This window comes from Panthera leo, chromosome C2 (genome assembly GCF_018350215.1).
Source record: "Panthera leo isolate Ple1 chromosome C2, P.leo_Ple1_pat1.1, whole genome shotgun sequence".
NCBI lineage: Eukaryota > Metazoa > Chordata > Mammalia > Carnivora > Felidae > Panthera > Panthera leo.
In genome coordinates this window covers 57,286,396-57,430,574 of record NC_056687.1, presented here as the reverse complement: position 1 = coordinate 57,430,574, position 144,179 = coordinate 57,286,396, and the positions used below count along the sequence as shown (strand labels likewise).

At 38.5% G+C, this 144,179-nt stretch overlaps 1 protein-coding gene and 2 pseudogenes across 7 annotated transcripts; 1 reads left to right on the top strand and 2 right to left on the bottom strand.

Moving 5' to 3' along the window:
* Positions 1 to 43,974: 43,974 nt before the first annotated feature.
* Positions 43,975 to 47,369, bottom strand: LOC122230345 (annotated as a pseudogene).
* Positions 47,370 to 47,682: 313 nt separating this feature from the next.
* LOC122229272 lies at positions 47,683 to 76,630 on the bottom strand (annotated as a pseudogene).
* On the top strand, positions 55,160 to 116,933 carry LOC122198642. Of its 7 annotated transcripts, XM_042903340.1 has the most exons (5): positions 55,385 to 55,540; positions 56,879 to 56,919; positions 92,664 to 92,716; positions 113,746 to 114,434; positions 114,664 to 116,933. In XM_042903340.1, the coding sequence occupies exons 4-5, from the start codon at positions 114,198 to 114,200 to the stop codon at positions 114,976 to 114,978; spliced, it is 552 nt and encodes a 183-aa protein (XP_042759274.1). In that variant the 5' UTR covers positions 55,385 to 55,540; positions 56,879 to 56,919; positions 92,664 to 92,716; positions 113,746 to 114,197; the 3' UTR covers positions 114,979 to 116,933. The 7 variants fall into 7 exon arrangements, with proteins under 7 accessions (XP_042759273.1, XP_042759278.1, XP_042759274.1 ...); XM_042903339.1 differs by lacking the exons at positions 55,385 to 55,540; positions 56,879 to 56,919 and adding an exon at positions 55,160 to 55,274; XM_042903338.1 differs by lacking the exon at positions 56,879 to 56,919.
* The last annotated feature ends 27,246 nt before the right edge of the window (positions 116,934 to 144,179 follow it).

Sequence of the window (144,179 nt, the reverse complement as noted above, 5' to 3'; positions counted from 1 at the left end):
TGAGTATTTACTCCCAAAAGACAAAAACATTATTTCAAAGGGGTACAGGCACCTCTGTATTTATAGGAGCATTATTTACAATAGTCAAACTATGGAACCAGCTCAAGTGTCTATCTATCTATCTATCTATCTATATGTGTGTGTGTGTATATATATATATATATATATATATATATATATATATATATATTATTCAGCCAAAAAAAGGAATTAAATCCTGCCATTTGCAATGACATGGATGGAACTAGAGAGTATAATGCTAAGTGAAATAAGTCAGTCAGAGAAAGACAAATACCATTCGATTTCACTCATTTAAGAAACAAAACAAAATGATCAAAGGAAAAAAGAGAGAGAGAAACAGAACAAACTGATGGTTACCAGAGGGGTGATGGTTGGGGGGGGTGGGTTAAATAGGTGATGAGGATTAAGGAGTGCACTTGTCATGTTGAACCCTGGGTAATACATGGAATTGTAGAATCATTATATTGTATACCTGAAGCTAATATAACACTGTACGTTAACTACACTGAAATTAAAATAAATAACTTTATTGACTAACAGTTATTTAAGACCTAGAAAACAAATTGGTATTAACGCTCTGAAAACTGTATGAGTGTGTGTGTGTGTGTGTGTATGTGTGTGTGTGTGTGTGTGTTTCTTGCAAGGGTTTTGAAGTTAGAGTGGGAACACGTGTCACTTACTTGTGTGTAGCTTTTGGCTCCATCCCTGACCTTCCTTCCATGTTCTCTGAATCACAGGACTGGAAGCTACACTTTGTAGACTCCTTTGTCAGCATATTTCCTGTTAATTTCTTCCACCATGCAGAACTGGCAGGACATTTCAAACAGGAGAAATGAAGAAGCCATTTTTTTTCTGCTTTTGGTGGAAGCTCTGGTAGAGCAACAAAAGTGGTAGAAGACTCTGGGCTCCAGGACTCAGTAAAGATTTTTAATAGCATTTATAGAACAAGTGCCTATTTAGTTTCAACAGCAATAGGAAGAGGTACTATGTCAACAGCAAATGAATAAGAAGTGAAGGCTAGTGGGCTCTAGCCCAGGGTGGGAAGCAGTATCCTGATTTTCAGGGCAATCTCTCACTCATTGAAATAGTCATTTGTGTTTTTCTGGCTGCATATACTATGACAATGCAAAATAGGAGAATGTCATAAGAGACTAGAGAGGTAGAAAGGGTCCAGATAAAGGAGATTCTTATAAGTCATGCTAAGTATTTTGGACTTCTTCCTGATAGTAAAGGGAAGCCATTGAAAGAGTCTCAGTAGAGACGTGACTTGATCAACTTTCCAGTTTTAAAAATAGCAATCTGACTACCAAAGAGAGAATGTATTGGTAAGAATAAGAGCAAATTCAAGTTAGGTAGATATAGGAAATCAAGCAAGAATTAATGATAGTTAGAGCCAAAGTGATGAAAACAGAGAAGTTGACAGACTTGAAAAGGAATTGGTAAGACTTGGGGATTGGTTGGATTTTGAGGATACGAGGAACAAAGTCCAGGATGATTTTAAAGTTTCTCAGATGAACACCGGGTAGGTGCCTTTGCCATTCACTGAGAAAAGACAAAAAATGAAAGAGTAGGTAACATTTTAAGGACAAATGTTATAATCTTGAATTTGAGGTGCATATGAGACCTCCAAGCAGATATAATAATTATGCTGTTAGATATCCAGATACAGAACTCATAGCATGGGTCTATGTTAACCAGTGTAGGAATGAATACAAGAGGACATGAGAAGGACAAGTACAGAAAACTTTTTCAAGTCACATGTCTATGAAAGAAAAGTAAGGGAGAGGTAGCTAGAGTGCAGTGTGGTATCCACAGAGAGTTTTTCTAGGTTAGAAGGATCTAAGAGACAGGGAGAAGCTGATGATATTAGGGAATTAGAAGATAATCTACCATGTAAGATAACCCAAGTAACAAGACAAGAATAAGTATGATCACATTATTATCTAACAGTATTCTGGGAGTAGTAAATGACGAAAATGAAAAAGAGAAATTTGAGGTTTAAACATTAGAAAGGGAGAAGTTGAATGATCACTGTTTGTAGGTAATATAATTGTACACCTGAAAATCCCAAGACAATGAACTAAAAACCTATTACTGTTAGAGAATTCAATAAGGTGACTGATTAGAAAATTAACATATAGAAGTTAGTACCCTTTATATATTGAAATGAGTTAAGAGATCTAATAAAAAACAAGATCTACTTACAATAGCAATAAAAATGATAAAATATATAGAAGTGATTTCAACAAGAAATCTGTGAAATTTGAATGAAGAAAACTTTAAAACAGAAATCATAAAAGTTGTGGAGGGAACCATAAGAATTTTTTCCCCATAAACCTGGAGTAGGAAAGGGCTCTCTAAGTATACCACAAAAGCCAAAAGCCATAAAAGTAAAACTAATAAATCTGACTATAAAAAAATGTTCTGCATGGCCAAAAAAAAAATTATAACTCACATTACAAAAGCTGTCTTTATACATAAAAAAACTTCCATAAATCAATTTTTTAAAACCCAGCAACATGGGAAAATAGAGAAAGGATATGAGCAGTTCCTTGGAAAGGAATTACAAATAGCTTCTAATTATTGGAAAATATTGTCAATCTTTCCCATAATAAACAAAATGTTCATTAAATTTGTTGTATGAGATCAGTAAAAAACTTTGTGATGCCCTTTTCTTGGGGAAATATTATCACTCTCATGCTTTTTTTGGTGAGACTACAGTTTGGCTTGATACCTATGGAAGATAATTTGGCAATATCTGTCAAAATTTCCATCGTGCTTACCCTTTAACCCTGCAGTCCCATGAATAGGAATTTAACCTAGAGGATATCTTCTTTTCTTTTTTCTTTTTTTAAAGCTTATTTATTTATTTGAGAGAGAGAAAGGGAGGGTAGAGAGGGAGGGAGATAGAGAGAATCCCAAGCGGGCTTCCCACGATCAGCACAGAGCCCGATGCAGGGCTCGAACTCACAAACCGTGGGACCATGACTTGAGCTGAAAGTAAGAGTCAGATGCTTAACCGAGGCCACCCAGGCACCCTGTAACCAAGAGGGTATTTTCAATGTACAAAATTATTTGTTGCAACGTTGCTTATAGTAATAAAAGTTTGGAGACAAGTTATAAATGTCTGTCAATGAGGTTGGATTCAATACTTTATGGAATATCCATACTCAATTCTATGTACTTAAAAAAGAATGAACCAATATATGTATGTTTTTAAGTAGGCTTCATGCCCAGCACAGAGCCCAATGTGGAGCCCAACATGGAGCCTGAACCTATGACCCTGAGATCAAGACCAGTGTGGAGATCAAGAGTTGAATGCTCAACTGACTGAGGCACCCAGGCACCCCTGAACCACTACTTTTTTAACTGAACCACATAAGACTTTGTCTATCTGATGTGCAGCAAGTCAAGAAAAACTGACACTGAGACTTTGCAGTGAAGAAAAATAGGTGATTGATTGTTATGGAACCACCCAGGAGAACAAAGAGTTAATGCTCAAAATTTCCAAACTCCCTTATGGCTTGCAAGTGAGGGGAAAATTTGTGTGTGTGGGGGGGGGGGGGGGGGGGGAGGGCAGAGTGGATACTGGTGATTAAAGGCCCATGAGGTCACTTAGCAGATGTTCTGTGGGAACTTCCTCAGGTTCCCCAGGGGGTCTTTCCCTTCTTAAGAGACTTGGAATCTGGGGGCACCTGGGTGGCTCAGTTGGTAAGGGCCAGCTATTGGTTTCGGCTGGTCATGATCTTAGGGTTCCATGAGTTTGAGCCCCATGTCAGGCCTGCTTGGGATTCTTTCTCCCTGCCCCTCCCCTGCTCTCACTCTCTCTCTCTCAAAATAAATAAACTTTTTTTAAAAAAGAGAGAGACTTGGAATCTGAAAAAAATATCTTTATTCTTTAAGATTCTGCTCACTGGAATTGTTTTCTTAAGATCTTAACTTTTATGATTGAAAATAATGTATTTTCTGAGGAACTCAATCTCCAGATGTAGCTAAAACCCTTCTCTCATTTAACACTCTTAAAATTACATGTGAGAAGACACAATAGTTTTTGTTATGATAACATAGTATCCTATTGAAAATGAAGAGAATTCATTAGGTATATCTGGAGATTCTATCTCTAGGTGAATGCAGGTTAACCCCTTGTCTCACAGTTTCCTTTGAGTGATAAGCTAACATTCCTATCCCTTGAGTCTAGGCCTACGTGCTCCTTGGTCAGTCCAGCAATGCCTGGGGCAACATGACTTGTAGTGTTCCTTCTTCTACCTGAACTGAACAGAGATGCACACTGACTTCACCTTATGAATTAATATTGTCTCCAAGGTACATTTTTCTAATGAAAAAACCCAGATATGTAACAGTATATAAATAATATTCCTTCTTTTTAAGACTTAAAAAAAAATATGTTTGTATGAAGACCAAGGGCAGACCACCCCAAGATGGGCCACTTTGGCACGAACATTATTTTGAGTTCAAAGCAATCAGAACCCAGAAGATTCAAGAAAAGTTCTTTCCTGTCCCTTGAACTGTCTGCCAGTACCCGGAAGGGAGCCATTAACAAAAGATTCCACTTTACTGAAGAAACTTACCTGCATAACAGGGTAATCTTTGTTTTCCAAACATCTCTCATCTTCCTGCTAATGGTCTTCCCTTTTGTATCCCTAGACCCCTCTGTTCTCCTTAGCTCCATAAGCATCATGTTTCCTGGCTCCCTTTGTAATTTCATGTCTATGTAGATTCCCTGTTCTAGGAAATTAAATTTGGTTTTCTCTTGTTAATCTGTTTTACATCAGTTTGATTCTTTGTCCAGGTGGAGGGATCTTGAAGGGCAGAGGAAACTCTTCCTCCCTGACATTTGCATACATTTACTTGTGTGTGCATAGAATATCTCTGGCAGAACATTTGTCCCAAGGAGAAGATAGGTACCTAGCACTAGGAATAAAAAAGAGACTCTTCATCATATTCCCTGTTATAATTTTTGAACCACTTATATATATATCCTCATCAAAACAATTAAAATCTGAGAACAAAAAGCCTATGGATTTCCTAGAAATACAGAAGGAAACATAATCCACAGAATGTGTGGAGAGATTGGCCTTAAATAATGAGAGGAAACATTTCCTCCATTTTTAAGGATCAGAAAGAGAGAGAAGAAGTAGTATTGATTTGGTGGTAGGAGATTGAAGGGTTGAAGAAATTATCTGTTTAAGGCTTCAAGAAACAAAATTTAAAAAATTTTTTAAAAGACGAATGCAAAGTCCTGAGAATATTAGGAGTGCAGAAGGGCATGGAACCAGAGAAGATAGAACTTGGAAGTGATTGTTGTGGAGAATAGGAGAAGGAACGAACAGACCATGGGAAGGTGGTCAACTCCGAGGCCATACTGAAGGCCAAGTTGTCATTGCTTATCAGAGATCCAAACTGGTTCATAGTTGCTCAGTTGTCCAATTTGACTCTAACTGTTAGCTGGTTGGAATGAGAGTTTAATGAAAGTGAAATGTTTAACTTTTGCATTCTTACTAATAGGAAGACTGGGGAAGAGATGGTCTCTGAATTGGAGGACAGACACCTTAAAAATTGGTGATTAAACTGACTGGACATGCCATCCACTTAGGGAAAAATACCTAAGTCTTGCTCTTTGCCATCGTGTGTCACACAGAAACAAGAACAAATTTGCATGGATTTGCTTACACAGAAGCGACACATATTCTATTTGATTTTCTTAAGTTCTCAGAAATTTGTTGAGATTCTGAGTACTTTAAGCTCCATCTATAAAACTATAAACAAGTTGTCAGCTTACTTACTTATTCTTCATCCTAATCCAGTATCATAAGAATCTGTTTTGAGAGGTTTTCAAAAGGAACTTTGAAAAGTATACTACACTGAATTTTTAAAATATTCCACCATTTAAACCAAACCTAGAGGTAGAACTATATCATGCTGATTTATAATTATTAAAATGTGAAGAGCAGAGAGCTGGTTGCTTATGTATTAACCTAACCATTAAAAAATTGAAGCACAAAAAAGTAATAACACGTTATTTTTTTAGGCTTTTCACTGCAAATATTACACTCTGAAAGATTCTGCTCACTAGAATAGCTTTTTTAAGATCCTAGTTTTTATGATTGAAAATAAGTGTATTTTCTCAGGAACTTAATCTCCAGATGTAGCCAAAACCCTTCTCTCATTTAAAACTCTTAAAATTATATGTGAGAAGACACAATAGTTTTTGTTATGATAACATAGTATCCTATTGAAAATGAAGGTAATACTCATTCCCTGTAAGTCTGTTGTTGCAAATCGACTTGGGAAGTGCTTTAAAAATCCCTTACTTTCGTTCTTTTGCCTATGGAGATAGTTCCTTTTCATTGACCAAGCATTACCTCCCATAGTGATCTTTAAATAGCAACAATAAAAAGATGTTTTCTTTGAAGTTGTCATTTGGAAAAGGTATTTTCCTTGTGCTAGGCTCAGAGTAAAGACTGGATTGACAGACCTTTTGTGATTAAGTCTTAGTCCTCTTAAAATAGATACTCTTCAGTGTTAGGCCAATAGTTCTGTATTTGTATGGGAAAATACAAATTGTGCATTTTGGCTTTTTGTATAAATCCAGTGGAATATTACCATTTCAGTGACTAGGACTCACACTTTTGAAGAATTATGAAAACACAAAACACTTTGCATTAAAGTGATATAGCCATTTTAATAGTAAACAAGTAACAGCAAAATAGATTTAAAATATGTACTGTTTCATATCCCCGTGGCACTAAAAAGGTAAGGCTATTTATAAAATTGAAAGTAGAAGCTTGAAATGTGTACAGTGTCTTTTTAAAAAATAATTTCTGAATACAGTAGGGTGAAGGTACTTTTTGAATCAGAGAATTCTTAGATCTAACAGGGTTCAACCTTATTTTATACACAAAGAAACTTAAGTTCAAAGTCTTTAAGTAACTAGTGTGAAACTACACAGTGTTATCAACGGATTTCCTTCAGCTGTACATTACAAATAATCTCAGGAATAGTAGTTTAAACAAAGAGAGATTTACTTTCTTATATAATGGAAAGGCTAGAAGTCACCAAATGCTAGTGTTAGTTCAGCTGATAAACATCATTTAAGGCCTAGGCAATTTCAATCCTTCTGCCATGGTGTCTATAGATTTCTGGCTTTTTGTCTTCATGACCTTCAGCGTTCCTGGTAACAAAAGGCTACATCAGCTCCAGGCACTGTGGCCAAGTTAAAGGCGAAAAGATGGGAGAACTGGAAGTCAATAACATCTCTTCAACAGTAAAGTGAAACTCCCCGAAGCTTCTAAGAGACATCCCTCAAGTTTCTTTGGCTAGGACTCATTCACATGGCTACTCCTAGCATGGGCCTTTCTAGCCTTTTGCACAAATCATTTTAGGAATGATTGCAGGATTGGCCAACCAACAATATCAGTCATGCACTGCTATTGTGATTTTAGAAAACGATTTTCCTTATCATTAGAAATTAGCCATGTTGGACCTAAATACTCTGAGATGGAAAATAATTCAAGAATGCCTAATTGCCCAGAGTAGAATTATTTCAGAATAATGGAGACATAATTAGTAAATGTGTACCCTTCTCTGCACTGCAGAAGAACCTTCTCCACTAAATATTGTTCTAGAAGGAGATGGTCTGGCATGCTTACAGATTCTCACCTAATTCAAGAACCTCCACACCCTTACTTGTTTCTTTATGAAAGGCATGCATAGCAGAAATGCGCTACGAGACTGTGCGTCTCACCTAAGCCATGTTTTCTCCTGCAGGTGTCAGTCACAAGGTGTCTCACAACCATATTAAAAGTTAAGATTTATCTCCCTGCTGCTTTTGACTGTGAGATCCTATAATGAGTCTCCGTAGAAACTAGAATGAGATCAGGTTGTGTCCCCTCGGTCTTCATGAAGTAACACAGCAGAAAGTATGGTTGTCCAACTAACTTTTTGCTCTGTGAGATCTGCCACTCCACTCAGAACAGATCGCTGACTTACAGCATGGCTTAGCAGTGCACTATAGTAGCAAGACCACAGGCATTGGTGTCAGAAAACCAAGCCTTTGTTTATTTGTTTGATTTTAGAGAGTGTGCACAAGTGGGGGAGGGGCAGAGGGAAAGAGAAGGGCAGAGGGTGAGAGGCAGAGCTGGATGTGAGCTTGATCCCATGATTCTGGGATCATGACCTGAGCTGCAATCAGCTCAGGGATGTGCAACCCACTGAGCAACCCAGGTGCCCCAGAAAACCGGGTTTGAAAGCTCGGTTTCCCCACTCACCAATACACGGTGAACATATGTGAACTCTATTTCTTTCTTAAAATGGGGATAATAATAATAATATCTACTTCAGCTGTCTGTTTTGAGAGTCAAGTGGGGTGTTACTTAAGCATTTTATAAATGAGAAAGCCAGTAACAGATGCATTATCTTGTTAATTCAATAATTTCATTGGGGGCAGGTCCAATGTGAACCTACTCTGGGATAGACAGTATTTCATGGATTTATAACAAAGTTCTAAAATCTAAACAAAATCGCATCTAGAAAAAATTTTCCTTTATCTTTCTGTGTTCTTTGTCCTCTTTGCATTGCTTGCAATAACAACCAAGGAGGGATCAAAAAAGTGTTTGAATGTGTTCATAATCTTAAGCAGACTCCTTTCCTTATTCATACTGAAATTTTAAATTTTAACACCTATAAGGAAAATGTATCTGGTCCACCACTTTTGTCTTAACTCTATTACTTTATTTAGTAAGTCCCACCAACATCAAATAATGAAGCATTTTTTTTTTCTGGGGTCTTCTCTCATAGTACTGCAAGTTTGCTGCATGAAACTGTTTTACTGGTGGAAAAATGAATAGACCTCTACTTACAAATAACTGTTCACACCTTTCTATTACATTTAATCTGCAGGCATGCAGATATACTCAGAGATTTTTATACCAGAAGAATTAGAAGAACAATAAGATGTTTTTCAGACGTTCATTCATATATGTGACCCTCTCAGAGAAGCCTTTTCTGGCCCTCCAGTCTAAATCAGGGACCCCTGGTTATTTTTCTCACATAGCAAATACTTTTTTGATTTAATGTTTAACTCAGAAGAGGATAATCTTCACTAAGACCTTGTCTATTTGTTAATGTTTATTTATTCATTTTGAGAGAGAGAGAGAGCAGGGAAAGGGAAGAGAGAGAAGGAGAGAGAGAATCTCTGCATCTCTGCACTGACAGCACAGAGCCTGATGTAGGGCTTGATCTCACGAACTGAGAGATCATGACCTGAGCCAAAATCAAGAGTCGGATGCCCAACAGACTGAGTCATCCAGGTGCCCCAGGACCTTGTCTATTTTGTTGACTGCTACATACATACCCAGGACTTAGCTAACACATAGATGCATTCAAAGAATATTTGTTAAATGAACAAATGAATACAAGTAAAGAACACATAATGTTTTTCAATGAATATATTCCATATTTATCCACATATTTACTCCTTCCATAAATTCAAAGTAGAAAATAGGTAGGGAGAGAAAAGGAAAAGAGAGGGGGAAAGAGTGATTTAAAAGGCATTCTTGCATTGAGATTTTGTTTTATTTTCGTTTCCGATCCCAAACCCAAAAACCTGGGCCAGAGGAAGTAACGTCAGGCAGTTGTCGAAAGCCCAGTTTGATTGTCCGGTATTTGTGGCAAGGTCAGAGGCACCTTTTTGCCTATCTATGCAAACAGTCCAAATTTAAAGGAAAAAGACTAAGGCAAAAACAGTAAGAGGCATCTGGGAAGCAGGTGGAAGAGTGAGTGCTGCTGACTAATTCTCCCCTTCCCTGCCCTTCATGGAGAACAGACAGCCTTGCTCTCACCCTTTCGAGTCAGCTCCCTTCGTCTGCCCTGGCGAGAACAGGGGCACATTCTACTTTATACAAAGTGCTCCCCAAAGAAAGGTGATGCTGCTAACTATGAAATTGACTGATGCCACTGAAGCTCCCAAACAGCCTGTCCTAGTGGCTGTGGTTGTTATCTTGAAATATAAAAAATAAGTGTATGTAAAACAATATTTTCTGGATTTTTTTTCTCTTAAAAAATGTGCATGTGTGTGGGGGTATATTGAACATTGTGGAGCGAGAAGAATTGGCAACATTTTTGCAAATGTGATTACTAGTTGTATAAACCATAACTCTGAGCTTCTCCCCTAGGTTTGTAAAAGGAATAATCTCAGATGTGTTCATTGTTGGTAGGATCCTATTTAAAGAATGGCTTCTAGATATTCAAGGATTGTACCTCTAATTTTATTCTTTCCCCAGGATACTAGATTTCTTATTATACTATACAAAGATTATAATACTTGATGTTTGAAGCGTACCTTTGTTCTTAAGAATTCCTGCTGGGTGCAGTCTTTGACTCAGGGCATATGCAGTGAGGTTCCTGTACCCAAAGGCCTTCTTACAAGTCAAGACAGCCCGCCGTGACCTACTGTGTCACTAACCTTCACAATTCAAGAGGCACACAGAGAAGTTAGAGCCAGAAGCCAGGAATTGCCTGTTGGCCACAGGACAGCAATTCAGCTCTTGGCAGTTTTTCTCAAAATTGGAGAGTATATTGAAAAGAGGAAAGCTATTCCTTGCTTGCAAGGAAATTCTTCCTTGCTTGATGGAGAATTTAAGCCATTGAATTGAAGAAGGACAAAAGGAAGAGTAATTTACCAGTTTTAAAGCTTCTCTCAGACCTTTCTCCCAAGGAGAAAGATGAGATCTTATTCCAGTCGAGAGATGAAAGACAGCCATAAAGAAGGTAATTATGTATAACTAAATTCACATGAAGTAAGAATGATGGCTTAACAGCCATTTATAGCTTGAATGCTCTGGAAACAAGTAGAAATTTAAGACTGAGTGGTTATGCCTATGTGTGTATTTTGTGAACTAAAACCCTACTTCTAGAGGAGTAGTTGGCTGGAATGTGGAAAGCAGAAGGTTAGTCTACCTGCAAAAGCTGAGTCCTCGTGAGAGCCCCCTGGTGCCCACTTTTCAGACCAGCTACAGTCTAACTTCCATAAATATGCTGGATTTAATATATTTTATTTCCTTACTTTCTTTATAGTTAAGGGAAAGGGAGAAAAGAATCAAAGATGAATATTACCCTCTCCTCCCCACACCCACATACCCACAGACAGTTTAGTAACTGATAGAATTGTAGAACTGTAAGGGACTGGAGAGATCATCCCATTTTAACATACTTGTTTTGTGTTGATATGTGCCAGAGATACACAGAACTGAATCCACTGACCCATGGTAACACCACGTGAAAGGAAGGATACTGTACAGGAAAGGAGAAATACATTCAAGTCCAGGGGACTTATCACTGAAGAGCTTGGGCAAATCAACCAATTTCTTGGAACCCTAGTTTCCTCCTCTAAAAATGAAGAGTTCGAACTATAATAATGGCGTTCAGGTGGGTAGGTGGGTACAGGCCTCCCAGTTGAGACCCCTGGGAATAAAATAATTAAGTCAATCCCTTGAAGCTCTAACACTACAATATGCTAAATCTGTGGCATCACAAAGCCAGTGTATATGTATGTTCTCATTCATTTCCTTGTTGTTATGCAGTAACTTCTTTCAAAAATGTAATAATAATAAACAGGAGGAGGAAGAGAAAATAAACTTTTAGAACCTCCTTGGAGAGCAAACACGAATGACAAGTCACTCTTTACCTGTTTTAAAGTCATGAAAATGTGATTACATGATTATGTGAACAACCCTGGATTGATTTAATTGCTCTGAAGATAATGACCCAAGTGAACAGAGATCAGGATTTATTTCCAAGGCGGGTTGACACATTTGGGTTGGTGATGCCGTGGTTCATTTTGGCAATCTTGTATGTATATTTTCCAACCATTTGCCATAGAATCAACGAGTGTGTATTACAATCTACATTATAGTGCAAAACCTCTGTTTTATTTTTTACTGATTTTTAAATTGATCTTTAAAATATTCTCACATTTTTTTTTCAGAAGCAAAAAATAATATTCACTCTAAATCTGGGTTGGCATTTAGTCATTTGTATCTTTTCTTGAGGATGTGTTTGCCAGTGGAGATCTACTGAGGGAACAAATTGGCAATTTTGATTTTGTAGCCTCAGAAGAGGTTATATTTCCACCAATATAATTTTTAAAATTAATAGACTTTATTGTTTTGAGTTGTTTACAGAAAAGTTGAATGGACAGTACAGAGAATGCCCATGTGAATTTTCATGTGCCTGCCCTCCATCCCCCCCCCCACCTGCCATTTTCCTCTGCTGTTAACATATTGAATTAGTGTGGTACATTTGTTACAATGGATGAGTGAATATTGATACACTGTTTTTTACTTTATATTGTATAATCTAAGTGTTTTGACAAGAGTACAATGACAATTCTCTTTTTTGTTATACCAGACTCAGCACACTAAATAAACTGATGTTATCTTATAGTAGCAATAAACAGAGAAATAAGTAAAAAGTGCCTATTTGTAAAGATTTTTCAACTGCTTACTAGAATCACCAATTACATGTTTCACTTTACCCACCATGTCTAAAACTCAAATTTACTATCTTCTCAAAAAAAAAATGTACTATCTTCTCCCCCAAAAAAATTCTCTCTGCCCACCTCTACTTCTGTCAGTGATGCAACTTTGCCATCAGCCAGAATAGCAGCTGCTTTATATGCTAGGGACACCGTGGTACAATTAGTGCCTATGTGGTTATAAGCGTTATAAAGTTCTTTACCTAGTTTTGGCTATCTGAGTCAGCAGCAACCTCAAAATAATAAAATTCCATGGCAATTATATTAAGACTTGAAAACTGTAGATGGTTTTGATGTTAACCAGATGTGAAATTTCAAATACAATCTTTTACCACTCTGGGCTCCAGTTTCCTATAAGAGAGAGGTGTGTGATTAAATGATCTCTCAGGTCCTTTTCAGCTCTAATGCAATTCCTCATTCTTTCTGATTCCCTGTCATGATGGCTTTTTCTTTACTTTCTCTCCATTCTGCAGCCGTCATCCATGTGGGTCAATTTATCTCATGCCTATGTTAGCATAACCAAATCTGGATTCTCTGGAATCAGGCTCTTCCCTACTCCAGATCATTACTCATAACACTGGCAGGTTAATCTCCCTGAAATACCACTTTTATCGTTGCATATTTGTGCTCAAAATACTGCATAGTTTCCTATTACTGCCCTATGAGGCATCAAGTGTTAATCCATTTGCCTCTCCTGGGGCAGAAGTTACCAACTTAATGTCCACACAGGCCAGGCAGGCAAGGAAAGGTGAAACCAATAGAGTGAGTTCTGTAGCAAAATCAGAGAATCTACGTCTTACTGAAAAGGAAGTTGTTCAAATGTGGCTTCCTCAGACAGCTAGCTGCCAAGTGGGTAAGTAGACTCGGTGATGCCCATCACATCTTTCAATATTTCAAGAGAAACGACATTTTAGATTTCTTTAAAAAAAAAATCCCAATTTTTAAATGTTGACCACTAAATCAGTATTTTCTCTTGTGATTTCATTTTATTTGTTAATTATGTCAAAAATATATTCCAAAGTCAAAACACTATTACAAGTTACATTCACAGAAATATTGTTTCCACTTCTGTGCATTCCACCCTGTTTCATCTCTTCCCTTGTAAGTAGCTGGTGTAAGTAGTTGGCTTATCCTTCCGTCATTTCTTTTTGAAAATATAAACGTTTCACATATATACTGTTTGCTTCATTTTTTTACACAAATGATGGCATGCTATAAATGTCAATCTGCCCCTTGTTTTTAAAAAAAAATTTTTTTTTAACGTTTATTTATTTTTGAGACAATGCGAGAGACAGAGTGCAAGCAGCGGAGGGGCAGACAGAGGGAGACACAGAATCCGAAGTAGGCTCCAGGCTCTGAGCTGTCAGCACAGAGCCCGAGGTGGGGATCGAACTCACGGACCGTGAGATGGTGACCTGAGCCGAAGTCGGGTGCTTGACCGACTGAGCCACTCAGGTACCCCTGTTTTTTTTTCCTTTGTTTGTTTTTGTTTTTGTTTTTTGCTTACTATGTTCTGGCTCCAGAGCAGCAAACAAATATCTTCCTCATTTCTTTAGGCAATTATATAGGATTCCATTGTGGGGATGTACCATAGTTAATTCCAGAGGTCGACAAAAGTACAGCCCGAGAGCCAAATCTAGCCTGTGGTTTATTTTTGTATAGACTTAAAACTAAGAATGAGTTTTAAGTTTTTAAATGGCCGAAAACAAAATCAAAAGAAGAATAATATTTTGTAACATGGAAGTTATATAAAACTCAAACTTCAGTGTGCACAAATAAAGCTTTGTTGAACACAGCCACAGACATTTATGTTTTATGGCTGCTTTTACGCTCTGAAGGTAGAGCTGAGTATTGCAATAGAGACTACATCACCGCAAAGCCTAAAATATTTACTATTTGGCCATCTATAGAAAGTTTGGCACTCTTGGTTGGTTTTGTCAGTCTACTATTCATAGATGTTTTGGTTGTTTCCAATTTCCAGCTATTCTAAATGATGCCTTAAAGGGCAGCCTTGGACATAAATCACTTTGTACTTTTGCCAATATATCTTTATAACAGATGCCTAGAGTTGGAATGGCTGTATCAAAGGGGTAAGTGCATATGTGATTGCACTAGATTTTGTCGAATTCCTCCCTGTGGGGATTCTATGATTTTTGCTCTCCTGCAAGCAACGAGAGCACCTGTTTAGCCACAGCCTCACCAACAGAGCATATCATCAAATGTTAGTTTAAGCCATTTTAACACACTGGAACATTCCAGAAAAATAGATCTAAACATAAGATGAGCATCCACCCATTTCGGATCTGCAATGTATTATTAGGGTGCACTGTACATGAGGGTGTCTGGGCCTGGGGGTGCAAATGGAGACTGAAAGCCACCCTGTCCACCTGTTTCTGCCCTAGTGTGGGCCTGCCTGCCTCATTGGGGAAGAGACTCACCAAAATGGTGACTAATTGGTCAAGCCTAAATGGTCCAGCCAGAGAGAGTTGCCATTTTGTAATCTATTCATTGGAGGTGACTTGTAATTTATTGCTATGGGGACTGGGTGGCAGGACATCGGTGGTGGAGGGTAGGAAACTGGGGATGGGAGGTGCCTCTACAAGTTGTGAACCTGGTTGTAGGCTGTTCAGATGCAGAACTCATTTCACCTACCTATTTGTTTTCTTGCTCTCCTCCAGTAGGGCCCACTTCAAATCCATACCGTCCTTTGAGGCCCAACTAACTCAGATCCTATCTTGTCAGCAAAGTCTCAATCATTCCCATTAATCCCTCAGTCAGTCAGTCAGTCAGTCAGTGAGACATTCTGTGCCTTCCAGTTTGTCAACAAACTGTTTCATTTTCTTGATTGTTTTATCTTATCACCTTTGCTCTTTCCATCTTCCCTAACTCAGCTTTCTCTCCATTTTCTCCATCTCTCTCTAACATAGCAGGATGTTAGGTATATAGCTGATGTTTAACATCCCTAATGGACAAGAGTGAAAAGACACACTGTGGAAAAATGCACCAAAGCTTCCAAAATCGCATCCAGAAAACACTTGAAGGCTCTTACTGGATTAGCTGCTGGGGTGGACATCTGCATCTGAATGGAATCTGCCGGTCTCCTCTCAGATCAGCACAGAGGGGATATCCTATCAGCGATAAGTTGTGGTTAAGACAAGAAGCTGAGGTCAGAGCCATCAAAGCAGCAGCAGGTATGAGGACACGGGTGAAGAATAAGGAGCTGAGAACTCAGGATGGTTTGATCGGTGGAATAGTAGGTGCTGCAGGGTGACTCTTTGCAGACAGAGAGCCAGAATGGAAGGGGACTGGGTTGGTTGGTCTCACTGCGTCGTGGCCGTGTCCTGAGAAGTCAGGACTGATGGTCTGGGGATCAGCAAACCTTTAAGATCTAGATGGGAAATATTTTAGGCTCCACGGGCCACGGGGCCTCTGTTGCAGCCACTGCCCAACTACTCAACTGTTGTTCGGTGCAAAAGCAGCCACAGACAATAGGTAAATGAATGAATGGGGCCGTGGGACGATAAAGCTATGGACGCGGAAATTTAAATTTTATATAACTTCAGACGTCACAAAATGTTATTTTATTTTTACAGCCACTTAAGAGTACACTATATACAACACATCTGCATTATAAGCTTTGCCCTTGCTGAGGGACTAGATCTTAACTGTTCCCAGCACTGGAGGAAATGATAGTGGCACCCCGTACGGGGGGGTAGCTAATGCTATGGTGGCAATCATATTGCAGTATAGATGTATCAAACCAACCCTAAACTTACCCAGTGTTGTGTGTCAAATATATCTCAATAAAAGAAAAACAAAAGTGTAAAAATCATTCCGGGTTCACAAGCTGTACAAAAACAGTCCAGTGGGCTCTCGTTTCTGGACCTCTGGTCTAAAGGTTCGGTGCTGATCTAGGGAGAGGCTGAGCAGTCATTTCTGTCCATGAGACTAAACATTAGTATGTTTGAATTGGGCTGTTTTTGGAATAATTTTCTTGTACGAAGATTGATATGCTTGGTCATTCGAAAGAGAAAATTATTATTCCTGTTCTTCCTCGTAAGATAGTAATGATAGTTGTAACCATTTGCTGAGCACCTACTATGTGTCTGAAATGTTGCATACCTTAGCTCATCCCCACAATAGCCCTATAAGGCTCAACAGATTCTGTGATTTACTTGATATATAGCTTGTTAGTAACTAATCCAGGATTCAAACAGCAAAACAGTGCCATCTGCACATGTACAAATGAAAATAGCTTGAAATTGCATAAAGGCCTATTATTTTAACAGGGCCACCAGATAAAACTCAGGACAGAATAACAATAAACCACACTCTCAGTTACTGCTGCGACTCTAAAATGTTATTTGTAAGGTGAAGTTAGTAGAACATGTCAATAAAAAACTCTTATGTTAGACCTTCATCAATATGATGTGATGGTCAACAGTGAGTTGTAGCTTCTCTTATATAAAACTCTAGCGTTGGAGTGGCTCTAACATATGTATTTGAAAACATGAAATACCTATACATCAGTTATCTATGCATAAAAGAGGAGACAATGACACACACACCAACCTAACGCTTTTTATCAATGAATGATAAAGGAAAATATTCCATAAATGCTTACTCCTCTTTACACTTCTATGATTTACATAGGGCTTACACAAACATTATTTTTACCATGACATATATAACTCACTGCAACCCTTGATGGTTGGAAGGATAGATATTGTTATTCCTATATTATAAATGAGACCCCAAGGCTCAGTGAAATGACGTGAGTGATTGAAGATGAAGGAGATGGTCTACACAGACAGATCTTAGACCAGGGCCAGCCTCACACGAGTGCTACCCGTGCAGGTGCATAGGACCCTGCACTTTCTATATTTTAAATTTTTAATAATTTATTAATTAAGGAACCCACATTTTTATTTTGTACTGGGTCCCTCAAATTATGTGCCAGTTCTGCCTTAAACTCAAATCTTTTTACCATGTCATCTGTACTCTTCTTTCATTCTGTAAGAATTCTTGAGATGTTTACATATCGCGACACCAAAGTAGACCATGACACGTTCAATCCATTAGCTTTGGAGTTTATTCGTGATCATTTAGTGTCTTTAGAAGACAACAGAGAGATCCTTTCAAAATCCTGATGAAAAATGATTTTCTACCTAGAGTTCTAAGCCTATGCAAATTATCTATCAAGTATGGGATAGAAGTAGAAGAAAAACATTTTCAACCAGCAAAGATTCGATTTTGCCTCCCTCAATACAGGGAGTAAACTAAGAAATAGAAGGTCACGGAATCCAGGAAATGGTGGCTACAACCCAGGACAGTAGTCAAGGGTAGTCTCAAGACAGTGATGCTGGAGAGCAGTAGCCCTAAATGAAGCAGAAAGTTGATATGGAAACTTTATATAGTGGGGTAGGAAAGAGAGGAAGGACTCATTTGATAAGTACTTAATAGGATGGGACTCCAGAAAAAAAAAAAAAGATGGTTATAAGAAGAACTTGCAAGAGCACAGTAAAATAATCAGGAATTCCCGGCACAAAACTGAAAAGCTGTGTAAGAAAGGAAATGAAAATATAGTGCAACTGTTTGATAGTAAACTTGACTCTGCAGTGAAACTTTATGTATACTCAAATACTCCAAATGCTGTTATGTTATTTAATTACAACCAATATGATCACAGCAGGAGGAATGGGGGAGGGGTGGTGGTCGTTGTGCTGTAATAGCTAAATCCTCATTTATCATAAAAGGGCATACATAGTAGCTAACATTGGTAAATCAAGTAGCAATATAAGCATACTATTTATAAATGCAAAAGCTAGTAGTTAGAGATGTTGTCTCTAGGGAACAGGACCTAGAGGTATGGAGAAAGATATTATTGATATTCATTATAACCCTCTCAGTCCTATGTGATTTCTGTAAGCATATGCGTGCATTACTTTTATGTAAATATGATATTTAAAACAGAAACTCATTTCAAATTTGGAGTTCCACATCAGACATTAAAACAATAGGAATGAGGGGACTGGCTGAGCTGTAATCTTTTCAGGTCACTCTGATAGATACAGTATGAGCCTCTGTTTCTTAAACTACCCTATGTGGGTCTAGTCCATGTGTTCTAATTCTGACTTTTCTGATGGAGGTGTTTTAAAACTCAATTTGCTAATGCCTATAAAGGGATTTCATGTGCTTAGATGAAAGGCTTAGTCAATGTTGAAGCTATTTTTTTTAAATGAGAAATTTTAGGGTACATTTAGCTATGACTTTTATTTGACATCAAATGACAAGGAAATATAGGAAACTGAACATTAGAACTACCACTGTAACATTCTATTATAGTGTGCTTTACTTTAAAAACTCTAGGTATTTTTACAAATCAAAGGAAAATAAAATTTTTATACTTCTTAGAGGTCACCAAACTGAAGAAGGAATAAAATATAGATAATAAAGGTAAATCAGTTTTTAAATGGAACTAAATGCACTCTGAAGACATATACAAGATTAAAAGTTTAATGATTTTAACATATCTCATGTCATTACCTGGTATCAGATGGCATTTTAAAAAGACATAAATTTAAATAACATTTATTGAGCACCTGCTATGCGCCAGACCATTTTGCTAACTTCTTTCAAGTACATAATGTCTTTCAATCCATCCTGTCTCCATTGTGCAGGTAAGGAAATAAGTTTCAGAAATGGTAAGTGATTTGTTGAAAATGATACAGGTAACGTGGTAAATTTATAGTTTAACTCATGGAATCTAATTCTAACTTCTGCTCAGTCCAACATACCATGAGATTTTCAGTTTAAGGCACACGAAACAAAAATAAAGACCATGAGAGTAATCATAAGAATAGGGTACAGTGGCAGCTGTTCTCCAATTGCCCCTGAATTTAAAAAGCTGTGAGTTGGCACAGTTGAACCTGAAACATTCAGAGTAAAATTGGGTTTGGTTTGATCAAAGCAGAGGTTAAAGCTGAAAAATAATTTGGGGAGATTTAGACTCATGCTTTTGTCAGGTAACAGGAATAGTAATTTGAACTTCTAGACCAAATCTTAAGGTGTGGCCCCTGGGCCTGTAGCATCAATATTACCTGAAAACTTGTTAGAAATGTTGGGACGCCTGGGTGGCTCAGTCCGTTAAGCATCCGACTTCAGCTCAGGTCATGATCTCATGGTTCACGACTTCGAGCCCCACGTCAGGCTCTGTGCTGACAGCTCAGAGCCTGGAGCCTGCTTCATATTCTGTGTCTCCCTCTCTCTTTGCCCCTTTCCTGCTTGCACTCTGTCTCTCTTTCAAAAATAAATAAACATTAGAAAAAACCCCCAGAAATACAGTTTATTGGGTTCCAATCTAGGCCAAGAGTGGTGCTTCTTAATTTTTAGATATACCTGGACAGGTAGATGCAACATAGATTCTGGGTCCCTCCCCTGGCATTCTGATTCAGTTGGTCTGTGGTGGGAACCAAGAATTTACATTTCTTTCTTTTTTTTTTTTTAATGTTTATTTAATTTTGAGAGACAGAGAGACAGAGCACAAGCAGGAAAGGGGCAGAAGGAGAGGGAGACCCAGAATCTGAAACAGGCTCCAGGTTCTGAGCTGTCAGCACAGAGCCAGATGTGGGGCTCAAACCCACAGATGTGGAGCCAGATGTGGAGCCAGATGTGGGCCATGAGATCATGACTTGAGCTGAAGTTGGACGCTTAACCAACTGAGCCACCCAGGCGCCCCAAGAATTTACATTTCTAATGGAATCCTAGGTGATGTTGATACTGCCACATTCGGCCCATTTGTGCTTGAATTACAGTTCACTGAATCCCACCATAGGTTGCCAACTAATATTTGTTCAAAGAATGAATGAATGAATGAATGAGTGAATGAATGCACTTTTCCCTTAAGACAAGCATTTGGGACAGTAAAGTGGATGGATATATAGAGATATATATATAAAGATAGTTAAAACTGAGAATCAGGGGAGATAGGTCAAGCAGATAGCTCTAAGTCAAGAGGCTTGGTTTCAGGGTTATACCTAGAGAAGATAAGGTCCTCATAAAGTACTTATGTTGGGGGATGATTGGGAATTTCCCTTAGCAGTCCTAGTTTGGTTTCATCCATCCTGCATCTACTATATCTGAGGCATGGCAAGGGAGGGGACTCTTTTCTTTTCTTTTTCCTTTTTTTTTTTTTTTTTGGAAGGGGGGACTCTTCCTTTTTTTTTTTTGTAATTTTTTTTTTTTAACGTTTATTTATTTTTGAGACAGAGAGAGACAGAGCATGAACGGGGGAGGGGCAGAGAGAGAGGGAGGACACAGAATCCGAAGCAGGCTCCAGGCTCTGGGCCGTCAGCCCAGAGCCCGACGCGGGGCTCGAACTCACTGACCGTGAGATCGTGACCTGAGCTGAAGTCGGACGCTTAACCGACTGAGCCATCCAGGCGCCCCTATCGACTGCAACTAGTTTTATCCAAGACTCCAAGAATCACTGGAGGAAACAGGGAGCACGTGGAAATTAATTTCTAATTTTTAGGATATTCTTTTTTTCCTCAAAGGCATTCTCAAAATGGGAGGTTTGACTGAAACTTTGACAGCTCTTCTCCAAACTCTCTTGCTTTCATGTTAGCATAGAGCAGCAGTGCCGGAGGACATATAATAATAATAATAATAATAATAATAACAATAATTGTAATAATAAAACCAAGTTTCATGGTACAAAAAGCAAAATTCTAAAGTTAAGATTTAAAACTTAGAAATAGTTAAGCAGAAAACTTATTTTGTTCTTAAAATAAGTCTCATACCCCAACACCTTTGCACTATTCCCAATTTCTTTCCCAAATTTGGAAAGGAATGCTGAAGTCACATTTTCAGATTTAGTTGAAAATATGTTTCCCAGAAAAAATGATCAGACAGACATGTGTAGGTTCTTTGTAATTTGAAGGTCATATTTAATAAAAACAAATACCTCCATAGCGGAATTCAGAAATCGACAGAAAATTATTGTATCCTGTGGTAATAGGTATAGAGAACAATGTTTCCTTTTCTTTCAGAAAGAGGCTTGGAGATTCATAGAATTATAGAGTGGGGTGGGACCCCTGGGGAGCTCAAACCCTTTGCATTCAAATCAGAGAAGGAAGGAATAAACAACAGGGAAATGACTAAGTTTGGTTATGCATCCTAAATAGTAAAAAGCAAAGGGAAATACAAACCCCAAAGCCTCTGAATTGAGAGAATCCTGTGGAAGAAAGGACTCTTCTCTACAGGAGATACTTACTTTTCAATTAGTCAAGGATATTAGAAATGTCTCACATGTTGGCTTATGAATCTGTCTTATTTTGGGTTACTCCAAACACAAGAAATCAAATTGAAGTGATTTATTTGAAAGACGATCTCAGGATCGCCAGTGGAAAGATGATCACTTCAGTGGGGAAGTAAGGGAGACAGTTCTGGGAAGGTAGCCTGTAAGGGCACCTTATCAAGCAAGTTACTGCATGCTAACAGGAGTTGAATCCTGCTGGAGAACTCTGGAGCCAACATAAAACACATGCTTCATCATTCTCCCCCTGATGGCAACAATCAGTGGTTAGTTAAGGGTAGAATGAGGTAGGTGGGGTAGAGACTCATTATTTAGCACTACTGGTCTGCCATGCCTATGGGCAGAGAGGGTTCCACTCAGAGTCAGCTGCTAGATTTGCATGGCCCAGAGCAAAATGCAAATGTAAAGTCCATTGCTCAAAAAGCCTGAAAAGGTGCCTCTTTTTCTCTCTCATTCTCTGTCTCTGTCATGATTTGTACGTGCATGTTGCATGTACATACGCATGGGTGTGCGTGCACATGTGCATGTGTGTGCTTGCTATTTATTTAATGTCACACTCCCTCTGGCACAGGTGCTCACAGAGCAACTGCAGAGGTTCACAGTTGCCTGGTTGGTGCCCCATCCCACCCCTGGGTACATGGGACGTGTGGTATGCATGTGCCTGACCCTGACTCTCACCCCAACTTGTGCCCAGGCCCCTGCCATGGGCAGAATGTCAGAATCACTGGGTCAGGGTAGGGGAGAGGCAGATAGGTAGCAAGAAGAGAGGGCTGAGTAGGAGCGAGGCTCCGAGCCTCCTGTACATGTTCTATATATCACACCAGAATTCACTTACGGAACACGAGAGTTCAAGACATGGTAAGAATTTCAATATAGGAACTGTGGAGAATTGAACCTATGAATGGAACTGCCTTCTGAGTGGAGGAACTTGTCTGACTGCACTGGTCACACACTTGAAGAAGCCAGCCCTGATTCTGCCAGCCAGGTGAGCCCTCTGGCAAAGAAATGAAGATGCTGGTAGACTGGAGAACAATGGCAGAACCCAAGGTGTTATTATGGATGGGATGCCAACAGTGTGTGCTACAGATCCAAAGATTTAAACTATAGACACACTTTCCTGTAATTAATTTTACCTTTCCAATGAGATCATAGAAAATTCTTTAATTGTCCGTGGACAGAATTACCGTTAACACTTCCAGGTAATCTTTCCTTTTGGCTCAGTCCCATATATTAGGGATTGACATTGTCACATCTTGCATTAGAAGCCATGCTAACATGTACGGTTTTCCTAGATAGGTTCAATCATGTATTGAATATATTTCTTGGGCTCCTATTATGTGCCAGACCCTGTGGTAGGTGCTAAGAATATAGTGATGAACACGACCAACAGGCTCCTTGTAATGGAGATCGTGTTTCAAGTTTCTTCCACTCAAGGCAACTTCTGCTTGTATCTCACTGAAGGTCTTTCTACATCTTGGAAGCAGTGCTAGTATTCACAAAGGGGAAGTGATATCCTTATTTCATGTCCATTGTAGCCCTTGAGAGTTATTCATGAAAATGCAATAGCTACATTTTCCTACTGTTTAAATCCACTTAGAATCCTTGCTAAGCTATAAATTCAGAGTGAAGTCCCTTGGGTTAATTATAGATTTTGTAAAAATAGTTCTTTCTATTTTACTTTACATAATGATAAGCTCACCAGCATATCATCCAGGAAAACCTATAAGCAGTTGTTTTTAATATACTGTGGTTTCTAATTGTTTGGCATAAAGAGCAAAGCTTCATATTAAATCATCTGTAGTCCCTCACCAAATTCTTAGGGTTCACTTTTACTTATCCAAGTGAAGTAAGTCAGAAACTTAGTTTTCCATTTGGGACTCCATTATGATAATCTTAAAACTGGTCTTGAACATTTAGATTGTAATTTCACTCCGGTGCTCCTTTAAAGTATGAAAATAGCACTATATTGATGGCTTCTCTCTCTTTCTCTCTTTTTACTCTATCTTTGGTGTGAAAAGATTTTAAGAAATAACTCCTCCACACCAACAAGGCTTTCAGAACTGTGAAAGAAAAATCACATCTTGAAACAAAAATAATTCTCACTTTGTTCCTAGAAGAAAATGGTCATTGTTTCTTATCTCTGGGGTAGTTCTTGGTATGACGGGTGAAATGGCAAGAATAATTGAGAAAAATAGCTGTGTGTATCACAAAAGCCAAAATGCATCTTTTCTACTACATAAATAATCATCAGCTCTTACTGACAGTTGTTATTGTATATTCAGAGAAGAGGTGTTTGTATTCCTAGATATGATATGAAAAGCCTCTTATCTCTGCTTCACCATATTTGTAGTGATTTAAAATACCATTTGTAGCATTCACTATGTATACTCTACGTATAAAGATGTAATATATCTTAGAACACACCTATTTCAAATGAGGCTGTTAGTAGACTACACATCTGATTGTGGCAGATCAGAAATAGCCTGCCTGAGAAGTATCAAAAGCAAAATCACATAGAAATCTGATTTATATCTACAGCTGTATGTATATTTCATTGATAAAATTGTGTGAAAAGAAAGGTTTTAGACATCGTAAATGCCATTTTGTGCCACTTTAGAACTTTTATTTTCAGCAGCATAATACAGAAAACTAATTGCAAAACATTGCACTGGTGAAAAATGGCAGTGAGGGAAGCAATTGGCCATTTCTCATTTATGAAATCTCTAGAACCAAATGAACATGGAGGAATCCTAGACTGGCCAGTCTATTTGAATAACACTAATACTAAACTACCCTTGACCTATGTGTTGGTGTCTCTTTCTTCACACGTGGTATTGCAGAGCCTCCAGCCCCTGCGAGATTTCCCACAGTTACTTCTGTAGTTTCCCCCGGGTGTTTTATCATCATGCCCAAGTCTTATCAGCTGTTATCACATGGCATCTTCCATTTTCTTTATCTCCAACTTCCCTATCTCCAACGGGGACTTGCATCTGAAGATGCCTGATGCTGAGGGCTCTGTTGTCTACAGGCCACATGAAGGTGGCCCACGAATGTCAGGCTCCCATGGATGTCCTGCTCACCTCATACAAGCTGCTGTCTTGGGGGTGGTGACTTCATTCTTTCCAGATATTCTTCTCTTTGGCTAGTTATATCCTTCTCCTACTGAGTTCTTCTTTTCGATATGATGGAATTCCCCAAAAAGTCAACATTTCCGCTGATAATAAAGTATCTTCTCTCCCGCCTGCCGTTAAGTATATTCTCTGATGGGCTTTCATTTTCCTAGAGTCCAAAACTCTGAATCCTCCTAATTCCTCCTTTCCATTCACACCCCATATCTAATCTGTAAGTAAACCCTCAGGAATCTGCCTTGAAATGAATCCCAAATCTGACCAGGTTTCACCCCATCCATCTCTACCACCTTAATCAAGTCTCTATTACGTCTTGCCTGGGCTATTAGAATAGTTTCGAAGTGGTGGGGCGCCTGGGTGGCTCAGTCGGTTAAGCGTCCGACTTCGGCTCAGGTCATGATCTCGCGGTCCGTGAGTTCCAGCCCCGCGTCGGGCTCTGTGCTGACAGCTCAGAGCCCGGAGCCTGTTTCGGATTCTGTGTCTCCCTCTCTCTGACCCTCCCCCATTCATGCTTTGTCTCTCTCTGTCTCAAAAATAAACAAACGTTAAAAAAAAAAAAAAAAAGAATAGTTTCGAAGTGGTGTCCTTATTCCAACTTTGCCACTCACACAGCAGCTGAAGTAATTGTTGAAAAACTCACGTCACACGTCTTCTCTGAACCCCTTTAATGTTTTCTGTCTCACTGAGAATGGGCCCAAAGGATTTCCTTTGTTTTACATAGCCCTTGGTGTTCTGGTTCCTGGCTACTAATATTTTATCATCTTTATCTCCCCCTCACTCACCCCTCAGCCCCAACCCCCAAGTTCATGAAACTTCTTCCCTCCCTTCATTTTCTGCTTTCTGCAACTGTTAACTCCTCCCTCCCTAACCTGGCCATCTTATAAAAATGGAATACCTTTCCCTGTCCACTTATATTCCTCTCTTGCTAGTCCCTTAACTGGGTTTTTCATACCAGCACTTCCTGTCATCTGATGCATTAAATATTTCTTTGATACATTTGGTTATGATCTGTCTCTCCAAATAGAAGGTCAGTTCTGTGAAAGTAGAAACGTGCTTTGTTTTGTCCATTACCGTATCCCCAGAATCTGGCCAAAAGTAGGTGCTCAATAAATGTGTTGCTTAAATAAATGGATAGGTCACCCTCCTATAGTGATGGGTGACTACTGGGACAAAATTCTGATATTTCTGGATCTTTGATAAGATATTATAATAATAGCATTGCACCCTACTATTACTCTAAGCTGTTTTAATGAACAATAATACTACCACCAGTGAATGAAAAGTATGTATTTGAATGAATGAACAGCTTCAAATATTTGGCTGTCTTTTAGGGAAAATCTAGCTACAACTCTGGGTAGCTGTAATAAGAATATCTTGAGATATGTGATATCTAATTTATATTCACCATTAAATTCATGTAGAGGAGAATATTTAGCTATTAATTTTTAATTCAATCATATCTAAGGTTTTTGTCAAAAGTTGTATTTTATATAGCTTTCCTTTCAAAGTTAAATAACTAAGAATTATGTTAAAGGGGGGCAGAAATCTTAAAAAAATAAAATTTCTTACTCTATTTGTAAGCCTAGAAAAGAAGAAAATTTTATAAATAAAAAGGACTTCTTGTTGTTTTACACGGCTTACACAGTTTTATAGCAAGTGTGGATGTGTTTCCCTGCCTTTGTCTTCAGTGCCTTTATCCTTTCTAATCAAAGTAATAATTTATCTTCTGTATAAATGACAGTGCATTTAAAATCTTCTTCAGAATAATGTAATTTAAATGAGTCTATTTTAAAATGGGCCCTTTGTCTGCAGGAAAGCTTGATTAGGTCTAAAAATCTATACAAACACAGATTTTTTTTGGAAATTCTTATAAAAGTGTTGTTAACATCCTTACTAACTCAAAATGGTTTTCTAACCTAAAATTAGCTTCATTAATCCCTGGACAATATTACTAGCCTCTAAGGACTCTTGTAGATCAACGAGGGGACCTGAGAAGCATGGGGAGGGATGTAGGAAAAAAGAGAGCAAGTAGGCCATAAAATACATAGTGATCAATTCCCTATGTTAACCAGCATTTATAACATCCTTTGAAGTCCTCAGAAGTTCCATTTCTGGGAAAAATCTGAAGGTAAGAAAAATGAGATATAAATGAAAGATGATCTTCTGGAACATAGAATACCAGTCTAAAAATCTTTAGGCCGGGGAAAAACTTAACTCTGAAAATTTTAATTCTGGTTTTTGAATTAGGCAACCTCATTAAACAAGCATTTTCTGTCATTACTAGAGTATCATTTCTGCAGTGCTGATTACAAGGAATTCTATAATTAGAATCTTCAGTAGCAAAAGAAAAATTATTGTAATACTATTGTAATACTTTTCACCTGAAAAATGGAAGCTGCCTTCTTTTATCAAAGAATAAGGTAATGCTTAAAGGCTGCTAAACTGTAATTATTTTGGTTAATTTTTATATCCCAGGCTGAATGATTAATCCATCAAGGTTCAAAAGTACTTTCGCAAGTGTTTTGATGGGGAATTTATTTCTATCAATGGCCTAGATTTTTTTCCTGTTTTCGACAAAGGTCATCAGACTACAATGGTTTAAAGCTGTGATTCTCAAACTGTAGTGTGCTTGTGAATCGTTTGGAAGGCTTGTTAAAATTGCTGGGCCCACCCTCAGAGTTTCTGATTCAGTAGGTCTGGAGTGGGGCTTAAAAATTTATAGTCCGGTAAGTTCCTAGGTGGTGTTTATGCTATTCGTCTGTGGACTGTATTTTGAGAGTAGTGAGCCACTAATTTAAGTTAAAGCAAGTGGTTATCCCACAAAGTATTTCGTTTGAATGTATGCTCTGGTCTTTAATTGAAGAGATGTTATTTATCATCCAGGGAAATATGTTTGAATAGATTTCTCAGACATGATTTTTGTAAAATGTACCAAGCTCTCTGCTGTGTCTTACTTAATCTCGTTTGGATCTAACCAACAGTGTATGTTTTCAAGATTGCAGGCCTATGCAGTTTGAAGTCATAGAGGAACATCTATATGTTTAAACAGCTGTTGGCCCATGGACTGTAACAGCCATTGTGGAAAACTTCCTCAAAAAATTAAAAATAGAAATATTATGCCATCTAGTAATTCCACTACTGGGTATTTATCCAAAGAAAATGAAAATACTAATTCGAAAAGATACATGCAACCCTATTTTTATTTTGGCATAATTTACAATAGCCAAGATATGGATAAGTGTCCATGTATAGATAAATGGATAAAGAAGATGTGGGGTGTGTGTGTGTGTGTGTGTGTGTGTGCGTGTGTGCATGTCCGTATATCTTTACATAGAATAAAAAACAATGAAATCCTGCCATTTGCAACAACACGGAGGCTACTATGCTAGATGAAATAAGTCAGAGAAAGGAAAGTACCACAGCATTTCATTATATATGGAATATGAAAAACAAACAAATAGCAATAGACTCATAAGCACAGACAAGTGGTGGTTGCCTGAAGGGAGAGGAGTGGGAGGATGGGTGAAATAGCTGAAGGGGATTAAGAGGTACAGACTTGAGTTAGAAAATACATAAATCATGGGGATGAAGTTATAGCATAGGGAATATGGTCAATAACATTGTAATAATGTTGTGGCAGATGGTAACTACACTAACCATGGTGAGCGTTGCCTAATGTATAGAATTGTTGAATCACTATGCTGCACACCTGCAATTAATAGAATATTGTATGTCAACTACACTTCAATCAAAAGAAATGGATCAAGTAAAAATAAAAGGTACTGGGTCATGTCTTCTATCTCCTAATACCTATCAAATTAATTAGCTCGAGAAGTATAGGTAATATCAAATGATAATCTTCTAGTTTGAACTATTTTCATTGATTGCTTAATACTTTATTTACACTGAACTAATTTCTGGAACTCTTTATTAATGCATTGAACCTAGATTACTTTGGAAGAGTCCTTGATCTAGTCTGAACTTTTACTTATCTCCCTTGCCTAAAAAAAAAAAAAAAAAAAAAAAGAAAGAAAAGAAAAGAAAAGAAAAATTGTACGATCAGATGTACAATGCCAAGCTATTAAGATATGATTCACTATGGGTAGATTCTCATTTAAATAAATTTCTCACATTTTAACTATCTTTTGTTCAATTAAGTATCTAGTTTGAATGAAGGTACTGTTGAAATAAAGATGAGAAATCAAAGAGTAGAAAATCCACTTCCAGGGGCATGGCATTAAAAAGGAAATTATCTTCTCAAAAGAGGTTTTCCTTAATTTGACCTAACTTCAATTGTCTCTCTACACATAACATTAGAATTCTTTAGTTCTACATTAGAAAATGGTTTCTGTTGCTCATTTTGCACTCAGTTTCTTCACGAATATACCTAATGTGAAGACTTCTGCTCTCAGCCTGTCTCTCTCCACCTCAGACATTTAGCAAAACGCCAGAAACAGCCAGTCTTGTGTAGAGGAGACTGGCAGCCTCTCCATGGACATACTACCATTAAGGTTACCTGAAATTGATGAGCTGCCATCATCGTCTCTCGTCCCAGGGTGACTTTTGTTATTTTCACTTTTCCTGATGGCACAGATATTTTATGTTCACTGGGGTTCTCCCAGGCTTTAGAGTTTGCAAAGATGCTTCTGATTTATAAAGCAACCCAGATTTTTCAAAAAAATTTTTAACATTTATTTATTATTGAGAGACAGAGAAGGAGCATGGGAGGGGCAGAGAGAGGGGGGACACAGAATCTGAAGCAGGCTCCAGGCTCTGAGCTGTCAGCACAGAGACTGACTTGGGGCTCGAACTCACAAACCGCGAGATCATGACCTGTGCTGACGTCGGACACTTAACTGACTGAGCCACCCAGGTACCCCAGCAACCCAGATTTTTTAAAGCATATCTCTTCTGAATAACCTGGATAGAAATTTCCATGGATAAAATAGCCTGATGAAAATTCAAATGTGATATTACTAAAAACAAAATATATGAATATTAAAATACTTATTACATTGAACTTTGGAACATATGGAGTGGACAGCATATTTTCAAAAGTCAAGCCTTAGCAGGCCCTTACGATGATTTAAGACCCTTTAGAAAAGAGGCTATTCTTCCCTTCCTGGCCCACATTCCATCTTAGAGAAACTGCCCATTTCCCACTCTCAGATCTCTCTCTCAGTCCCTCTGAACTGGAAAAAAAAATGTATGTAAACCTAACACTCTGGTACAGATGATTGACTTCAGGGGGACAATCCGGGATTTGAAAATGTGACTCAGAATATTAGTTGGTTGTAGTTAGTCTTAGAATATAAGGTCATCTCTTGTGAACAGAAAAACAGAGGAAAACTGTTGATGCATAGAAAAAGAGAAGAGTTAAGCAAATATACACAGAGGAGTAAGGAAAAGAGAGCAATTGGGCTGGGCAGTTCCTGCAAGCTTTCCAGTTCCTGGCTATCCCAGATGCACTTCCTATCCTCTGAAATGCCCTTGCCTCAGCCAGTTCAAGTGAACGTCTCTTTCTTGCAACTAAACAAACAATGCTCAGCTAAGACAATGCTTATGGCTAAGAGTTCTTTATTTCCAACTGGAGGAATAATAGAATAACAGGGATAACAGACTCAATATGAGAGCCACCATGCTGTCCCACCCAAATATTTCCTATTACTTTTTTCTTTATTAATAATTTGAATTAAAAAAGTAAAAAGTAACACATGCTTATTATAAAAAATCAAATAATACAGAATTAAAGAAAGTTGAAAATACATACCCCAGGTTTCACTTTCTCCAGATTCCATTCCTCAAGCAAATTCCTGTTAATTCGTTGCATAGCTTTCTAGATTTATATATATTTATTTATAGATATTAAAAATACATATTTTTAAAATTTTGTATATTTAAAAATAATATCTATCTATCATCTATCTCTTAGTCCTAATTCAACTTAAATATGATGTCTCTTGTTTATTCTTTTCCAGACACAGGAAACATGTGCTCAGGACCCTCTTATATGAACGCTTCCTGGGTCTGAGATTGGCCATCAATTAATTGCTTCTGAGTTTTCCTTTCTCCAAGTTAGGCAATCCCAAATCCATGATTTTTTCCTTGGTAGATCTATTTCAAAATAATTTTTTTTCTCTTTCTCACTATAAAAGAATAATCAGGCTCTGAATTAAGGGCTCTAATAAAATGTTTACAAATATTTAATATTATAATTTTAATACTGGCTATCTCTGGATCAGTCTCATCATCTGTATATTGGGGTCACTGACTTATCTAGTCAGTTCTGAGGCTTAATTTTGTTTGACATTCAGTTGATTACTCGCAGCTCATAGACACTACTGTCATGTATAGTGGCCGTCATCTCAGTTAATTCATCGTCTTCTTTCAAATTGATACTGAACAGAAACACAGGTTTCTTATTTAACAAAATGTGACCATTTTAAGGCCAAAGATGGAGAATGGATTTTCTTTAGAGATACACTCCCCGTTTCTCCACATTTCCTGCACACTGGTGATCATCTAAATTACCCACTGTACATCAACATCTGAATACTTAAAAAGTTACAGAAAGGTCTTTTTAAAAAAATTTTTAATGTCTGTTTATTTTTGAGAGAGAGACAGAGTAAAAGAGGGGGAGGGGCAGAGAGAGAGAGAGAGAGAGAGAGAGAGAGAGATACAGAATCTGAAGCAGGCTTAGAGCTTGACATGGAGCTCTACACCACCAACTGTGAGATCATGACTTGAGCTGAAGTCAGACTCCCAACCAACTGAGCCACCCAAAAGCCCCATAGAGAAAGGTCTTTTTAAGTAAAGTAGCTAATTAAAATTTGTTTTACAGTTTTGGTATTTCTGAGATATCCAACCAGAAAAAAATAACAGCTGGTGTTTTCCTTTTCAATTATCTTTTTAAACCTCTGTTGTTAAAATAATTTTTGAAACATATGATACATACATAAAGTATATAAGACCTACCTGTGAAGTTATAATAATAGTAAAAAAAAAAAAATCTCTGTAGTCACCACCCAGTGTTGGAGACAGGACATTGCCAGCAGGTTGGAGGCACCTTGCCTAAAGTATTCCTTATGCTCTCTCCCAGAAGTAACTTCTACACTAAATTTTTGTTCCTCTTGCTTTCCTTTGTAGTTTTGCCACCTAGATATCTCCTTAAGCATTATTGTATTGCTTAGTTTCCCCAAATCTTAAATTTTACACAAAGTGAACTACATTTCATGAATTTGTCTGGGATTATGTCAAGATAAATTCATTCATGTTGGTGAGTGTAGGCTGAATTCAATCATTTCATTGATGAGTAATAAATATTTCATTGTATGAATATTGCACAATTTATTTATCCATTGTATTAGTGATGAGCTTTGGGGTTACTTCCAGTTTCTGCTACTATGGACAATACCTATGGGCATCCTTAGGTAGTTGCCTGGCAGAGGGATTTCTGGATTCCATTAAAATGTTTTTAAACACAAAGCAAAGGTCCTTACACATAGTAGGCCCTGAGAAATACTTGAGTCAATTAATTTCAATAATCTGCTAGTTGGTGTAAAGTCTTTTTAATATTTCCTAGCAAATATGTACCAAAGAACAAATATGAAGAACATATTTGCAGATGGAATGTAAAGTGAAGACTTGGTAATTAATTTGATTTACCCATTCCAAAAGGAACTATACCCTCGCTCAAAAAAACCTGGCACAACTCGAAAGGGATAATGTTTCCATCATGTGTGTTCCTTGCTGGGCCACCAAGCAAGAGCACATTTGCCCAGCTAAGCCCTCTTAAAACTTTCTAGGACAAGGACAGATGGAAACAAATACAGTAAGTCAAATATTTGCCCAGCTGACTTTTTCTGTCAAATTGGTGTCTATTTGGGTGGCAGTCAACTTTCCCTTCAAGTCTCCTTCTGGTCCTTTTATTACCATTCAAAACATTCCTATTCCAATTCCCATCAAAAAGCATTTATTAACCACTTAGTTATTCATTGTATTGCAAATGAAATCATGGTTGCAAAGTGGACTAGTGCAAAAGGGCTGTATCCTTTGTTAGTGAAGAAAGCTTAATAACTTTGCTTAACCTATATCTCATGTTAAGACTTTACTTGTAATATCTATTCTTTCCATACAATTTGATGGATTTATATGCCAACAAAGGCCTAGATATCAGGAACTCAAAGGTAACTTATGATAATGTCCTTGTCATCACATGTAATGCCAGGAAAGCCTGAGTTTGTCTATCTTCCCCCCTGGCAGGAAATATTAGGAGGTAGGTACTTCCTGCCTTGGGATTAGGCCCTCCCGTGTTCTCAGAAAGGGTATTGATCATAACGCAGCGTTCAGGAATCCAGATTTTCTTGCCCTGATATCAGTGACCAATCTTTCTCTCTCTTTTCTTACCTGAATTCCTGGCTTCCAAATGCTTAGCTTATTTCTTTTGTTTCTTAATAGTCATTATTAATGACAGCCATTATTGATTAATCATCATTAATGATCGCTGTAGATGTAATTGGGGTGGCCCGATTTCCAGCTGAGATGTGGGTAACTGCCCCAGGTAGTGAACCACATTTCCAAATAGTATATTTGACTTTACTCACTTAGATAAGCAGTTTAGCAAGAAATCAATCTCTTTTTCTCTGACGCTCATCTCCTCCCAAATGCCTTTTCATATTCCAAGGGCCAGTTCTGCTTGTTCTTGTCATGTTGCCAGCTTTATTGTCTTTATATTTCTTGCAATTAAACAATGCCTGAAACACTTCTTATGGCTGAAATGTCTTTAAATCTAATCTATAGATTTCTAGCTCAAGGGTGATAGGACCACTCTTATTAGATGAGTGTCTGAGGTCAGCTGTCTTTGGGCCATCTTTTCTCTTTGGAATAGTTACCTGCTAAGGCATTAGAGCTGCTATGAGGTCTTACACAAATGCCTCCCACAGTAATATTTTATTTGGTAACATTTTGAGTTGGAAGAATGAGAAGTAACGTATGCTTATCTTGTAAGAATGGGGATTGGACTCACTACCTTGATAGAATTGCCAGATAAATACAGGATTTCCAATTAAACATGAATTTCAGATAAATGATACATTTTTTTTTAGTCTGAGTAGGTCCCATGCAATATTTGGGACACATTTATACTAAAATATTATTCATTGTTTATCTGAAATTCAAATTTAACTGGTCATCTTGCATTTTAGCCTGGCAACTCTACCCCTTGAGCTGGCAGACGTCACAACGGCCAGCAGATGTTGGTTGCTCATTAAAAAAGTCACTACCTCCTCCAATACAGGGCCACTACCTTATAGCTGGTGTTGCAGCCAAAGCTGGAGGGAACCAGAAGTCCCGTAATCATTTAGAATGGCTAATGTCCAAGAGAATGACGATTAGAATTGACTTTAAGATCCAGGAGCTTTTGCATCAGCCAGTGCAGATCATTGTCTGGTGATTGACTCTTCAAGATTTCAAAGAATGGTCTTTCTCCCCACCACCTTCCTCAGTGCTCTACTAGGACAATGGTGTTCCATAGTAAAATTACCCTGAGGTCATCATATTCTAGCTTTTTAGATTCATGCACAGAACCTCCCTTCTATCTGTCATGCCACTTGGTTCTAGCTTTTTCTGCTCTCATGGTGACTTTATTTCTGTGGCTTTTTTTTTTTTTTTTTTTTTTTTTTTTTTTTTACTTTTCTTGTCACTGGGCTTCTGTTGGGGTTATCCTAATCTATTCTAACAAATTTCAATAATCTTGACTCTTGGGGTAAAGTGTTTTGAGCTCCTATATTGTTATATCTTAGGAAGCCACTAATCTTACGCAAATATGGTTCCCTCAAGCAATTTCAAAGATTACCTATAATAGCAGTAGCTTCTCTTGAAAGAGAAAGAAGAAAGGAAAGAAGGAAAGGAAGGAAGGAAAGGCAAGAGAAGGGAGATGGAGGGATAAAGAAAGAGAAGGAGGGAGGAAGAGAGAGGAAGAAAAAGAGCAGAAAAAAATTAGAAAGTTCCACTTCTTTGCTGGGCATTAAAAAAAGGAATAAAGAAAGGAAAAAAAAAGTTTATTTGACATAGATCCTAAAATGTATTATATGTTAAAATTAAGGGAAAATGAAGCAGGAATGATTCCAAAACCTAGTGATCACCCCTGTACACATCTTTGGCCCTCCAAAGATTTTCCTGTGTGTGTGTGTGTGTTTCTATGGGAATGTATATATAATCATACATACAAATGGGTTCATACTCAACAACCTATTTTTAAATATCCTTTTTTTCACTTAATAGAATTTTATAAATATTTTCCATATGTTAGGGGTGGAGGAGAAACAGTAAAGTATCCCCCAAACCAAGAGAGCTCTTTGAGACCAAGAAACAAAGCAGGCCACTCCATACGGTTTACACAGAGTTTTATTCAGAGTATTTCACTACAGGAGGGAATCAGACAGAGGATGCTCCATGGCAGCCACATAGTTATTCTCTGCAAAATCCAGACCTTCATCCACAGATTTTACAGAGTGAGGGAACATGCAGAAGGGGATCGTAGTGAGACCAAAGCGTTCCCATGCCCCTAAAAGGGCTTGCAGGGACCTAATTGACAGCTAATTTTCAATTAGATCTTGTGGTACCACCTGTCCGTCAAGAAGGAAAAGCTCATGCTGTCTCTAACAGATTCATAGGAGGTCAAAACAAGCCTCCTCCCATCCTGGCTTTGGTGGGCATTTCTAAAGTATACATTAACCTCGAGGGAACCAGAACATGTAGCTCCATGAGAGGTAACTGAGCAAACTTGAACAAGATGGAGGGCCAAAGATGAAGTCAGTATCTTCAGCACTCCTACACCATGTCATTGAAAATACTTGTAAAATATCATTTTAGAAACTGTAGAATATGCCACCGATTGTAATGCTTAATTATACTCAATCAGTCATCTATTTTGTACATGTAAATTATTCCGTACTAACATCTTATGGCTAGATCTTTGCCTACATCCTAAGTTATTTCCTTGGAACAAATTATCAGCAGAATTTCTGAAGCTGGGTAAAGGGTATTTTACCCATACCCTTAATTTGTTTTTAATTTGAATAATTTTAGATTTACAGAAGAGTTGCCAAGGTAGCACAAAATGTTCTTATATCCTCTTCGGCCAGCTTCCTCTGATGCTACCATCTTACATAACTCTGGTACATTTACTATGACCAAGTTAACAGTGGTACATATTAAATCGAGGTACAGCATCAATGTCTTTTTTTCTAGTCCAGATTCCAATCCATACAATTATGTTGCATTTTAATCTTTTCCAAATTGTTTTTCGTGACCATGACACTTTTGAAAAATACCAGATAGCTATCTTATAGACAGTTTGCATTTGTCTGATGCTTTCTCATTATTAGACTGGTAATGTGACCATGTGGCTTCAAGATTTTTTTTTTTTTTTGGTAACATTTTTGACATACACTTTAGAAGCCCTTTTGCCCAATATAAGTGATAGGATAACTGAAAGAAGTTGTTTAAAACAGGAAAAATTTTAAATGATACATACATATCTCACCCACCTCTTTTCTTTTCTTTCTTTTTTCTTTCTTTCTTTTTTTTTTTTTTTTTTTTTGCTTTATGTACCTTCACTTGTCAATATCTTAAGGTTGGGCCAAAGGTTTGAATGTTTGCTTGTATTGTTTTCTGTTTTTAGGACATTCTAATTACTGGATTTCTGAATCATTTTTCTTTCATAAATCATAACTATAATGAATAAGTCACTTATGATTATAGTTACACTTTGCTTACAATGGAGAGAGAACTTAAGCACCTGAAAAGCAGCTCTTCAAGATTTTTACAATTTTCTTTTGTATTTGACAAATACATCTAATTTGACAGCAATTTTCTTTTTCATTTTCAAAAATCTATATTCATCGAGTCTTTGTAATGCACTTGGTTTCCACTGAAAAAACAAATCACTTTCCATTTACAGATTATATAATGTTAATTAAATAACAATTATAATAATGAATGGAACTGATGTAAGTGTAGGAAAAAATGCCTAATTCTTGGTGATAAGTCCCTTTGATTTTAAACCAAATACTAAACATTGAAAAAGCAGCACTGCTTAGGTGAACTTGAGAGCCCTCTGGGCTCAAGCATTCAGTGTGCAGAAGGAACTAGCCAATGTGCTTTGTAGAGAGAATGGTGAGTGCTGGTTCAGCCAGAAAACTGATGAAGAAGACAGCAGTAGAGGGAGCTGCCAAGTTGGTCTCCAGTAAAGTTGTCATCTATGTGAATTTCCCATTCTATTCCCATTCCCATTCTACCTTTGACAGCATTAGATTGTAGTAGAAAACTTGTATATCAAACTAGATTATATAGAAGTCATCTTTGTGGATAATAGAAAATTCCTTGTGAGTGATTACTAATAAGATTGAATTTTCTTTATCATTTTGCTTATTGATCATCTGTATTTCTTTGTTTTATTATTTAAAAAACTTTTTTTTAATGTTTATTTATTTTTGAGAGAGAGAGAGAGAGACAGAGCATGAGCAGGAGAGGGGCAGAGAGAAAGGGAGTCACAGATCCGAAGCAGGCTCCAGGCTCTGAGCTGTTACCACAGAGCCCGACGGGGGCTCAAACCCACGAACCGTGCATGAGATCATGACCTGAGCTGAAGTCGGACGCTTAATCGACTGAGTCACCCAGGCGTCCTGATCATCTGTATTTCTTTGTTTATGATAGTAATGTATTTTTACAAAATTAGCAGCTCAATTCAATGATAAGCCTTTATTTCAAGGTCTCTAGACCAGGAACTGCTTCAGTTATTGGGTAACAATCATTCTAGTAACTACTGTGTTACTAATGGGGAACTGAACTACTGCCTGTCTCTCCCAAGTTGATCTCTGTCTGGTGACTCCCAGGAGGAACATTATAAGGGTCTTCTTCTTTTAAAAAGCTAGATACAATAAGAGAGGGATCATTCACCAAGAGAAAGGCAATTCAGAATGGGGATTAGAAATATGCCTAGATAAGCCTCGCTCCTTGTACTTACATGATCTGCCACGTCTGTCCGTTGCCTCTCTAACGTCCACTCTTACTGCTCTCCCCTTTGCTGGCCTTTGTACTATTCTTGGAACACATTGAGCTTGTTCCTACCCAGGGCCGTTCTGCCCGCTGTTCCCTCTGCCAGAAACAGACCTTCCCCAGTTATCTGCATGGGTCACTCCCTTACCTCCTTCAAGTCTTTGCTCAAATGTCACCTTTCCACTGGAGCAGCAATCGTTGACTACCATACTTAAAATTGTAACTTACTACCCCCACCACTTCTAACTCCACTTACTTTTTCTTTTGTTCTGTAACATCTACAAATTTCCTTATTCTATCTCATGTACTAATTTATCACGTACGTTGTTTACTTCTGACTCCCATTGCTAGAATGAAAACTCCACTCTATAGGTGAGGATTTTTGTCTGTTTTGTGTTCTGACATCCCAGGACACTGCCTGGCATTTAATAAAAATTTGCTAAATGAGTGAATGAATCAGTTTTACAAAAAAAAGTCCTTCAGGTATGCAAAAGAGAGACACAGGAAAGAGAAGTCCCTACTAGGGTGCTCTATCTGGGAAAATAGAAGTGTAATTTTAATCAGGGCCTTTTGAAGATATTTCTGCTCTCTTTGTTGACCATCCCACAAGAGTGACTTTGGATCTTCAAGCCACATAGGTCCATCCTTTGCAGCCCTTTTAGATGGTCTGGTTTACCCACATAAGCCTATGTGGGTGTTATGCCAAAAGCCACCCCATCACTAAAACCTCTGCAGATTAGAGATTTCCACACTCTAGTGCCAAACCATAATAGTTTTCAATGGACTTTCTCTCAGATGATTCTTGAAAGCTCAGTACTAGATGATTCAGCTCAGAATATTATAACAAAATATGATAGACTCTGTAGTTTAAACAACAGACATTTATTTCTCCCAGTTCTGGGCTGGAAAATGTAAGATCAAGGTGCTGGTGAGGTAGGTTTCATTCTAAATCCTTTTCTCTTGGGTTGCAGGTGGTTGCCATCTAGCTGTGCACTCGTAGGACCTCTTCATTGTGTGCTTGAAGTGGAGGGAGCAAGCCCTCTGGCATTTCTTCTTATAACAGTGCTAATCCCATCGTCAGAGCCCTACCTATAAGACCCCATCTAACCCCAATTACCTCCCAAAGGACCCATTTGTAAATACTATCACATTGAGGTTAGAGCTTCAACACATGAATTTCAGGGGGACAAAAACATTCAGTCCAGAACACTGAGAGATCAGGACCCTGAGATCTACAGCCCTGAGTATGGAAAGCGTCGGGGAACATTTTCTATACCCTTCTCTTCTAGCTCACCAGCCAGATTATCTGGCCTAAAATAATAATCTCTCCCCCTACCCAACCCTTGGAGGAGAAAGCCAGAAGAACTGCTGTAGGTAAAGGCACTGTTGGTCCTCATTTTCTTTCCACTCACTGAGACTATTACTTTTTTTTTTAATTTAAGAAAGTTTTAAGGATTTTTTTTTTTTTTTTTTTTTTAGGCAATAATGAGAAACTGGAGTTTCCACTTTTGTTTAGGACATAGAAAACCACACAAAATGTCACCCCGCCCCCCCCATACTAACAACAGGAATAACCCGGACAGTCTTAAAAAGTATATCTTTTCTTAAATTTAAACTTCAGACAACTGAAGTTGCAAGGCAGCTGGCTGCCCTGAACTGAATCTCAAAGAGCAACAAACCCTTCCAAGGAGAGATAGGACACACAAACTCCTTCACCTTTAGCAGAGCCTGGGATGAAGACATGGACTTTGTGTAAGCAGGTGAGAAGAAATTAGTTAAAATGTCAACAAATTCCCATGGGCCAAGGGTGGGCTATGATGGCAGTTTAGAACAATTGAAAGCCCCATTCACAAGGGAAGTTCTCGCTGATTTGCACACTCTTTTCCATGACCTTACCCTGGATGCTCACAAGAAAGATTGGTCAGGGCAGAAGACCAGAGAGAGCTGTCCTTGGATCCTCAGAAATAAGGAGATGTCTGGTTGTCATGGGGATAGAGGCAGGAACAGGGAAAGGGCCCACCCCAAGGTCCAGGTGCACAGACTCTGCCTGACACTGGGGCTGGACTAGGAGAATCAAGAACCACCTCCAGTCTCCAGTGGGAGCCTAGCATCAAATAATAAGCAGCAATAGTCTACTGCTGACAGAGAGGTAAGAAAGAGCTTAGAGAGAAATGCTCTTGGAGGCACAGGCACGCACGGACTGATGAAACCTGAGGGATGGAACAGGAACACTGAGAAAAGCCAACATGCCTCCCTGGCCCTGAAGGCCTCACATCAAAGCATAAACCCACCACTGGAAGAATATGAAGACATGTGCCTTGAGATGATAAAAATGAAGCTCAAACAGGACTTTGACATGGGTTGTAAAAGGGTTGAGAAAGCATATACTTGACAGTCTACCTTTTCAATCTTTCTTGCCTTACACCTGGCTCAACACTTTGATCTTAGGAGAATGAGTGTTTGAGATTTTCCATGGCTCCATTGTTGGCAGCCACAGAGCAGTGAGAGCCTTCCCAAAGAGTGGCTCAAGTGGTGCAGGTGACTAGGAGGTGCAGGACTGTCCTTGGTCCTCAGTGCTATCATAAACTGTGACATTCTAGAATCCCAAATCAAACTTTGTGAGTGGTTATTTGTTCTGCCCACATGAGGGGAAGAATCTAATATTGGGAGCCCTGTGTCTGCTCCTGCTCGTTGCTGTGGCTGTTGTGGTTTGATTTTGGATCCACCTGTTGGTCCTTGCACCACTATTCATGCCAGCGCAGCCAGACTAAGTGGCTATAGCCAGGGTGAATTATAGGAAAATTCATTTACCATTGTTCCCAGTGGAATATTTTTTTTCAACTATCACACGCTGGAAAACATGTACAGGCAATTTGGCTTTATGAAACTTCTGCTAGGAAAATCAATGCAACATCGATGATGTTAAATGTTAAGGTTAGTTTTTAAAAATAATATTTCCCTAGATTCTCCAGCACATTCTCTAGGAATTCTTCTATGAGTTCTGTAAACATTCACAAGAGGCTATAGAATAGTTGAAGATACAATTCATTTTCCAAGGTCAAATTTACTTCTTGGAAGGCCTTCTATATTCTGCATGTGAACATAATTGCACAATTAGGAAACAGCCTCAAATATGTTGATTACAATATAATTTCCATCACTTCACACATGAATTGCTCAAGATTTAAACTTCAAATTTAAATACAACACATATTCAGAAGAGACAAAAAAGTAACATTTACTCATACTGTTCCTCAAAATTTCAAATAATATGTTGATGACTGAATCAAACTTGGAATTCACGATTACCTCGAATGTGTACAGATATAATTTTTCTTAAAAAAGCAACAAATACCTAAAAACAACAACTGTTTTCTACCTAAATAATGAGTTAAAATAATTTAACAATTTGGTTTGTTTAGAAACTGTAACATATGCCTGTAATATGAAAAGTAGAAAAAAAAAGCCTTAATCTCATCTCAATTCCCTTCATATTCTGGAGGAGCTGAAAAAAAAGATAATATAAGCCAGTTATAACATTTCTTTTGTTTGTAGGTGATGATGATCCTAAAAATAAAGGCAATTGCTACCTATGTTAGAACTGTAGTGTAGGAATCTGAGGATATGTCAGTATTCCAGTAAACAGTAAGAGGGATAAAAGAGAGAAAAGCCCAAGGCATGGGTTCCTGCTATCTGTCTTCCTATCTTCAGATATAAGCTTTTGCAAAACAAAAGTGGGTGGGATTATGTCTTTTTCATGTCCTCCTGAGGGCACAGAAGATCTTTTTAATGTCATTTTGGTTTTTTTCTTTTAAAGATGGTCCTGGATCTTCCTTTTATTGTATTAATTTGTGGAAGAATGTAGCAGGCACTTGGATCAATTTGCTGGGGGCCCACGTAGTAGTTTAGAGCTAGCCCTTGTGACAAAGACTGTTTGCTTCAAGAATTAGTTTGTTACACACTTTCTGAATTGGGAGAATTCAATTTTATTCCAATGTATTTCGAACATCTACCAAATTCTGCTTACAGTTTTTCTTAGGTCTCTTTTTTTTGCATTTTTATTGAGCTTTCTTTCTTTGTTTTTCTGAGCATGAGTTATACATGTTCATTATAGAAAATCTAAATATCACAGAAATATGTCTCCTATAAGCTTTCCCAAAGACGTTAGTTTAGACCAATAGACTTTTCATTCTGTAACCTAACACAGTCTAATGATAGTCTGTGTTATGGAGAAAAAAAATACTTTAGAAAATTAGAATGTAGTTAGGTTGTTCAGAAATTGCCACAAGATATGTGGACCTAAAGTTTAATAAATCTCCTATGTTCCTTCTTAGACCTCATTCTGAGTCTATTCTCTTCTTATAAATTATGATACCACCATTTTCAATACAGTGTAAAAAATACCTCCAAGCTCAACTCAAAGATCTAATGTCATTGTCAGTAGTTCCCCCAAAGAAATTCACTTTGTTTGAATTTAGATTTAGATTTTGGATTCTGAAAGATATTTTAGTTTGCCTTCCAAATAATGAACAAATATAGGGACCAAAAAGAAGGCCTCAGAATTGAAAATGTTTGGGTAAATATCATTAGTTTACAACTTACTAAGGTTGGTTAAATAATGTTTAAATAAATTGCATTTAGTAGTTTTATTATACTGCTAATATTCAGTAACACATTACCTATCTGGCATTTAGTTAACCAGCAACCTTAACCCTTCAGAACATAGCTTGAAACCAAAAATAAAACCAAAATAGATCACAAGAACAAAAGTTCTCATTCCTCATGTAGAAGGTCTCCCAGGTCCTCCTTCAAAGTCAATTTGCTCTTATGTAGGACATAATTTTATTAAGTTTTATATATGATTTTAATAAGCTTGGCTATCAGGTTTATGACCATCTTCAAGGTTAGAAGAATCACATTAGGAGAAGGGAGAGTTGCTTCTCCATTCAAAGACATCAGCAACCGTGAGAAGTAGGAACTATGAACTTGAAGACAAAGGGAAAAGAATTAAAACAAAATCTATAAATAAAAGACCTAATTTTTCAAAGATTTCAGTTTAGGTTTGGAATAACAGCTCCTTAAATGGTCTATTGTATGCCCTATGAATCACAAAAATCTCCCTTACACACCCAATGTCTTTAAAGAACATGTCATCAACCTAGTAAACAATACTTTGCTCTTCTTTGAGGATAGAAGGTCTCTTCAGACCTCTTTCAGTGGTAGGTAGTATGGTCCTACTCTGATCTCCTATGGGTTAGAAGTGGATTGTCTACATTTTTGACCATCTAACCTCCTTATAACCAGCACCACCACTCCTTCACATTCCTTCTCACTTAGAGCCTAGGCTATCTAGCTATTAGCATGATATGGTATAAAGGACACTAACTCTATAGTCAAAGAGACACAGTTTTGAATCCAGCCCTGCCATTGACAAATTCTATAACCTGGGATGAATTACTTAGGCTCTATGATTTCAGTTTAATCATCTGTGAATGATTTTGATCATCTGTGAATGAGGATGAGGGAATACTATCATAGGGGTATTGTGAAAACTGAATATGAAAATGCCTAACTATGCATACTATATAATAAGTGTTCATTATTGCTATTACCAACTAGCTACCCTCACTCTTCTCTAGTAATCCTCAACTGCTGAATTTCTGATGATTGCACAATCATAGAAAGCTTTGGTACCTGGCTTGTTGGTTCTTTGTCAGTGCTTGACATCGTCCATTCAATATCCCTACCTCATTATTACTTTGCTACTTTTCAGCAGCCCCTTGTCAGGGGCTGACTTGTGCCTTGGTAGTGGATCTATCATCTCATTGTTTCCCAGATCGGCTGTATATCTGAGATGTTAAATTCTAAGGTGTGCTTTGTTTTGTTATTGTCTTCTTTTCCTCTACTTCTTTTTCTTCTTGCATCTATATTTGCTTCTACAAATAGAGTCCAAAAACTTTAGCCCAATAACTGCTTAATTGTCTTCTATTATATAAAGTCCACTTTCTTACTTTCTTCTCCTATCCAGTCTACACCTGGTGACTCAAGGCTTCAAGCATTCATACAGTACTCTCTTCTCTCTTGCCCCTTGTCCTTCCAATGTACCCCTCTAAAATTTCCTTATCTATGTGCAACCTAGCTTTTCTGTTCATACAAGTCCTTTATGAGATATATTTGTTGAAAATATTTTCTCAATCTATGTTCTGCTTAATCATTTTCTTAAATTGTGTCTTTGGATGAACAGAAGGTTTTAATTATGAAGTCCAATCACCAAAATTTCTTGTATGGCTGGTGCTTTCTGTGTCCTGAGAAATTGTTGCTTACTTCATAGTCATGAAGAATTTCTCATATATTTTCATTGGAAGTTTAGCTTTTACATTTAGGTCAGAAATCCATCTCCAATTAATCATTGTGTATTGTGTGACATAGGCGAAAAGGTCCATTTATTTTTTTCATATAGTTACCCAGATCTGTTGGAAGACTTTTCTGCCCCCACTGAATTGTTTGGTACCTTTATGGAAAGCAGTTGCTCAAATGTGTGTATCTCTTTATTGATGGCATATTCTACTACATTAATTTATTTGCCTTTCTTTATGCCAATACTATTGTTAAAAAACACATCTCTGTAGATCCCTTGTAAATTCTCATGTCTTGTGAGCAGAGGTACTAATGATCTTTGCTCTGGATTACTTTTTCAAAGATATTTATATAGAAAATAGTCTTTAAAAACAGAAATAATGTCACCCTCCAGAATAAAAGGAAGGCTTGTTTATTGCCTATTATTATAAATATAATAAAGATCATGTTTCCCTCGTAGGCAAAGGTCAGGCAGGCTCACTGTCTAATATTAAAATATTTGGGTTCCCTAAAGTCGGGATTCCTCTCCTGTACTGGACTCTATTGTGTGTTCAGTTAGCATCTGACACTTTTTGTGTCATTCTGTGGGAACTGGTGCTCAGTGAACTGACACTAATGCTGATAATCTGGCTATAACTATTGCCATGAGTAATAAGGTCCTTTATCTCTGATCCTGGAGTGTTAGGTCTTCTGCCAGCATCCTCGAAAACTGGCAGGCTACGGGTCCAGCATATGCTCTGTCTTGGTGAACTTTCTATGTGGATTTGTAAAGAATGTATATTTTCCCATTGTTGGATGCAGTATTTTATAAAATCAATTAATTTAAGTTGGTAACTACTGTTTAAATCTTGCACATGCTTATTTTCTTTCCAACTATTTGTTCTATCAAAGACTTAAGGAGAAATTTCAAGGATCTCATTCTCTACTCTGTCTATTTCTATTTCATTCAGTTTTTGCTTTGTGTATTTTGAACCTATGTTAATAGGTGCATACGCATTAATGACTGTTGTGTTTTTTTAACAAATTGATTTGTTTTTAAACTATGACATGTCCATCTATACCTGTGGTAATATTTCTTTTTTTAATGTTTATTTTTGAGAGATAAAGATAGAGATAAAGATAAAGAGAGAGAGAGAGAGAGAGAGTATAAGCAAGGGAGGGGAAGAGAGCAAGATGATAAAGGATATGAAGCAGGCCCTGTATTGACAGCAGACATCCTGATGTGGGGCTTGAACTCATGAACCATGAGATCATGACCTGAGCCAAAGTCAGGCGCCTAACTGACTGAGCCACCCAGGTGCCCCAATATTTCTTGTCCTCATGTCTATTTTGTCTGCTAATTACATAGCCACTTAAACTTAAAATCTCCAATGGCTCCAAATAACCTTCATAATAAATGTCAAACTCTTAATCTTGGCATTCAAAATTCTTATTATCTGATTTATGTCTACCTCTCCATCATTAAATGTCTTACAGTTCTGCCACCTTAACCCATTGTAGTGACAAAACAACTTCTTTGAGTTCTTAAAATTCTCCATGCTCTTCCCTTTTCTCTAGCTGGCTAACTTCTCTTTATCTTTAGAAATCACCTGTTTTGGGGAAACTTCTCCCAACCCCTCTCCCAAAGCACACATCCTGGCTTTGAATTAGGTGCTCCATTTCTGAGCTCTTACAATACCTTGTGGCTATCTATGACTATAGCATAGTTATTATAAAGTTGCTTTATAAGTTTAATTCTCTTGTCTATCTCTCATATCATAGTGTAAGTTCATCAAGAAAAGGAGTTTTCCTCTCATCGAGGTACCCAATAAATGCTTATTGAAAGAACGAATAGAGCATGATCCATTACTCACAGAGAGGACCATAGATCATTAAAAATATTTTATTTTTTAATTAAAAATTGTATTTACTTAGAAGCATTCAGAATGTCAACAAAACAGCTACAACTTTTTTTTTTTGCCATTACAGAGTAGTATTCAGTTAACAGAACAATAATTATTTCACATAAGCTGCATCAGAGACAACTGAAGATGAAAAAACTACCATCCCCATATATAACTAATTTGTGCTGTGCACTAACAAGAACCTGCTTTAAATTCCCATGCCAATTTACAACCTGCATACTGTACCAGGCAAGGTTAGTGACTTTTGACAATACTACCAGGACAGGGCTATCTAAAGACACATTCCACAGTGTGTTAGCTATACAAAAAAAAAAAAAAAAAAAGACACGGTACAACTTAAAAAACAAATCTTACATAGCCTTACATTTTAATTTTTTTTTTCTTTAAAAGGAGCTGTGCACAGGGGGGTTAAATGCTTTATAGACAAGAAAAAAAAAACTGCTCTAGAACCAACTTATTCACCATCATTGTCTTCATCTTCCTGGTCCTCCTCCTTTTTCTTCTTTTTTTTTGCTTTTTGCTTTTTTTGGCTTGACAACTCCCTTTGTAGCCTCAGGCTTTTCTTTAGCTCAGTATGCAGCAATATCCTTAGCCTTCTTTTCATAAGGCTGCTCATCATCTGCGGCAGAGTTATTCCACATCTCTCCCAGTTTCTTTGCAACATCACCAATGGATAGGCCAGAGTGTTCTCCTTTGATTTGGGGGCAATACTCAGAACAAAACAAGAAAAAGGCTGAAGGAAATCTCTTGGGAGCAATGGGATCCTTAAACTTCTTTTTTGTTTCCCCTTTAGGGGGGATATAAGTTTTCATTTCTTTTTCGTAATGGGCCTTGTCCGCCTTTGCCATGTCTTTAAATTTTCCTTTCTCTTTAGCAGACCTGGTCTTGCACCTCTCTGAGCACTTCTCAAAAAACTCTCAGAAGCCGACTGGAGCATCTGGATGCTTCTTGTGCTCCTCTAGGCAAGTTTGCACAAAGAATGCATATGATGACATTTTGCCTGTTGGCTTCTTAGGATCTCCTTTGCCCATATTAAATTATTTTCCTTAGAGAGGCACAGAGTCACCTAGTGCTGGTCTGGCTCTCACTTGTCCCATTGCTGTCTCTGTGGAGTTAAATGTACTGTAATGGGTGTAAGAGTGGGAGCCAAATGCAACCTCCAAAAAGATTTTAAATTATATTTCATGTGCTCTATTTAAGAAGGCATGAAAGTACATAATATGGCTTAAAAATGCTATCATAGAGGTATATCATGTCCAAAATGCTTAACATTTTTTACATGATGCGCATCCTCAGAAAGGCAGAAAACTTGTTACTTGAAGTAAAACAAGTTTGAAGGTTTGTTATGATTCATTATTAGCTCCGTGTTTTTAATAACAATGCAAACAGCCATTTGTTCCCCCCAGCCAAACAGCAGGTTTATTAGTGATGCTGGATTCTGTACACATTGTGCAGCGTGCACGCAAGCATTCCGTCGGGAGTCTCTCCGGCGGGAGGGACGACACTGGAGTGGTATAAATGAAGCTTTGGTGTGCAGGTTTTCAGGAGAGAGCACAGGTTAACACTGCAAGACGAACGCTTCACACAACACCAGCTCACAACGTGGATTGGGTTTTTGGCCAAGGGGGTAAATTTGAAGGGACTAGACACTGGGGCCACCGCAGACCCGACTTGGGACCGGGCGCCTAGGGCTGGGGCTCTGCCGGGCCCTGTCGTTTTGCCTTCATCTGCAGGTACTGCCCTTTGCCTTGCTCAAAACGCTTCTTCTTGTCCCTGGTCTCGGGCACGAGCTGGGGTACCAGCAGTGACTTGTTCTCCTGGCTCAGGCACATGTAGGTGAAGAAGGCACTGGCAGCCCGGTAGTGCTTCTGTGAGTTGTCCATCACCGGGTTGGCGTCCACCAACACCTCGATTTTCACGGACCTGTTGCTCGTGAATGTCATGTGCCCAGAGATGGTAATGATGCACTCTTTTCTGAGCTTGTCGTGTAAGTTAATGGCGTCCACAAACGCAGTGACTATGTTGGTCTTGCAGTGATGTGTGGCCACAATCCTGGCCATCTCGTCCACGAGCTTCATGGTGACATCTCCATGCATAAAGCCGTGCAGGGTGCAGTAGGAAGGCCCCACCGGGTGGATCAAGCTGGACTGGCTGTAGCTGACCGTGTCCGGCTCTGGGTTCAGGACAGGCTGGACGACATCTCCCTTCCTCTACTTGGTCTGCATGCGCTCCAGCTTCTGGGACTTGTACCGCTTCCGGCCCTCCTACTCCTGCTCCAGTCGGGGATACATGACTGGAGGCACCTCCAGGACCTCCAGGACCTTGTCCACATTCTTCAGTGACAGGGGCACGTACCACAGGGTGGCCTTGTTGGTCAGCTTTTTAGTACCTGTGAGGATGTTTTCAGACATCACGTTGACCTGGACTTTCATGGAATGCTTGGGGGTGGAGGTGATACCTGCGTATAAGTGCACCATCTCGCGGATGCACAAGGGCGACAGAAGTCGGTGCGCTCCATCCGGGCCAGGGCGGCCACGCGGCTGTTACAGTCCCGGGTGCTGACAATGGCCCCTGCCTCCTCCCTCACCTTCAGGATGGTTCCACTGTGGACACTGCCAGCCACACTGACACCATCCGGCCGCGTGATGGGGCAGACCTAGATGGAGGACTAGATGGTCTCCGCGGCAGGACCCGACATGCTGGCCCCGTTGGCGAACAGCTGAAGGAGAACCCAGGTGTCTGGCAGGCCTGGCGCGGAATGAACGACCCCGGGCGGCGCCCTGGAGGGGGAGGGCCAAAGACGCCATTTTTTAATATACAGAATAAAAGAAAACAAGATAACCTATCAGACACAATTCCAAAATACTGGCTACGTTTCTCCTGAAGAAGTCTGTCAAAATGTCTCTTCACCTAAATGTACCCCTTAAAGACAGGCAGGTTCCTGGCTTTTTGACCAGGGACTAGCAAGTCCTGACCCACTGACTGCTACTTCTGTTGTAGAAGTTAGTAATAGTCTCCATTTGTTACTTGCCATGATCTGGTGCCTTTACTCCTGTCAACAAATGAAGAAGTGAACTGCTTCTTCGGTAGAACTGCTTAGAGGTAGCAGACCAGTATTTAACCTCAGGCCCGTGTGACTAAAGTCTGAAAGTAAACGACCTGGATACCAGACTCTTTCTGTTTTCATGCTGTAGACTGTGGTTAACCTCGACACTAGCCTACTTTTGGTGATAACCATGGATCATAAACACAGAACTTAATGTCAGTATTGTTGCTAGCTGTTTTAGAACAAAGCCTTCTGAATGGCGAATACAACCTCCATATATATTTCTGTTTTCTTATCTGTAACATTTTATTGATAATCATTCCTTACGGGAAGAGTAAAAATTCTCTGTAATAAAAGGAATGTCTGGCATTTGTAAAATATCATAAGACATTTAGAACAAAAACAAATGTCTTATAAATTCGTTTGAGTTGCTTGAAGAAATGTGTAATATTAAGGCAAATTATTAGTGGTTGAAATGTATTTTTCACAAATCCCACCAGTTGTTTTAAGTGCAATCTCACGGTAACAGTTTGTTCAGCCAAGATTAACATAAGCCAATATACACATTTGTAGAAAAATTCAACCCAATTACTTTGAGAAACACTGACATATTTTAGATTAAAATGCCAAAAACTGGAAATTTCTTAATAATTAGTTTCAAAAATGACATTTTTTGGAGAAAAACTGTCCTTAAAAACACCTCCATGCACTTATGTTACATCTACTATGCCACATATTGAGTTACATAAGTGGGCAAAATAAGAAAAGCAACTAATCTCAATAGTTATGGCTCATGTTTTTTTCTAGTTGACATACGAGGCGAGTTGCCTTAAAGGTCATTAGTCATGTGCTCTTGCAGATAAATCTCACAACTGATGCTGTTTAACTTGGCAGGACTATAAAATATTAGAAAGCTGTTATTGAAATTCTGGAAGTTTTTGTCAAGTCCTAAAACTTCAAAAATTGAAACTATTACAAAGATTGTTCATGCTTTTATTTTGTAAAATCAAACTATAGCATCTCCTGGCTTTTTTTTTTTTTTTTTTACCTCCTCAAATACAGCTACAAGCATATCTTTCCTGGTTTATGGAAACACATGTATCCATACGTACCAATTCAATAGGTTTATGTGATTTTTATTGGGACTTTGGGAGAATGGGGAGAAAGCCATCAGAAATACACCTATTATATTATTTTGTATACAGAAGATTAAGGAAAATATAAGACACTGTAGAGCTGAATGAGCAAGTAACAGAACACTTCAGATAAGAATACTAGGCAGGGACTAGCTAAAATTATTATAATTTCAGATGCTGTCTGCATGAAAAATGTAAACCAGTTATTACAGTAAATCAATTAGAGCATTTCAGGAGTTATGTATGCTGATGAGTAGGAGAAGGAACTTTAGGAGTAGATCAACAGAACAAATAGACTTTAACCATCAGTGTAAAACATGTACTGGAATTTGGACTTCTTATTCCATCACAACTTGGTATAATCTTTAAGACATGTAGCTCTTAAGTTCCCTTAGCCTGTGACACAATCTCTCTTCTTCTTAAATACTCAGGAGAAGGGTATTCTGTTGATCAAGATCAAGGTCACATATCACTTAATCCTTCATCTAAATGACCACATTACTTCTTGTCTATACCATTAATTTTTACTGCCTTGTGGCTATTGCTGAACTATTACCTCAAAATGCAATTGAATTCTTACAATTTTTAGGGCAGACACCAAATCCTTTACTGCTTGATATACTCCCCTATGACTAGCATTGTAGATGCACTTTAAAATTCACTGAAACCTGTCAGGTAAACATGGCTGATTGAACAAATGTGTTCATCTCTCCACTTTCTCCCAAATTTCCAACAAAATTACAGGAAGGAATAAAAAAGGTACTGATTTATACAATACAAGATAATGAGAATGGGAGAGAAGACAGCAGTGGACTAGAAAGATAAAAATTGGGGAAATATAGCAAGTGCATGGAAGAAACATTTAATAGTGTAGGGGAGGATGAATCTTAAAAGCAAGCAAAGGGAGGTAACAAAGTGCAAACCTATTCATTTGTCAAACAGTGGAAAGGCTCAGGCATTAGAGGTAACAATTAATCAGAGGAGGGGTATTATGGTCTGAAAGTCTGTGTCCCCACTCCCCAAATTCATCTGTTGAAATCCTAACCCCCAAGGTCACGGTATTAGGAGGCAGGGCCTCTGGGAGGTGATCAAATCATGAGGGTGAAACTGTAATGAATGGGATTAGTGCCCTTATGAAAAATGTCCTAGAAATTCCTTTGTCTCTTCCACCATGTGAGGATACAATGAGAAGTCTGCAACCTGCATCCTGCAATCTGGAAGAGGACTGTTACCAGAATCCAACCATGCTGGTACTCAGCCTCCAGAACCCATGCTGGTGCCCAGCCTCCGGAACTGTGAGCAATACATTTCTGCTGTTAATAAGCCACTCAGTCTATGGTATTTTGTTATATAGCCTGAGTGATGAGGAGTAATGGAGACTAAAAACTAATGAATTGGGTTAAGATACAAATTAGGATTAGACAGTCATCTAGGTACCCCCCTTACCCCATGCAGCATATGCCCACCCTGATGCCACCTCCAGAGGAAATGAAAGGTACTATACATAAGGTACTCTACATAAGGTACTCTATACATCCTGACAAATGTCTTCCTTGTTATCCCTGACCCATTTGGCTCATCCCCCCACCCACAACTCCTCCAGCAACTCTCAGTTGGTGCTCTGCATTTAACTCTCCTATGTTTTGTCCCCCTCCTTGTTTTTTATATTATTTTTGCTTCCCTTCCCTGTGTTCATCTTTTTTGTGTCTGAAAGTCCTCATATGAGTGAAGTCATGTGATATCTGTCTTTCTCTAACTAATTTTGCTTACCATAATACCCTCTAGTTCCATCCACATAGTTGCAAAGGGCAAGATTTCATTCTTTTTGATTGCCAAGCAATACTCCATTGTGTGTATATATATATATATATATATATATATATATATATATATATACCACTTCTTTATCCATTCATCCATTGATGGACATTTGGGCTCTTTCCATACTTTGGCTCTTGTTGATAGCACTACTGTAAATATTGGGGTCCATGTGTCCCTTTGAAACAGCACACCTGTATCCCTTGGATAAATACCTAGTAGTGCAATTGCTGGGTCATAGGGTAGTTCAATTTTTAATTTTTTGAGGAACTTCCATACTGTTTCCCAGAGTGGCTGCACCAGTTTGCATTCCCACCAGCAGTGCAAAAGAGATCCTTTTTCTCCGCATCCTCGCCAACATCTATTGTTGCTTGAGTTGTTAACGTTAGCCATTCTGACTGGTGTGAGATAGTATCTCATTGTGGTTTTAATTTGTGTTTGCCTGATGATGACTGATGTTGAGCATTTTTTCATGTGTCTTTTAGCCATCTGGATGTCTTCTTTGGAGAAGTGTCTGTTCATGTCTTTTGCCCATTTTTTCAGTGGATTATTTGTTTTTTGGGTGTTGAGTTTGATAAGTTCTTCATAGATTTTGGATACTAACCCTTTATCTGATATGTCATTTGCAAATATCTTCTCCCATTCCTTTGGTTTGCTGATTGTTTCCTTTGGTGTGCAGAAGCTTTTATTTTGATGAGGTCCCAATAGTTCATTTTTGCTTTTGTTTCCCTTGCCTCTGGAGACATATGGAGTAAGAAGTTGCTGTGGCTGAGGTCAAATAGGTTTTTGTCTGCTTTCTCCTCTGGGATTTTGATGGCTTCCTGTCTTACATTTAGGTTTTTCATCCATTTAAGTTTATTTTTGTATGGTGTAAGAAAGTGGTCCGGGTTCATTTTTCTGTATGTTGCTGTCCAGTTTTCCCAGCACCACTTGCTGAAGAGACTACCTTTATTCCATTGGATATTCTTTCCTGCTTTGTCAAAGATTAGTTGGCCACATGTATTTGTGGGTCCATTTCTGGGTTCTCTATTCTGTTTCATTGATCTGAGTGTCTGGTTTTGTGCCAATACCACACTGTTGTGATGATTACAGCTTTGTAATACATCTTAAGTCTGGGATTGTGATGCCTCCATCTTTTGTTTTCTTTTTCAAGATTGCTTTGGCTATTTGGGGTCTTTTTTGGTTCCATACAAATTTTAGGATTGATTGTCTGTGAAGAATGCTAGTGTTATTTTGATAGAGATTGCATTGAATGTGTAGATTGCTTTGCATAGTATCAACACTTTAATAATATTTGTTCTTCCAATCCATGAGCATGGAATATTTTTCCTTTTTTTGTGTGTGTCTTCTTCAATTTCTTTCATAAGCTTTCTATAGTTTTCAGTGTCCAGATTTTTCACCTCTTTTGTTAGGTTTATTCCTAGGTTGTATGGTTTTTGGTACACAGTAGTTTTAATGTTTAAATAATAAATGATCCCAAACGAAAGTATACGAAAGTAAAAGAAAATGGGAAGAAAAATTCATAACAAAATAATACAAGACCATGTCCATGAATGAAGGCTATGAATCTCCAGATTGAAAGTGACTTTCAAGAGACCTGGATAATTAGCTAAAAGAAAAATAAGATAGTAACAAGTAAGATACACTCAGACCAAAGTATTGCCTCATGAAATTCAGATCACCAAGATCATGAGAAAATTCTAAAAGTCTCCACAAAACAAACAGGTAACTTACAAATTATTGGGACTAAGAATAACATCAGATTTTCAACAGCCATCTGAAGGAGGAATATCTTGAAAACTGTGATGAAAATGATTTTCAACCCTCACGGTTTGTCCATAAACAAATTATAAAGAAATTGAGAGAACAATAGGGTGTCACTTTCAAGCAAGTAAGGTCTAAAAACGTTTCCTTCCCATTCTCTAAGTTTTAGGTAGTTACTCTAAAATGAGGAGTTAATTCTAGCAAAAGAGGAAGCCATGGAATCTGGAAAGAGCAGATCTAACACTAGAGAGAGTTGAAGGCGGTTCCCCAGATGATGGCCAATGCAAGTGCCAGGATCAGAGGCGTACAGCGAGCTTGGAGAGCAACAAGTTAAGACGGGTTAGAGTGACTTCAGGAAAAGCAGAGACCTGACAGGTATCTTGAAAAAAAGAGGCGTAAGCATGTGGACAAGTGAAATAGCAGCTGTTGGAAGCGGTGGGAAAAATTAGCAATGGGTAATAAAGAAAACTTAAAAGTGTTTAAAAAAAAGAAATTGTTAATTCTAGGGGAAAATGAAATTTGATTTTGTTTCTAAGGTGTATACACACTGTAGGCAAATGAAATTTGGTTAAAAAAGGTAATAGCACGTGGTCTGCCGAAAACATTAATGGAGATACTAAATACTGACTTAATAAAAAGTTTTTGACATTTTTTTATTTTGTGGGATGGGGAAAGAAAAAGCAGGGTAAGACTGCCAGTGTCTCCATATATGAGGAAGTTAAGAACTAATGTCTAAAGTGATAAATCAATACATAACATGTTAGAAAAAGAGCGCCAATGTTGTAAGTGACTGTTTTTGGTAGCAGGATAGGTTGGAAACAGGGAGTCGTTTCCATTTCAAGACTTTAAACTCTTTGTACATTACTGCAATAAATATGAAAATTAACAGTTGCTTTTTGGATATTGGGAGTTACCTTATTTCCACTGAGAAGGGTCAGTTGATTTTACCTTGGTGCCTAAAGAGTCCAAAATGTATGTACCTACCCCTCCTGGTACACCAAAGGAGGGGTGAGAGAAAATGAGAGCAACCTTTCTCCCTTCATCCTGAAATGTTGCCTAGAGTGGAAACTGGAGGCTTCCGTAGTACCTGCTACTGTGATCGGAAAGATAGGGCCAGAGGCCCCAACTTCCGCCAGATACTCTCGGTAAAGGCAGCGCTGATACTACCAGAAGTAAGGCTCAGGACTCTTGTGGGGAGGAATCCTTACATCCTGGTCCTCTAATTTCTCAGAGGAAGCGTTTCTTCTTAATACTTCCGTTATTCTGTACCCGCCCTCCTCATTGGCTCCTCCCCCAGAAAGAAGGAAGGAATTCATTTTATTGGTGGATTTGAGGGAGGGGAGGAACCGGACATGCCCTGTTCTGCTCCATTTTCATCTTGAGAGTGCTGGCTCCCGAGGGTGTGCGGAGGGAGGCTTGCTGCTCCAGGCTTTGCCAGGTAGAGTGTCTTTCACTGGGAGGCTCTTGAATATTCAAGTCTGGCTGGTTATCCAGTGCTGCTGGTAACTGTGTGGGGTTAGTCTGCCCAAGCCTGCAGTTCACAGTTAGGAAGTCCGTTGTTGCCCTGTACCTTCACTCAAGCTTTCAGTAGTAGTAAAGGTAATGCTTTGGTTCCATTAGCCAACTATCTTGTCCTTAGTTGTTATTTATGGGGCTGAATCTAACTCACCATTAACTCTGTCAGGTATCTATCTGGCTATTGTTCCTTTGGTTTCTTAGTTCTGTAGGATTTTCTGTGGTCAACTTAGTGGCAGTGTATAAATACAATTTACATAAATTATAAATTTATTAACCTTATATCAAATTATTCTTTGCATTATTGGTGTAAAGTCAATTACATAATGAGCAAATGAAGATATTAAGTTAAATTTCCTTTATTTGCAAGTTACCCACATTGAAAATATAAAAGTTATCAACTGAAATACAGAATAACATTTTGTTTCTCTCCTGGGAAAACATGGAAGTTAGGAATATGAGGACGCATTAAAGTGAAATGTTGATGAAAATGATGTATACTTTCCTATTGTATCCCAAGAGAGTGAGTTCAACTCACATTAGGAAATCGACTTTTATAACACATGTGCTTTGTAACATAAAATCATTGAGTATTTTCTATGTGCCAGGCAATATTTTAATGCTAGGGATACAATAGTCAACAAAACAGGCAAAACCCCTACCCTTTTGGAAACTTCCTCCTTTCCTCTCTCCCTTCCTTCCTTTCCTTCTTCTTTCTATCCTTCCTTCTTGCCTGCCTTTCTCTGTTTTTTTCTTTCTCTCTTTTCCTTCCTTCCTTCCTTCCTTCCTTCCTTCCTTCCTTCCTTCTTCCTCCCCTTCCTCCCTCTCTCCCTTTTCCTTTCCTTGCCTTTCCTTGCCTTTCCTTTCTTTTCCTTTCCTTTCCTTTCCTTTCCTTTCCTTTCCTTTCCTTTCCTTTCCTCTCGTTTCCTCTCTTCTCCTCCCCTTCCTTCCTTCCTTCCTTCCTTCCTTCCTTCCTTCCTTTCCTTTCTTTATTTGCTTTATTGAGGTATAATTGCCAAATGAAATTACTTTCTCATGGGCAAGACAGATAATGAACCATAAATAGGTCAAACATATAGTATGTTAGAAAGCAATAAGTGTTATGGAGAAAAAATAAATAGGATGTTTGAATATGGAGTGTTGAGGCTGCACATTAGAATTGCAGTTTTAAAATAGTGCATCATTTAGTAAGGACCTGAAGGCAGTTGAGGCAACAAATTATATTCTTGTCATCTTCCAACATGCTATTTATATTACTAAGGGAGAAGAGGTCAAAGATCTGAGCTGCTGGATACTCCAACAGTAAGTATGGGAGATAAAGTGAAGGAAGGTGAAGAAGAAACAGCAAAGCAGTTTGCAGGAAATGATTTGAGAGGCCTGTTACTTATCTGAGCAAGAGCAAATAGAGGGAGGCTCAGGAAGACTTAAGGTGTTAACTGAACTTGGCATTAGAGAATAAGCAGCACATTGATGGGCAGAGTATTTTAGATGGGTAAAAATGAACATAAAGGCAGTGACAGGCATATGAAAGAAAATCATATTTGGAGTTTGATGAGTATTTTATTTGAGTGTTCCTGGAAAGAGGGTTGGCTGGGGTATGGGCTGGGAGCAAGGTTTGTTGGGGGGAGTTAAAAGATGAAAATTGGAAGTTGAAAAGATGGCTGTCTTTAAAGAGCTGGGTATGATTACAGATTGTAAGTGATTACAGATTATGAACAGATTAATAGGAAATCTTACAGATTAATATGACATCATATTACATATGATTACAGATTATAAGTGAACTTTATAATGGAGACAACAATTACCAAATGCCAAAGTCAAGTAATGATGTTTTAGTAATATTACTCTGGCGACCTTCTCATTTTCAATGGGGTAAGGTTGGAGGTAAGAAATTGACTTTGTGCATGACTATATCCAAATTTGTTGTAGTTTGGGATAGGCACTTGACCTCCTAATTCCTTGACCTCTAATTCCTCTCCTCAGTTTATCTAAATTCCATTCACTTTTTAAGGCCTAGTTTGAATTCCATGTGTTCTGTGTGGTTTTTAAAAGGTTGTTCATTCCAATTTCTACTGATCTCTCCTCTCTATGATTTATATTATTGAAAAGAAACCTTTTTCTTTTTTAATTTTCACTATGGTTGCACTTTTTCTCATTGTTGTTATTGAAGAATTTTAAAGCCAGGGACATGTATTTTCATTTCTTTATATTGCTTTCCAACATGTTGTAGTATGCTTGACAGTCTATTTTATTAATGATTTATCCTCATGATGTTCATGAAGTCAGGTCACATGCTGGCTAGAACTTTTTCATGGGCTCTATACCACATAGATAATAATGTCAAGCCTGTTGAGTGCCTTCAACCTGCATTTATAGTTTTCTTTCTTATCATTCTGTACCATTTCCATGGTTTAAATAGTTAGGCTTTGGAAAGATAGACATTCAACCAGACGGGTCATGCCCCCATCTCCTAAGCTGTAAGCCTCTTCCTTCGAATGTTATCATTTTGGTTCTGATATCTGAGATACTCGGATTTTTTTAAAACACTTTAATTGATATATAATTTTGAGATCATAAAATTCATCCTTTTAAAGTGTGCAGTTCAAGGAATTTTAGTATATTCACAGAATTGTGTCACCCTACAATATTTGCTTGCAGAATACTTGTATTGCACTAAAAGAAACCCTGTGTCTTTAGTTACTACCCACTCCTTCCCCTTCTAATTCCTGGCAGTTAACTAGTCTACTTTTGTCTCTATGGATTAGCTATTCTGGACACTTCATATAAATGAAATAATACAGTATGTGGTATTTTCTGTGTGGCTTCCTTCACATGGCATAGTCTTTTTAAGATTTATTCCTGTTGCAGTACTTATCAGTCACTTTAATGGCTGAATAGTATTCCATTGCATGGATATACCACATTTGTTTGTCTATTTATTAACTGATAAACATTTGGATTGTTTCAACTTTGTGATGATTTTGAATAATGCTGTTTGTGAACATTTGTGTATAAGTTATTTCATGGACATATGTTATCATTTTTCTTTGTTATGTAACTTGGAGTGGAATTGCTGGGTTCTAGGGCAACCATATCTTTAACCTTTTGAGGAACAGTTCTCCAAAATGACTGTACCCTTTTATAATTCTACCAGCAATGTATGAGGGTTACAATTTCTCCACATTCTTGATAACACTTGTTATGATCTGTTTTTTTAATTTTATTATTTTAGGCATCTTCGTGGATATGAGGTGGTATTGTTGCAGTTTTGATTTGACTTTCCCTGGTGGCTAATGATACTGGGTATTTTCTCATGTATTTATTGGTAATTTACATATATATATATGTGTATATTTAAAGACATGTCTATTCAGATCCTTTGCCTATTTTTCAATTGAGTTGTTTGTATTTTCATTACTGAGTTGTAAGATTTCTTTTTGTATTTTAATACAAATCCCTTATTAGATATATGATCTACAAATATTTTCTCTAATTCTTTGGGTTGTGTTATCATTTTTTTGATGCTGTCATTTAAAATATAAGAGTTTTTAATTTTGATGAAGTCTAATTTATTTAGTTTTTCTTTGTTGTTCATGTTTTTGTTGTCAGTATTTAAGAAATGCTTCCTTAGCCAAGATCACAAAGTTTTATTTCCATTTTCTTCTAAGAGTCTTACAGTTTTAGCTCATATATTTAGGTCTATGCTCAGTTTCAAGTTAATTTTTGTATATGGTGCGAGGTAGAGATCCAAGTTAATTCCCTTTATGTGGATATCCAGCTGTCCTAGCACCATTTGTTGAAAAGATTGTTCTTTTCCTATTACATTGTCTTAGCACCGTTTTCCAAAATCAATTGATCACATAAACATATGGTTTTGTTTTGTTTGGCTTATATGTCTGTCTTGAAGCGAGTATGACAGTCTTGATCACTATAGCTTGGTAGTACGTTCTGAAATCTGGGACTTTCAAGTTGGTTTTTCTCCAAGATTGTTTTGGCTATTCCAGGTCCCTTGACTTTCTATATAAAGTTTAAGATCAACTCATCAATTTTTACAAAAAAGCCAGTTGTGGGGCATATAGGTGGCTCAGTGGGTTAAGCATCAACTTTGACTCAGGTCATGATTTCATGGTTTGTGAGTTCAAGCCCAATCTGGCTCAGAGCCTGGAGCCTGCTTTGGATTCTGTGTCTCCCTCTCTGCCCATCCCCCACTCATGCCCCCATTCAAAAATAAATGAATTTAAAAACTTTTTTTTTTTTTTTTTTTTTTTTTTTACAAAAAAGCCACTTGGGATTTGACTAAGGATTCTATTGAATCTGTAGATCGATTAGGGACATATTCCTATCTTACTAATTGTCTCCTAATCCACGAAAATGAGATGTCTTCCACTTCTTTCAATAGTGTGTTATAGTTCTGAGTATATGTATTTAATTTCTTCTGTCAAATCTATTCTTATTTTGTGTGTGTGATGCTATTGTCAATGGAATAGTTTACTCAATTTTGTTTTTGAATTGTTCATTGCTAGTGTATAGAATTCCAAATGATTAAAAAAAATTTTTTTTAATATTTATTTTTGAGAGAGTGAGTGAGAGAGAGACAGAGACAGACTGTGAGTAGAGGAGGGACAGAGAGAAAGGTAGACATGGAATTCAAAGCAGGCTTCAGGCTCTGAGCTGTCATCACAGAGCCCAATGTGGGGCTTGAACTCACAAACCGTGAGATCATGACCTGAGCTGAAGTGGGACTTTTAACTGTCTCTGCCACCCAGGCACCCCCCAAATGACTTTTTAATATTGATCTTGTATTCTCCAATTTTGCTCAACTTGTTTATTAATCCTATTTTTGTGTGTGTGTGGATTCTTCATGATTATAATACAAGGTCATATGATTTGCAGAACAGAGACGGCTTTGCTGTTTCTGTTCACATCTGAAAGTTGGTTTTTTTGTTTGTTTGTTTTACTTGTCTGTTCATCCTGAATAAAACTTCCAATGTTAGATAGAAGTTGTAAGAGCAGATATCCTTTGTATTGTTTTTTATTTTAGGGGGGAAAGCATTCAGTTTTTCACTATTAAGTATGATGTTAGCTATGCATTTTCCATAGATGTCCCTCAAAAGGTTCACAAAATTTCATTTATTCCTAGTTTGTTAAGTGTTTTTTCTCAGGAGAGTAGTTGGGTTTTATCAATTGTTTTTCCTCTCTCTATTGTGGTGATCACGTGGTTTTGTTCTTCATTTTATTAATTAATCTCATGTATTACATTGATTTTTGGATGTTAAACCAACTTTGCAGTCCTGGAATAAATCTTACTTGGCCATATTGTGTAGTTTTTTTTGTTTTGTTTTGTTTTTTTTTTTTTTACATATTGCTAGTTTTTACATTTGCTAGTATTTTGTTGAAGATTTTTGCATCTGTATTCATCAATAATATTGGTCTGTAGTTTTCTTTTATGTGACATTGTAATCTAGTTTTCACATTATAAGGCAAGTTCTCTTGTTGGGATATGCTGCCTGTGTTCTCCTCAAGGATTTTGATGTTTTTTCGTGTCACATTTAAGTCTTCATCCATTTTGAATTTATCTTTGTGTATGGTGTAAGAAAGTCGTCCAGTTTCATTCTGCATGTCACTGTCCAGTTTTCCCAATACCATTAGTTGAATAGAATGTCTTTTTTCCATTAGATATTATTTCTCATTTTGTTGAAGATTAGTTAGTTGAACATACAGTTGTTGGTCCATAACCTGAGTTCTCTATTCTGTTCCATTGATATATGTGTCTGTTTTTGTGCCAGTACTATACTTTCTTGATTACAGCTTTGTAATACAGCTTAAGGACTGGAATTATGATGCCTCCCACTTTACTTTTCTTTTTTAACATTACTTTGGATATTCAGGATCTTCTCTGGTTCCATACAGATTTTAGAATTGTTCATTCTAGCTCTGTGAAAAATGCTGGTGTTGCTTTGATAGGTATTACACTGAATGTATAGATTGCCTTGAGTAATATCAACATTTTAACAATATTTGTTCTTCCAATCCATGAGGAAGGAATGTTTTTCCATTTCTTTGTGTCTTATTCAGTTTCTTTCATAAGCTTTTTGTAATTTTCAGCATACAGGTATTTTCCATCTTTGGTTGGTGCAATTATAAATGGGATTAATTTCTTGATTTCTCTTTTTGCTGCTTCATTATTGGTGTGTAACAATGCAATCAATTTCTGTACATTGGTTTATATCCTGTGACTTTGCTGAATTTATGTATCAGTTGTAGTAATTTTTTGGTGGAACCCTCTGGGTTTTCTACATAGAGTATCATGTCATCTGCAAAGAGTGAAAGTTTGACTTCTTCCTTGCCAGTTTGTAGGTCTTTTATTTCTTTTCATTGTCTGATTGCTAAGGCTAATATTTGCAGCACTATGTTGAACAGCAGTGGTTAAGAGTGGACATCACTGTCATGTTCCTGACCTTAGGGGAAAAGCTCTCAGTTTTTCCCCATTGAGGATGATATTAGTTGTGGGTCTTTCATGTATCACCTTTATGGTGTTGAGGTATGTTCCTTCTATCCCTGCTTGATACGGTTTTTATCAAGAAAGGATGCTGTATTTTGTCAAATGCTTTTTCTGCATCTATTGAGAGGATGAAATGGTTCTTATCCTTTCTTTTATTAATGTGGTGTGGTGTATTTTGTTGATTGATTTGTGAATATTGAACAAACCCTACAGCCTAGGAATAAATCCCACTTGATTGTGGTGAATAATTCTTTAAAAATTTTTTAATGCTTATTTATTTTTGACAGAGAGAGAGACAGAGCATGAGTGGGGGAGGAGCAGAGAGAGAGGGAGACACAGAATCCGAAGCAGGCTTCAGGCTCTGAGCTGTCAGCACAGAGCCCGATGTGGGGCTCAAACTCACAGACTGCGAGATTATGACCTGAGCCGAAGTCGGACACTCAACCGACTGAGCCACCCAGGTGGCCCTATGGTGAATAATTCTTTTAATGCATTGTTGGATTTTATTTGCTAGTATCTTGTTGAGAATTTTTGCACCCATGTTCATCAGAGATACTGGTCTGTAATTCTCATTTTTAGTGGAGTCTTTGTCTGGTTTTGGAATCAAAGTAATGCTGGCCTTGTAGAATGAGTTTTGAAGTTTTCATACTCATTTTTTATTCTTTGGAATAGTTTCAGAAGAACAGTTATTATCTCTTCTTTAAATGTTTGGTAGAATTCCCCTGGGAAGCCATTTAGCCCTGGACTCTTGTTGGGAGATTTTTGATTACTGATTCAATTTCTTTGCTGGTTATGGGTCTGTTTAAATTTTCTATTTTTTCCTATTTCACTTTTGGTAATTTATATATTTCTAGGAATTTGTCCATTTCTTCCAGTTTGCCTAATTTGTTGGCATATAATTTCTCATAATATTTTCTCATAATTGTCTTTCTGCAGTATTGGTTGTGATCTCTCCTCTTTGATTCATGATTTTATTTATTCACGTCCTTTCTTGTTTCTTTTTGATCAATCTGGCTAGGGGTTTATCAATTTTGTTAATTCTTTCAAAGAATCAGCTCCTCGTTTCATTGATTCTGTTCTACTATTTTTTTTCTTCTTATTTCTATATCATTTATTTCTTCTGCAATCATTATTATTTCCTTTCTTCTCCTGGTTTTAGGCTTTGTTTGCTGTTCTTTTTCCAGCTGCTTTAGGTGTAAGGTTAGATTGTGTATTTGAGATTTTTCTTGCCTCTTGAGGAAGTTCTGTATTGCAATATATTTCCCTCTTATGACTGCCTTTGCTACATCCCAACGGTTTTGGACTGTAGTGTTTTCATTTTCAGTTGCTTCCGTGTATTTTTTATTTCTTCTTTAATTTCCTGATCAACCCATTCCTTCTTCAGTAGGATGTTCTTTAATCTCCATGTATTAGTGGTTTTCCTAAAATTTTTCTTGTGGTTGATTTCAAGTTTCATAGTGTTGTGGTCTGAAAATATGCATGGTATGATGTCAGTTGTTTTTTTACTGGTTGAGCCCTGATTTGTGACCCAGTATGTGATCCATTCTGGAGAATGTTCCATGTGCACTCCAAAGAATATGTATTCTGATGCTTTAGGATGAAATGCTCTGAATATATCTATTAAGTCCATATTGTTCATTTTGTCATTTAAAACCATTGTTTCCTTGTTGATCTTCTACTAAAATGATCTGTTCATTGTTGTAAGTGAAGTGTTAAAGTCTCCTACTATTATTGTATTATTATTAATGAGTTTCTTTAAGTTTGTTGCTCATTAGTTTATATATTTGGCTTCTTTTATGTTGGAGGCATAAATATTTACAATTGTTAGATGTTCTTGTTGGATAGACCCCTTTATTATCATATAGTGCCCTTCTTCATCTCTTATTATAGTTTTTGGCTTAAAATCTAGTTTGTATGATATAAGTATGGCTATTCCAGCTTTCTTTTGATGTCCATTGGCATGATAAATCATTTCCCACCCCCTCACTTTCAGTCTGGAGGTGTCTTTGGGTCTAAAATAGGTCTCATGTAAGCAGCATATTGATGGCTCTTTTTTTTTTTTTTTTTTTAATCCATTCTGATACCCAGTGTCTTTTGATTGGAGCATTTAGTCCATTTACATTTATAGTTATTATTGATAGATATGAATTTAGTGCCATTGTACTATCTGTAAAGTCACTGTTCCTGTAGATTGCCTCTATTCCTTTCTAGTCTTTGTTGCTTTTGGTCTGTCTCTTTCCCACTCAAAGTGTACCCTTTAATAATTCTTGGAGAACTGGTTTGGTATTCATAAACTCCTTTAGTTTTTCCTTGTCTTGTAGACTCTATATCTCACTCTATTCTGAATTAAAGCCTTGTTGGATAAAGTATTCTTGGTTGAGTTATTCCTCCCCCCTCCCCCCCCATTAGCACGATGAATATATCATAACACTCCTTTCTGGCCTGCCAAGTTTCTGTGGACGGGTCTGCTACTAACCTTATGTGTCTACCCTTGTAGGTTAAGAACTTCTTGTCCCTAACTGCTTTCAAAATTCTCTCTTTATCTTTGTATTTTGCAATTTTCACTCTGTTTTGTTGTTGGCCTGTTTTTGTTGATTTTTAGGGGAGTTTTCTGTGCCTCTTGGACTTGAATGCCCGTTTACTTCCCCAGATTAGGGAAGTTCTCAGCTATAATTTGTTCAAATAAACCTTCTGTCCTCTTTTCTCACTCTTCTTCTGGGACTCCTGTGATATGGTTATTATTGCACTTTATGGAATCACTGAGTTTCCTAAGTCTATATTTGTGATCTAATAGCTTTTTTTTCCCTCTTCTTTTAAGCTTCAATATTTTCCATAATTTTATATTGTTATCAGATAGGTTCCCCTTCTCTCATCGTCATTGTGATTAACCCCACTCAGTTTCACATCTCTGTTATAGCATTTTTTATTTTGGCCTGACTACTTTTTAGGTCTTTTATCTCTGCAGCAAGGGTTTCTCTGGTGTCATCTATGCTTTTTTCAAGCCCAGCTAGTATTCTTATGACTGTTGTTCTAAATTCTTGTTCAAGTTATATTGCTTATATCTTTTGAACAAATCCCTGGCTATGATTTGTTCTTGATCTTTCTTTAGGAGAGAATTCCTCTGTCTTGTCATTTTGTCTGTCTTTGTCATTTTATTCGATTCCTCTGTCTTTGTCATTTTGTTCAATTTCTCCTGCTCTTCATTTGTTTCTGTAGATCCAAGTTTCTTATTGGTATCATATGCCTTCTGTCTGAAGAACTTTCTTAACATTTGGTATGTTCAGGTTTGCAGGCCATGAATTTTCTCTGAGATTGTTCATCTGAGGAAAGTTTTATTTCTTCTTTATTTGACAGGAATTTCACTGGGTATAAAATTGTGGCTTAACAATTTTTCTTTCAGTGTCTTCAGGATGCCACTCAAGTTTTTTTTTCTTTGTATTGTTTCTGATGAGAAGTTTGCTATAATTCTTATCTTTGTTCTTCTGTATATATTTTTTGTTACTGCCTGTGGCTGTGTTTAACTTTCTCTTTCTGTCTTTGGTTTTCAACAGTTTTGATATATGTGTAGATATTTTCTTTTGTGTTTTTGTATTTATCCTCCTTGATAATCTCTGAACTTCTTGGATCTATAGTTTGATATCTGTTATTAATTTGGGAATATTCTCAACCATTGTTTCTTTACATTTTTTTCCTTCCCTCTTCTCTCTCCTTCCTCTGGAATTTTCATTACATATATGTTGGGTTATTTGCTATTGTTCCATGGCTCTTGGATGCACTGTTCATTTTCTTTAACTCATTTTTCTTTTTGTGTTTTATTTTGTTAATTTCTTTTGACTTATCTTAAATTTCATGTATTTTGTGTTCTGCTAAGTCTTATCTAATGTTGAACCCACTGCAGCCATTCTTCATCTGTGTTATTTTAACTTCTAGCATTTTCATTTGATTTTTTTTTTTGTTATGGGTTCAGTGTCTCCACTGAAATTACTATCTGAATTTGCATGTTTGTCTGCCTTTTCCACTAGAGCTTTTTATATATTAATCATAGTTATTTTTAATTCCTAGTGTGTTATTTCCAACGTCTGTATCATATCTGAGATTGAGATATATTTATTGCTTTGTTTTTGACAATGCATTGTTTCTTCTTTGCTTTTTTTGGATGCTTCTTAACTTTTTCTTGGTACATGGACATCTCGTGTGGGATATCAAAGACTGAGATAACTAATTTTTGTGCTTGAAGACGATGCAACAACTTTTTTTTTTCTTGTCTGATAGGACTTTAGTATAGAAGGAGGTTGGGTCAGTTAAAGTCAGGAGTTGAGCTCCATCTGCATTTTGTTTTGCTATGGTTACCTTGCGGTAATACCAACTTAAAATCCTTTAGCATTACCTTATGCTCAGGGTGGAGACTGGTTTGCCAGAAGGTTTTTCTGATGTCTGCTCCCCCACTCTGTTTTATTTATTTATTTATTTATTTAATTTATTTTTTTTAACGTTTATTTATTTTTGAGACAGAGAGAGACAAAGCATGAACGGGGGAGGGTCAGAGAGAGGGAGACACAGAATCTGAAACAGGCTCCAGGCTCTGAGCTGTCAGCACAGAGCCCGACGCGGGGCTCGAACTCACGGACTGCGAGATCATGACCTGAGCCGAAGTCGGCCGCCCAACCGACTGAGCCACCCAGGCGCCCCAACCCCCACTCTGTTTTAAATCTTACTTTGAGAGGGTCTCCCTCCATGATCTTGCTCCTTTCCCCCAAACGGACTGCTATTCATTGCTACTCATCTTTAGTTGCATCATGGTAAGTGTGTATATGTATGTGGTTGTGGTGGTGATGTTTCTGTTGTTCTTATTAAGATTTAGTTTAACAGGCATTGTGTCCTGGTCATTGGAGTCTCATAAGTCATCTCATGATGTGTCTCATCCAGCCAGAGAAGACCTTTATTGGTCTGGGACGAGCACTTATTCCTGCCCCTACCATAAGGGTAGGGAGTTTTTTCCTATTCCAATCTCTTAGCTAGAATGGGTTTTCAAGAGTGCTCTAAAGGAAGGGGAACAAGGATTCCCACATCTCCCTTCTTAAGTAGTTTTAAGCCCTTTGATTCTAGGAGAGATAGGAGAGAAGGATCCAAGTGGAGTTTTGTGCTTTTCCAGCAGACTGTTCCCTTCCCGCATCTCAGGGGAGGCTTTCTTAGTATAGTACTCTAACCAGTGTTTCTGTAAGCATTTGGCAAGGTCTGTAGAGACAGGGCTGGCAAGTGGGTGCAAGTTCCCCTTATGTTTGCAGCCCCCAGGCATTCTATATTCCTTGGCTAGCCTGTACTCAGCGTGTAGTAATCCTTTAAATATTTTATCCTAATTTTTATTACATGTGTCCAGCAGCATCTGCCCCAGGTCAGTAAGTTCTTGCTTTCTATAGTTTCCTTAGATTTGAGGTTAGTTTGTTGCTCTGCAACCTCAACTAAATGATAGGTTCAAGTATTAGAGATTTTTCTAGCATTGTATTTTTGTGTACTCAGTGTGAGATTACATGGAGTTTAAATATTGAGCCACCACACCTTGAGTATAGAATTGAAGAAGATATTCAAGTCATAAGGACCCAAGCTGGATAGCCAATCTGTCCAGTTGTTCTTTTCATAGCACTGGGCTTTTAAGGTGCTTCCAAACTGAAAAGTCTTGTGCCTTTTCCAGCAGAGGAGACACATCTGTTTAAGGTTTTACATGGAAGAAGTTGGAAGAATGATTCCAGATCTTTATAGAATAGCAACAATGTAGTAAAAAGAGTTGGATTGGTAATAATTCTTGTTTTCAAGTGCCCTTGATGGGTGATTTTAAAAAAGGAAGAAGAAAAAATAGAAGAAAAATGATAAAAAGACAGCTGAGCTCAGAATAGTGTGGAGCAGTGCTGGAAAACCTTCTGGGCAGCCTTGCTATCTCTTACCAGAGCATCCATTTACCTATAATCTTAACAGATATTTGATCAATTCAACGTTGTTAACATGTAGTAAGACTGCTAACTTTTTGGCATGTACATTTATGCCATCTGGTTACACAAGCACGGAGCCCTGTTGTTCAGATGATGGTACAGCTATTATTGTAAATTTAGCCATCTCATTATAGGTGAATGAAATTCAAATCGTCAGAGTATCGGGTACAATAAAAGCTTTATCTACTTTCCTGTCCTTCCTGCCAAATACACACGACAAACACATTTTACTTTAGGAAAAGACTTAAAAGTACCCTGAAGTGAAAAGTATTCAGAGGTCTCCAGTTTCTGCAGAAGAACACACAACAGCAAGGCAATTGCAAATTGGCCTAATCTTCAAGGTAATAGGATACTCTTTAAATCTCTTGGACTATGTCTCTTTTGTATCTAACACTGCAGAATTGTCAGAGAAGAGAAAAGAGAATCCCATAGTACCTTTGAAATTTAAGTTTTAAAAATCTAATTCATTTTATATTCAGTCATTTTAAAATGTAGGTCCTTAAATCCTGATCTGTAAAGTTTTCTTGATGGGATTGTATTGCCACAGAACACTGCCAATGACACTGCTTAAATAGTAGTCTTCTTTGTTCTACCTGCCCTCTTACCCTTTTCTGTCATGCCAAGGCCCTCCCTCTGTGCCTTAAAAATTCTATACAAACCCATCATTTTTATACAGCTTTCACAGACATATGGCTCCAGGGCCTGGTCTCTCAGCAACAGTACGGCCCTCAAGTCTGATTCTTTGCATAGCTGAAACTAGCTGTGTGTTTCAGTGTGTGTTTTTATATACTTACATATTTCTATTCATCCTGTCTGACAATGAGTGTTCTGCTTTTCAAATACAGAAAACATATCTCTCCCCTCACATCTCTCTACAATATCTTGTATACTGCTCTTCTTTGTAGTTCCTTCAAATTAGATATAAAATCAAGCTCTGAAAGTACTGACATTTTGAAAAATCTTACTAGCCCACTAAAATTATAAACTGGCTGGGGCATAATATGCAAAGGAAGAATGCTAATTGTTTTGAGCTCAGGATTAGGGAAAAGCAACAATTTAGTCTATATATTTCTCCTCAATTCTTCATTTATTATCTGTCAACTGTCTACCTATCTATCCATCCAGCATCTGTGTGTATGTGTGGTAATGGAGTAAACTCACCAGTAATTATCTTGACATCCAGATGGAACCCCCATGCAGTGAATAACTCATTGACTACCCCCAAGGTGAGACCTTGGCATCCTTTTTTAAGTACCAATTTTATAAAGAGCCCATATCAGGGTACGAATTATAGAGTGATCTCCTATTGGTCTTATTATTGAGACCTGATGGGTGAAAAATTCCGCCTGGGTTTAGCAATATCTGCTAAAGCTAATATTTAAAGGAATTACAGTATTGAATCTTGGGAATAAAAGTATTAGTTGACAATCATTAGTACTGATTTACTAAATAGTTGCTTAAGACATACATACAATATCCTTTAACTGGGATAGAAAAGGCTGTTTAAAATAGGAGCCAACTGCAGAAGCTTTTGCATATAAGGGGAGCAGCCAGATTCCTATTAGAGAGATGGCTTTTGGTTTGGAAATGGGAGAGATGACAGATACGACAGACTCACTCTTCATGTATTCATGGTCTAAACCAGAGATATGGAAACACTTGAGAAACTTTAAAAATTCTGATGTCTGGAACTAGGACCCAGGCATCAGTTTTTAAAACTCCCCAGGTGATTCTAGTGTTGAGGAAATTTGGAAACCTAGTCTAGAATCTTGCTGCTCAAAGTGTGGTACTGGGTGCTTATTAGAAATGCAGAATCTTGGGCCCCACCTCAAGTCAACTGAATCAGAATCTGTATCTTGACGAGATCCCCCAGTGGTTTTTATGCACATTAAACCACAAGAAGCACCGGGCTAGAAAAGTTTTCAACTCTAGCTGTGCATTAGAATTACCTGGGGAGCTGTTAAAATATAATGATATTCTGGCCTCACTCAGAGAGATTATCTATAGCCCATTTGGTGTAGGGTGGGGACTGGATATTGGTATGCTGTATGCTTCTCAGGCGATTCCAGGGTGCAGTCGCAATTATGAAATATAAGGCAAAGCTGAATAACTTTCACTGAATAACTTTATATAAAAGAGAATCTGGAGGTTACCTAGGTAGCCTGGAAGATAGAGATTAGGGACACTGAAAAAAGGCAGTTTGAGGATGCCTATGGTAGGTAATACTCCAATGTGCTAGGAAGCTAGGCTTTGAGAGGAAAGGTTTCCCAGTGAGAAATTTTCATGGTGGTGGGGGAGGAGAGAGTAGAGGTTGGCTAAAGTACTTTAAAAACAGAAATGTGTAATATTCAATTTTAGGTTGTTGGCTTTTTTTATGAAGCAGGGTAAGAGGTGACTATGAGAGAATTTGACTCTAGTAATTCACACAATTCTTGTGATGTCATAAAATCCTCATAGGATTATGAAGGATGGAGGCTTGAGCTACTTAAAATATAAACTACAGGAAGAGTAACCCCAGAAAGTTGGAGGATTAAGTTTGAGGCATCTTCTGATCAGTCATGTGGGAAACAAATACATCATAGAAGGACATTTTGTCCTTTGACCAGCTGCTGCTTCTCCTACTTCAGGAATGAGTAGTATCTCTCTAGCTTGGATCTAGGTCAGTCAGTATCTCATTCTTGCTTTTTGGTTATCTAGCCTTCTTTTTACTCATTCATGCCTCCTTCTTGAGATCCATAATGTCCTTTTACTCCTTTCTCATGGCTAGTTATTAATGCATTAAGACTTTTCATCTAACTCTTTGTCTCTGGTTCTTTGTCATTATGTCCAGACACTCTAAACAAGGAAGAAACTTTTCTGACTGCAGGATAGATCCCTTTTAAATAAGGATACAGAAACAGAACAAAATCAGATAATAAGCCCAGAACTCTCTTTCCTTCTGAAATTAGAGGAGTCATTTACACCTACTAATTTCAGAGGGAAGTGTGAAAAACTCCCCTTGAAACACCCGGGTCATCTGTGTTAAGCTTGGGTACACATCCACACTCAGTGTGGCTGTATCTTGTACCTAAGACATTTAAACCATAGGGAGTATTTATTAGGCACGTAGCAAGAGCTTAAGTTATTGAGCAAGTCGCTTCTCAAGGGAGGAAATGCTTTACCTCATTTCATCTAACCTCTCTGGCCTCCCTCCTGAAAGAAGGAAAGATGGTCAAGAAGTAGTTGCGGAAGATTTGTATTTAAAGTGGTAACATATTTTATAAAAGTGCTATTTTTGTGTACATCCTATCTTGGACTGCAAAACAAGCAGGGCTTCTGTGGAGCTTTTGCTCCAGCATAGAAGTAGGTGTGAAAAGTTGAAAAATGATCAAGGCTGAGTGTGGGCAGTCTAAACAAGGGCAAGTTATGAAGGGAAAGTCAGAATTGAGAGAAGGTAAGGTGATAATACCAAGGTACCCCATTGCCTTATCTATCAGGTAGAATATAATTGTCACTATTTAATATTTATCAGAAAGGATCTTTGAATAAGAATACAGCCTGTGCATGAATCTTCTACATTTTGCTGGTTAGCAGAGTAGAACCACATTTTCCTTTTGTGTGTCAAGATGCCATTGAATGACTAAAATTAATTTTCCCCCATTAATTTTACTTCATGTTAGGTTACAGACAAAAAGTGAGCAAAGATGTCTAGGAAAACAGCCCAGGAATGAAGGAAGAAACTGATTAAGTAATTGGAGCAGTACAGTGTGAGGTCACGTAGTGTAGAAGCTCCCCTCCGAACCACTGGACTTAACCACATGGGGACGAGATACTAAAAACTGGCAATTACAATAGACCAGTAGGTGGGAGGAATTCAGTGAATCGGTCTGAAGTCCAAAGTCCTCAACGGCCTTGGGACATTCAGAACACCAGCATGATGCTCATGATAAGGACTCTGTGTTACCAAGAAAAGGGTAAATGCTATCCCTGTTTATTGGAGCAGGGAGGAGTATTATACATCTCAGCCAGACTTTCAACAAAATAATTGCATTTTTTGCAATGGGATTTAAAGGGTTAAGCTTTCAATATCCTAGATATTCCTTTACTTGGAAGACCTTCGTGGGACACCAATTGGGTAACTAAAGTGTCATGATACTAACATATAGTTTTCTCTTAGTTACCAAATAGCATTCTTCTTCCTTATCTAATCTGCTGCTTACATCTGTACTTTTAACCTTGTATTAATGTCACCCTTGAAAGTTAACTTAAAATTACCTTTATTTGGTTGCTTATTAAAGTATGTTGGTATATTCCCTTTCCCTAGTCGTGCACTGAGCCCACTTTCCTCTCCCAACACACTTCTCAAACCTTGATCAAACATAGTTTGATCAGAATGTTCCCCTACCTTCTCTCTAGCCTCTCTGCTCTGTTTCTTATCTTTTTTATTGAAACTAACACCTAGACAGTTTGTTTTTCGGTCATTGTCATTGCTCACCTCCAATTTTAGCTCTTCAGATGGTATCACACTTCTCTCTCAACACATGCAACTAATTCAGCCACTCGACATGTTTATTCCTCACATTTATACAAAACACATTTAAACATTCACTTTTCATTTGCATCTGCATTTCATACTCTTTAGGAAACACACACACACACACACACACACACACACACACTCACACACACGAGAAGCATCTGCCAGAGCACCAGTTCTTGTTTCAATTTCATTGTGCTTCTTTTTTTCTTTCTTTTTTCTTTTTTCTTTCTTTCTTTCTTTCTTTCTTTCTTTCTTTCTTTCTTTCTTTCACTCATTTGGTAATGAGGGGAACTATGACATGATTAGGTAATACTTGGCTTTTACCATGTCAAACAAGGTGCCAGTATTGCCTTAAATTTATGCCTACGTAAATATATTTGAGAATGATAGTTCTCTGTGTGTGTGTATTCCACATGGATGAATGCACATGGTCATGTATATAATATGTATTTATAGCAAGGTCAGAAGATTGGCAGCTTAACCGTCAATTTCTATCAGACAGGAAACAAACCAGTCTCTTCTTTAGCACAAAACCACCAAAGAGACAGTGCTGTCTGGCGGTTGCTTTCAGGTGAATGATCAATTGTTCCTTTGCTTCCAGTTTTACTTGCAAAATTTCTACCACGGACCAGAAATACTCTAAAGCCACAATTTACCCTTTCAGTCCTTTCACACTTTAGCCCAGGCAGTAGGTTTTATCTTAAGCACTCAAGAGTTTTTCTTTCAGTTAATCATAGCCATATAATAATTTCTTGGTCTCTAACTTCGGCATTTGCTCAAGTGTATTTAAGTAACAGCAGATGATGCTTGCAGGCAGTGTAAGGGTAAGAAGACAGGCTGGTTTGGTAGCTAAGCAACAAGCCTAGAAGTGATAATTTATAATCTGCATTGCTTTGTGACCCTCAGCCACTTTTTGCCTAGTTTCATTTCTGGTAAGATGGGGCTAGTGGGCTGATGGTAGGTATTGACATGACTTATATGAGATAAATAGACAAAAAAATATTATGTACTTCTTAAATCACAGAATCCCATTTTACCTCTAACCTGCAGTGAAACTTTCTTAGGCTGTGAGATTTTGTATTTAAGCCTCCCTTTGTGCCTGAAGAATATCTAAAAGCTGCTCGGTGTGTCATTGTTTTTCCCCTTCAGATGCAGGGTTATCCGTTGATTCTATATGTTACTAACCTCATCATATGTGACCTCAGGAAATTGATTAACCTGTCCACTTCTTCAGGCTACTGTAGCCCCTACACAATAAAATAAACAAATCAATCTTTTAAACTGTACTTTCTCGTATTCATTTGTCTTTCAGAGCTCCTCAATTTCTCTTTTCCCAGCTCTACAATTATTCAGAGCCGGTGTAACCTGTTAGGTGGGAGCTTGAACTCCACTCCCTTTCCTGAGATATGAAAAACTTCCCTTGCTTGGTAAACAAAACCTATTAGTAAGATTCTGTGTTACAAGTATCTATTATACTAAAAAGCAAAAACAAAAACAAAAACAAACCAACCAACCCCAAAACCAAAAAACAACCCCCCTCCCCGACCAAGTATCTATTCTACTATATATCTTGGCTTAGAAGACAATTTACCTTTTAGAAATGCAGGCGCCTGATGAACAAAAATTTTAGTGAGGGATTTTTAACATTTCACACTAATGGCATTAATAGAGCTAGGACACACCGCCTTGGTCAGAAGGGAATACAGGCCTCCCTAGTGCGTGCTGCGCTTTCCTCCTCAGGAAATTCTTGTCTTGTAGCTCACGGTGCCTGGCAAACATGGTAATGTGTCTGTAAATTTCAGCTGACAGAAACACATCAGGTAATCAGCCACCTCAGAAAGTAAACAAAGCTGAGCCACTGAGAGCGATTGTTGAGCAGCCAGAGGGGTTCTTGGAGGTGGTGTTAGGAAAAGCACAGTGAGACTAGAAGGAACACCGAAGATAATTCTCCTGATCCTGGGTGGGAAACTGCCCTCCGGTCACTCCCAGAATGCTGAGACATTAAATACTTGCCTGCCTCCTTTGGCTGGTAATTAGCTGGTCGACCATGCACCTTGATGCTTTGTACTTTGTCATCAAAACTCTTTTCATCTCCCTGTCTCTCATTTTTCTACTTTGAAGAGTTAAACAGACGCCAGAAAACTGTGGAGAATAATATAGCACCAATGAACCCTCCTGGAATTTAAAAACGGAGCCATTTTCACACAATGCTCTAGACTTAAAGCATCGATAACACTGGTTCCCTTTTCTTCACCTGGTCCTGTTCTTCTCCCTGCTTCTCTCACAGAGGGAACCATTTAATGAACTTAAGGTGCCCTTTCCAGTCAGTTGTTAAAGAACTACTTATAAATTTATCCATGAATCAGCATATAGTTTTGTTGGTATGCATAAAAACTTAACATTAAATGATCGTTTCATTACACCACCTAACCAATTATTTCCTCATTCTCCACCTTTATACTTTTGTTGCCCTGTCTTTCCTTTCATTATTTTTCCTTGCCTATTTTTTCTCTCCTTTACACTCAGATCTGGCTCATTTTATTCCCTTCACTTTTTTCTTTCCTCATTTGTGTTCTCTTTCCTTACTTTTGAGTTGCGAATGCGCACGTGCGTGCGGGGCAGCCATCTAACTCGTGCACTGGCAATAACCTCACACAGCAAACTGCAGCCGTCGTCTTGTGGGTGGACCTTCCCAGAGATGGCTTGCCGTGATGTGATCCTCACTACCACAGAAAGAACAGTTAAGTCCACACCAACAAAGGAGGGGTACATACAAGAGCGTGAAGTCTCTGATCTCTACATTAACTCAAATGTCTAATAATCAATCCTCTTATGGAAAATGACCCCTATTGTGGGTGATATATAAGCCTTGTGAAGGAACAGTGCATTGAAATGAACGTGGCTGCCTCAGTCTTATTTTGCCTCTTTCCTGTCCATGGAAGCAGCTGTAGTTTCTGGCTACAACTTGTATGGTGTTAGGAGAGATTTGGCATTTAAAAGGATCTTGGGATCCACTTTTACCCTGATAGTTTTGTAATTAGGTCTTAGAATTTCCCTAGAGAATAGTAAAATTATTCTCTTCACTATATATACCTCCTGTTGCAATTTTCTGGTCCACTTACTGAACTCCCCACTCAGATCAAAGGGCCACATGCTTGACTCACCAGATTCTTGACCAGCTGCCGCCCTCTCCTAGGTTACCTGATGCTTTTGCCATGTGGCTTCTTGACCGCAGGCTCCTGCCCTCAGTTAAATACTGACACTCACTCGTATTTCCTTGTGCACTTTTGATTTACCGCTTCCTTTTGTGAGAGATCCAGAGAGCATCCTCATACTCCGACAAATGCTAAACCTCTTCCAAAGGACTTGAGTAATTATGGGTATCCTGCTCTTCATTTTCATAAAATTTTCATGGTACAAAAGGGGTGCTGAAGAGAGAAGGCAGAGAGGTGATGGATCATTTGCCCCAGTGATTTGATCTTCTTTGCACACTTTTTGCCCCATGTAATTAACCCTTGCTTTATTCAGTTTAGTTTTGTCTGCCCAAATGGATTTAACTTCTTTGAGGGTAAAGCTCATGACTATGTCATTCAATCTATTTGTATGAAGCAAATGCTATCTATGGAGCTCTGTGCCACAGGCATAGTGAAGTTCTTTTGGTTTCTTGAATATAATCTCAATATACCATAGTCCCTTGAACACAACTGTTGCCGTTGCCTGAAACATCCCCAGTAAACCCTTTCCCCACTCCAACTCCCATCCCAGTCCATCCCAGGTCTTCACCCTATATGGTATGTCTCAGCGTAGACATTACTATCTCCAGGAAATCTTTGATATTTCAAGTCTGAGAGCAGTCTCCTCCTCTCTCAGCAGCAGGTTCTGTCCTTACCGCTGACGCTGACGTACCTGTACATCTCCCTGACTAGACTGCAAGCCGCGGTTGTGGTGTTCAGGGTGCTCCTGGAATGCCTGGAGTAGAGTCTGGTATGGGATATAACTCTTCATATGCGCCAGTGTTACAGGTTGAGGGGGCTTTTATTTTACTCTGTGCAACAACCTTGTAAAAACATCTGACTTTTTTTAAACCTCTCTATTTTTCTTTTAATAGACTGTTTTCTTCAATTACAGAGGAAAGAAACTTGTTTTGCTCTTAACCTGTTTGTGAGTGAATGCACTTGAACCAAGTGAGGAGCTACTTATGCATTTGTAGCTACTTGAGTTCACCTGGCTAAAACCTTGAGTTTAATGAATATAAAACTTACCTTGCTAAAATCCTCATCTTAAAGAGTATGAAGCACCTTAAGCAGAATCCATATTTCAGTTTGCTTCTGATGACACATTCACCAACATCTCATATGAATAGTATATAGCCTTTTTATCTTAGGATTTCACATGGCTTTACCAACACTAATTAACCAGTGGAAACAAGGTCCCGTGTGTAGAGGTAAAGAGATGACATCAATAACCCCTTTTATCATTGTGAACTAAGAATCTCCTAGATTCTTATCCACTAATGAGAAGGTATACATTAAAAGTTGTATCAGTCCAAGACGTTGCTTAATCCAGGAGACTCTCCTGCCCTTTGGCAGTTAGTCGTTCTTATATAGGCTATCCGTTTCAACTTTTGAAACGTTGACCCCTGAGTGTAGCCAAGCTGAGCAACTTCAAGAAGGAGTTAAATGATTATTTTCCCCATCCTTTCTTGTATGATTCTTTCTGTGTGAAAGGAAAAAAAAAATCTGGTGAGTCATGTCAAGCAAGTAGAGAAAAATGGCCCTGGAAAATGGCAGTATACTGACTCATCACATTTACACTTACATTATAGCTTATTTTAATATAAATTCAAGCTGCTAAAAATTACTCCCACAGACAGCTGTATAAAGTCACTTCCCCCCCACCCCACATTTTCTTATAACCAAAGCCTTAGAGTAACTCTTTTAAATGTCTGTAGAGGAGAAAATGAAGCTTTTGTGTCAGTCAATTTCCAAATGAGGAAACCACCTCAGTGTGGTGACCATTTCCTGAAGAGGTACTCCAGAGAGCTGAGGTTCCTCTTGCTCAGGAGATCTTGCTCCTTTCCAGCTCTAAGGCCTGGACCGCTGCTGGACAAGTCTCCTTACTGTGGCACAGAAGTAGGCTGTGGATTCAGAGAATCTCTGCTCAGGTATTCTCTCTGCTGCCTTCCAGCTCTGTGACTTTGATGGTTTATCTGTCACTTATACTTGCTGCCCAGGTTTGCCATGAGGGTCACATTGGGTGATGTAAGGTGTCGGGTACTCTAACTAGCACACACATAGTAGTTACTCAATAAATGTTAGCTCCTTCCTCTCTCTCCTGTGGCCTTGCACACTCTCTTTCTCCCTTGGCAGATTCTCTTCTCTCTTGTCACCTTCCAGGAGCAGTACTTAGAACACTCACTGTGAGAGTGATTTCATCATTCAAATCCACACTGATTGGCATCTGGCTTTAAGTTACTCTTAATTTTTGTTGGGGGTCACCAGTTTGTTATTACCTTTCTAGTTATATGGGTACATAGATCCTGAATACCCAACAAAAATGTCTGTAGACATGTTTTATTTTTATATAGCTGCCTTAGTACCTAACATTGCAGGTAGCTAATCAAGAGGTTCCAAACTATGTAATTGATTATTATTAGCTACCACTCAGGCAGATATGTAAGATGTTGGTAAGGCTAATCTCTAAAAAGACAAACACAGTGGGGTTTTTTGGGGGGTTTCAAGCTTCTAGTTAATTAAACAGTCATCCTTTCATTCTGTGAACTGACCTACTTTTTAAGATAAACTATCAGCTGGTTGAGGCTTTTTTTTCCCCTACATAATTTTTCTTGCAAAAATCAAAACAAAATTAAAATTTCTCACTCTGGTGTGGCATTTGAATATCAGTGACTTTGGATAGCTAAACACTTATTATACAGTCCCTTATTCTATTCTTAAGGATTTAGATGATGGGTTTAATTTTGGTGGCACCAGAAAACACGATTCAGGGAAGATAACCAGTAACATTCCTGCCAGATGTGATCAAATATACTGAGGAAAGATAACATAGGGACCGTTCTTTGGGAGCTGCTAGCCAACATAAGTTGAAGATGAAATTCAGAATTGAAGGTAGCTAAATCTTTCTATTTATAAGTGCACAAAAAACATTCACAGCAAAAAACAGTCACAGATTATTAGATAAAAACACCCTAATGCTTACAAATAATTTCTTTCAATAAATTAGTGTCACTCTAAAGAAGTTATTATCCATCATTAAATATATAAATCCCTGCAGTGCCTCACCCTAGAGCACCTTACATGGAGTTGCCCATTTGAGAAGCAACTCAAATGTGAAATAATACTTTCAATTCAAGAGCCTAATATTGTGACTTTTCCCTTTAGGGCTAGGGTAAACATACATTTGACTTTCTTCAGGATTTGTGCTGGTTTATGCCTGTTGTCCTGGCATAATTCCTTATTGCAAAACTTTCATTATCAAAAGTATCTTAGTTTGACCATAATTTTTTCTTCATCCTTTTTAGGGTCCAACTTGCAGCCCTATTTGTCTTCTGTGTTCATAGCATCTTATAGCTGGGTCCTACTCTCCAGACTGGTATTTAGTGCCTGGCATAATGTGGGCTCTCCACCCATGTTGGCTAAATTGTCTCTATTGTTTGTTCATATCAAAAGATATGTTAAAGTTCGAACCTCTGTCACCTTATTTGGACGTACGACCTTTTGGGGGAATTCGGTATTTGCAGATGTAGTCAAGTTAAATGAGGTCATACTGGATTAGGGTGGGTCCTAAATCCAGTGACTGGTGTCTCCGTAATCTCTCTGAAGATTGGAAGACACAGAGAGCACACAAAGAACAAGGAAATTGAAGATTGTGGCAGAGACTGCATTTATGCTGCCACAGACTAAGGAATGGGAAGCATTGCCAGCAAAGCACCAGAAGCTAGAAGAGGCAAGGGAGGAGTCCTCTCTAGGGCCTTCAGAGGGAACATGAACATGCCAACAGCCTGATTTCAGATTTCTAGTCTCCAAGTTGTGAAAGAATACACTTCTGTCATTTTAAGCCACTCAGTTGGTGGTAATTTGTCACAGGAGCCCTAGGAAACTAGCACATTGCCTCACTTTACCTGTTCCGGAAGAGGATTGGGCTCAAAAAGTGAAGTCTCTATAACCCAAGTTTTAAATCAGACCAGCCCAAATGTACTTCATTTGTACTTCAAATGAGGTAAAATATAGCCTCAGTTTTGGCTACCTTAGAAAGGCTCCCAGACTGAATTTTGCATTTGACATAGAGTCTGTATTTTAAGTCAGATCATCCCAAACATAATCTTCAAAGTTGGTGAAAATCTTATGTAGTATGGCAACTACAGGTAAGCTGACAAAGTGTCAAAAACTCCTTTAAAATTTTGATATAGGTAGATGAATACAGATACAGATTTATCTAACATATAACATTTCAAACAGGTTATCTATCCAGTTGTTAGTTAAAAAATTATGTCTGAATCTATACAGAGGTAGCTATAGGTATGGATATTTATATATCCTATATGTATCTCTTTATGTCTATATCTCTATCTATATGTGTATTTTTCAGTATCTGTCCATCTGTCAGTCTGATATATCTACCTGTCAATTGATGGGTGAATCTATAGATATTGATAGATACAGATATACAAAGCCCATGTACCTATGCAGGAAATGCCATGAATACAAACTAACTCTTGGAAGACTTCACAATTGGACCTTGCTCATTTACAGAGATAGTGTATCCTTTCTGAAGCTGTCTTCCTTCTATTGCTGAGTCTATGGGAGTAAAATCTACTAAGCTGCTGTTAGGATTTAGGGAAACCTTTCAAGGCCTGATGGCACTAATGGCAGAGCAACCAGGAAGGGGTGGATGCTGCTGAAACCCTGCTGGGGAATAAGGAATGAGCCATCTGGACCTCCAGCTGAGGCCAATTGGATGCAGACAAGAGCTGCCAGCAGGAATGGTCTGGATCTGGATGAGGGCCATCCCTCCCGAAGGAAGTGGGTTGGCCCTGGAGCAGAGGGAGTGGGGATGTTCTTCTCAGGAGAAAGGATCGGAGGACGTGTCCTCTCAGAGGTCACAGCAGGGACAGACATGTTATAATTATTAACCTTGATGCAAGGCCAGCAAGATGATGAGTACTGATGAGAACATGGAAGCGTTCCTCGTATTTGTCCAGAAAATCATTTATTCTGGTAAAGAGGTCAACCCTTTGGTGTTCTTGTCCCTTAAAGCGTAACTTTGCAGAAGATTACTAGAACCAAAGACACCAACCGCTTTCTCCTATCAATCCCATCCCAGATGTTAGGTTTCTATTGAAAATTTCTCGTGGTGCTGCTGCTCACATCCCTTCACTCTCCATTACTTCTGCATTGCCTCTAGAAGAAAAGAAACATCCCCTGGTTCATCACAACTTTTCTAGTAGTATCTACAGTATTTTAAAATGATATGGTTCAATAGCATTGCTGCTTCACAATGATTAGTGATTATCTAGTCACTAGATTTGTATCAGCACGTCTTTAATTCTAGAGTAGACAAAGGGGAACACCGAACGAACTCTCATTATCCACTATAGTTTATTCATTGGGCTTAAAAATAAGCTCTTGGTGTAATTTTGTCTAATGATGTGATTTTGGGGGGTCTAGTTTAGATAAAGCCTGATTCAGGGTGATCACTATACTTATTGACTTTTGCTTCTCTGTGCATCGGTATCATCAAAAGCATAGTAATGTTGTTGCCGTGAGTGCCATGACAGAGAATCTAAACAAGTTTTGTCTTTAACTACCCTAAGCCATTTTATTTATTTTTTTCCCATCAAATTATTTGGTTTTGGCATTTTGTCTCAGAAGTAGTTAAGAAATGGTTTATTATTATCAGAAATGTGCACCAGACCTAGAAATGCGCATCAGACCTAGAAATGCGCATCAGACCTGAGAGTTTGATTGTTTTTAAAATGCTTGTGTCAAGGTTACCTCTGGGGTTTTTGATTCATTTATTCTAGGGTAGATACCTACTGTGTGTAATTTTGCAAAATCATCTCAAGCCAGCCTGTTGGGTATCGTGAGTAAGTGTCATTATTTTAAAGAATGTTCTGTTGTGTATCATACACTCAGCAATCCAAGGGTTTCAGTACTACCCTAATTTTTGTCTCATTTCTGCCTTCGTCAAAATGCTAACCTTGTACTTTGTCCATGGTAAGGTGCTCAGTTGTCTCTATACACATAGACCTGCAAACTCAAGGCCATCGGATTCTATATTCCTAGCAGTCAGACTTTTCCACAGCTTTGAACAAAGACTTTCATTAACCTGAGAGTCTTAACCTTGTCCCCAATTTGACCTATTGATAATAAGCAGGGTGGACTAACCTAATCTAGAATTAGCCATTTACCCAATACTGAGTAGTAAAGGGGCCAAGAGGAAGGTTGGCAATAGTGAACTGAAGCAAGGGTCCTCATCAATCAGATAATTAGTTATCACACATCCATCTTCTGGGTGATGGAGAGCAGACTGAGAAAGGCTGAGACAGAGGCAGCAAAATAAAAAGTGAGGTGGCTAACTCAGTCTGCTGTGACTGTAAACACAAAACCAAATAAAACAGCGACAAAGGATTAACAAAATAAGAGAGGGTTAAATAGTACTGTAATAGACTATATTTCATTTGAGACTGTTTCTACTGGAACATATCACAAGTCTAAATTGGAAATAAAAGCTATTAAGTTTCAGTCAACCCATGAAATTATTACTGCAAACATTCATTATTTTTCGAAGCTGCCTATTGACAGCCCCTTGCCTGAAGAAAGAATTATATACCCAAGTCACAGTGGAACACAATCACTGAATTTCAGATTATAAATTCATCACTGTGCTCATAAGCCCATGCCATTGTTTCAAGTAATATTTAGGTAAAATATGTGTATATATATATATATCTTTTTTACACTTTTGGTGCGATATGTTGCTTGATGGAAATCACAGTGCTGAAAGTCAAAATGTGCCAGATTATTCACAGAGGCCAAAATTAGAATGTCTTTGTATATTAAAATATAGGACAGAGAATAAATAGAAAAGTCTGAAGATGCAATTTTGGACACATGTGCAAAATGATCTTCTTCTTATATGAATAGATATATTTTTCATTTGTCATTTATTTATTCGAAGAAGCGTACTGGGCAACTACTCTGTCCCAGATATCGATTGAGGGAATGGGAAAACAAAGTTGAATAAGTCATCCTCTTGTTCCGAAGGACAAGCAGACGTGTCGATCAAAGACTGCCGGGTAGAGTGAGGAACTGTGGCTGCCGCGTTGTGCATGAGGGGCTCTGGGAGCACAGAGAAAAGATGGTTAAGTGGAACTGGGTAGTTAAAGGAGGACTTGCCAGAGATGTGACATTTGACCTGAGTTTTAAAGGGGCATCGGCAGAGCAAAGGGCAAGAGGAAGTGAAAGAAAGTTATTCTGGAAGAATGCTAAGTGAAAAATCAGGTTTCCAATACCTTTTTGGGTTTTGTACAAGGTCACACAGTCTTGATAGAGTTACTAATCTTAGAGTATGAAGGCCCACAATGCCTTCAGATTCTTGATCACCTGGGCTGCAAGATGGTACAAAATCCATTGTGAAAGTTGTGTGTTATTTTTATTTATGAGGAATGTATTTTTGAAAATGGCAACTTCAACAAATTATCTTTTTGTTATGATCTGTGTTCAGAGAGATTTATTGAGTTTTGTAGGGTTAAAAGAATTCTACTTTCCTTATTCATTTTGAGTTCAGTGGAGTACCACATGCTGCAGTATAGACAAGCTGCAGAATGGGTGACTCTCCAGTGTAACAAGGACATCATCAAGTGATCTGATACATCAGTTCTGATTAGAACAAAGTAAACTTCAGTTGGAACTGAGATATCCATTTACACAGGGCTCCTGTTTACCAGAGCAAGACAAATACTTTTTATAGGTCAGTGTACTTTCAGAATAGAATTTGATACATTTTCAGCATAAATAATGTTAAGAGCCTTTAGATTTCAGTCTTGCATTTACTGGGTCAATAGAAACCCAGTAAATTTCTGGATTTCTCTCCACTTAGCAGGGAAATATGCAAAGTGCTTTTGTTTGATGTTTTATAAAGATAATGAAGCATATAAACAAGAACATCTATATTCTGGAAGTAATGAAGTAGTACTAAGGAAAAATATATTCAGATTTAATTCTCTGAATAAGAAACATGGTCTTCGAAAAGGAAAAATTGGACATTTGCCGAGTTAATTTGATTATCATGCATAGAAGGGTTTTATCACGTAGTGTGGCTATGGTTGACTACAATGATTACATTATACTAAATGTACATCTTGTAGACCACATATTTGGTGTAGTCATAGCCTGAGAATAAATTGAGTCATGAGATAAAGTATTTTGAGAAGCCTAGGGATTAGGCTGAACTTTGACGGTTCCATACAAAAGTCAATTTCTGGCAGCAGCCAAAGAGAGATTCATTTTCTGATATTTTTTTGTACAAATTACGTACACAAAATGCCTTTCTTCCTCCTGCCCCATTTTCTGAAGCTTTGGCAATAGGTTAACATGTGCCAGTGATAGAATTTCAAGTGCGTTAAGGACCCTGTAAGTAAGGACCCTGTAAGTAAGTACATGGTGGATTTAGGATAATCTGTGGACTTGATTTCTCAAGGCTATGTGGTACCATTCCTATCTTTCCCTGTCCCCCCTTTCTTACTCTATCTTCAAGTCATATAATAAGCCGGACTTTAAATATTCCATTCATCCCTCATCTGATTGTTAAAAGAATACAGTCACAATTGTCATCCAGTGAGAATTGAATACTTAATAAGTATGTATGTCCCTAGTGCAGTGGCGTTTTCTAAAAGCAAGATTGATCTGAGGGAGGGGAGACATAGATAAGCAACTGGAAGAGTGACCTGTGATTTCTGTTTTTCTAAGATTTGAACTTTTTGTATCCATTTGTCACTTTAAAATGTTTCCAACCTCATCTTCTATATATACTTCTATGATTTCTTGAAGTTCACCAAGTTTACAATGCGCTTTCATGCCCTGTGTATTTACTCATGTTGTTCTTTCTGTCTCCAGCTACTAAAACCCTTCACTCTTGATGGCTCCGTTCAGTGGTCACAGCCTAGGTCTGATGGAAGGGTGTGGCAGAGGTAAAGAGGCCTGGGCACAATTTCTGTCTCTTAACAGCGTAGCTATCTTGGGAGAGTTATTCAATTCCTTTGAGCTTTAATTTCCTCGTCTGCAAACTGGGGATAATATAAGATTATTAAGTAAGGAAAAATATATTTTCCTCTTCCTCAACCTCCTCCTTTTATGAAGCTTTCTCTGCTGACCCTAAATAGTCTCTCATAGTTGTCTTTCTGTCTGTGTGTTACTATGCTTTTTTGCCTCAGTAATTAAAGTATTTTCTTATTATTTGTACTCTTGCTATTAAAATTTCTCTCTTATTATGATTGGATATTTAAATGAACATTTTCTCTTGTAAGCTGAAAGCCCTATGAGGGAAGGGACAATATCTTGTTTAGTGCATACTAAAACATTCAGTAAAAATGTGATGGCATTCAATAAAATAGGAATTACATGCTTCCTCCTGCCGCCACCCCCTGCCTTGACTTTCCCTGAATCATCTTTTGACATTTTCTTTTATTCTTTCTCCTTCCTTCCTTCCTTCCTCTTTCTTTCTTTCTTTCTTTCTTTCTTTCTTTCTTTCTTTCTCCCTTCCACCCTTCCTCCCTTTTCTCCTCCTCCTCCCCCTCCCCCTCCCCCTCCTTCTTCTCCTTTTATCTTTTGGCATTTTCTCAGATTTGAAGTTATAAAACATAAATGGCATTAAAGTTGCAATAGATAGTAAAATAATCTCAGCTCAGTTAATCTACTTGGTAGTTTATTTTGTTTTTGTTTGTATTTACTGTCAGAGAATTGAATCATTCCTGAGTGAACACATTCTTATCTTGTTATCACATTTCAGGATGCCTTGGTTTCTTGGGTAGGTTTCTGTCCATGACTTCCTACAGATAAATAAAAATTGGGTACATTGTCTGGGCAATGATGAGCTAAAAAACATGGTCGGTGTCTTCTCTGGGCTCTGCCTTATGGAGAGAGACCTATAAGACTGTACCGTACTAAAGCCTTCTTCTTCACAGAAGTACAGGGCAGGAGAAAATGTGTGTTGGTGAGTGTGTGTGTGTGTGTGTGTGTGTGTGGTAGGTGGGGGATGTGCGAGCACGCTGGGTGATGTTGGTGACAGAACATTTGGCATGCTTCTTCTACATCTGTTGGAAAGAGCCAGCCAAGCCACCTGTTGTATTTCAATTCCCCATTCCTCAGGGACCTGACTGCTTGCCGCAAAAGGTTTAAGATAGCAGAAATCCACAAAAATAGAGAAGTTATAGGTCACCCAGTTCTTTACACTGGGGATCCCCATCAGACCATTCTCTGCAGTAGGCTCTTTAATACAATACAGAACATTTCTCAAACAGTGTGCTCTTTGTCTATCTCAGTTTAAAACATTCTAAGGGACAAAGGTTTCACTCTCCTCTAAAGGAGATGAATCCAAAAATCCCATTGTTTACAAGGTCAGGAAATGTGTCCCTGATTGTCTGGCGACAGAGTCACTTTCAGAACTTCCTAGTATTCTCCACCTCATTCCTTTTGTACTTTGGGTCTTGAATGGAGAAGGCTCTGACTTATTTTGGCCCATAAAATACCCTGCAGGATGTCTCAACACATTGAAGAAAGGTTTAATCTATTTCTGTTAAAGCCGGGAGAAAACCTTTCACCTTTCTCTAGGAGCTACTAACCCTGGGATACCTTCTTTCTCTCTCTCTTATTTTCTGTTACCTGTTCTATCTTTCTTATGGTGACCACAGTTTCTAAGTGTGATCTCCATTGGCTTATTTTTGAAATTTCTTTTTCTTTCTTTCTTTCTTTCTTTCTTTCTTTCATCCTACAGTTTATAGTAAAAATGTAAAAGCAGCTTTCTTAATTTTCTAATTTTGAGTCTTAGTCCAACAGAGAAATTCAGAGGTGATCTGTTCCAACGCCCTCATTTTATAACACAGGTGACTAATACTCAGAGTGAGGAAGTGCTTTTCTGGGAAATATTACAGTCCCCCAAAACCTAGCCCAAAAAAGTACCAATAATAAGTCTTCCCAGCATGTAGAGTAGGACACTGTCTTAGTCCCCCTCTGTCCACATCACGGGAATAAGAACTCCACAAATGTGCTAACCTCTGTGAGCACTTACCATGAAGTCTCAAAGACATTGTGACAGCAAGCACAAGAATCCCACACCTGCCTGAGCTGGTCAGGCTGCCTGCTCTGGAATGTCCCTTTACTAGCTTTTGGAGATTCTGTGGCTCATTTTGGAGAGTGGGGTCCTGAACCCCAACCAGCTGTAGTGGATCCTCAACTAATGTTAAACGCCTGCACCAATTCTGGTCTTTGTTGGAACAAAGAACTTATATTTAACTGTCACAAGAACAAGTCCACTTAGCTGCTTCTGTAAGACAGGAAAGTAGCCTCTATACCCTGGTAGTTACCCATCAGGCTCAGGAACCTCACAGCATTTGGATAGGCTGAATGCCCAGGCTATCATTGATTAGTTCCTGGCCTTGGGACCAATTACCTAATCTCTTTAAGAGTCAGGTCTCTTATCTATAAGATGAAAAAAATATATATATTAGTACCTACTCCCTAGAGTTGACTTCAGGATCACATAAACTAGTAAGTGAAAAACACTGCATGTTCAAAACACTCAGTAAACATTAGCTTTACAGATCTTCCTCGATTTACATGGAATTATGGCCTGATAAATGGATCATAAATTGAAAATACCATAAGTTGAGGGGCGCCTGGGTGCCTCAGTTGGTTGAGTGTCTGACTTCGGCTCAGGTTATGATCTTGAGGTTTGTGGGTTTGAGCCCCACATCAGGCTCTGGGCTGACAGCTCAGAGTCTGGAGCCTGCTTTGGATTCTGTGTCTCCCTCTCTCTCTGCCTCTCCCCTGCTCACACTCTGTGTCTCTTAAAAATAAATAAACATTAAAAAAAAAAAAAAGAGAGAGAAAATACCGTAAGTTGAAAATTGCATGTAATATACCTAACCTACCCAACATCATAGCTTAGCCTACCCTACCTTAAAAGTGCTCAGAACACTTACATTAGGCTACAGTTGGGCAAATCATCTCATGCAAAGCCTATTTGATGATATAGTGTGTGGAGTATCTCTTGTAATTTACTGAGTACTGGACTGAAAGTGAAAAACAGAATGTTTGTAGCGGTACAGAATGGTGGTTAAATGTATCTGTTGTTCACCCTCGTGATTGCCAGGCTGACTGGGAGCTGCGGCTCTCTGCCACTGCCCAGAGTCACGAGAGAGTATCCCACCACACGAGGCTAGCCTGGAAAAATATCAAAATTGAAAATTCATGTTACAGTTTTACTGAATGGGTACCGTTTTCACTCCATTGTAAAGTCAAAAAATCGAAAGTGGAACTATTTATTCTAAGTTGGGGACCGTCTCTGTTTTTTTCTCTTCAAGGTTCCCTGAGTGAAAGTGGGGTCACTCTGAGAGAGCTTCCATGTTTCATTGGCTGTCCCTGGCCACTGCTGGACTCTAGCCCTCTAAACAGCATTACTGTCCTCGCTCAAGTATTTCTGAGTGGCCAACAGGGGTGTTGTGTTTCTCAGGGACTCATGTGCAACACTGATAGTTTCCCACACGGTGCATTTGCACGGCACCGTTGCCTCTTTTTCGGGGGGCTGCTGTGACCACTGAAATGGGGGGCAATCCTGTAGTGAATTGGGGTGGAGGGAATGCTCCTCTTCCATTTTTGGTATTGTCCTTTATTAGAAGTCCTCCCAAAGTAGTAGTAACTTGCCCTTCATTGTCTTTTGGTTTCTGCTTATGGCTTCTGTCTCCTTAGGACCCAAATATGAGTGCCCGAACATAAGGCCAGAATGGCAGGAACCAAACTGGCTCATCAGCTGAGTCTTGGGGTCTGATTCCCTCTTTGGAAGAATTATCTTCCAAGATGTTCCACAGTTCCCTGGATTAATATAGTTTAGCAGCCAGGTCCCTAGTTCACAAGATCTCCCCAAGTGGGTTTGAATTTCAGTTGTGGGGCCCCTGCCAATGTTCATTTAACCCAAAATGGCAGAACTCATATCGATAATGCTCATCTGAGTGAAGTTAAGGAAGATGTTAACTCATTTAAGAGGAGGAAAGTAAGGCACAATGTATGTGACCAGTCACCATTCAAGTCACAGTTCAGACTTCCCCCAGGCATTAAGACCTGCCACACGCAAAAGCTATGGGACTTAACTTTTTGATCTTAACAGCAAAATCCTATATCTGTCTTAGAATGGCTAACTTAAAAATCAAGTCTGCCCAAGGCCTGTCAGTATTTAAATGCCTAGTATTGGTCCTCATTTTTTTTTTTTTTTTTGCCTCAACTTTCAACATCTCTTAAAGCTGCCACTTTCTAATGGGCTAGGTGTGGGAGATGCCAGGGATAACAAGGAAGTGATTTGTCAGCTTAAGAGATGTCACTGGTCATCAAAGAGTCCTTGTTCTTTGTGTGAGCTGTAAAATCCATCTGAGTCACAAAGTCAGATAGATGATGCCTGGTACATCTACAGAAACTGAACATTTATGCCAATTACAGACTCTGTACATGAGGAAGAACAGAACTGATTTAGCCACTAGACAGGTAACTCACCTTAGGGCTCTGAAAAAAAAATGTGTAATGTTAGGTAACAACCAAAATAGAAGCTAAAATTTACCTAATTATAATTTGCTGCCATCACTATTTATTCCTTAAGTGTCATGGAGACAAATCCTCATGAAGGGGTGGATTACCTAAAATAAGTTAATTGGAATTTTGTGAGGCAGACATATGAATATTTATGTGCAATATAAAATACATAGTATTATGAGTATAAATATTTAACAAGAAGTTCTGTAAAGGATTAATAACATACATGATGTAGTTCCTACTTGCAAATTTCTACAGTCTAGTTCAAATAAAGATGTACACATGGAAAAGACACTGGTAATTCCATGAAATAATTTTGTGCCAAATAAGTAGAACAGACACTTGACACTTAGAGTGGACTATTCCTTTTATTTGGGATGGTGGGGGTGGGGGTGGGGGCGGGTTCTGGTAGGAAATGGGATCTACCTGGACTTTGAAAGATGGGAAAAGTGAATATAGGTTGATTATTAAGAAGGAAGGAACTCTTTTGTTAGAGAAATAAAGTAAAAAAAAGGGGGATAATCCAAGTTGTTTTGGGAGGACTGCGAGTAGACACTTAAAGCTGGAGCAAAGGGATGAGCTTGGGGGAACAGCAGTGGAAGGAAAGCTGGAAATGCAGGTTGGGCTCTGTTGTGCATTCTCTTGAGTGGTAGGTTAAGGTTTTAACATATTCTTTTTTTTTTTTAATACTTTCTATGTTTATTTTTATTTTTGAGAGAGAGAGAGAGAGAGATGGAGCACGAGCAGGGGAGGGGCAGACAGAGAAGGAGACACAGAATCCCAAGCAGGCTCCAGGCTCTGAGCTGTCAGCACAGAGCCCGATGCAAGGCTCAAACCCATGGAATGCGAGATCATGAGCTGAGCTGAAGTCAGACACTCAACCGACTGAGCCACCTAGGCACCCCAGGTTTTAACATATTCTTGACTCGCCAAAAAGAGCACCATTGAAACTGTACAAAGTAGTGTTCTGGGGACTCAGCCTTGGAATTGTATGGGGTAGGTCAGGGAGGTGAGACTAAATAAAAACAGGCACGTCAATGTAGAGGCTTAGAATATTGTATGGGATGATTTGGGTGGAATTTGTGATGACCAGTGGTTGATCTGGAAAGAAAAAACCTCCTCAAGGATATGGGAATAAAAAAATAAATAAATGAAAAGTGACAGACCTTGGTGACTTACTGACTTTACAGGTGAAGGAAGAGGGAGAATGAAAAGTGACCTGAAGGTTTTTATCTCAGCTGACTGGGAAAACTGTGGGACCAGAATCAGAAGTGGGGAAAGGGGGGAAGTAGTTTTTGCTTGATTGTTGGTAAGGCTTCCTGAATATCTGTACTGTTTTTTTTAATGTTTATTTATTTTTGAGAGAGAGATAAAGAGAGCACATGAAAGTCAGAGGGGGGCGCAGAGAGAGGGGGCAGAGGATCTGAAGTGCTGTGCTGTCAGCAGCGAGCCTGACATAGGACTCAAACTCACAAACCATGAGGTCATGACCTGAGCCGAAGTCTGACACTTAACCGACTGAGCCACCCGGACACCCCGTTAAATGTCTATTTTAGAAATAAGCCTCTTCAAGTTGGCAAATTAAACTTTAGCTCCATTTGTACCTCAAGGCCTGTACAGGCCATCTGTTGAGGACAAGTAAAGGTAGGTATGAGAGGGAGGATTGTGCAGCATAAAACAGGTAGATAGGTAATGCACTAAGTGCATTGACAACATCTTTGACTATCCCTGGAATTTATTAGAAATTATTCTTTGAAAATGCAACTTTTATGTGGACCTGCATTCATTTATTTTTTCATAAGTCAACACTATCTCTAGGGGATTTAGTTTAAAAGATTAAGTCGCTAACCCTTTAAATGAACAGGGCTTCAGCTAATTATTATTTTCTTTACTGAGAGATGTTCATACTAGCTTTTGAAATTTGAGCTTGGTAATGCTAGCAGAATTCTTCTGTGTTGCTAAACTGTTACTGAGTCAGATGAGACTGAGTTTGAATCCTTGCTTTCCACTTAATAAATGTGCGATCTTTTGTCAAAGCAGGTTCTTTTGTAGAATAAGACATGGTGAAGATTAAGGTAATATGTGTGAAGTGCTTGCTGCAGTAGCTAGCATAATACGCTTTGCATAAATGCTAGGTGATGGGTGCATGCGTGCGTCCGTGTGTGTGTGTGTGTGTGTGTGTGTGTGTGTGTGTGTTGACACTCACCAGCAATTATGAACTCTAAAGCAAAATAATTCTTTAAATATTCTGTTCAACATGGCCTGGAACAGGCAGCTTGGCATTGTAAGAACATCTCTGTCCTTGCAGAGCCCGGGAACCCAGAGGCTATCTTAGATCCCAGGGTTAATTGGGATTATAATCAAAGCCCATCAAGAGAAAGTCAGTTGTCTGGTTGACTGTCTGCAGCCTCTGGCCTCACTGGGCAGGTGCTGGCTGTTAAAAATGTATTGTCTTCCCGCTGCATCATCAGGGTGCAGGTCCACATTGAGAGAGGAACTTTCCTAGCCAGGATCACCCCAGCCATGGTCACCCAGGGCCAACAGACAGCTGGACCTCAAATATCACTCAGCTCTTAGGTCTATATACATACATTCAAACATACGTGTGTTTCACACAGCTTTTTTTTTTTTTTTTTTCCCTCTCCTGTGGTAAACCCACTGGACCAGGGTGGCTGGTTCAGGCAAGTTTTCCGCAGAAGTAATCCATGTCTGAGACAACCCAGACCTAGTCTGGAGTCTGGCTCTCTATTTTAGAATCTGTTTCTCATGGTGAGATTTCTCTGAGCAGCTCCTAAGCTCCTAAACCACCAGCTAACCTCAGCCATGTCAGTTCAAGGTGTTTGAAGAATCTGCAACCTTAAAGGGAATAGGGGTGCAGTTTTCCATCCCTTTCTTTCCAGAAACACTTCAGAAATGTGCCCATTCCCATTTCAGCATCCCTAGAGCTCCCTATGGTAAGGGATTTGGGGAGAGCATCTTCAGTTGTGGGGGAAAAATAAAAAAGAAACCTGTAATACCTTTGCCCCATAACAATGGCTGCCTGTTTGTCTTATACCACTTAATTAAAAGTGGTTCTTTCCACAGCTAATTGATGTCTCCACTTGTAGAAGCTGAAGGGATTGGCAGGTTTTGAAATGCATATTCTCTCATTAGAAGACTTGAAGTTCTGCCTCACCAGTCATCCCTCTCCACTATTATTTTTCTTCTTATTATTATCATTTCAGAATTGAGGAGCTAAAAAAGTCCCTTGAGAAGACAACCTGAGAGAAAGAGGCAAGTCTGATTCTTTTAAAAATCCTGCACTCAAGTCAATTACCATTCTAGCTTTGGTCTGAATATACAAGAAGGTACCCTAGCTTTCTAATGAGGTTTTCCCCATATGGTATATTGAATTTTAGGTCCATTTCAGATGACCACGATTGTCATTTTTTTCAATTAAAAATTTCTTAGCAATTTGTGCCTTTAAAAAAGCCTCAGGAAATTCTTATTGCTCATAGTTCACATGAAAACCAGATAACCACCTCTTCTACCTGTGGCTTTAATAAAAAGGGAGAAAAAGTCTCATTGTTACAGTGTGATCACTGTTAGTTTGACATCCCCATCAAAGAAAACAGCTCTCCAAGCAAGGCTGTCCTTAAACCCGGAGACAGACTTGTCAGTAACTTAGAGCCAGAAAAACTAGATTTCCAGAACTGTGATCAAACTGTCAGGGCAATGCTGCTTCCATGGGGACCAAGACAAGCCCACCTGTCTGAATTTTTCCCAGACATAACGAAGAACTCTGAAGATGAGCCCCAAGTAAAAGACATCAAACAATTGCATCACTGTTTCCCTTGAGGGATTTGGTCCTGAAGACTAAGAAAACCCTCTTAAATTAGCTCTAATTAAATGCTGTGAATCTGCTGTCCCACCATTCGGAAAATGGATTGCCTCATTGTGTTTTTTTCGTGTTACTCATAGAGTAGGAGAATTGAGATTCTTTAAAAGAAGATGAAAAACATGGAGGGGACCCAAAAAACATTTTAAAAAATAAAAGAAAAATTGACAAGGCTATTCTGGATGCCCCGCGGATAAATGGTGGCCCTAGATAATCATTCAGTATGTGTTGACAGAATTTGTTGATGGGATCACTCAGGTGGTACGCTCGCCATATTGATTACAGAGTGATACGTATAGATTATTAAGATGACTACCAGTGCCTTTCACACCACATTGGCTCACTGTGTATACAGACAAGAGCAAATTATTTTATACAGACTGTTCCTTGGGGGGGGGGGGTGTGGCAGGGTAGTGAGAGGTGGTGTGGGGGGTTCACTGGACACTCTGCTTTAAGTTATCCTGACAACACAGGGTTATTTGAAGATTTACCGTAAAGTGTTTCTGCACAAAGGAAATGTTTTGTGGAAGGAATTCCTGACACCGCACAAGCATGTTTCTTTAATTGGAAACTGGATACACTCTAGTAAACATTTTATTGGAGAATTTATTTCACACTTTATGAAGGATCCTGAGAGAAATGCTTTGTGATTAACTGTGATTGTCCACATATGAAAAATGAGTAAAGGGACAAGAATAAATATGCAATTAGTAGGGCAGGCGTCCAATCCTTTATTTATTTTCTGCCATTTGCAGCAGTGCCCTTTCTCTCAAAGATAGCAGTGTTAGGCTGGACATCTAACACCAAACCTGGTCAGTTTGGTACCCTGTAATCTTTTGTTGTTATTTTAATTTTTAATACTAGTCGGGTGTAAATCAAAAGCTAAAGATACCACTATAATCCTGCAAGCAGTTTCCTTTGAACAGAGGGAAACATGAGAGCCAAGACCTGCACTGTTTTTAAGCTCTTAGATAACACTCCTGACTCACTTATAGACTAGTGACTTTTTGTTTCGTTTTTGTTTTTGTAATGGATGGATCCCTAGTTTATGTAAGCAGCATCAACATCACCCTGACACTTGTGAGAAATGCAGATTCTCAGGTCAATCCCAGACCCGCCACATCAGAAATTCTGCAGTGGGAGTCCAGTAATCTCTGTTTAACAAGCCCCCCTTGGTATTTCTGAAGCCCACTAAAGTTTGAGAACCACTGAACCACACGATTAACTCCTTCCTCTCCTTGCTTTGCATCCCCAAGCATGCTCTGCGGAGAGCACAGTCATGACTTAGCACAAAGTATAGTTCAGTCCTTTAACTAAAGCTGCTGGCTCTGTGGTTTCATAAACACAGTGCTCCCAACAATTGAGCTGAGCAGACACACATAAAGGAAATATGTGAGTTTCCCCTCAATCTTTCTTTTTTGGGGAGGAAGTGTGGTATTTAAAGGTCGCATTTTTCTAAAACTTTTTTTTTTTTTAACGTTTATTTATTTTTGAGACAGAGAGAGACAGAGCATGAACGGGGGAGGGGCAGAGAGAGAGGGAGACACAGAATCTGAAACAGGCTCCAGGCTCTGAGCTGTCAGCACAGAGCCCGACGCGGGGCTCGAACTCACAGACCGTGAGATCATGACCTGAGTCGAAGTCGGACACTTAACCGACTGAGCCACCCAGGCGCCCCAAGGTCGCATTTTTCTAAAGTGTCTTAGTAGTTGTGGGGCTTGAAGCAAGTAATTTAATTCCTCTCACCTTTGTGGTCTTCACCTATATGCATACACTCTTTCTGGAGTTGTGCCGAGTATGAAAGGAGCCCTGGCTAACACTAGCACATTGCCTTTCTGGGAATTAGAAACAGGTGTTCCTCTTGGGGGGACCAATTAGTAGAAAGCATCATCGGTTAAGGATAACACTGTGTTGTCCTAGATTTGGCCAGGAGAGATTGGGCTGGATTTCAGCCCTGCCTTCTGCCTCCTCCTCTGGACACCTTTGTGCAAGTATATGCAGAAGTGTTGATTGAGACAATGTATGTTGCTTTTCATGTGGTATGCTACATACATGACACATATTACACATAAACATACTTTTCTGAGATGTGTCTATCACAGTTCATGGAGAGGAGCGTGTGTGGTCATCATTTGGTTATCAGTAAAGATGCTTAAACTGCTCAGTAAAAGTTTAAAACGAATCATGAATCATCATATTTCTCAACGCTGTGATGCATGGACCAAATTAAGAGGTTAATTGAAAGCATTTCATTTTACCCTTAGTGCAATGTAGATATATCTTCTCTGGACCATTGAAAAACGAGATCTGGAAAGAAAACTGGTTTCACATTCGCTGCTCAGATGCCATCCATGACTTATCTACTGACTGATGGAATAATTGAAATAGGGGACTGACATTCCAAAATAATAAATAGCACTTAGATATACATGAAACATAGAGAAGATATTTCTGATATGATACCACCCAGGTGCTGAGGATTGGTTTCAAATCCTTTTATTAAAAATATTTTTTAATGTTTATTTATTTTTGAGAGAGAGAGACAGAGTGTGTGCAGGGGAGGGGCAGAGAGAGAGAGGGAGACTCAGAATCCAAAGCAGGCTCCAGGCTCTGAGCTGTCAGCATAGAGCCTGATGCGGGCTCTGACTCATGGACCTCGAGATCATGACCTGATCATGACTTCAGTCAGATGCTCAACAGACTGAGCCACCTAGGTGTCCCTCAAATCCTTTTTTAAGGGCAATGTCAACAAGGAGGAAAGCCTGGGCTCCTGCAAAAAGAGGCTGCAGAAGGAGACACAAGAAGGGGAAGAGTGAAGTGTTTGGCTTCTTCACAAGTTCACTTAAGGTTGACCCCTCCTGTTTTTCTATCTAAGAACTTGAGTGTCATCACCTTAGGAAAGACCTACAACCCACTGTCATCTTTGGCTATCTTAGATTTTGGTATTTACTTTCAGCACAACTCATTATTACTTACTATCAGTTCCCTGGTGCAAGGAGCAAGGATCCTGCCTAACAGTCATCATTACATATGAAATTGGCACAGTGAAAATGATGGAACAAAGCACTGGCTTAAAAGCCATAAATTCTTTAAAGACTACACTAAATCCTTGTGCATCTATACAATGCTAGGTTACAGCTTTGCTACCGTAATTAAATGCTATATGAGGAAATGTAACAAGATATGTGGCCAAAGTAAAATGCTAACCTAAATAGGATCGTTAAAATGTAACCCAGGAAATAAAATTGGAAATCACTATTAGAACACTGCTCGTGTTACAAGATGTCAGAATCATGCATAATGCAAGAGTGGAACTGCTTACAGAGACTTTACACAAGAGAATTTAAACTTGCTTCTGTGGACATGAGGAACTGCTCTTTGAAGCATGGGCTCTGATGAGATTCTGCCCGGCTGTAACGACATTCCAAGGGAATGTTCTGTTTCCATCAGATGCATATTTATTTATAGGGTGCTGAATGAAGGCACATTCATACTACGTGGCAGATTGTACCTCCACCATATTTTTCATTAATCACCTTTTCTTTGGCATCTTCACCATTGCTTCATTATTGATCTGTTTTTTGAACCCTCTATGTGAATAAACCTACAATCGCAAAATTACCCATTGATCAATGTCAGCAAACACATTCCTGCAAACACAACCTTTAACTCTTTTTTCTCCGAACCCTCATTCCATTTCATCTCTTGGGCAAAGGCCTGAAAAAACAGATGATCCTTGTATTATTCCCTGAAGGTCAACAAATCCAGACTTTGCTTGGTTTACAAGGCTGAACATAAAGCCCATCTCAAAGAGAATACTTTTCCTCCGTTGCTCAGATTTTAAGTCAAAAGGCCTTTCTTGCACGCTCTAACATTCTCCCTGTACTCTGTGTTGAAGACTGTCGATCACATGTTGGTCTCTGTTGCCCCATACTGAGAAATCACCTTCTTTGAATACTTGTGCCAAATACAAACATATTTATCCACACACTAACCTCTCTAATTTGGTCATAATTAGAGAAAGGGCTATTTAATTAGTGAAAAGTCTTAAATTATAGATGGCTGATTGCTTTCGAGTATATAAAGTAATAGCAGGAAATGACTAACAAAGTGTTGCCAAGTACAGGACCTGCCAGGCCTGTTTTAATGAATAGCTAAAGATCACTGAAATTAGCACATTAATTGTATGCATGTAAATTGCTTCTGCTAAGTGTATTAAAATGTTGTTCTCTTTGTAATCATGTTGAAATTACTTATTTGGTTAGTACGCTCTTTTCACAATTGTTCATGAAAGACAAGAAAGTGAACTTCAACATAGTCCCTGACTAAATCGGAACACCACCAATTACATGCCTCCACATTTTATCATGCATACCAATGACTCATGACCTATTTTTTTTTTAATTTTTTAATGTTTTATTTTATTTTTTGAGAAACAGAGAAAGAGCGCGAGCAGAGGAGGGGCAGAGAGAGAAACACAGAAACCAAAGCAGGCTCCAGGCTCTGAGCTGTCAGCACAGAGCCCGACACAGGGCTGGAACCCAAAATGTGAGATCATGACCTGAGCTGAAGTCGGTCGCTCAACCGACTGAACCACCCAGGCACCCCATGACCTATATTTTAAAAACCCCAAATGCATATCTAATAAAACCCATCTTCATTTCCTTGTCTTGTATCTCTCTTTCAGAATCTCATGGAGGGTAGGTAAGATACCACCAGGCTCCAGACTAACCTCCCTGAGTGTGAATCCCTGCACAGCTGTGTAACTTTGGGCGCATTGCTCAATAACTCTGAGCGTTAGTTTCTCATCTGCCCTCCAAGATTGTTGTGAGAATTGAATGGATAAAATGATGTTTTGAAAACTTTTCTCAAACTTCCACAAGGACAGCAATCACCCCGGGGCACGTGTAAAACCGGCAGTTCCCAGGCTCCTTCTCTGAGGTCTCCGTGGCTTCTGATTCATGGGGAGCCGCCAGCCACCCCCGGAGATTCTAATCAGCTGAGAAACATAGCTGGGAAGCACCTGGTTCATCATAGCTTCTCTTCGCTCACGTGCTGTGCACTGTGTATTTCATTAGTGAGCCAAGAAAAACAAAGGACAAGTAGACTGAAGGTGCAGGAACCAAAAAAGTCATCAGAATATCCCTGACAGCTTTTTCTTCAGTGCCTCCTCGTGCAGAGGAGTTCACCGTCTTAGAGGGAGAGCAGTTTTCTCCACAGTTGAACAGTTCCATTGGTCCAAAAGACAAATCTCTCATTGTGCAGAAATCTGTTTCTTTTGAAATTCTGTCCATTGTTCTTGTCCAATATTTGGAGCAACATGGAACAAGTCTGCTCATCTGCCCCTTAGGACAGCCTTTGTAACACTGAAAGAGCCGTCTTATCTCCTTCTGATTTTCTTTTTCCAAGCTAAATATACCAAGTTCCTTCATCCATTATTGGAACATGGCTTCTATAGTTTTCACAGTCTTGGTCACCTTCCTCTGGAGCCAACTTGAGACTGTCAGTTTTCCTCATAAAATGTGTTGTGTGATAGCATTGGGTAGAGTGCTATACATTTCTGAACAGAATAGAGATAAACCGTATTTCTATAAAAGATGCTCAAAATAGATTATCTGAAAAGAAGGGTGCACTGAATTAAAAGAAAATTTCTAACTCCAGTTCTTTGACTTCCTGTGTGACCTTGGATGAGTCATTTAACATTTCCAGATTCTGAGTGACCTGATCTGTGAAGCCAGCATAGCAATATTCCTCTGCCTACTCGCTCACCTCATAGGGTCATTCAGAGGATAAAATACAAAAGAAAGAGGTTGGAATGATTATGGGCTACTTTTATGATCAAATCAACAAAGCTATGTTCAAAATAATAGTTACTTAAAAATTAAGATATATTTTAAAATTAAGCAAGAGAAAATGATATATCACTTGCAAGCTCCATATAAAATAAAACGTATTAGATTTTTAACATTTTTTTCTCTTTTATAGAAAGTATATCACACATTGGTTCATATCAAGTTCATGTCAATTTATTTTTTTATTTTATTTTTTTTTTTTTTAAGTTCATGTCAATTTAATAAAAATCCTTGATTTTTTTTTTTTTTTGAGAGTAGCCAAGCCAGATTATCTCAAGCTTGAAAACTGGAATTCTGAACTTTACTTAAAAAAAAAAAATGCCTTTCATGCTTCTAGGATGAGGGTCAATAGCCAGGAGACTGGACTCTAACGTGAAATCTTAAAAACCTACCTGTTAGGTCTGAAGAGAGAATTGGACACCACCTTCACGTCTCTCAAGTTTGCTGGAATTCTCTTTAGAGAGGAAGGTGTGGTTTGCAGAGTTTCCTCAATTCGTTTAAGGGATTTTATTATCAATACTTTTCTACTCCTTTTTTTCTTTTTTCTTTGGTGTGATCTCAAGGTCAAGTTTAGAGTAAATGAGAAGTAGGTCTCTCACACAGTAGATTGGGACTTCGATTAATGGGAGAAATAAACTCATTATAAGAATGAAGATTTAGCCTTGCTGATGTTTTCAAATAATAATTACACAAGGACATTTTTTTTTGTCTAATGGTGAGAATAAAAAGTAGAATACAAAATTACATACATACATAAGAGACTGTTAAAAACTGAGAACAAACTGAGGGTTGATGGGGGGTGGGAGGGAGGGCAGGGTGGGTGATGGGTATTGAGGAGGGAACCTTTTGGGATGAGCACTGGGTGTTGTATGGAAACCAATTTGACAGTAAATTTCATATATTAAAAAAAAAATTACATACATATGGCATGATCAGAAGTATGCAAAATGTGTGTGAACACTTACATGAATAGAAAAATAAAGAACACTGGGAGGAAATAAACCAACATATCAAAAGTGATTATTGCTTGTCAGTGAGATTGCAGGTGTTGTCTTCTCTTTATACTTGTTTATATTTTCCAAATTTCCTATAATAAGCATGTATTGCTTTTATAATCAGAAACAAGTTAGCAAGAAAGTGCAAAAAAGAACTTTGCTGCTAGGTGAAAAGTTGATGTTTGTATTAGAAACAAAATTTCACGAATACATTTTTTTTTTACTGATGCCAACTCCGGAAGGTGGGAAAAGGACCTTCTTTTATTCTTCTCCCCATTTAATCTGACATGTAGGATCCTCTTTTAATGATAGATTTCAATGAGGGAAAGGCACCTGGGGCAACAATCAAGGGAGATTGCGTTACACTGTGACAAAATCTTTAGAAACGCTTTTCTGTCTGGGTCATCAAACAGACTGCAACAGGTGTAAGTCCTTTTTCTTTTTTAAAGTAATTTTCAAGCAGACTTCTCACACGCTGAGATACACGTTGATTATATTAATAAAAAAAACCCCTCTGACCTATTTCCAAATAGGATTCTCACTTCACATTAATTTTCTGTTTTTTATCCAAATTTAGGAAGTCAGGTCAGTGGCACCTGACCATTAGAATTAAAGCTCCATAAAAGTAGGAACTATGCTTATTGTTTATTTTTAAAATTTATTTATTTATTTTGAGAGAGAGAGAAAGAGAGAGAGAGAATAAGTGGGGGAGGAGCAGAGAGATGGAGAGACAGAATTCCAAAAAGGCTCTGTGCAGGAGCACAGAGCCTTACTTGGGGCTCCATCTCACTAACCGTGAGATCCTGCATGACCTGAGCTGAGATCAAGAGCTGCTTAACTGACTCAGCCACCCAGGCACCTCTATTTGTTTATTTTTAAATCATCTCCATGTCCTCAGCATCTAGCCCATCGCCTGACACTTAGTAAATGCCAGCCAAACAAAGAAGCAAGCCCTTAAACCCGCTGACCCGGATACAGAATAGAACTCTCTTCCTTCCTTCCTGGGGCATCAGTTCTTGGGTAAAGGTCAGAGAAACCTTAACCTGGGTAGAGAGGAGTGAGTAAGACTTTGCTGTTACCTGAGCAAACTGGGGAGGAGCAGATAGAGGAGGGCTAGGGAGTCTGCCTGGAATCACTTCCACATGGAACCGTGGAGCTCTGGAACTGTGGAAGATTTGGACTTTGGACAATAAATAGCAAAGACCACTGTTTCAGGGGTTTGGGCTTGTTGCTTGTTTTTGGAAAGAGGTGGGTGAATTATGGATAGTTGTAAATTCACTCAGGAATGTTTAAGAAAGGGTTGGGATAGGACCTGGACTGACAAAGTGACAAGGACAAGTTGGTGGGCCCCATGTCCACAAGAAATAGAGATAGAGACTTTGGCCTAAGTAGTGATTTAGCAGACTGGTTGAGCAGAGCAAGGAGGGCCAGGTCTTGGGGAAAAGAAGCTCAGTGTGACTTCACATAGACTCCCCTTTTATTGAGCTTAAACTCTGTAACCATCTGACTGAGGTTAGGAATGCCCTGTGGCTTTGAGGTGTGGGAAAGGGCAGATGGGAGTCAAGTAGCTACCTCTGTTGGGCCATTTGGCCTGGGGAGGCTGAAAAAAAGAGGTGGATGGTGTGGGGTGGGCGCTAAGTGGCCTTGGCTGGCTAATCTGAGACAGTAAAGCAAACACACTTTGAAGGGAAGCGAGAAAGGCAGCTTGGTAACCACCACATACCTGCAATTTGCTGACAGGCATATAACTCCTGTTCCAAAATTCCTCTCCATGTAGCTTCTTATGTCTTAAATTACTGGCTGGAATGTGTGAGGATCCAAATGACTCACTGTGAAACAGAGCTGAGTTCCCAAAGTTGGGGTTTCAAGAGAAAAACCACTTTGGTCCCCTGGGAGTGACAGAGGCGCAAGAGTTTCTAATTGAGGTGTGGGATGATACACAATAATTTTAAGAGGCTTTAGGGTGTCAGCACCTTAATCTAAAGTAGTGATTCGAATGGTGGGATTTCAAGTACTGTGAGAAACTTGAGAGAAATAGGAATAGAGGCTTCTGAAATTCTCATGCCTGGGCAATCTGGACAGCTCCAGAGTAAGGCTAGATGTGGTTTCCAAGGGATTCTTTACCATGCCTGCAGTGATGAGGACACAGCATTGCTAAATTATCCCCATTCAGTGTTCCATTCTGTGCATCAGGAATCCTTTTGAACTAAAGTCACCAAATAGCCAATATGCTAGTCAAGTCAATTTTGTGCTGGTCAAGCTGATTCTTCTTTCAAATCCAAGTCCTCTGGCCTTGACCGTTGCCCTCCCTGGGGCCTGTTGTAAATCTATTGACCTCCTTTTAGTGGTCCTACCTGTTATCTCTAGATTAACCATCTCCAAACACTGCTTCCATCATGGTTTTCTCCTGTGCAGTCAACTTTGATGGCTTCCCATGGAGCAGGGTCTCGAGGTGTGGTTCTTGTACCAGCAACATTAGCATTACTTGAAAAGTTGTGTGAAATGCAAATTTGGGGCCCAACTCCAGACCTACTGAATTAGAAACTCTGGTGGTAGGGCCCACTGATCTCTGATGCATGCTGGAGTTTGAGAACCACTGCCACAGAGTTCCTCAACCTGGCATTCAAAGCACTGTCTCCTCTATGGTCTTATAACACCTGTCTCTTATATTTGGCATTTATTGATCCTGCCTTGTATTAGGATTTTTCTTTGTGTAATCTGATCTCACCTTCAGAGATGTAAACTCTTTGAAGTCGTGGTCTGTGTTTTCTAGATTTGCTAACTTGTAAAATCATAAAGCTGGAAGAATCTGGAAAAATACTATCTAATCTCTTCATTTTGCAAACCTTTCAATGGTACCATGTGCCTGGTGGACATTCAATTAACAATTGCTGTATGAAGTAACATGCCCACGGGGAACATGGAGTTCGTGAATTAAGACTGCTGAGACTTCAGTGTCATCGCCTTAATTTAGATTGTCCCTTCTGGTACTCTCTAAGGGTTTGTGAATGCCTGGGGAACGTCTTGGATGCCTTTGCCAGTTTCCCCCCATGATCTCCCTGAATGGGCTTTGGAGTTTGCTCACTGAATACAAGGCAACAGTGTTTTGAGATACAAATGGCAGCACAGTTGAATTAAGAAAATAAAAACAAAAACAAATTTGATGTTGTTTTTCTTATTGCTGTTTTGAGAGTCAGCATGAAATATGAATCTGCCATACACAAGAAATAATATCTTGCTGAATATTTAAGGCATAAATACAAATTAATTGCAGTGCACAGCTGTTAATTATCAGGCTTTGGAGCATTCCAGGAGCAGTTGCTCATGAATACCTATTCAGCTAAAGATCCCTCACTTAATAGGACCTGATGACATTGGCCATGAAGTTGTTGATTGGTTGCTTCTGCATAGTCTAGAGGTCCAGGCTGCCAGGGGTCATTGCGCTTGTAAGGGATAGGCTGCCATAGCAGAAACGGGGCATGTTTGGCTTAGGAAAGTACTCTTTCTCCATCTCAGGAATGTTCACACCCCAAAGAGGAGACCCTTGACTTCCACAAATGGTTTTGTGGTGACTCTTCTAAATGAATTGGGCCATGGCTATGGCAGACATCTGTGTGTATGTCACCATACCAAATTAATATGGCTGACTACATTCCCCATGCTGTACATTGCATCCCCATGGCTTACTGATTTTATAACTGGAAGTTTGTACTTCTTGATCCCCTTTATCTATTTTGTTCCACCACCCAAACCCCATCCCTCTAGCAAGCACCTATCTGTTCTCTGTATCTATAAGTCTGGGTTTTGCTTTTTGTTTGTTTGTTTTGCTTTTTAGATTCCACGTTAAGTGAAGTCATGCTCTATTTGCCTTTTTCTGACTTATTTTACTTAGCATAATACTTTTAAGGTCCTTCCATGTTGTCACAAGTGGTAAGATTTCATTCTTTTTTATGGCTGAGTGATATTCCACATACCACATATCATATATACTGCATCTTCTTCTTCAATTCTTCCATTGATGGATACTGAGGTTGTTTCCATTTCTTGGCTATCATAAATAATGCTGAGTAGACAGACAAAGGGGTGCACATATCTTTTTAAATTCATCATTTTCATTTTCTCCAGGTACGTATCCAGTAGTGAAATTGCTGGATCATATGGTGTTTCTATGTTTAAGGTTTTGAGGAACCTTCATACTTTTTCCTAAGCGGCTGCACTAATTTACATTACCACAGTACACGAGGGTTCCCTTTTCTCCACATGCCAACACTTGTTATTCCTTGTCTTCTTGATACTAGCCATTCTGACAGGTGTGAGGAGATAGCTCACTGTGGTTCTGATTTGCATTTCCCTGATGATGAGTGGCTTATCTTTTTACTATAGGTCAAATTCATTAAAACAAACTCACATGGACTTTCCTAATTATGTTTGTGGTGGTTGTGCCGGGATTTGGTTTAAATAAGAGTGCTGCTATTTGTTTGTGAAGTTTCAGGGTAATTATAGTGATTGCAGTTTTGGGACTGCTGGCCTGGTTTTGCCAGTCTTATGATTGTCTGGTCCTTCCTGCTCTCCAGTTTCCAATGCACCCGCACCCACCATCATGAGCACAGATTGTTCCCTGAGCCTTCTAGGCTCTCTGTGGCCAGAATTTGAGACCTGGGATGGGGGGCATTTAAGGAACTCTAACTCAACACATTTGTTCCTCAGCATCAAGTTAGGCGTCTAGTCTGCCTTTGCCTTCCGCCATATTTCCAGAATCATCTATGTCTCTTTTTCTTTTGGGTTCAGTGCACTTCTTGTACTGGTTCCTGTCTCAGGAATTTGCCAAGCTTTCCCAGGTCCTCCCAGAACTTGCCATCCCTCCTCCCTCTCAGCCACCAGGGCGCAACCCTGGCACCATTGGCTGACTGAAGCTCCACCGTCACAGATTAGGCTGTCTGATGCTGCCTTCCTGAGTCTTGGGACATGTTTTGCTTCTGAATTCCTTGGCACCATGCTGTGCTTTCATATTGAGTGAACTTCCGCTATTTCATGTTTGCCTCCTGATGCCAATTTCCTAGCTGCATTATCGGCTCTTATGTACTGCCACATTTTTTAGCTACTTTGTTCTGCCTGCCAGACTGGACATTCTCCCAGCACCTGCAGCTGGGCCATACTCCCTGGTGGCTGGTCTAGTGTCAGGTCCCAGCATCTTCCATCATGACCTGCCCAGACCCAGTTTAACAAATCAACAACTATGAAGTATGTCCTTCAAAATGTTTATGTTTCAAATACATTGTTTAATCATTTTTACTCCAATTAGGTTGTGCTACCTTTAAAGAATTATTCCCACACTTTTTTAGTACTCTATGTGAATTGTGAAAATGGTTGCCTTTCCCCATTTGCGGGTGTTTTAAGTAAAATGCAAATCAACTTTGCTTTTAACGGAAATTCTGAGCAAAATTCTTTTGTGAAGAATTAAAAAAATTTTTTATACATTTTCATTTTTGAGAGACAGAGACAGAGTATGAGCGGGGGAGAGGCAGAGAGAGAGGAGACACAGGAACTGACGCAGGCTCCAGGCTCAGAGCTCTCAGCCCAGAGCCTGACGTGGGGCCAAACCCATGAACCACGAGATCATGATCCGAGCCGAAGTCGGACACTCAATCAACTGAGCCACACAGGCACCCCGCAAGAAATTTTATATTTAACGCAACTATAATCTGATAAAATTGTTCCCATTTCTGCCCTGATGTCCAAGACAGGAACTCTGGGCCTAATTATTGTGTTATCATCCTCGGTGTTAAGCTATGTATGAGGAGCTGAAGAATGGGCAAAAGCAAAGAAAATATATGTGTGCGTGAATGTGCACGTGTGCGTGTGTTGTATTGGGAGAGTGAATGGGAGTGAGGTAAGGACAGGGGAAAGCAGATATGTCTGTTTGACAAGTGTCATGGGCTTCCTGTTAATGTAATAGTTATTGATGATGTGAACACTTGTTATGGTGTTCTAATGTGTGCTAGTGTGCTAGTAAGTACTTGGATTAGCTCACTGAAACCCTCTTAAGTAGGTACTAATTTTGTTTCCACTTAGCATGAGAGAAGATTGAGGTTTAGAGAGGTAAATTAACTTACCTGAGTCCACACAGGAAATAATTGCTAGATTAGAGAGTTGAACTCCAGCAGTGGAACTCCAAATTTGTATCATCCTGATTCTATTGTTTTCCTGTTCTTCACTATGGTGCTTCCAGATTATTCTTATAGGACCAGAGAATAGAGAATATAGGAGGAAAATAATTAACATTTATTAGTTATAATTTTCAAAGGGTTTTTACATTAATCTTCAGAAACAGATGATTCTTGTCTCCATTTAAGAGGGCAAAAGAGAGACTCAGAAACAATGACTCTATATTATCAAATGTAGCTGTAGTTTACTATTGCATTATGGGAGTCTACCACATCATCCTGACCGTGGACATTGGATTTTTTCCAGGCTTTTTGTATTGTATATAGCGTCTCTGTAAATATACACATATTTCTCTCTCTCTCTCTCTCTCTCTTTTTTAAATGTTTGTTTATTTTTGAGAGACAGAGACAGAGTGTGAGAGGGGAAGGGGCAGAGAGAGAGGGAGACACAGAATCTGAAGCAGGCTCCAGGCTCTGAGCTGTCAGCACAGAGCCCGATGCGGGGCTTGAACTCATGAACGGTGAGATCGTGACCTGAGTCGAAGTCAGACGCCCAACCGACTGAGCCCCCCCGGTGCCCCTACATACACATATTTCTAATGCACATTTTGCATGACCTTGTCTCAGGTATACACCTAAGAGTATATATGTTAAAAATGAACACTGAAGACAACGAATAAAAAAGAAGGCCACGAATGGAGCAATGATGACAGTTGTGGACAACGATGAGTGTCATGAGCCAGTAATTTTTATTAAACGAATTCTGTGAACCTGAGCTAAAAAATTTTTCGGTAAACCTGAGGTCTCACCTTTCCCCCCAGAACAATTACCTGACTTGGTGACTTGTCTAGGACGACGGAGTGGTGGAACTGGGACTAAATCGAAGTTCTATAGTTATCGACAGTTCTTAGTCCCATCCGATTTCTACACATGAACATTATCCTCATCATTCCACCTGGGTGGGCTGACAACTACAGACTTCACAGGTTCAGAGGGGAGATAATACACCACTGATTTGCAGCCCTGTTTTTGCAGAAGAGATTTGGTTTTGAGAAATTACTCAAGTGTTGATATTGCTTCACCCATGGGCCTGTGTGCTGTTAAGCTTGAAATGAAAAGAATGGCTTCGTGGTTTAGTTTTATGAGGGAACCACAGCCATAGAGTTATGATCCAGTGCATATAACATTGAAGGATAACAATTTAAACTCCAATAACTCTTGCCATATATCTTCACCAGAAGGTCTCAAAGAGTTTTATGAGAAATTATAGACTAAGAATTTGGAAGAGTTATGTGCAATTTATGGTTAAAAAAGGAAGTGCTAAAGTTTTCTGGAATGTTCCAAGGCTTTCATTAGAGAAGGCATGAAGAGAGCCCAGGACCATTGACTCTTTGGCTAGGAACCCTGGCAGGAATAGATGTGACCAAACGATTTAGTGATTCTGAATGGCTTCAGCTTGCTTTGAGTGGCAATATTACTTTTCCAGGGGCCTTGCTGATTGAAGAAGGACATAGAGGAGCCAGCATGAGTTGATTCCCCAGAAACTTTAATAAACAGTGATACTGTGGTGGTCATATTAATACAGCTTCTGTAATATACTCTCTGATTAGTGTTTCTCCCATTTTAATTGGGATTCTAAGCACCATAATGATGTGAGCCAGCTGAAGTTTTTAAACAGTACAGATATAAATGGTTATCCTAAATTATATTTAGGAGAAACTCTACTTGAACTATTTAGGTTAATAAATAAAGACACCAAATTAATATAGGCTATTTTAAGACCAAGCATGTAATACTATAAAACTTTGGTGATCTGTATGCTTTCTGTTGGCTGGCCATGGGATTTTTAATTGAATTACTACAGAAAATTCAGCTCAAAATATTATCAGATTTAACCACCCACTGAGTGTGTTGTTATTGTTTTATTAGACTAAATCAAAGGTTACCACAGCTCTTTTCTGCACTGACTTTCAGCCCAGAGGGGTAAAGTCTTAAAACGAGATGATGAAATTTTAGAAAAGAGCAAGAACTTAATGTGGGGATAATAATCACATATTTTCTTGAGAAAAATGAAACTGCTTCATGGCTACTTTATATAATAACATTCCTAGCTTTTTAATAGTTAGTGTCTATGACATTCATGTTCTGAAGTTTGTAACTGGTCTGAGGTTGAGACTGAAGGAAATTGTCAGGGGACAGAGGTGCCCCTGGAGAAGAAACCCATTGGCAAACCCAGTGTCAACAGTATCCACATTGCAAGCACACTGCTTTCTGGCCATATCATCCCCAAAGCTCAAAGTGTAGGTGGGATGGCAGCATGGCTGGAGGAATCAACTCAGCAGATAATCATTTCAGAGCCTATACATCTTTATCGGCTTGCATGTGGTTAGGAATGCACCTCCCCCACTTTTTAATCTGTTCCAAGACTGTGTGTGTATCTCATCTTTCAGTGGATCTCAAAGCGCAGTTCTCCAAACCAGCAGCACTACCCAGGACCTTGTCAGAATTGTATATATATGTGGTATGTGGTACACACACACACACACACACACACACACACACACTCAATGGAATAGTACTTGGCAATGAAAAAGAATGAAATCTTCTCATTTGCAACAACGTGGATGGAACTAGAGTGTATTATCTTAAGCAAAATAAGTCAGTTAGAGAAAGACAAATACCATATGATTTCACTCCTATGTGGAATTTAAGAAACACGACAGATAAACACAGGGGAAGGGAAGGAAAAATAAGATAAAAACAGAGAAGGAGGAAAACCATAAGAGACTCTTAAATACAGAGAACAAACGGAGGGTTGATGGAGGGGAGGTGGGTGGGCGGATGGGCTAAATGGGTGATGGGCATTAAGGAGGGCACTTGTTGGGATGAGCACTGGGTATTATATATAAGTAATGAATCACTGGGTTCTACTCCTGAAACCAATACTACACTGTATGTTAACTAACTTGAATTAAAATTAAGAAAAAAAGAAATGTATACTCTAATGTGCTCATCCAGACATACTAAAGCAAAAACATCGGGAGTGGACCCCAACAATCTGTGTTTTAAAGGCCCTTCATGCTTCATGTAATTCTCATGTCTGCTAATGTGAGAAAACACCTGATTTAAATTCTGTTGATCGGGTTTTTTTTGTTTTGTTTTGTTTTTAATCAAAGAGCAGGTTTCCCATTGTTGGATTCATAGTAGGCTCTCAATAAATGTTGCCATGAAAATGAAAATACACTTAATTGGTCATGCAACATTCTGCAATGTTTACCATCATATTTTAGTCTCTTTGTTATTGTATACTCAGGAATGAGCACTTGCCCTCACAGATTATTCATTTTCTTTCCCTTTGAGACTAGCTCTTCAGCTATTCATTTAATATGAAAGGTCATCTTCAAAGAAAATTGTTGTCTGAGGCTTCCGTTTTTAATTCTCCAGAGACTCACTGAGAAGCAAAGTTAGTTCGTGCCAATCATTTCTTTCCCATTTTTAAAGAGGGCCAGTCAGTTCACTGTCAATGATGATTAGTGAGATTTTTCTCTAGTCTCTTCTGCAGGACTATCCAGAAGTTCAGTGGCCAAGAGTTTGTTGTTTTAGGACTTCTAAGTTGGCTTCATCTCTGCTTAGGCAGCAAATTCATCCAAGGGCTTTAATACTCTCAGCTTTGCTTCAAGTAATATGTGAAAATGGGGGAAAAATCAATCACAAAGAAAGCTGAAATGCAACAGGTTTATGAAGACAGAGGGACTCAGAGTGAAACATGTGAATTCACTTGTATTATGTACCCAATAATTTCTGATGTGGGAAATCCAGGGGATCATGGGCCCCAGATGCAGTGAGATTGATGTGGTATAAATCTCTTACCTCTTGTCAGGCAATTGACTTCTGTGGGTTGAACAACATCCCTGCCTATGAGCACATCTAGCCCTCGGGGCAGGTTCCCAGGTAGGGACACTAAAAGAAAGAGTCAAGGCCTGGAGCTGGGTGTATGTTCTATGGGAACGAGAATGCTGACTGTGGGTAAAAACTTAGGATGCAGGCATCACTTAGAGTTTGGGGAGGCTCCTCATGGAGCAGAGGTGGGGGAGGGGTAGTGATGGGCAAGGAGTGCTGAGAGTCTACCAGCAAGACAGAGAAGTATGGTATAGTCTGGAGGAAAGTGTGTTTGCAGGAAGCCAGGGATCTGAGTAGGACCTCCTCCTCTACCTTTCCTTGTAATTCTCATGGGGATGTGGGTGGGCGAATGCTTCTAGAATTATGCTGGGTGGTGCTAATCATTGCCTGAGGAGCTCTTTCTTTCCTGAGTGAAACTTGCTACTCTGGTCACAGGCTTTGAATTGGTAACTGGATTTATTAATTCTGAGCCCTGGCTATAGCTTCTTAATTTTTGTCTCCCAAACTCCAATTGCTTGTTCATTCAGAGACGGAAGGGGGTGAATTGGCCTCTAGAACCCCTGCTCTGGGGGGCAGACCAAACAACTGCATTGTGAAGTCCACAACCACTGACCACCTTCCAAGCGCCAGGCACCACAGAGACACTAGAAATCATGTGAGAAGCGAGAGTTTCTGCGTTCAGGGAGCACCGAGTCTAGTGAAGGACATAGATATCTAAACAGCCTACAGTTTGATGGGATAATTTTTGTAAGTATAGAATGTTACCTAAATGGAATTAAATGTGTTTTCTTTCTGCTTGAGGAAGTCAGCTAAGTCTTCTAAGAAGAGGTAATACTTATAGCTAGGCCAGGTAGTGAAGAGGGGAAGGGGCATTGTAGGCAAAAGGAGGAGTGTTTGAGAAAGTCTGATGCCTTCAAGAAATGGCAAGTGATCTGTGAGTGGTAGACGTGAAGCGAGACAGAAGACAGGGAGTCAGATACCAAGGGCCAGCATCTTGCTGGGGGACTGGGGAGCACAGCTTTAAGTAGGAGCATGACAGGTTAGGTTTGTTTTAGAAAGATCATTCTAGCTCCTTTGTGGAGGGTGGGTCAGAGGGAGTAGAGCCTTGTCAAAATACAGTTGAGGCATGATGAACACCCGACCCATGGCCATTGCCAAGGCAGTGAAGAAGCCAGGTTGACTTTTAGAAGCTTGAATAATTTGTCTTGGTGACTTCTCTTCTATAGTCCTAGCCCCACCTCTTCGGGGGGATCTAGGGCTGCTGCTTCTGTAGATGCTGCCTGCATAGTTGTTTCTGAGAGAAGGTGCAAATTAAACCTGTGCCTGAGTTCTCTCATTTATTAACAGCAGCTTTCTTCTTTCAAAGATTTTACCAATCTCTCCTAACAGTATGGAACTGAAGCTAATTACAAAAAAATTCCATGCTAGTGTATTGGTAAATAAATTCTGTACTTGGATACCATTTTTTTTTTGTGTGACAAGCAATATGATTTTGTACTTTGACATGTAATTTAAATGGCTTACATCGAATGCTTTAATTCACTTGTGAAACTTTTATTGACATTTACTATGTGAAGGCACTATTAGTTGCACTGAGGGGTAACTTAAAAAAGTATTAGACTTCCTCTTGCAGAATGTGCCAATTCTGGTTTATTTTTACAACCACAAACCAAGGAACTTTCTAATAGCATTTGGTTCTTTCATTCATTTATTTACTCATTCATCTATTAATCCGTCAGTCAACAAATATTTGTTAATCATCTACTTTGCGAAGGCGAAGTAATGACATGAGGAACACCTTAGGGGTGGAAGTAAAAAATAGAACAGAGAGTTCTGGATGGACCTCACAGTTCTCAGAAAGCCCAGAATATGAAATAACCTCAGGGCTTTGGTTACTTAATCTTTAATACTAGGGTCACTTTCATTATTAAAGAGCATCTTGGATTAGGAAGTGAGGTTTTAACTTCTTAGATAACCTATCCTATCTCTGCCCCCATTTTCCTCTGGTAATTACTTGAAACTTTTAGTCACTGGACTGTGCACTGTGGAACTGTATTCACAAGGCCACAATAATTTCAAGAAATGAATCATGGAAGTATTTTCCATTACCTATCTATAGGATTTTCTCCTCAGTCAAAAGGGGACCAAATCGTGTGCTTTCCTAGGCAGGTGTGTAGAAAATATTCAGTCTACTCCATACCCTTACCAATTGATGGGTCTGCTTGAAATTGGCCAGTTTCAGAATTCAGCTCCCAGTTGTTTGTGTAAATGACTAAGGGTCATCAGAAACCATCTTAGAAGTACAACATACCCAGGCATATTTTGATCTCTTCCTCGTTTCAAGCCCCTTTTTAATTGCAAAAGCTCTTTCTCATTCTATAGTTTTCTACTCCTCTGTGGAAAGAGCACTTGCTAGGAATTAAGTGACTTGATTTCTAATCCTAGCTATACTGCTAACTCATTATATGACTTTAGCCAGGGCTTGGCATACTATATATAGCCTGCTGCTAAATCTGACCTACCACCTATTTTTGTAAATAAAGTTTTATTGGAGCACAGCCATGATTATTTGTCCACTTATTCTTTTGTGCTACCATGCAGCAATGAATATTCATGATAGGACCATTAGACCACAGAGCCTAAATAAAATGTTTACTGTGTGGCCCTTTATGGAAAAAGTCTGTCACCCTCAACTTTAGGCAGGGTCATTATTTTACTTGAGGTTCCCCATCTGTAAGTTTGGGGAATTGGATTAGGTTGTCCCCAAGGCCTATGTCATTTTTAGCGTTCTGTTGCTCTATCATTCTTCCTACAGAGCAGCCTCGTATCAATCTTTGTACGCTGGGATATAAACCTATCCATATTTCCTTCACTTATTCAATTTATGAAGCACTAATCCTAGCAAGCCACCGTAGAAAACTAACAAGTATGAGTCTCTGCCTTTGAGAAGCTTATAATCTGGTTAGAAGATACAGTTATTACAAGGATTAGAAGTTAAATTATGACAGAAGGTAGTAAAGGATAACATACCAGAATAAGTGATGATGATTAAATGAATTCAAAGGAGAGAGATGATTATGGAGTGAGATGACTAGGGAAAACCTATAGGGGAAAGTGGGCTGTTTTTAAGAATAGTTACCTCCATGGTCCCATAAAATTTTGGATCAAGTGTCCTTCTAAAGTAGTAGTTTTCAGATTTTAGAGTGCAGGTTCCTGGGAAAAAAAAATGCAAATTCCTGCAAGGAAGCATTAGAAGTTCTGATGTTAGGTCTGGGATACATCCCAGAAATCTGCTTTTTCAAAGAGCACCCCTGGTGATTCTGATATACACGGAGAATTTTCTTACTTTTAAAAATACTGCTTTGGAAATTTGGTTAAGTTGCTAAATACTGTTTCTGTAGAGGAATTCATGCTAGGCTTGGCAGAGTCTTATTAAACCATAGATTTTGTGTGACTAGGAGGGGCTCCACTGTCCATGGAGCAATTATTTCAATGATTTTCTCTCTCCTTTTAGGAAGTCTGTGATCTCCCAGGCCAAGAAGAACAAACTGAGGACTATCTCTGAAAGCCATTGAATTCCTTAGTTAAATCCAGAGGGAAAGTCTGAGATCAATATGGCTGTTGTGTCCGTGATAGTTGAGGATAAATTATTGGAAAGAGACAGGTACTAACTACTTCTTTTGCATTTGACTCTTGGTCCTTTTTTTGTGAGCTTTTTGTTCCTGCAAAGCTGGCTTGGGTCAACGTAGTAAGTCAAAAAAAACCCCTCAATGAAAGAAGCTGGGAATCTCCAATCTCCATCCCAAAACATGTCGCTGATGACTTGAACATATCACCAGATACTCAAGATACAGACGGCAGCTTCCACCTATGGGAGAATGACCCTCTGAAGAGAAACTTGGAATCATCATCAGAGCCATTGGAGGGGACATCTGAGAGTCATGTGGGTGAAATTTTACGAGACCCTGTCATGCCTCCAGTCCAGGGTAGAAAGTTAGATCCACTTTCAAAAACGCATAGACGTCTTAAGAAGGCTGTAAGGACAAAGAGAATGAGGAAGAGCAGGAGGAAGGAGAGGGTGGAGACCCACCATGCCCCCATCCTTCCAACACCTTTTGTGCCACCACAAAGTGAAGAAGATGAGGTGGTAGACACAAAGCCGGCTGTGTTCAGTGCTCCGGAAGATGATCCTGACCTTCCCAGTGAGGTAGGGATGAGGCGTGGGGTGGCGAAAGTCTGGGCTTGCCGCGTTTTCCTAGGAAAAATAATGACAGCCCTTCATCTGGAATGGAAGGAGGTGGGGGATGAAGAGCTAGGGGAACAAACTGGGATCCCTGGGCCCAGATAAAGCATGAAAGAACTGGCTCAGGGGGTGATGTCCTTTCTGCGCATGTGTGTTGGCGTTGAAGGCTTTAACTTCTCTCTTCTACTTGCAGGACAGGTTACAGAGTCAGCGGGATAAGGGCGCATGTGCGATGCATCAGGAGTGTCAGATACAGCCCTGTGAGCTCTCAGTGTCCCAGGAGCCGGGGCCGTCTTCTCCGGCAGTGACATCCTTGGCATCACCACCACGCTGCTTTGGTCGCTTCCTAAGCTGCGTCTGCCAGACCTTCTCAAGGTCTAGGAAGCAGAAGGCCCCCAGAAGAGAGGACACCAAGCAGGCTGGGGCAGGAGGTGATGCTAAGGCTCTAAGACCTGCCCTGTTGAGGGATCTGGGCAGAAACAGAGTGCAACCTCATGAAAGCCTGTAACAAGTTGATGCCGATATGGCTTCTCCCTGTGTTTCATTTTGTAATTTTCCCCGTGTTGTTGTTCCTGTTGGTCGATTCTTGTTTATCAAAGATAAGCGTTTTTGCTCTGCTTTTTTGGTGAGATCCTTAAGCCTGAGGAAGTGGTAAAAGCAAAGTAACTTTGAAGATTTTAACACTTTACCCAGTAGTGGGATTGCTTCCTACTTCCTCCCATTAGGCTGAAGTGGAATTCACTACAGAGCAGCGGTTCCCAAAATCCATGCGGGTGTCACTCATGTCCTCTGTTAGCTTAATTCTCACTACCTTCTCTGAGGATGGAAGCCATTCCATCTCATCATTTTGAGTAATGTCTCCAGAAATCAACCACCGAGTGGAGACTCCTCATGTCCAGCCCCTCTCATTGTCTTTTACCTTTGGCTAAGAGATTCATTTTGCATTCCTCATCCTCAGTACTTTGTTGAAATTCTGACACTCCCTACCTGATTTAGAAATGTCTCAGGGAGTGGTCGTTGCTCCTTTGCTCGCATAAGGTAGCGCTACCATCTCCTGTATCTCTCACCGTCCTTTGGTTTTCTTTTTGTCACTTGTTAGTAAGATACCTGGCCCTTACTTCTCAAGTGTTCTGAATTAAGAACCTCGTCACATAAGGTAATGGGCTCCTTTCCTTGTTATTCTTTAGCCAGATTCACAGAATCCCGAGTTCTGAGAACCCTAAAGAAAATAAGTACTTAGAAAAAAGTTCAAGATTATTTCATTTCCTGTTGTTGTCCCAGCATACTAGGTTACTCCTCTTCCCAGGACATAAACTAAGTTTAAATTAATTTTACACCCTCCTTTGAGAGAGTAGCTTTAAGGTGAATTTGAGAGTTTTCCCGTAGCTTTAATGACCTGTTGCTATTTCCTACATGTCCCGATTTTTCTGATTCATATAAGAATAATCAATAAAAGTACAAATAGAAATAAATGTGTAAAGTATCTGCATTGGAAGGAAATTGTACAATTTCTTCCTTCTTTAGGACTGACCCCAATGGTTACTGCACTAGAATTGGAGAAGATAACCAATGTGTTCGTTTTGTTCTTTCTTGCCTGGAATCGGGCCTGGTGCTGTTGGGAGAATGAAGTTGGGAAGGGAATAGAATGAGGTGCAGGAGCAGTGGCGAAAGATCCCAAAGGCTGCCTTGCGAGTAATTGGTAAAAACCACCCTGGAGGGAGTCTTGTGATGTGATGAGGATCTCAAGTTAGAATGAGAAATTTTATGAAATGTCATACTCCATGTTTGGAGTAAAATGGGACAGCTTTCTAAATTCAGTCATGCTTTGATACCTTTAGTTGTCTAAAGAGTGGTTGATTGTTTAGAGAGTATGGCATTTTAATAGAGCTAGTTGAGCATTATAAATGGGCTCAAGCTATTACATGAAATTTCAAATTATCCAACTGTATTTATGCACATATTTTCTCAGTGTTATATAAGAAATGTGTTCCCAGGCAAGGCATAGTGTACGTAAAGTCCTGAGTCATGGAGCCTATTATTAAAAGCTCAAAAGAAGGTAGATATTAGTGTTGTCATTAAGGCTTTGTTATTGTTATTGTTTCTTATTATAAGATATTTTAGGATGAGCTGTTCTATCATAGAAAAACTATTAGTTTCAACCTGGTTAGCCATATGCCCACTCCCATTTACAATGGTGATTTTCACACAAAGTTTACTTATTCCAAATTTAAGATACATATTACAGATAAGGGAAGATCTGTATAAGCACTTAGTTTTGAAACTCTTTTGCGCATGTGTCTTGACCGCCCGCTCACAAACAGGGGAAAGGGTGTCCAATACTCCTCAGCTGCATTTGTAAAGAAAAAAGGATATGTTCTCAGGTTTCAGACTTTGTGTTGCTATCTTCAGAGTCTGAATTATTAAACATGGTTTCTGTCTTAATAAAGTTGTTTTTTCAAAATATATTTAGAAAAGTAGTACGGCTGTGTCAAAGTAAAAACAAATTAAAAATAAAACCTGCTACTATTGATGAGAGATAAAGCATGGGTCTCATTTAAAAAAAGTTGTCCCCCCCCCCCCCCCCCCGCCCCAGCAGATAAACAGATACTGTAAATGTGTTGTAAACGGCAGTACTTGACAGGTATAACGATGACCACATTTAATGTATTTAGCTCCCTGTCTTTCTCATGGGAACTCCCAGAACTAGGTAGGTGGCAGGTACCCTCAGTGCTGCAAGTTGAGTAAGCTGAGATTAGGCAAGCTGATTAAACTTTTCCAGTGATTTTTCTAAGAACACTCACTAAAGCTGATAGGGAATCATAATACAAATTCTTTAAACAGATTATTTAATCACTCACCTGTGGTTTTATCTTCTAAATGTGATTGTTTTTGCTCTGGTTCTTATCCCAACGTTCCATCCTGAAACACTTCTTGCTGACCATTTTGTTTTTGTCACCTTGTCCTCACACTACTGTCCAAATTCCAGCTAATGTCATCTTTACTCACCTGGAAAATGTTAACATGAAAAAAAAATCTGGTTAATGTAAAATTACAGAGAACCCTTAGAGAGGGTTTACTTATTAACTGAGCTTTAACGGAAAACACTGAAATTATCTAGTCCTTATTATCAGAGGAACCTGAAACAAAGAAATTAAGTCGTTCTCTCAAGGTAGCATAGCTGGTTAGTGGCAAAGCTAAAACAATAGCTAACATTAGATTCAATATTGTACATTGTATCTATCTTCTGTGATCTTCAAGCAGTCTGCATGGGGTTGATATTAATATTTTAATTTTACAAATTAGACCATTTGTAAAATGGTGGCTCTGTTGAGCGTCCAACTCTTGATTTCAGCTCAGATCATGATCCTAGTGTTGTGAGATCAAGCCCCTTATTGGGCTCTGCACAAAGCATGGAACCTTCTTGGGATTCTCTCTCTCTCTCTCTCTCTCTCTGTCTCTCTCCCCCTGCCCCTTTCCCTTATATGCTCTCTCTCTCTCAAAAAAACAAAAACAAAAAAAACAAAACAACAAACAACAAAACAAACAAAAAACCCCCCCAAAACAAAAAATCCCCCAAACCAAAAAACCCAAATGAAACCATTTAAGTTCAGAAATGTCCTGGTAAGTCCAGATGCAGAATTCAAACCCAGAATTGTTAGTCTCTGAAACCCACAGTCATTACATTCTACCTGTCAGTATTAATTACAATCTTATAAAATCTCTTTGTTTCCAGTCTAACTCTGTAATGTCAAAAACATGCAATTTCTCATATTTGCCAAAATTTATATTTCAGCTTTAATGTGTTTACAATAAATATAGTTCAATTAAAAAAAAAAAGTCTAGTTAAAAAGATTGTTTCTTCCAGGTAAAATTTTTGTACTGGACAGTAAATAATAAAATAGCCTACGTGTCATTGATAAATAAAATTGCAGTGTAATATAAACACAGTTTTAATCATTACAACCAATTAAACCAAGACAATTACTTAACTGAATAGTGATTAAGAGAAAAAGGAATAGCACATAAAGCAGGGCCCTCGACTTGACAGGGTCACAAGACAAAGTACAGCAAAGATGAATTAGGCCCCATAGAAAGCTAATGGACATGAGTGCTTCTAAACTGTTTTCAGGTGAATGGTTTGGGACTCGGGTAGCAGAGAATCTCTTCTGTGTAACCCAGTGACCCTTGAAATAAGTGACTTTATTTCTGCTAATGAACTCCAGGCTTTAAATAAGAAATTTGAATTTTCTCACGTTTCAGAACATTCTTTTCATTCTTATTTGACAAGGCCTCTTCAAGACAAAATAAAAGAAGAGCAAAACTAGTAGATTTGAGCCACTGGACTGCGTGGTCAAGGAATGTTCTTCATTTTTTTTCAAACTCAAGATGCGAGGACAGCCGTTGTATGTGGGAAACTGGAGGGGTGCGGATTTCCTGGGCTGGAAAGAATTGCAGCACTGCTCCCATCATGGAACCTTCATGAGGAACTATCTCAGACACATGGTTATGACCCTGATTCCTAATGCCAGAGGAAGTCTTTGAGTATCATCCTTGTTTCCCTCCCTTCTTCCCCACCTTGGGGATTTGAGTCAGTCCTGCAAAATTGGTGAAAGGCCAGAAAGGCGATTTTAATAAGAAGTTTAAACAGGCTACAGGAACGGGAAACCTCAAAACAGATTAAAATAACTTTTACACAAGTTCCATAATTTTAGATGAATTCAAAATTCTGAAATTTTATTACAATTGATTTCTAATGTGAACTTGACTTCTTTCCCAGTTATAATTACCATTTGATTCCAGGATGCCTGTGAAAGTACACAGTGCTGGATCATTACAATGGTAGCCTTCTGGTGAGCAGGATAGTAGATCCATTCACAGGGATGAAGCGGTAACTGGGATTTTTTATAACTACCATGAGAAATATCCCCTAAATATCTGTCTCTTTACATGGAAAAAAGCGGAATTACAAAGAGTGTAAAACTAAAACAAAAGAATACATTTCAATCAGCATGTAGTACCCAGACTCCTACTTGGTCTGTGATGCTCAATAAAAATCTCTGACTAAAATTTATGTATATTGAAGATAATAGATGAAATAGAAACTAATCATCCCATGATCCCTTTTCAAGAGCTACCATTCATCCTAATTTAAAATTTGGTTTTATTTTAAGGTTAAAATTATGAAGCAAAGTTCTGTGTCTAATTCAATGTGTTATGTAATTACACATTGTAATTACACAATTACTTATTATAGTACTTGGGTAGTGTCTGTCTGGGCTTGGACTTAAAAGTTAAAACACTTAAATAGTGAATCCAAGTTTTGTCATGTGCTGTTGTGCAACTTTGACTATTTTATTGGTTAATCTTTGATCTCCTCATCTAAAAAAAGAGGATGCTAAGGTGGTTTTGAGAATTTCATGAGGTTATGCCTCTGAAAAAACTTAGTGGCTATTTTGTAGTAGAAAGCTTTTGACATTGTAATGCCTATTGAATTCTTAGAAAACAAAAGAAAACATTAACTTGACTAAGTGCTATGCCAGGGTAAGCACTCATGTAAATTTTTATTTTGAAGAGAATTGAATTTATTTCTGGGAGCATAATGTTGGGGCAAAAAGATTTAATATTTGTTGGTTCCCAATTTGAGTGCCTCTAGAGAAAATGTTTACCCTGGAACTTGACAAGCCAAAGCCCCTGTATTGTTACAACCTGTGAAATCAATACTAGTTGGCCATTTATTCTTGATTTGTAAGGCTGAACAGACACTCATTTGGTCCTAAACTGTCACGGTTTAATGCAACATCTTTTTTTAAGTTATTAGAATTTTCTAAGAAAACTTCATTATAAAGGCGTTTTATTCAATGACTGTAATAGAGTAGTAGTGGCTTTTAACTTTTTCTGCTTAAATCCTTCTGAATGATAGGAGATATCCTAATGCGTCACTATGGGTGGTTCAGTTAGTTAAGTGTCTGACTTCACATCAGGTCATGATCTCATGGTTCATGAGGTCAAACCTGGCATTGGGCTCACTGCTGTCATGCAGAGTCTGCTTTGGATTCTCTGTCCTCCTCTCTCTCTGCCCCTCCCTTGCTTACACTCTCTCTCTCTCAAAAATAAACAAACAAAAAAGAATTTTGGAGAAATTGTCATTGGGTAACCCTCCCTCCCTGCATCTTAATGTCCTCCCCTTTCCATTTGCCCTACCTACATGTAAATATTACACCAAGATTTACTATGTAAAGGGTCAAAGAATTCTAGTTTTCTGTGATCTGGAATTTTATTTTGTTGTATTCACTAAGCATGTGTGGAATATCTGTGCCTAAAAGAAAGTGAAACAAAGAAAGCACACATAAAACGTAGAAGAACCTCTCTGTGCTATCAAATAATTTACAGACTGTTCCGAGAAAATATGGCACTCACATAGTGACTACTGGACAATATCAAAAGTATTCGAAGGAGCTCCAAAGAGTAACAGTGTAAGTGGGCACAAATAGAATGTCTTGTAAAGAAAAGATTTTTGCAAAATGGAATGTAGGAGATGCCTTCCCTGAATAGGTAAATTTTGAGCTGAAACTTGAAGGAAAAATATGGTCTAGGTTTGTCCAATCCCATGGTCAAACAGGTTAAAGTTGTTTTACTGGATGGAGTCCTGGAGACTGGACAGAGCCAGAGCACAAGAGTAACCAGATACAATAGAAAGTTGGCAGAAATGCTGCAGCCCTTATGGATGAGTCCTTGTGCCCAAGGGTACCAGTTCAAGAGAAGAGTCAGGAACAGAAGACAGAGATAGAAAGTTAGGTGCCGAATACAGGCAGAGATGGTGCAGAGACAATCATAAGGGAAAGAATAAAGAGTGGGGGTAGGACTTTATCTGAACAGCAGAAAGGCCTGTGGGGTGTTGGCCATCTAGTGTTCTCGGGGGAGATCCCCTCCAAGGGCAAATGGTGGACAACATTGAAGGACTGAAATCAGATGATTCTGATGAAGAATATCATGAAGAAAGGTACAGATGTGACAATATTAGGTTATATGATGTGGGGAGTAGTGAGAAATAGGCTGGGGTCAGTTGAACTCAATGTTTGTATTTTGTACTTGGCTTTGATTCATAGTTGAAAGGGAGCCATTGCAAATTCTTGATCTTCTCTAAGCAGATAACATTGCCCAAGTTAGTGAACTCCAAAAGGAAAAAGTATAGGAACAGAGATGCGCATGGGCATAGGCTCAGATTCAGTAATGATCTTTAAGAATATGCTGTTTGTGAATAGACACTTCTCTAAAGAAGACATCCGGATGGCCCATAGGCACATGAAAAGATGCTCAACGTCGCTCCTCATCAGGGAAATACAAATCAAAACCACACTCAGATATCACCTCACGCCAGTCAGAGTGGCCAAAATGAACAAATCAGGAGACTATAGATGCTGGAGAGGATATGGAGAAATGGGAACCCTCTTGCACTGTTGGTGGGAATGCAAACTGGTGCATCCACTCTGGAAAGCAGTGTGGAGGTTCCTCAGAAAATTAAAAATAGATCTACCCTATGACCCAGCAATAGCACTGCTAGGAATTTACCCAAGGGATACAGGAGTACTGATGCATAGGGGCACTTGTACCCCAATGTTTATAGCAGCACTTTCAACAATAGCCAAATTATGGAAAGAGCCTAAATGTCCATCAACTGATGAATGGATAAAGAAATTGTGGTTTATATACACAATGGAGTACTACATGGCAATGAGAAAGAACGAAATATGGCCCTTTGTAGCAACGTGGATGGAACTGGAGAGTGTGATGCTAAGTGAAATAAGCCATACAGAGAAAGACAGATACCATATGGTTTCACTCTTATGTGGATCCTGAGAAACTTAACAGAAACCCAGGGAGGAGGGGAAGGAAAAAAAAAAAAAAAAAGAGGTTAGAGTGGGAGAGAGCCAAAGCATAAGAGACTGTTAAAAACTGAGAACAAACTGAGGGTTGATGGGGGGTGGGAGGGAGGAGAGGGTGGGGGATGGGTATTGAGGAGGGCACATTTGGGATGAGCACTGGGTGTTGTATGGAAACCAATTTGACAATAAATTTCATATATTGAAAAAAAAAAGAATATGCTGTTTGGTTCACTGCCTTCCATATGTATCTGGGGTAGATGATTGCCTTTTTTTTTTTTTTTTTACCACTTGCTTACAAATAATATATTTTTGTAAGAATTGTGGATAGAATTAAAGGAACAACTGCACAGAAACCCTTATGCGAAAACACACACTATTTTGTACCATAAAGAATGTAGAAAGTCCTGATCTGACTTATGGTCTCACATTCTACCTTAGTCAAAAATTAAACACAAAAGTTGAACATAATAAATTTGCTAGGAACTTCTAAATGCTTATCTGTTCTTAGGGCAACAGAGACGTACACCCTAGCATGTAAGAATATTCCTGCAGACAGTGTCTGGGTTCAATTCTTGGCTTTACTACTTCATAACTTCGTGCCTCAAACAAATTACTTTCTTTGTGTCCCGGTTTGCTCATCTGAGAAGTAGGAGGAGTTACAGCTACCACATAGGGCTTCGGTGAGAATCAAGGAAGGTAATGACACATTTAGGGAACCTAGGCTAGAACTTGACACACGGAGTGCAAGTACAACAGATGTGCATCTGTCATCATCAGGTAGGCTGGACACTTTTCTGAAATACTGATTTGTGTGGGAAGAGGTCGTAAGGTCTCAAACGGGAAGACTGTATGAGGCACCTGAGGAGTCTGACCCTATGTGTAGGGGCTTCCAGCCTCTCTAAATATCTTGAGCAAGACTGAGAGATAGTGGGATTACCATACCCAATGAGATTCTTTGTGGTAGGACAGCGATTATATCCATTGGCAGAACCAACTTATTACGTGACTACAGGGCGAGTTTCTTAGCAGCTGATTGTGAAGGAGTCCAATTCATCTTTTATGTCCAGTGCTAGCACAGGGCCAAGTACAATAAGCACATAATAACTTCTCAGTAAATGTCAAGTAAATGAGTCAACAATTCAGTGAAGAACAGAATTTCTGTACAAGTAAAGTGAAATGTACCATTCACAGAAACATTTTGTTTCATTCTCTTCTGGCTTTGGCAGTGCTTTGACACTGAAGACATCTTTCAGATCATGGCACATAGGAAGAGGACTGAATACGAAGTTTTCATCAGTTAAGTAGGATGAGGCATGGGATCAGCATTAGGCTGATTTTAAAAAGGTAGATTCAGAACTGCTATATTCAGTGATTAAGAAGCAATATATGCCCTCGTTGAGCAGCCTCAGTACTCTGCTTTGAAACGTGCATGTGTGCACACACATACAGGCACAAATACACAAATATATCGCAGTTACTATAGTGCTTTATTCATTTTGGGTAAGTGCTGCCTAACAGTCTCCCTGAAAACTTAGTAGCCTAAAACAATGACAACCATTCATTTAGCTCATGGATCTGCGGTTTGGTTGGGGTTTGGCAGGGAAGGCTCATCTGTATTCCATGCAGCATAGCTGGGACAGCTCTATTTTTGACTGAAGGTTTCATTCAAGATGGCACATTCACATAATTGACAAGTTAGTACTGACTGTCATCTGGTTGCTCAGTCATGCTGTGTGCAAGGGGACGCAGGTCCTTTCCACATGGGGCCTTTTCATCGACTATAAACCATTCACAGCATGATGGCTGTGTTCCAAGAGTGAGCTTCCTAGAAAACCTGGTAGAAGCTAGGTTTTATGATCTTGTCTCAGAAAGCACATAGTGTCAATTCTGCTGTAGTCACAGTTCACCCAAACCCAAGGGGAAGACATGTGGACCCTTTTCTGCCCCAGGGCAGGGAGTGTCAATATCACAGTGTAGTGTGTGCAGTGGGAGAGCTCGTGACCGTCTTGGAAAATCCAATCTGTATTTAGAGCAATGCTAATTCAAGTACCTCTGAAGTTCCCCAAAGTGACAAGCCTATTCTGGTATGCAGGAAATATTTTCTGGAAGAAGCATATTCAAAGGGAGGAGATATTTTTGTGGAAATTTGGAAAAGATGGTTCTAATTGCATGTAAGAGGTGTCACAATACTTGTCTTTGAAGAAAGTTACAAACAATATAAATAGGACAAAGGGGTGAATGGGGGCATTAGCTGATTGAAGTAATTTAACATGAAGAGCTGTCAACAATTAAAAAAAAATAAAAGGAATCTTCACTTTGTCCTGTCGATGCCAGTAGAAGGGGATATTCTGAATAACCATGGACCTTCGGCAATGGCTCCTTTGATATAGTATAGAATGTGCACAGCTAAATCTAATTTTTCTCTGCCTGAGTAAAATTTTCCATTATGACTAGAGGCTCAGAAACATCTTACCCACCAAATTGAAAGTAGACAGGAAAATCGTAGGGAAATCTATATCTGAAGTATGTATCAACATTCTTTGTTAGTAAATAAATATTTAGCTCTCACAGGTGAAATATAAATAATGGCTACAGTTTCCTTCAAGGCAGACTCAAGTTCAGCTGAGAACAGTATTCAGCAAATCAAATGTCTGCAGCTTTGACCTGTCTGCCAGAAGAGACACATTTAAATGGTTTTAAAAATTATCTATTTTAGGACTTTGCATGAAAACCCAGGAAAATCATTTTGCTAAAATATATACCAGCTGGCCCAGGTAACTTCATAGTCTCTGCCCGCATCTGTTTTATTCACAAATGAACTGCAACTAATTTGTATGAGGAAGCAATATCACACCAGTGATCACTTCCCCCAAAGCCATGGCCTTTGTCTGTTTAGGATTTGGAGTGGGAGAGAGAGATCATAAACAATAAATTTTCTTCTTCAAAATATATTTGTTACTATCAGCTTGCTTCCGTCCATCCAAAGGAGACTGTAAAAGCCCAGTTAGGATTGAACATGGCAGTTCTTTTCCTTATGGAATGTTAATTGGGCCAACTGAATCTGCACTGGCAAAGGAGAGGATAACGGTGGTACTCCATCATTCATTTTCCAAAATTTATTATTTTAACTGATCCCCTATGCTTCAGTAATTTTCTTTTGTTTAATAATTTAGCCTTCTGTTAAAGAATCAGGAGTAGCTAAATGATGATGCATTTATTTCAACTATGTGTACCTTATGCCTGATTGTCAGGATAGGGAATCTTTGGTAGTTCGATTAGAATGGAAAATACTAGACCTAAAGAACTGAGAACACAGAATGAAAGCAATATTTTTATCTCCTTACCTGGGCCCTTCCATGAATGGGGCCGTGGGTTCCTTTACCTAGGAGAATTGAGGCAGAGCCCTAGGAGTAGGATCATATGAATGTCAATGTCATTTAAGACTTCTTGACATTCACTGGTTAGTATCTGATAACTTATTGAGATTAAACAACTTCACTTGCAGGATTAAAAGCATTGCCTTGATCACAGCACCTCAGTTTCAATACCTTCTAATGCTGCCAGGGCATAGAAATCATGTGACCATTTCTACAGCTGGGGTTACTTTCCTTGACACTAAGCAGAATTTGAAAACAAACTTGTAGCTTTTATTTTATCTCCTTCGAGTGAGGACAATCCATGGGGTTGAGAATTGTACATTTTCTATGGGCTCCACAAGTTCTTTAACCTATGACCCGGAACTGACTGAAGGCACCTAATACTGTGTTAGGAAGCATTGTTCTGAAAGGCATTATTCTGAAGCTTGATACTCTGTCTTCCTTCTTCCAGTTTAATTCTCTTTATATGCTAGGTTTCATTTCTGGTTTTGGATGACTACCATTGCTTTCAGAAAATTCATTGTAACATGTCTTGAGATCCTAATATGACATGCACCATAAAAACAGCTTAGTTTTGCATTGTATAAGCCCTTCTTTCTGAAGAAATGTTAAATGAACCTGTTACATTTTACTTTAAGGAGTTAAGCTTAGAAGAACCCTTCAAACAGCACGACTTCTTTAGACAGGTGGTAATTTATTGTTAGGCATTCTGAAATGGTTTGTCTTGCAGAAATAAACATACAATAAAATTACCCAGAAAGCATTCAGGTGAGTGTTTTGATTCAACAAATGACAGGAAAGTTTGGAATTTGAATATTTTGTGAATTGTAGTAGTAACTTTAGCAACTGAAGGGATATGAAGACAAATCAAATGGAAAGCAATTTTGATTTTAATATGGAAAATGTGCAGTTATGTAGAAGATACTAATGGTACTAGAAAAAGACTTCAACAAGGAACTAGAAATTATATTTAAATAAGCAAGATCAAGAACACATGGTGATTGACAAGTATTAACAGAGCTATTAAAGATGTTTTTGAAGCAAATGCTCATGACATATTTTAGCATTTTTCCAGTGATTTCAACATCATTTTATTTGTTGTTACTTGCTTGTTGAGGTTTAGCAGATGATATGTAAAAACGCCAAAAGGCTACATGTAAAGAAAAACTTTTTAATTGTCTAGCTGCCAAGCTTTTAAAATGCCTTGTATATTCAAATATATATATATATATATATATATATATATATATATATATAAATTCAAATATATATATATATATATAAATTCAAATATATATATATATATATAAATTCAAATATATATATATATAAATTCAAATATATATATATATAAATTCAAATATATATATATATAAATTCAAATATATATATATATATATATATATATATATATATATAAACACCCACACATCAGAAAATAAATTGACAAGAAAAGTTGTAAATTACACAGCAAATAAATAAATGAATAAATAGAATGGAGTAGTACATTTATCTATATCAGAGAGGGCCAGACTCTTTAAGTCATAATTACACCTTTATTTGCTATGTGCAAAAAAACCACAAAAAACCCCCAAAGCACATTTTTATATTGGGGAGCCAATATTAGACTTTTCTCCAAAGATATATTTAAGTAGTATAATATTAAGAAAGAACATCAGCACGAAGGTCAATATGAGCTAATTTTGGAGTAGAGATGTTATCAAGACTAGTTACCTGAAAAATTTTTAGTGTCTACCTATTCCTGTATCTTTCAGTCCTGAAAGCCAAATATATATCAGTGTTTCTTAAACTTTGTGGCCATCAGAATCATTGGAGAAGCCCCTTCAAAATATTTTTGCCTGGGATCCATCCTCAAAAATTCTTGAGGCTAGGCCTCAGGAACCAGTATTTTTAACATCATTCTCTGCCCCACTCCCCAGATGTGATTCTTATGTACACAAAAATCTGAGAACTATTGTAACATATAACATACATACAATAAGATAGGAGACCATGGCACTTGAATAGTAGAGCATTTATACCTTTAAAAATGTCAGAGTTCATCTAGAGTCTATGATCCATATGAAACAGTTTAAAACGATTTTGCTTCTGGATTATTTGTTTCACATTTTATTTTTTTCATAATTATTCTAAGAAATATTCCAAACTGACTTATATTATACAGGTATTAGTTTTTGAAACAACCAAATTATTAGGATTGGGAATTCTATTAATCGTTTCATTTTAAGCTGTTACATCTTTTTTGGACTTTGGGGGTAGGGGAAAAGAATCATAGCTTTTTGTTAGACATAAAAAGTTTATACATATACAGATATTTAAGTCAAGAGAAATAGTATTGAAGAATGAAAGGCATTATATTTAAGGTGCTGTAACTTCTTTATTGCTACATGTTATTATTCCCTTCCAACTGGCTATTTGCTCCCAGTTCACTATATCCTATTCTTAATTGGTAAGACCTAAAGATACAAAGGATCTTTAATAGCAGGGCTGGTAATGGTGGGAGGGGGGTAGGCTAATCCTTAGAGGTGAAGGCTAATGGTATGTGGAAGAAAGTGCTGGGTATGGTTGTGAAGCCCTGAGTGGTGGAAGTATGGCAAAGGATGTCCACCTCAACTGATGTGGACAGGCCAGGTTTCGAGGTATGCATATGCTGGAGGAAACAAGGGAAAGAGAGGTTGACGGTAAGCCTAGGACTAAGCCACACATGAATAAAGTGTTGGTGAGGGCTACATAAGGTCTGCCTTGAGATATGGTCTGTTGTGTTCAAAATAGTTACTGACTTTAGAGTCAAGCTCTCATAATTTGAATCACTGATCTGTCACTTATGGGCTTTATGACCACTGAGAAGTCATTTATTCTCTTTGTTCATAGCTTTTTTCTTATTTGTAAAATGTGGATAATAATACCTCAAAGGAGTTTCATGTGGATTAAGTGAATTGGCATGGTGTGCAGAAGATTTAAATAGAATCCAGAGTTTCATAATATAGTATGCAAAATGTCCAGGATACAACCCCAAACTACTCAGCATACAAAGAAGTAGGAAAATCTGAACAACTATTAAGGGTAAAGGAAAACAACAGACACCAACCACAAGATGACCAAAGTGTTGAAATTATCAGAATAATCTCTGAAGCAGCCATTATAATCATGCTCCACGAAGTAAGGCAAAACACTCTTGAAAGGAATAGATATATAGAAGCAAAGACATAGAAACTAATAAAAAAATCAGAGAAAAATTTTAAAGCAGAAATATACAATAATGGAAATTAAAAAAAAATCACCAAAGGGGCTTAATAGCAGAATGTAGATGAGAAAGGAAGAAGTCAGTAGAGTTAGTGAACATGAAATTAGAGGAATAAAAATTATCCATTCTAAACAGAGAGAGAAAAAGAGATAGAGACAGAGAGACACACACAGAGGAGCTTTGGGAGAATATTCATGTTATGGGAGGAGAAAAGAAAGTGTGTGAAAAAAACAAGCATACAAAACCTAAAAGCATAGACTTGAACAACACCATTAGCCAACTTTATTTAATTGACATTTACATAACACTCCAGGTTACAACAGTATAATACACATTCTTTTCTTTTCTTTTTTCTTTTTTTTTATTATATGAAATTTATTGTCGACTACACATTCTTTTCAAGCACGGATGGAACATTCACCAAGTCCATATTGTGAGTCATAAAGCAAACCTCATTACATTTCAAGGAGCTGGAATTATTGAAAGTATGTTCTCTGACCATAACAAAATTAAACTAGAAAGCAATAACAATCAAATCTGTAAAACTCTTAGATATTAGAAAATTAAACAAAACATTACTAAACAATAGATTAAAGAGGAAATCTCAAGACAAATAGAAATGATTTTGAACTGGATAAAAATGGAAATATAACCACCCCAAATTACGTGATACAGCTAAAGCAGTGCTGTAGAGAAAAGTGATAGCATTAAAAATTTATATGAGAAAAGAAAGTTCTCAAATCAATAATTTAATATTTAGGAATACCTATGGTCAATACTCATTTGTATGAAGTTGACTAATTAAAAAAGAGCAAAATATATTCAATATAAACAGAAAAGCAGAGGTCGATGAAACTGAAAACATAAAAATTAGTGTAACTAAAATCTGGTTCTTTAGAAAAACAAACAATATCCTGAGAAACTTAACAAAAGACCATGGGGCAGGGGAAGAAAAAAAAGAAAAGTTAGAGAGGGAGGGAGCCAAACCATAAGAGACACTTAAAAACTGAGAATAGGGGCACGTGGGTGGCTCAGTCGGTTGAGCGTCCGACTTTGGCTCAGGTCATGATCTCGCGGTCTGTGAGTTCAAGCCCCGCATTGTGCTCTGTGCTGGCAGCTCAGAGCCTGGAGCCTGCTTTAGATTCTGTGTCTCCCTCTCTCTCTGCCCCTCCCCTGCTCATGCTCTGTCTCTCTCTCTGTCAAAAATAAATAAACATTAAAAAAAAATTTTAAAAAAATGAGAATAAACTGAAGGTTGATGGGGGGGTGGTGGGAGGGAGGGGAAAGTGGGTGATGGGCATTGAGGAGGGCACCTGTTGGGATGAGCACTGGGTGTTGTATGGAAACCAACTTGACAATAAATTTTATATTAAAAAAAAAAGAAAAACAAACAATAAAATTGATAAACCTCTAGTGCAATTGACCAAGAAAATAGGGCACAATGGTCAAAGTAATGATCACAAATGATCAGGAATAATTTGTGGAATCACAATTGTGGGATCAAGAAGAAATATCACTAACAAACCAACAGACATTCAAAGGATAATAAGGAGACATTATGGGGCACCCGGGGGGCTCAGTCTGTTGAGCATCCAACTCTTGGTTTCAGTTCAGGTTATGATGTCACAGTTTGTGAGTTCGAGCCCCACATCAGTCTCTTCACTGACAGTGAGGGGCCTGCTTGGGATTCTCTCTCTCTCTCTCTCTCTCTCTGCCCCTCCCCCCTCTAAATAAATAAATAAATAACTAAAACTTATAAAAAAGGAAATATTATGAACAACTTTATTCACATAATTTACAACTTAGATGAAATAAATTCTTTTTAAGACACAAATATGAAAACTAAATGAAAAACAGAGATAACATGAGCCTTCCTTTGCCTATTGAAAAAAATCTAATTCATAGTTAAACACTTTCAAAAAATATTTTCAAGCCCAGATGGTTTCACTGGTGAACTTTCCTAAATATCTAAGGAGGAAAAAAATCAACTCTTCAAATTTCTCATTGAGTTGGGGTCATAGTTTATATATATATATATATACATATATATATATATATATATACATATATATATATATATATATACACATATATATATGTGTGTGTGTGTGTGTGTGTGTGTGTGTGTGTGTGTATTGGGGTTATAGTAACGCTAACTCTATAACCCTAACCTATATAACCTATATAACTTATGTATAACCTATATATAACCATATATATATATAACTATATATAACTATATATAACTATATATAACTATATATAACTATATATAACTATATATAACTATATATATATATATATATATATATATATAACTATATATATATATATATGGTTAGGTTTATAGGGTTAGCATTACTGTAACCCCAAATCCAGACAAAGACAACATGAGAAATGAAAACTACAGACCAATATCTCTCTTGAACATAGAAAAATCCTTAAAAAAATATTAGCAAGTCAAATCCAGCAATGTATAAAAAGAATAATAGATCACAGCCATGTGAGGTTTATCTTGGGAAAACTCTCAAATAATTAGAAATGACAGATCATTCCACCAGTTCTGGCTTCACAGGACTATATGTAACAACTAAAATCAGTTGTTATATATAACCACATTAACAGACTTAATGACAAAAGAGAACAAATGATTATATCAGTAGACTCAGAAAAAACATTTGACAAAATTCTACACCTAATTTTTGATAAAAGCTCTCAGCACACTTGGAATGAAAGAGATCATTAGCAATCTGATAAAGGGCATTTATGAGAAACCTACAGTTAACATTGTACTTAATCGTAGAATGCTAATTGTTTTCTCCCTCACATCAAAAACTAGACAAAGACGTTTAGTCTCACTAGAATTCTAGCAAATTCAATATGTATAAAAAATGAAACAAAAAGCATTTTCTTTTTTTTCATCCCAAATTATTGGACAGGAAAAAATAAAACAGTTTTTGTCTATGTAGATGATCTCAAGGAATCTATTAAAAAATTTTTCTAGAACTAATAATTGAGTTTGGCCAGTTTATAGGGTAAAAAAGCAATAAACAAAATTCAATTATGTTTTTATGTACTAATAATGAACAGTTGGAAATTGAGATTAAAAAAAATCAGCAACTGGCACAAAAACAGACACTCAGATCAATGGAACAGAATAGAGAACCCAGAAATGGACCCACAAACGTATGGCCAACTAATCTTTGACAAAGCAGGAAAGAATATCCAATGGAATAAAGACACTCCCTTCAGCAAGTGGTGCTGGGAAAACTGGACAGCAACATGCAGAAAAATGGACCTGGACCACTTTCTTACACCATACACAAAAATAAACTCAAATGGATGAAAGACCTCAATGTAAGACAGGAAGCCATCAAAATCCTTGAGGAGAAAGCAGGCAAAAACCTCTTTGATACTGGCTGCAGCAACTTCTTACTAAATATGTCTCCAGAGGCAAGGGAAACAAAAGCAAAAATGAACTATTGGGACCTCATCAAAATAAAAACTTCTGCACACCAAAGGAAACAATCAGCAAATCAGTGGAATGGGAGAAGATATTTGCAAATGACATATCAGATAAAGGGTTAGTATCCAAAATCTATGAAGAACTTATCAAACTCAGCACCCAAAAAACAAATGATCCACTGAAGAAATGGGCAAAAAACATGAATAGACACTTCTCCAAAGAAGACATCCAGATGGCTAAAAGACGCGTGAAAAAATGCTCAACATCAGTCATCAGCAGGGAAATACAAATCAAAACCACAATGAGATACTACCTCACGCCTGTCAGAATGGCTAACATTAACAACCCAGGCAACAACAGATGTTGGCCGGGATGCAGAGAAAGAGGATCTCTTTTGCACTGCTGGTGGGAATGCAAACTGGTGCAGCCACTCTGGAAAACAGTATGGAGGTTCCTCAAATGATTAAAAATAGAACTACCCTACTACCCAGCAATTGCACTATTTTTGTTTAAGGGATACAGGTATGCTGTTTCAAAGCGGCACATTCACCCCCATGTTTATAGCAACACTATCAACAATAGCCAAAGTATGGAAAGAGCCCAAATGTTCATTGATGGTTGAATGGATAAATAAGATGTAATATAAACTGATGAATGGATAAAGAAATTGTGGTTTATATACACAGTGGAATACTACGTGGCAATGAGAAAGAATGAAATATGGCCTTTTGTAGCAACGTGGATGGAACTGGAGAGTGTGATGCTAAGTGAAATAAGCCATACAGAGAAAGACAGATACCATATGGTTTCACTCTTATGTGGATCCTGAGAAACTTAGCAGAAACCCATGGGGGAGGGGAAGGAAAAAAAAAAAAAAAGAGGTTAGAGTGGGAGAGAGCCAAAGCATAAGAGACTCTTAAAAACTGAGAACAAACTGAGGGTTGATGGGGGGTGGGAGGGAGGGCAGGGTGGGGGATGGGTATTGAGGAGGGCACCTTTTGGGATGAGCACTGGGTGTTGTATGGAAACCAATTTGACAATAAATTTCATATATTGGAAAAAAAAATAAACATTAAAAAAAATTAAAAAAAAAACCCCTCCTATGTTAAGGCCATACCCAGATAATACTTTTGAATTAAAAATAATTTATATTCTGAAAAAAAAGATGTAATATATATACAATGGAATATTACTCAGAAATCAAAAAGAATGAAATCTTGCCATTTGTAACTACATGGATGGAGCTAGAGGGTATTATGCTAAGAGAAAGTAGTCAGTCAGAGAAAGACAAATATCATATGACTTCACTCATATGAGGACTTTAAGACACAGAACAGATGAACACAAGGGAAGGAAAGCAAAAATAATATAAAAACAAGGAGGGGGACAAAACATGAGACTCTTAAATATGGAGAACAAACAGAGGGTTACTGGAGGGGTTGTGGGAGGGGGATGGGCTAAAATGGATAATGGGCGTTAAGGAATCTACTCCTGAAATCATTGTTGCGCTATATGCTAACAATTTGGATGTAAATAAAAAAAAAATCAGCATTTGTGGTTGTTCCAAAATGAAATACTTTGTAATAAAGATAAATACTGGATATTAAATGGAGAAATGTTCATGGATTGGAAGACTCATAGTTAAAATATCAGTTTGTCTCCATTATTATTTATAAATTTAATGTAATCCAAGTCAATATCTTAACAGGATTTCTTTTGTAGATATCAACAAGATGATCATAAAAGTGAATACAGGAACTCATGAGAACTAGAAGAGCCAAACTATTTTTTAAAAGAACAGAGTTGAAGAAACACACTATTGAATTTTAAGCCATGTTATAAAACCATAGTAGTCAGAGTAGTGTGGTAGAAATATAGATACATAGAACATTGGAACAGAAGGGGAAACCTAGAAATAGACCCATACATAAGGGGTTGAGTTTTGACAAAGGTGCAATGGATAAAGGACAGTCTTTTCAGTAGTCTAGAACACCAGGAAATTCACACGTGGAACAATGAACCTTCTTCAACACATTACTCCATAAACAGAACTCAAATGCATCAGAGATGTAAATGAAAATGTGAAAATATAAAACACTTAGAAGAAACCATAGGGGAAAATATATATATTTTTTAATTTTTTAAAAAATTTGAATTCCAGTGTCATTAACATACAGTGTTATATTAGTTTCAGGTGTACAATACAGTGATTCAACACTTCCGTATGTTATAGGGACAATCTTCTTGACCTTCGGTTACAAAGGAGTTCTTAAATACAATACCAAATGTGCAACCCATAAGGACTAACTGATAAATTGGACTTTACCAATAGTAAAAATTTTTGTTCTATATAGGACATTATCAAAAAAATAGTACAGGTAGAGAGAGAGAGAGAAAATAGAAAGACAATCCGCAGACTGGGAAAAAATATTTGCAAATTACATATCAGACAAAGGATTGTATTAGCATATACAAGAACTCTCCAAGTTAAAACATTAAAAAATATACAACCCAGTTTTGAAAATGGGCAAAAGATTTAAACAGGCACTTTACCAAGAAAGATAAACAGATGGAAAACAAATACATGAAGATATATTTTGCATCATTAGTCATTAGGGAAATGAAAATTAAAACCATGAGATGGCATTTACACCTATTAGCTTGGTGAAAATAAAAAATACTGATGAAACCTCATACTGATGAGGATGCTGGAGCAAAAGGAACTCTCATACATTGCTGATAGGAATGCAAAAATGGTCCCACACTGGGAAACAGTTGGGCAGTTTTTCAGAATTATGCATACACTTACTATCTGACCCAGCAATCCCACCTTTAGGTATATTTATTCAAAAAAGAAAAGTTTATGTTCACATGAAAACCTGTGCATAAATGCTTATAGCAGCATTATTACTGATCACCTAGAACCAGAAGCATTACAAACATTCTTCAGTGGTTGAATGCGTAAGCAAACTATGGTAATCTAAGTATGCAATACTTAGATAGGTTTATAAATAGGTTTACCAATAATAAAAAAAATGGAATGAGCTGATGTGCACTAAAAAAAAAAGAACTAGAGAACAGATCAATGTTTGCTGGGGCTCTGGAGTAAGGAGGATCAGAACACAAGAGACAGTCCGAGGGAACTTTTTTGGGGTTGCTGGCATTGCTTTGCGTCATCTCTGTAGTCATAGTTAAAGAATTTATGCATGTTAAAATATCACAGAACTGCACATCAAAGTATTACTGTTTGAAAATAAAATAAAACAAAACAAAATAAAACAAAATAAGACAAAATAAAAATTCATCTGGGTCATTATCACTGTTTCATGTAGATTGGAGAAACAGCACAGTGTATTCTCAGCTCTACAATCTGTAGTTATTCACTAAATGAAGGGATTCAATAGTTTTGTTTTTAAGTAATATATTTTAATATTCAGCTAGGAACTTAATAGATGGCTCACACAACAATATGAAAACCAATAGCTTTAAATTTTGATGTTTTCAAGGATTTAAAACCCCCAGAGTTCCCTCTTCATATACAAAGTTGTCTTGTCTGCATTTAAATTAATGGTAATTTCTATAAAATATTTAATCATTTATCTTCAGTAATGCTTTTTTAAAAATAGAGTAAGACGAAATGCTGGTCTATGCTCAATGCCCATTTCTGCATCTTTCTCAATGTATTTTGACACATAAACTTTTATTTCGACTAGAGGAGGCTTGAATTGGGAGCTTTATTTAAATTGAGTGACTATATTAATTTTGCCTTGAAAAGAAAGAGTACTAGACGTTCTGCCCAAAAATGTAATGCTTTTGAAAAACTAGAAATCAGTACGGTGTTTTTTTTTTTTTCTTTTTTTACAAACTTCTAATAAGAGGATTCAAGATCAATCAGAGGTCATAGTCTGTGAAGGGCCTAAAATTTTACTCCCCTTGCAAGCTAACAAGATAGCCTGCCACGATTTCATAGATACCCTTTGCCAGAAGCTCAGCAAAAGCATCAGTCACAGAGAATTGTAGCTCAAAGAGGTCATGATGATTTGGGGGCCCCCAAAACAGAAAATGGGCTCCAGTTTGATGTGCACTTCCAATTCAGCATATCGGTTGCTCCGCATTCAAAGGATACTTGCTTGCAGATGGGCAGATAAAACAGAGTGAGTGAGGTATATACTGTCTCCAGTGTTCAGAGTGTAATAAAGTGTAGAGCTTCTTTTGGTGTGGGGAGAGGAGAGGCAAAGAGACAGCAGTTTTCCTTGACTACCAGAGAGATTGAATGTTGAGAATCTATCCTCACAGTCCTAAGAAAGTTTACTCAGTGACTAAGCCCTTGAATTTCATTGTGGTTTATCAGCTACTCTTACTGGTGGAGGTATGATAACAGGGCCGTCAGGGACATTCAGATAGGCTTTTGTTTTGCTAACCCACAGGACATCAACTATAGACAGAAAGCTTTGGCCACCATGGGATAGAGGTACTTGGACTAAATCCTGACCTACTCCCTGGTGGCAAGTAACAGTGGAGTTTAGGTAGCTCTGGCAAATTTATATTGGAAACCTTGCCACATGAATGAGAATTGGTAATCAGGCACCAGCGGCTAGGAAATAAGGCACTGGCAACATCCAAGGCAGCATACCAGGTACCATCAGTGTATGCAACGGATTCAGGTCCAGTCACAATCTGCAATAGCCAGGGCTATGGGAGCAACTACTGAATTCACTGATGGTGAAGCCACTCTAAACCTCCAAACCCCTCTTGTCTCTTTCCAGTAGGCACCCAGGGCTATAGCATTTTTTACTACCCCTGCTGTCTTTAAGTCCTTACAGGACTGTAATTTCTTTCTCCTGGGAATGTATTCTGTTTCTGTTGGACCACCTGGGAGGGAATGTGGATTAGAGAGTGACTTACATGTCCCTCTAGCATTTCTCTACAAGCAGTAGTTCCTGAATGGGAGAACCCCTTCCAGCACTTAAACGCGTTCACGATACAGGCATGTCCAATATCAATACCAATTATACATTCATCAGTGTAAACCACAGTGACAGTACACCAATTGTCCCAAAGAGCCCCACCTACAAGGTCAGGTCAGTTTCCCTTCCTCCCTGTGGATCTTGCCCAAGCCCCATGAACTGAATCCAGGCATTACCTCCCTCTTGGGATGGAGTAGAGTGGTGACTTGTCCTCTTGTATTCAACAGAGCTTGAAAAGTCTGTGTCCTCTCTGCACAGTTTCTCAGCATACTTGGGCACATGCATATCGCATTTGGTGCCCCTTGGGGACAGCAAGATTTTGGATCCATCCCCAATTGACTTTTTCTTTAAAACAGCTAAGCTTAGCACCTGGGTGGCTCAGTCGGTTAAGCGCCGACTTCGGCTCAGGTCATGATCTCTGGATTCACGAGTTCGAGCCCCGCGTCGGGCTCTGTTCTGACAGCTCAGAGCCTGGAGCCTGCTTTGGGATTCTGTGTCTCCCTCTCTGTCCGCCCCTTCCCTCACACTCTGTAAAATAAGCAAACATTAAAAAAAAAAAAAAAATTAAAACAGCTAAGTTTAGGGGCGCCAGGGTGGCTCAGTCGGTTAAGTGTCTGACTTTGGCTCAGGTCATGATCTCATGGTTCGTGGGTTCGAGCCCGGAGTCGGGCTCTGTGCTGACAGTTCAGAGCCTGGAGCCTGCTTCGGATTCTATGTCTCCCTCTCTCTCTGCTCCTCTCCTGCTCATGTTCTTTCTCTCTCTTGAAAATAAATAAACATTAAAAAAGAAAAAAAAAACCAAACCAGCTGAGCTTGGATTAGAGGAGAGAAGATCAGGGGTCTTGTAGGGAGAGACTATGTCAGTTCCAGTAAACAGGTCATATTTACTTTCTACTTTGAGTGGTGCAACAGGTGCACATAGCTCAACCAAATGTACCTCCCGTGTTTTTGATCCAATCAAAACCCAATCTCAAGTAGCAAGGTCATTAGAACCAACACCTTCTAAGTCAGCTTTGGAGATCCCTTAACAGCCACAGCCACACTGATTTCTATTTGGGGTCTCAGGGTTTATGCCCTTTCTGTGACTTGGTCTTTACTCTTAGGAGGCAATTTTCATAATGGAATACACATTATTCTGGAAAACCCCACTGCCACATCACCAAGGTAACAGCTCTTAAATACTCATGTGATTTCAACATAGGCCTAGGAGAGTTTTCCAATGTAGCAGAGAAGATAGCAAGCATTTATCCAGATCTAAGATTGCCATGCTAGACTGCAGGAGGGGTTGGGTCATACCCAGCCCGGCTGTTGCCATCCTTTCTTAAGCACTGTGTTTCCCCATCTCATCTCCCAATTGAACCAGCCAAGGTTTCAACCATTGGTCTGCTTTCTCTCTATACTGGTTCCAAATTTCCCTCCTTCATGCTCAGTATAGGTGTGCTTCTCTGGAACTTGTCTGACAGGGGAGACAATATTATGCTTACCCAGGATGTCTTACTCCTAGTTGTTACAATGGGGATAGAGCTGAGGCTGACTGTGAGACTGACCAGGAGGTCTCCCTTCTCCACCACGGGCAGCTGTCTTTGAACCTACTTTCTTGTCTTCTATCTGCAACCATCGCTCCAATTTTTCTTTGTTAACAGGACATACAATGGAGAACCATTTAGTGCCTAGTTGACTGTACAATTTGGTTAGATGCTCCGTAGTGATCAGTTAGAAATTTTCCATTCCAACTCCCTTCCCCTCTGAGTTAATATGGAGACAAGTGATTCTGTTCTGTTAAATCACCCAAACTTCTGTATAAAGTGACCAGTGGAAGGATGGAAAGCATAAGTTTCAGTTTCCAGAAGGAAGAAATCACTTTTACTTAAAATAATGTAATCAAAAAGAAGAATGAGATGTTAAACTCATGTATTTCTGGGGAAAAAAAAGGAGGTAGGAAGGAGAAGGCACTGAAGCTTGAGAGGAGCTTAATAGTCTGTAATTGGTGCTGAAATATTTGGATAAGTTCTGATTAAATTTGCCACAGGCATAAGTATCAATGGAAGAAAACAAGATATGAGACATCGGGCGAGTTATAAAGAAAGAGTACTTTCTCATTTCTATGCATTTTCTCAGTATGCACATGCGAATTACTTGTGAAGTTAATGTCAGCATGCTAATGTGGAGTGAACCTGTAGGTTGAGAGCCCAGACTTGGGAATGTGGCACACCTAGTTCTGACTGCACCACTTTCTCACATAATTGTAAACAAATTCATTTTGCACCTACATTGTTTTAAAACTTTTTTAATGTTCATTTACTTTTGAGAGAGAGAGAGAGACAGAATATGAGTGGAGGAAGGGCAGAGAGAGAGGGAGACGCAGAATCCGAAGCAGGCTCCAGGCTCTGAGCTGTCAGCGCAGAGCCTGAGGCGGGGCTCGAACTCACGAACCGTGAGATCATGACCTGAGCTGAAGTCAGACGCTGAACGGACTGAGCCACCCAGGCGCCCCTGCACCTACATTTTTTAAATCTTTAGTGATGTGACAATAATATATAATTTATATGGTTGTTGTGAAGATTACAAGATGAGATAATGTATGTTAAGTGATTAGTGCCGTGCTCAGCTATTATTATGAATAAAGACAATAAGAGTCTCACTTTGGTATTGCCAGAGTAGACAGATGCAGGACAAGACTGACTAGTGTCAACAATTGGTAGCTTCCTATATACAAAAATTCAGGAGCCAAGAAGGCTCCTGCAAACAACTCTTGGTTGATAAGACTGATTCCCGGGATTCCATGACTAGAATTCTATCACACTGAATTAAGGTACCTCAAATGCATTTGAAACATAAAATAACTGGTAGATAATAGATGTCCCCTTTCTTAGTCATTTTAGTCGTAGGAAACCTAATTTGATTTGACTCTTTGCTGAGAGTAAAGGAGAAAAGAGGAGAGGTAGTAAACAGTAGCAAGTCTTGCCATGAAAAAGGCATGCCCTAAGGACAGACAGTAGAGAATAGGAGGTGAGGTTTTTTAAAAGACAAATTTGACCATCTTCGTAATTTAGCCAAAGTTCAACCCTGTTTCAAAAGCATTAACTTATGCCATTTAGCTAAAGGATTCGAGAGCTAATAAAATTTCATCATTGTTCAATTAGTGCTTAAATCTTTCAATTTCATGTAAGTAAATAGAGATTTTGAATGGAATTCTGAACTTTCACATTTTTGAGGTAATGCCAGTTAATTACATCCTTGGTAACAATACATTGCTATGATTTTCCTTTATGCATGCAAATCAGGCATGGAATTATTTATCTTCCGTGGCCTGTCTTGGATGACCAGTCACACACTGGAAAATTTCTAATTTTCCTTTCCTGCATTAGGTTATCTTTCTGCCTTTGTTTGAGTGTAGACTATTTACTCATGAATGAGATTCTTGGTGTTACAAACCCAGCAAGAAATCATGTATTTCTTCATGATAATAGTTATTTGTAAATTATAATCTTCCAAGACTCTTAGGAGCTATGTATGTAATTTCTCACTCATTGTGGAAAACATCTCACTGTACTCTTGAAAGGTATCCATTCTTCATCAGCTTGAATGCTTCCCGAGTATGAGGAGAGTACTCTGGCAAGGCAACCTCTTCTGTTGTTGAGCAGCTCTGATGAGAAGCTCTTTCCTACGTTGAACCTGAATCTGCTTCTTGATTATAATTCTGCTTTTTGGAGCAGGAGAGAATAAGCTTTTCACTCGGCCATATGAAGGCTCTTTGAGTAAGTTTATGTTGCCCTCCATTGGCCTCCAATAATACATACACACATATAGCCTCAAACTGTCAGGTTTTTTTTTCATGCTGGCTCTTATTTGTAATATTTGTTTATTTTGGGGGAGGACGCAAGTGAGGGAGGGACAGAGAGAGGGGAACAGAGGATCCCAACTGGGCTCTGTACAGACAGGCTGACAGCAGTGAGCCCTATATGGGGCTTGAATTCACGAACCGTGAGATCGTGACTTGAGCCCAAGTCAGACGCTCAACCTCAACCAACTGAGCCACCCAGGTGCCCTTCATTCTGACTACCTTCAGTGTGCTCGTATAATTTACAGGATTGCAGGCCTTTCACAGACTGATTTTTCTCCTCTGAAAGGTAATATATTTAGTTTGAGCACATGTCCTGGACTTTCAGGTACAATACTTTTGTGCAGGTGTAAATAATAACAATGCTCTCTTCCACTCTTACAATGGTCTTGTTTCAATGATAAACTATAATGTCTCTGTTGTGCAAATGAAGATGGATCGTAAAACAGCGCTCACACAGGGCCTACCAGAGTAGCAATCTGGAAAATTCACTGATACAGGACGAGTAGCAGATGAGTGGGCTGTCCGCCTCCCACAATCGTGGTTCTTAGGGCAGTGCACAAAAACAGAGTTCTTCATCAGACTCCATGAGACGGACCCCAGTCCTTTGAATTGTGGACTTCTAAGCTGCATGATTAGCAAAATGACGGCTCCTCTAGTGTGTTCAGAGGCTGAGATACCAAAGCTATGTGATATGGCAGCACATTGGCTACAGTGGAAAGGGACATTAATTTTAATAGCCCTGGAGGTGTCTAGCTGGAAAGGGTAACAGGACAGCTATCTGTACTTCAACGTGGGGGGTGAGGACAGGCAAACTGTGATTAGCAGCATTGCTCCCTGGTCTCTTCCTTTGACCAGGGATCCTCAGTCGTACAGTGCTATTGTATGGTGGCTCTTGATCACACCAAAGAGACTGACACATCCGTAATCATGCACTTAATATTCCATAGTCAAGGGCTGTGTCTGCTACCACAGGAAAAAATGGGCGATTTCCTGCCTCTGTGACTTTTTCCCAGTGAACACTGCCCAGCAATCTTATGCCAGTGTTCCTTTGGCCGTTTTCCCTTGTGTGTCAGTCACCTTAATCATATCTCATTCCACAGGTATGGGAGAGAAGAGCAGGTGAGATGGAGAAGACTGCTTCTTATCACTCCTTTTAGAGTACTTCTTTTATATCTGTCTCTTCTTACTTAGTTATATGAGATCTGGTTTAGCCACTTTCCCTCACTTGCCGTCTTAGGTTAGGCAAATCACGTAAGCTTTCTAGTTCTCATATTCTTTATCTATAAAATGGGAGATGTGATACAAATACTCCATGACTATATCTTCTTGAGATTGGAAGCATGTCTTCCTTGTATTTCCCTACTCCTGATCCACAGAACATAATATGTAGGTGTGCTCTATAAATATCTGGTACAAGTGAATAAACAAATAAGTGGGTATCTTCTACCTTTCTTCTTGTGGGTGTTTGTATGCTGTTCCAACCTATTGAAATCATGTTGATTCTCCTTTGCATCATAAAAACTAACTTTCCCGGGGCACCTGGTGGTTCAGGCAGTTAAGCGTCCAACTTTGGCTCGGGTCATGATCTCACAGTTCGTGGGTTCAAGCCCCGCGTTGGGCTCTGTGCTGACAGCTCAGAGACTGGAGCCTGCTTCAGATTCTGTGTCTCCTTCTCTCTGCCCTTTCCCTGATCACACACTCTTTCTCTCAAAAATAAATAAAGATTAAAATTTCTTTTTTAAAAACTAACTTTCCCTTCTTGATATCACCTGTAGATAGGATATGCCTTCTACATATTCATCTTAGTCACTGATACAAAGATTGAATAAGGTAGGTCCCTGTATGCATTTTTCTTTGTACCATAGGACACACAGGAAGGAACAAATATGCAAATTGGCTCCTCCATGTTCTCTAAAGCCCCCTTACATATTAAAAGCATCTGTGAAGAAATAAAGAGAAAATTCAATGGTTTGGACTGACTGAACTACAAAATTACCAAGAACCAGCTGTTACGATTGGCTGTTCATATGGAAACTTACTACAAATTTATTTGGTTCTTGCATTTAATTGTCTTGGCCAATTCTGGTTCTTAAGGATGGGGGATTGTGAGGAGCACTTTGAGTCTCTGGTCTTCTGGCATCTTGATCCCAAAGACATACAAAACCATTCTCAAATAAAGATGAAAAAAAAAAAAAAAAGAAAAGGAGGAACATTAACATTTTATTGAACTAAATTTGTCTTCAATATGTAAAATGATATTAGATTCTAACTCTAGAAAGAGCTAGACTAGAAGCACTTATCAACACTGCAGAGGAAAAATACTTAGATAAGTTTATAATTTAACTTGTCTAGAGTATGAAGGATGAATTTAATAGGTCTGGAAAGTTGTAAAGACCTGTCAGTGTTTGAATCCTGGATAGCATGTCCCATTAAAAAATAACCACTATGTTTCATTACCTGAGCTTAAACAAATACTTTTATTACCAGTGAGTGTGCGACTCACACACACAGTCCAACAAGTAAAGAGAAGATTTTCTGGTGTGCTTGATCAATGCCGAGATCATCAAATTTCAGGACTGAGAGGGACTTTTACAGTCATTGGTTTAGGCAGGGGTAGCATAAGAATTGTGACACTTCCAAGTCATAGCTATCTTTCTTCATGTAAAGTTATTTAAATTTTTGTGCTGTTAGTCATACAGTTATAAAATAATAAGATTTTAGAATAGGAAAGGGGCTCAAACTATCTCTTAGTTAACTATTTTGTGCAACCAGAAAATTGTTCAGAAATTAAAGATAAACTGGTACTGCAAAGGAACAATGGCTCTATTTCTTCCTGTTAAAAAGTTGCAGAGGTGACTGGACTTGGTGTCAGAGTGGTTAGACCAACAGCCTAGCCCTTGTAGTTAC

Bases quoted from the DNA above. Each gene is read 5' to 3' on its own strand.
- LOC122198642 (XM_042903344.1), top strand. From the start codon at position 114,198: ATGCCTCCAGTCCAGGGTAGAAAGTTAGATCCACTTTCAAAAACGCAT. The intron at 114,435-114,663 runs GTAGGGATGAGG...TTCTACTTGCAG, and splicing joins ATCCTGACCTTCCCAGTGAG to GACAGGTTACAGAGTCAGCG.